Source organism: Aquarana catesbeiana, linkage group LG05 (assembly GCF_042186555.1).
Source record: "Aquarana catesbeiana isolate 2022-GZ linkage group LG05, ASM4218655v1, whole genome shotgun sequence".
NCBI classification, from domain to species: Eukaryota; Metazoa; Chordata; class Amphibia; order Anura; family Ranidae; genus Aquarana; species Aquarana catesbeiana.
The window spans coordinates 430,842,363-430,986,541 of record NC_133328.1 but is presented as its reverse complement, the minus strand read 5'-3'; positions in this window follow the sequence as shown (position 1 = coordinate 430,986,541).

Genomic DNA, 144,179 nt, shown 5'->3' with positions numbered 1-144,179 from the left:
CATCCATCCAGCCTTCAATATGTGTGCGCACTGTAATTCGTGGTGGGAATTTGACCTTTTTAGGCAAGGTCTTTCTTTTAAAAATAATGACAGGCCGCAGCTTGGTTCCATTAGCCAAACATGACAGAACGACTGTGAAATGTTTTTTTTCATTTCCTGTGGTTCTGAGAAAAATAGTTTTGGCTCCCAAACTTGCCACATTTCTGTTGCTTGGAAGATCAAAGTTCATAGGTGTTTCATCCATATTTCCAATATCTCCCAGGTCATAGTTATGGATCCTTCTTTGTTTTATGATGAATGAATGGAATTACATCACTTTTTCATCAAGGTCTTTTGGCAACTTCTGTGAAATCTTTGTTCTTTGCCGCAAACATAGGCCAAACCTATTCATGAAGCGGGTACACCATCCTGCTGATGCAACAAAATTTTCAATGCCTGGTGCTTTTAATTTGTCATCTTTAGCCATTTGAAGGGCACGTAAGCGAATTCCCATGCGTGTTACGCAGTAACCATTTTGACGACACTCCATAACCCATTTATGCAATTCAGTCTCTAGAGCCCCATATGAAGTTGTTAAACCACGTCAAGCTTTTTTATCCTTTGGAATCTTTTCCAAGTCAGCTTTCATTTTCCGCCAGTCCCTCACTAGTTTTTCACTAATACAAAATTCCTACTTGCAATACAGTTATTGCTTTCTTCTGTTCTTGACACAACCTTAAGTTTGAAACCAGCTTCGTATGAACTGCGTTTTTGTTTTGGTCCAGTATTACCGGTAGAAGTATTGGGATCCATTTCTAACAGGATAAAAAAAAAGACTTGTTATAGTTTGAGGCCTAATGCAGGGTGATGATATTACAGAATGTGATGACATGACTGTTTGCATAGAGCATTGTGCTTTGGGCTCATAATATACATTCTACCAGTGCCCATGAAATGCAGCCTGCCAGTGCCCATTATATACAGCCTGCCAGTGCCCATTATATACAGCCTGCCAGTGCCCATTATATACAGCCTACCAGTGTCCATTATATACCGCCTGCCAGTGTCCATTATATACAGCCTGCCAGTTTCCATTATATACAGCCTGCCAGTGTCCATTATATACAGCCTGCCAGCGTCCATTATATACAGCCTGCCAGTGTCCATTATATACAGCTTGCCAGCGGCCATTATATGCAGCCTGCCAGCGGCCATTATATACAGCCTGCCAGCGGCTATAAAATTTGCCCATCAGAGTGCCCCTTAACAGAAAATTTGCCCATCAGAGTGCCCCTTAACAGAAAATTTGTCCATCAGAGTGCCCCTTAACAGAAAATTTGTCCATCAGAGTGCCCCATAATAGAAAATTTGCCCATCAGAGTTCCCCTTAACAGAAAATTTGTCCATCAGAGTGCCCCTTAACAGAAAATTTGTCCATCAGAGTGCCGCTTAACAGAAAATTTGCCCATCAGAGTGCCCCTTAACAGAAAATTTGCCCATCAGAGTGCCCCTTAGCAGAAAATATGTCCAACAGCGTGTCCCTTAACATAAAATTTGCTCATGGACACATTTTATATTAAGGGACACTCTGATGGGCAAATTGCCTGATGGGCACATTTTATATTAGGGGCACTCTGATGGGCACAACAAAACATGCCCCCTAATGTAAAAACTGCGCATCAAAGTGCCCCTTAATACAAAATGTGCCCATCAGTGTTGCTATTAAAATAAAATATGCCCATCAGAGTGCCCCTTAACATAAAATATGCCCATCAGCATGCCCCTTAACATAAAATAAGGGTCACGCTGATGAGCACCTTTTATGTTAAGGGGCACTCTGATGGGCACATTTTATTTTAAGGGGCACGCTGATGGGTATATTTTTAATGTGCATGCTGATGGGCACATTTTATGTTAAAGGGCACTCTGATGGGCACAACAAAATGTGTCCATCAGTGTGCCTCTTAAGAAAATATGCCCATCAGTGTGCACCTTTAATATATACCCATCAGCATTCCCCTTAAAATAACATTTGTCCATCAGAGTGCCCCTAACATAAAAAAGGTGCCCATCAGTGTGACCTTTGACAAAATTTGCCCAGCAGTGTGCACAATAAAAATATGCCCAGCCATTAGTGATCACTAGTATACCACATACCGGTACCTTGAATGCAGGAGAGGCGGATTGCGGAAGCTGCAAGATGTGGAAAGCCTAAGGACCCGGGAACCGCGAGTAGCAGGGGGGCGGGGCACGCACGTGACGTCACGCCCCTACTCGCGGCCCGTGAGTGCGAGCTCGTCTCCTGCGGTGAGGAGCAGGGGGCGGGCGCACACGCGCAGCGTCACTGTTTGCTGGGGAAACCCGTGGTCGCAGCAAACTAGTGACGGCGTCGGTGAACCCAGCGACACGACCCTGCCCCTTTTCTCCTCCATTACATGCATTTTTAGTTCAATGACTCGAGTATAAGTCGAGGTTGCTTTTTTCAGCCCAAAAAATGGGCTGAAAAATTCAACTCATACTCGAGTATATACGGTACCCACCGTTTAAATATTTTAGAGCATCGCCATTAGGAATTATCACAAAAAAGGAGCACAACTCATTTCGCCTAATACTTCATTTATCCTTCCTGATAGGTTTATCATTAAATGACGAGATAAATGAAGAGCTAGCATCCGTCTCATACTGTACATTTGAAAAAGCAGTTTGCCTTATTAGGGAATTTAGGAAGGCTGCGCTACTCACAAAAGCGGATATTAAAGCAGCATTCAGATTGCTTTCGATTGGCACAGCTTCCCCTCCACATCTATAGAATTCCTAGGCATAAAAATAGACACAGAATTATTAGAATTCCAACTGCCATTAAATAAAATTAACAATACTAAAATTACCATTTCTTGGATGTTAAGAAGAAAAAAGATTTTACTGAAAGAGCTTCAGTCTTTATTAGGGAAGTTAGCATTTGCAACAAGAGTTATGCCGGTTGGCAGGATATTCTCTAGAAGGTTATATATGGCTATGTCAGGGCTTAACCCCCTGTTTTCACACATTAGGTGAACAGCTTAAGGGAGGACCTCCTGGTATGGATGAAATTTTTTGACTCATATAACGGCCATTCATTTTTTCAAACAGAATTTGTATGCTCATCAGAATTATACGCCGATGCGGCTGGATCTTTCGGTTTTGCATGCATAATCACTGGTGCGGTAGTGTATGGCCAGGAAGATGGATTCAAATAAAAGCCACCAAGAGCATAGTTCTACTTGAACTATTCCTCTTGGTTGTAGCATTGGAAATGTGGGGTGATAAATTTGCTAATAAAAGAATTTTAATTAATTCTGATAGTAAAGGAGTAATATACGTAGTAAATTGCCTAACAAAATCCCTTTTGGTAGTCAAATTACTTAGGTATCTAATATTTTATGTTTACTTTTTACTACCTGGGTAAAAGCAAGACCAGGTAAGGATAATCAAATTGCGGATGCTTCTGCCGAATGCGGACAGGGAAGGACAGGTATGTCCCAAACATCTTTGGAACCTGATCTAGGAATTCTGATGCAGTCTATCAAGAATTCTGTGGCTAACAGCAGATTCGCAGCGATTTAACATATATGTTAGACCTGATCTCTCTCTTTAATTTCTCCTATAGGTAATAGAAGAATGATTTGGATCCTGGGCCACTCTTATATTTTGGGCCAACAAAAGATCCAGGTTGCGTTGTTATACACCTAATCTGTCAATGGATCCTCAGAAATTTCACGTTTTATGGAAAGGAATTTGTGGTTTGAAATGGTTAAACTTGTCTTTTTATCTCTCTAGATTGTTGGAATTGAGGCCAGTCCCAAATATACTAATCGTCCACTTGGGAGGAAATTATGTGGGTAGAACCAAAAAACCTAGACCTTATGTTTGCGATGAAACAGGATTTAAATACATTTAAATTGTCTGCCCCGAATACAACCATAATATTTTCAGAAATAGTCCCAAGAATAATATGGCTTCAAGACACTCAATTTAAAAATATGGAAAAAATCAGGCGTCAGATAAATAGGTCTATGGAAAAATTCATGCTGTTTATCTGTGTTTTTTTCATACAGACATAGGGATCTAGAGAGAGGTTATGAAAGCTTATACAGGACAGATGGAGTTCATCTGTCCGATATAGGTCTAGACATTTTCAATGTGGGTTTTCAGAACAGCATAGAATTGGCCGTGGCGGTGGGGTAGGCCGGACTTGATAATTCAAGCCTGGCTGGTGAGGACTTACACCAATAAACGTGCCTCAGCCAATTATATTCCAAGTAAGTCGTGAGTGTGTTTATTTATTTATTAAAGGTAAATTGGGTATGGAAGGAGGGATAGGTGCGGCCTACATTTCCATGTCCTGAGAGGGCTAAAGAATATGGCCCGAACAGCATGGACATGTGGCTGCCCCCCGGACAGATAGAATATTTAATTTTTTTTAAATATATATAAACAAAAAAAAAAGAGCCATGTCACTTTAAGAAAAAGGTACAGGTGGGGAAATAAGGGTCAGGTAACACTGAGGTATAGGTAGGAATGTAATTGATCCAATCAGGAAGGTAAAAAGGTTAAAAAGGTCACATGACCATTGGGAACATTCTGGAAGTGGGGCAAGGCTATATAAAGGGGTCCTCTGTGGAAATCTCCTCACAGCTGGTCAGATTACAGCAACAAGCTCCCCATCCCCCCCACCCTTGTCGCAGGCACTTTATGTGGTTTGTCACACTTCAAAGTTAAAAGGGGGGACTTGTTTTTTGATATACGGTATTGCTTGAGTCTTGAAGACTGAGCTGTTTATATTTATTATTTACGAGTGCGAATTTTATGAATTAATAAATTGATTGGATGGATTTAAGTTATTTACAGTTTACACCAATAAACGTGCCTCGGCCGATAATATTCCAAGTAAGTCGTGAGTGTGTTTATTTATTTTTTAAAGATAAATTGGGTATGGAAGGAGGGATAGGTGCGGCCTACATTTCCATGAATTCAAAACACGTTTCATGTTATTTACAACACTTTGCTCATATTCTTCATAAGATACCCATAAAAAAATGTTTAATTAGGTCAGTTATCCTTTCAAATACAAGAAAAAATACATTATACAATATAACAATGTAACACCATGTTGTTACCTGCAGAGAGTTTCCATGTCTTTGCATGTTTCATATAAGCCCTCCAATTTCTCCAGGGATGCATATACTGCACAGTATCTCTAAACGTACCCCATCAGGGGATTAGCAGGTAATCAGGACAGAGTAAAGGTCTCCCTTTCACTGCTGAGCATTTGACTCCCTTCTTTTCAGTAGAGGAAGCGGATCCCAAAAGGATACCTAAATATAAAGTGTATCTCCCCCCATGTAAATTCCCCCCCCCCCCCAAATTGAATCCCCTCAGTGCAAAAAAACCCCAGTATAAATGTCCTTGCAGCGTATCCCAGTATAAATATCCTTGGAGTGTAACACACCCCCCCCCCCCCGCAGTCAATACCAGCACAGTGTATTCCCCTGCAGTGTAATCCCCTAAGTGTAATGCGCCAAGTGTAATCCCTTCAGTGTGAATTCTCCCAGTGTAATCCATGGTAGTGTACCCCCCCCCCGTGTAATCCCCTGCAGTGTAATCTCCCAAGTGTAATGCCCCCAATGCAATCCCTCCAGTGTATTCCCCCAGTGTGAATCCCCCAAGAGTAATCCCCCCCCAGTTAAATCCCCCACAGTATAATCCACCCAGTAGAAAAGCCATCCTCAGCATAAATCCCCCCCAGTGTAATGCCCCCAATGTATTTCCCTCTGTGTAAATCCCCCTATGTGTAATCCCCCAAGTGTAATGCCCCCAACGCAATCCCTCCAGTGTTTTCCCTCCAGTGTGAATCCCCCAAGTGTAATCCCCCAGTTTAATCCCCTGCATTATAATACACCCAGTAGAAAAGCCATCCTCAGTGTAACCCCCCAGTGTAATGCCCCCAATATATTCCCCCCTGTGTAAATCCCCTAAGTGTAATCCTCCAAGTTTAATGCCCCCCAACGCAATCCCTTCAGTGTGAATCCCCCATGTGTACTCCCCCCAGTGTAATACCCTCAGTGTAAATTACCCCCCTAAGGGAAATCCCCCCCCCCCAGTGTAATGTCCCCAGTGTAATCCTCACAGGTCTAATCCCACCTAGTGTAAATCCCCCCATAATCCTCCCAGTGTAAATCCCCTACAGTGTAATCCCCTCAGCGTAATTCCCCCCCCCCCCCGTGTAAATCCTCCCAGTGTAATCCTCTGAATGTAAATCCCCCACAGTGCATCCCTTCCTATGCAAATCCTCCCCAGTGCAATCCCCAAAGTGTAATGTGCAATCCCTCCAATGTACAGGCACCTGTCCTGCCTGTGGCTGCTTGTCACAAACAAAAATGGAGCGAGCGGCATCCGTCTGGTCCCCGGAGGATATGCAGGGCAGCGCAGGTGCCAAGAGTAGCCTGGGTGACACCCACAAGAGGGCTGACACTTCTGGTGGGTGTCACCAAGGCGCGGTCTGCACCCCACACACCCCCATAGCGATGCCACTGGACTCACTCAATTGACAGTGCAGGGCTAATCAACAGTGTCACATGGAGATCCCATAGCCCAGTATAAGATACAGCTTGGCTGAGGTGGAAATCGTGACTTCTTCTGCCCACCTCTCCACCTCGGCCAATCAGAGGAAGCCTTGTATTCATAAAAATACAAGGTTTCTCCTGAATAGCTGAGAAACATTTAGACTGACTTGATTTTGTTCTGGCAGCAGACAAAAAGTTACACAAACTGCTGAAGAAGACAGTGCCACCTACTGTATGTAGCCAATGTTTCTACAGTATAGTACAGTGCACATGGCGGAGCATCAGTTAGGAAACAGTTTATGTGGCCCATCAAAAGTCAGAGTAAGCCTGCAATTCTACTTCAAGGCCTGTGGTATGGAAATGGGTAAGGACCATGTCAAACTGGCAGTTTTGTAACAGTGATTAATAGCTGTTACAAAACACTAATGCCAGTGACTAAGGCTGGCAATACATTGTACAATTTTCTTGTACAGTTTTTACCAAAACCATATAATATGAGGTCAAACCTAAACACTTTCAATTTGTATGTCATCAGACAGGCCCTTGCACTACATAGTTGAAGGTAAATCTAAAGGAAATCGAACAAGAAAATTGTATAATGTATGGCAAGCTTTACAGTGATTTGTAGCTAGCGTTGAAACACTATAGTTACTGGAGATTTGTCTGTAAGAAGCAATTCACAGCCACAGATCAAGCTTTTGCTCTATCATTGCGTAGTTCTGCTACAAATCTCTCTCCATCATCAATTTGGAGCGAAGTCATAGAGGTGAATATAGAGTGATTGTCGCTGACATGAAACAAACATCAAACTGGGCGCTCAGCACTGGGATCCATAAGCTAGGGGAGAAGTAATAGCAGTGTCTACTACAGCGATTTACAGCTTCCACAGGAATCCCACAGGCATACATACTTACAGTGGCCCAAGCTGTAAAAAGTGCCAAACCTAAACATCAGCTTTATTAACCACCTCAATACTGAGCACTTTCACCCCCTTCCTTCCCAGACCAATTTTCAGCTTTCAGTGCTCTCTCACTTTGAATGACAATTATTCTGTCATGCTACACTGTACCCAAATGAAATTTTTATCATTTTGTTCACACAAATAGAGCTTTCTTTTGGTGGTATTTATTCACCACTTCATTTTTTATTTTTTGTGATACAAGCGAAAAAAAGCGAATATTTTGAAAAAAAAACAAAATGTTCTACTTTCTCTTTAAAAAGAAACCAAAAAAATTAAATTTTGTCAAAAATTTAGACAAAAATGTATTCTACCACATGTCTTTGGTAAAAAAAATCCTGATAATTGTATGATTGGTTTGTGTGAAAGTTATAGAGTCTACAAGCCATGCTACGCATTATTGAAAATGTATCAATCCTAATGCACTGATGGCCTAATGCACTGATCTCATTTCTTGAGGCCCTAAAATATCAGGACAGTACAATAACTCCCCCAAATGACCCCTTTTTGGAAAGAAGACAGTCTGAGGTATTTAGTAAGAGGCATAGTGAATTTTTTGAAGTTGAAATTTTTTCCCCACAATGCTTTGGAAAGTTAAGAAATATATATATTTTTTTTCTTCACTAAATTGTCATATTTACAAGTTATTTCTCACACAAGGTGCAGGCATAATTGCAATTACACCCCAAAATACATTTTGCTATTCGTCCTAAATATGTCGATACCCCATGTGTGAGACTTTTCCACAGCCTGGCCACATACAGAGGCCCAACATCCAAGTCGCACCATCAGGTGTTCTAAAGGCATACATTACACATTTCATTTCCTGAGTACCTATCACATTTTTGAAGGCCCTGGAGCACCAGGACAATGGAATTACCCACAAAATGACCCCATTTTGGAAAGATAGCCAAAATGACACCCCAAAATACATTCTGCTACTCGTCCTGAGTATGGCGATACCCCATGTGTGAGACTTTTCCACTACCTGGCCACATACAGATGCCCAACTTGCAAGTAGCACCTCCAGGCTTCTAACACATAGCATGTACACACCAAGAATTACACCCCAAAATACATTCTGCTGAGCAAAAGGAAAAAAAAGCTCACCTGTGGTTTTAGCAGGCAGGAATACCGTTTCAGAGCAGCCAAAGCATTTGTCCAGACAGCCAAAGGAAATGTCCAGGAATTGTCCAGGCAGCAGACAGATATGGAAAAGTATGAACATGGTTCAGTACAGTCCAAGGTTTAGCAGGCAGTTCAGGTAACAGGCATAGGCATGGCCAGTCCAGGTGGCAGGCAAAGGCATGGCCAGTTCATGTGGCAGGCAAAGGCATGGCAAGGTCATGTGGCAGGCAAAGGCATGGCCAGTTCAGGTGGCAGGCAGAGGCATGACCAGTTCAGGTGGCAGCAGGCAGCACTTTGTACATTGGTAAGACCTGAGCACAGGGGTAGAGGCTTCTTCCCACCCAAATCTCTACGAAGCCTCCGAGTCTCCAGACCCTAATCCGAGAAAACTAAAAACCCAGAGAAAAATATTTTCTCCACTCAGAAAACCTTTTCTGGAGCCCCTCACATATGTGAGACCCCTGTGCTGTACAGTGGCAGGGCAAATGATCAGTTCAGGAGGCAGGCAAAAAGCATGGTCATTTAACAGTCTGGGTCAATTTACGTTGTAGGCAGAAACATGTTTGGCAGAGGCATAGTCGTTAACAGACCAGGTCAATTCACGTTGCAGGCAGAAACATGTTTGGCAGAGGCATAGTCGTTAACAGTCCGGGTCAATTCACGTTGAAGGCAGAAACATGTTTGGCAGAGGCATAGTCGTTAACAGTCTGGGTAATTCACAGAAATGGCAGATGGTGGAAACTGGAAAAAAATCATCTTCACTTTACTAATAGTGTAGTGAAGTATGATAGCTCCGATAGCACGTTCCAATACAGAGGCCTGGCTGGGAGGGACATTGGGGACAGTAGTATCGGGTGTCATGGCGAATTGCTCTACTTGAACACACACGACATGTTTTGGGGGGTTTGCGACCTGTTTGAGTAAGAGGGAGGATTTCAGGAAAGTGCCTTTCATGGAGTCTGGCTAATGATTTGGAGCAAATTAGTTGAGGGGCTTGGCCTTGGGGATAAAGAAGGGCTGTGACAAAGTCTTCTTGGAATTTTAGATAGGTAAGGGAACTTTGGGTGCACTTAGAAAAAATTATATATGAATTGAATAGGGAAAGTTGCATTAAATAAATGGCGACTTTCTTGTACCAAAATAGTGATCTCCTGGTGGCCAAGTAGGGCTGCATCATCTGGTCATTCATATCCACCCCCCCATGTATAGGTTGTACTCATGTACACATTTTGGCTTCTGTATGGGGGCTCTTCTTCTCTGAAGTTCCACCAAGGTGTCATTATGTATTGTGGAAAGGATGTAGACATCTCTTTTTTATCTCTCCACTTCACCACTAGTACCTCTTCAGTCCGCATACTGGCCATTTCACCCTGCTTCAATTTCTTGGCGACCAATCTCTGTGGGAAGCCTTTGCGGTTGGTCCGTACTGTCCCACAGGCCACAGTGTTCTTTAAGTACAAATGGCGGAAAAGTGGGAGACTAGTGTAGAAATTGTCTACATATAGGTGGCAACCTTTTCCAAGTAATGGTTGGATCAGCTGTCAGACAATTTTGCCACTTGTTCCCATGTAGGTAGGGCATCCAGGGGGTTTAGCTGTCTGTTTTTCCCTCATAAATTATAAAGTCATATGTATAACCCGTGGCCCTGTCACGCCTTATAAAATTTGACCCCACGTCTGGCTCTTTTACTGGGGAGGTATTGTTTTATTCCGAGTCTTCCGGTGAAGTGTACTAGGGATTTATCTACACAAGTATTTCTATCAGGGGTAAACATCTCATTGAAGCTGGCGCAAAAAAAATTGATTAGGGGCCGAATTTTGAACAATTTATCGTAACTGGGATGATTTCGAGGGAGGCATTGGGCATTGTTATTGTGTAAAAATCTCATAATCATCTCATAACGGGTTCTGGGCATCAATGATGAATAGACCAGCATGTGGTGGATAGGTTGGGCAGACCAGTAGGAATGGAGTTCATTTTTTTTGTCAGCCCCATGTTGAGGGTTAGGCCAAGGAAAATGTTAAATTCTTCCACGGTGAGGGGTTTCCAAACAAAAGGAAGGGCATATGAAGGACTTGGATTGTTGGCTATATGTTGGCTGGCGTATAGATTACATTGCTCCACAATGTAGGTTAGGAGATCATTGGTAAAAAATAAATGAAAATAATAAAGTGGGGTTACATTTTCCGTCTGCATCTGAGGGCCTGGCTGGGCTGTAAAAAGGGGAATTACAGGTTCTACTGACATATCGGGCAGCCATGTTGGATACAATAGAACATCTGGGAGGCTAGTATGGGCACTGCCTCGTTGATGGGATCCGTTGCTAGCATCTGGCCTATCTTCTAGGAAGGTTGCAGAACTGCTGGTGGATGCCTGCCTATCCCGGAGTGCTGCGCTGCTGGTGGATGCCTGCTGGTGGATGCCCTGGAGTGCTGCGCTACTGGTGGATGCCTGCATATCATCCTGGAGTGCTGGGCTGCTGGGGAATGCCTGCATATAATCCTGGAGTGCTGCGCTGCTGGTGGATGCCTGCTGGTGGATGCCCTGGAGTGCTGCACTGCTGGTGAATGTCTCCTCCTGCTCATTTCTCCTGATTCTCCTTGTTAGGATTCTATCTTCCTCTGTTTCCATCTCGGAGCCACTGATTTCCACTGGCTCATAGTCTCTATCCGAGTCTGACGGAGAGAAATCCCCGCTACTCTCGTCTGACATACTCTGGAGTATTTGGAGAGCCTCCTCTGCACTGTAAGATCTTTTCATCATGTTGGCGGGCAAATGTGCCAGATTGCGGGTGGCAGATGTGTCAGATGGCGGGTGGCAGATGTGCCAGATCGTGGGCGGCTGTGCCAGATGGTAGGTGGCTAGATGTGCCTGATGTTCGCAGGCAGATGTGCCTGATGTTGGCAAGCAGATGTGCCTGATGTTGGCGGGCAGATGTGCCTGATCGTGGGAAGATGGCGGGTGGCAGATGTGCCAGATGGCGGGTGGCAGATGTGCCAGATGGCGGGCGGGAGATGTGCCAGATGTTGGCAGGTGGTAGATGTGCCAGATGTTGGCGGGCGGCAGATGTGTCAGATGGCGGGCGGAAAATGTGTCAGATGGGGGGCGGCAGATGTGCCTGATGGCGGGCGGCAGATGTGCCTGATGGCAGGCGGCAGATGTGCCTAATGGTAGGCGGCAGATGTGCCTGATGGTGGGTGGCAGATGTGCCTGATGGTGGGCGGCACATATGTCTGATGATTGGCCGGCAGATGTGCCTGATGATGGCAGGCAGATGTGCCTGATGATGGTGGGTGGCTGATGTGTCAGCTGTTGACGGGCTGATGTGCCAGCTGTTGACGGGCTGATGTGCCTGATCATGGACAGATGGCGGGTGGCAGATGTGCCAGATGGCGGGCGGCAGATGTGCCAGATGGCAGGCGGCAGATGTGCCAGATGTTGGCAGGCGGCAGGTGTGTCAGATGGCGGGCGGCAGATGTGCCTGATGGCGGGCGGCAGATGTGCCTGATGGCGGGCGGCAGATGTGCCTGATGGTGGGCGGCAGATGTGCCTGATGATTGGCGGGCAGATATGCCTGATGATTGGTGGGCAAATGTGCCTCATGATTGGCAGGCAGATGTGCCTGATGATGGCGGGCAGATGTGCCTGATGATGGTGGCCGGCTGCTGTGCCAGCTGTTGACGGGGCTGATGTGCCCGCTGTTGGCGGACAGATGTGCCAGTTGTTGATGGGCAGATGTACACTGTATGACAGGTGTTTTCACTGTTTTGTGTTTTGGGGGCGCTGCGCGGGCACTTGGCGGCGCGATCTCTTGTCAAATGCCACCCCTCCCCCATGTTTACTTTACAATGGCTGTGATTAGACACAGCCATCGTGCGGATCAGGAAGGCAAATCACATTGCCCTCCTGCCGTTCCGAGATGCGGCATGTCCGAGTGACACACGCGCATCGCAATCGTGCGGCTGCACGGGAGCGCGCCCGTGCAATCCCGCTCCTTCTGAAGGACGTTCGGAAACGTCCAGTCAGAAGGAGGGAGCTCCCATCCGGCCGTTTATGTGGAGTGGCCGGGTAGGAAGTGGTTAAAGCATAACTCCACTTTTGTTGAGAAAAAAACATTCCCCTCTGGGTGATCTATGTACATTGCAAGGATTATAACAAACTTTGTTGCAGATTCCTACCTTTTGTTATTCTGAAGAAATCCAGGTGTGTTTGTCTGTGCCTCTGTACTGAGTGGGTCTAATGGGAGTGGTGTCATGATTAACTGTCAGGTGTGCAGCTGCAGGGCACTAATGAGGAAATCTGCTATGCATGCATCCCTTTAGACATGCTCCTATTGAAAGTATCTCTCCAAAAACGACATTTTTGTTGCAGGGGATGCCTGAAATCTGACTTGTATCTTAGGCAGACTTCTGGGAAAATTGGTGAGCCAATCACACAAGCAGGAAATTATTATTCTGGGGGGGGGGGGTCAGTACACACTCTGTGTACGGAACAACTCCAGGTAGCCATATTGCAATGTATTCTCAGAAAATTACAGTGGTTGCAGATTTAAAAGGAAGGGTCATTTTTAATAAAAATCCATCACAATATGATTAGTGTCACAATTATATGTGCTATATTATTTTTTCTTTATTTGCTATTTTTTTCCCCCACGAAAGTGGAGTTACCCTTTAAGTGTTTGCTTAAATTAAGCTAAGAATATTTGTATTTGGGTGACAGTTTAAGGTAAACTACAAAGTATATTGCAGTCAGATATTGATTGATATGAGCAGTTTAGTGTTCTCTTTAAAGTGGTCCAAAATATATCTACATAATACAGTATGAACACAATGAAATAAGCTGTATATGCTGAAAGGGTTGTCACGGATCCGCATCATTTACATGCAATTAAACAGAAGCCAAATAGATTGGCGACTCAGTGCCTGGGTGATTGTTGTCCTATGCATTTCCAATCAAACATTTGGTCCTCTTTTAACTGTTGCTATTAAATTAAAGAAATGTATGTTAAAGATCATTTCATTTGAACTATTTCATATAGTTACAGCATTTAAAATACCTGGGAAAGGGTAATAAGCCTCGCACTCTTGCCAAAACAGAATATATTGGGCAGTGTGCAGTATATGTCTGCAGAAAATGTAATATATACAATCTAAATTTCTAACAAGTTCAATTTTAAACACAGATTTTAGCACCTGTGACATGCTGTGATTTAATTCAAAATAATTAATTTAAAAAAGCGATTTTCGTGTTCACAGATGGCTCAGTTTATGTGAATTATTGCATAAATTCAAACAGGGCCTTCTATACATACATTTCAGCTAAATTGTGACTACAGCATAACGTGTATTTAAAATATATATATATATATATATATATATATATATATATATATATATATATATATATATATATATATATATATATATATATATATATATATTTATTTGATGCATGTGAGGTATAATTTACTGTGGATCATCTTAATATATTTTCTTATATGTTAATTATCCTCTACAAATCTGCTGAGTATTCAAATTAAAATAAATGTTCATACAGAACAAACTTGCAAAGTCTCTTACTAGTCCACTCATCCCCCAATACACTCCTTTCCTGCACTGCTGCAACACTATGTTGCTCCACCAGTGCCATGAGAAATACCCAGGGCAAAGAGACATTAAAGCTGATGTCCAGTTTTACTCTCACTTTAAAAAGTTTCTTTGGATCAAGCTTGTCCAAACAAACTATTTCCCTGACTAATATGTGTGTCCACTGGGCATGCTGTATAAACCGTATGTAGCCTCAACTGCATACAGTCATAGGCGTGCGCACGGGTGTGCCGAGTGTGCCTGGGCACAGCCTAATCACCCTGTTGTGTGTTAGTGTCCCAAGATCTGCCTGGGCTGTTGTGAAATGCTGCATCCAAGACGTGAGTAGCCCCCGCTGCCTGTGAGACGGAGTGGGGTTTTTTTTTTTTTTTTTCTTTTTCAGTCCGTCGGCGGAGCAAAAGCAGAAGAAGAAGACTTTGTGGGGACATTTTTATTTTTTTATTTTTTAATAAAGCACTTGTCCCAAGCTGTGTCATGTCATTTTTACCATTTTCACACTTTTTTTGTGACATGTTAGGGGTATAAATCCGTTACCATTTTACACAGGGGGGGAGGCCGGGATCTGGGGGTTCCCTTGTTAAAGGGGGCTTCCAGATTCCGATAAGCCCCCCGCCCACAGACCCCCACAACCACCAGGCAAGGGTTGTGGGGATGAAGCCTTTGTCCCCATCAACATGGGGACAAGGTGCTTTGGGGGGCTACCTCAAAGCACCCTATGTTGAGGGCATGTGACCTGGTACGGTTCAGGAGGGGGGGCGCTCTCTTGTCCCCCCCTCTTTTCCTGTGGCCTGCCGGGTTGTGTGCTCAGATATAGGTCTGGTATGAATTTTTGGGGGAACCCCCACGCCATTTTTTAATTTTTGGTGTGGGGTTTCCCTTAAAATCCATACCAGACCTGAAGGGCCTGGTATGGATTTTGGGGGACCCCCACGCAATTTTTTTTTTACATTTTGGTTCGGGGTTCCCCTTAATATTCATACCAGACCCAAAGGGCCTGGTAATGGACTGTGGGAGAATCCCATGCCGTTTTTTTCAATGACTTTTATGTGTATTGCCAGGACCGACAATTCATTACAGCCGCGAGTACTTTTAAATGACTTTTTTCCTTTAGAAATGTCATTTTGCTCTCAGATTGTTGTAAACACAGGAAACATGCGTCACTTTACAGGCATACTATAGACACCCACCAGGTACGAAATTTATAGGAATATTTCACTTTTATTGTTTCACTTTAAGCATTATTAAAATCACTGCTCTTGAAAAACTGCCATTTTTAAAACTTTTTTTCTATTGATACATGTCCCCTGGTGCAGGACCCGGGTCTCCAAGCACTTTTTATGACAATAACTTGCATATAAGCCTTTAAAATTAGCACTTTTGATTATTCATGTTCGAGTTCCATAGACTTTAACGGTGTTCGAGTGTTCGAACTAATTTTTTGCCTGTTCGCATGTTCTAGTACTGGGGGGTGTTTGGCTCATCCCTACAAATGATAGCATGTATGTAAGCACTCTCCGGGCTCATGCACACTGCAGCTCATATTAGCTCAAAGAAGCGGCTCTTACAGGCTTTTGAGCTCTTATTTTTTTCTGCCTAGAAATTCCCCTCCGTGTTAGCTAATGTGTCCATGCACACCAGGACTTTTTCAGGTGTTTTCAGGCATATGCTCCTAAAGGCAGAAAAAAAAACCTCACCAAACTTGCGTTTTTGAGAGGATCTAGTGCCCCAAAGAGCTCAAAAACGCATGAAAATGTTTGTTCCAGCATTTTGTTTTGTTTATACAGTGCTTAAGAAAATACTATCTAGGAGGGTCTGTGAAAAAAAAATGCTTATGCTCAAAAAAGCTCAAAAGAGCCCAAAAAAAAAAAAAAAAAAATTACTGAAAGGAAATATATTTCAAGAAAAAGTGCTCTTTTTTATTGAAATTCCTTTTTAATGATCACAGTCCTAAAACCAAAAATAAAATCGAATTTAATAAATTAAAATATAAATAAAAAAAATAACAATTTGTACACTAGTATTGCAGATGTGCCACTATACGTAGAGAAGGGCAAGCTAAAACCACAAAGCAATCCTTACACTAACACTATATGCATTTGAAGCCCCAGGGAAGCAAAAAATAAGATCATTACTGCCAGAGCCAATAAGAAAGTTACACTTATAGCATATCCAGGATAAAACACTTTACTATGACAACAGTTTCCTAAATAATTAATTGGCAATGTTATAAATATGAAAAGAGTTCAAGACCACAAATAACTGAAACAGCACTACTGTGGTTAAAATTACAACAACACTTCACTGATCCAATTTATGCTACAATAGCGTTTTTGTATCAAAATAACTGCAGTGTAATCATGAAATGTATGTTCTATTAAAATACCAGCAATGCTGATAAATGTAGCTAAACTGAAGACAATATTTTCTATAAAGGAGCAATTGATTTTTCCACTGGTGGATTAAATGTAAAATAAAAGTCCTCAATCATACTATCATTCATGCATATTTCTGTGAGTAATTAAATTTTCACAGAGAATCTCCATTTTACCATATTACAGAGACATAGTATAAATAGGTTTTGGTCAACTAATTTGAACAAGAATGAAGGATCCAGGCATTCTATTTTTCAGGTTGGGCGGTAATTTCAAAACATAACAATGCATTTCTCTTTGGTCTGTTTAATATATACCATATTAAAGACTAAGTTCACCTTTTTTTTCTAAATTCCAGCTTTCCTTTGTACCAATATACCATTAACCACTTGCTTACAGGGCACTTAAACCCCCCTCCTATCCAGACCAATTTTCAGCTTTAAGCGCTGACGCACTTTGAATGACAGTTGCGCGGTCATGCAACATTGTACCCAAATGAAATTTTTATCATTTTTCCCCACAAATAGAGCTTTCTTTTGGTGGTATTTGATCACCTCTGCGGTTTTTATTTTTTGTTAAAAAAATTTAAAAAGACCGAATTTAAAAAAAAAAAAAATTTTTTTTTTTTTATATTTTGTTATAAAATTTTAAAAAGGGTAATTTTTCTCCTTCATTGATGTACGCTGATGAGGCGGCACCAATGGGCACTGATAGGTGGCAGTGATGGGCACTGATGGGTGGCAGTGATGGGCACTGATTGGTGACAATAATGGGCACTGATCTTGTACACTGCTAGGTGGCACTGATTGGCACCACTGGTGGGCATTGTTAGGTGGCAATGGTGGGCATTGATAGGGGGCACTTGTAGGCATTGATAGGGGGCACTTAGGGGCATTGATACATGCCACTGGTGGGCACTGTGATATGGAAATGTCAGGTGGCACTGGCAGGGGGTACTGGTGGCACAATTGAGGCATGTATGAGGCATTATTGCCTCCTCCTCTTCGGGACCGATGTCCCTTGCTGGTGAGCCGGTGATCAGCTTTTTTTTCTCCTCGCACTGTCAGCGCGAGGAGAAAAAAAGAACGATCACGGAGCTTTTGTTTTGATCATGTGATCAGCTGTCATTGGCTGACAGCTGATCACATGGTAAGGGGCCAGGACCGGCCCCTTACTTGGATCGGTGATCACCCGAGTCTCAGTGACTTGGTGATCACAGCGCGCTCCACGCGCGCCCTGCAGGGCGCGCGCGGGGCACGTGCACAGGGGAGGCTGTCATATGACGGCCTCCCGGGAATTTAGGTCCGCGCTGTAGCCGTCATTCGGCTATAGCGCAGATATCAAGCGGTTAATGTACTTTTGGCTGCAGAAAAGATAAAGCTCTCTCTGTCTTTAACCGCTTGCCGACCGTATAACTTAAGCCTCATACACACGATCGGACTTTGTACAAACTTTCCCGTGGATTTTTGTACAAAGGGCGTTGGCCGTAAACTAATTAAGCATACACACAGCAGGACTTTTTCAGCCAACTTTCACCAAATCACGTGGTTTTTCAGCTCTTTAACGCCACCCTTTGGTTAACTTCTGTATTGTTGTCTGATCTTTTGCATTGGTTCTGAGCATGCGTGTTTGTACTTTGGACTAAAGTCCTGTGGACTTGTGTACACACGATAGGATTTTGCACCATAGGACTTTTGTTGCCGGAAAGTTTGTCTGTTTGCACAGCCAACATTTTCTGAAGGAAAACCGAAAAAGTTTGTCCGATGGAGCGTACACACGGTTGGATGTTGCCTTAAAACAGCTAATTTGCATGTTTGTTGTCAAAAAGTCTTATCGTGTGTATGGGCCTTCACACATATGGTGGGAAGATGGCTCTGCTGCACAGGATCACGTACCTAGTATGTGATCCTGCACTTCCGGGTCTGGGGCACGCATGCGCTCCATGTCCGCCGGCACCCGCCGATTGTTCAGTAGACAGGCAGAACGGCGATCTGCCTATGTAAACAAGACAGATTGCCGTTCTGTCAGTAGGGAAGGCATTAATCCTTTGTTGCTGCAAACCAGGAACATGGATCAATGCCTTCCCCTAGTAAAATCACTTCCCACACAGTACACAAGCACTGGCTAGGTACACAATTAACCCTTTGATCGCCCCTGATGTTAACGCCTTCCCAGCCAGTGTCATTAGTACATTGACAGTGCCTATTTTTTAGCACTGATCACTGTATTAATGTCACTGGTCTCCAAAAAGTGTCAAAAGTGTCAGTTAGTGTCTGATTTTTCCGCTGCAATATCGCAGTCCCGCTATAAGTTGCTGATCATTGCCATTACTAGTAAAAAAAATGAATAAAAAATCCATAAATCTAAATCTATTTTACCAAAAATATTTAGCAGAATACATATTGACCTAAATTGATGAAGAAATTGGATTTTTTGACATTCTTTTTATTGGATATGTTTTATAGCAGAAAGTAAAGATTTTTTTTTTTTTTTTTTTTTTTAATTGTCTGTATTTTTTTGTTTATAGCACAAAAAATTAAAAACACAGATGTGATCAAATACCTTCAAAAGAAAGCTCTATTACTGGGAAAAAAGAACAAACATTTTATTGGGGTACAGCGTCGCATGACCACGCAATCGTCAATTAAATTAACGCAGTGCCGTATCGCAAAATGTGGCCTAGTCATGAAGGGGGTAAATCTTCCAGAGGTCAAGTAGTTAAGGACAGGCATTACCTAAGCCTCCAGTCCCAAGTATAAAACTGCTCCATTACCAATTCTGAAATGTGGTATTTGGGATGGAAAAACCATTAGAAGGTAGTAGTTCAACAGATGACCTCATTAACACACGCACCATGCACCAGGTCATTGCTCCCACCCACCTCTGCATGTGCTTTTCCAAAGCAGGCAGCACTGTTCTCACTAAATAAACATGTAGTTTATTCCTCATATTGCATCTTACCATCTTCTTACATAGCGATCACATAACAACTTATGTGGAGCAGAGCTGTAATATTGAAAACAGGAGAAGTGTATCCCTGGAAGGCAGTTAAGCTCACTATACAATCTGATTTTACAATCTCCTTTACATCCATCATCAACTATGTAGTGCAAAGGCCTGTCTGATTGGATATAGATTGATTGGATAGGTAGGTGTCCTCCTATTATTGTATAGGTTTAATAAATCTAAAGGAGATTGTACAAATATTGAAAAAACTAGCGACAAACACAGTAAAATGCACAGTAAAAAACAAGCAAACTGCAACACTACAATATTTCCCATGAGCTCCTTTGCCACATGTAGGTCAGTCCATTGAAATCAATGGGGGGCCCGTGTATCATGGGAAAAATGGGCTTCCACAAAAAACATGTGCTCCCACTACACTAGGTGTGAAAGGTGCTTGAATGTGAAATTGATGTGTTTACAATGGGGATCTATTCACATCTGGTTGTTTCTGAACATACAGCAAACTACACAGAAAATGCATGTTTTGCCACATGCTTTTGAAACACTTTTTGCAATTCTGTACTGTAGATGAGAAAAGGCAGATCTTACCTGGCTGTGCAGTATGATAGGACTTCCTGGATCAAAAGACTGGCTCAACACAGCTACACTTTTTTGGACAGGTAAAACAGTTTACATAAAATATATGTACTTCATCTGTGTATTTAGCGGATTGCACAGTTGATTCTGATATTTAATTAGGATAAACAATAGTGGAATAAACTTTACAAAAACTTTACTAAAACTTTAAAACTTTACTAAAACTTTAAAGCATTTGTTACCCCCAACACTTCATATTCCTGATATGTGCCGTACCATGTACGAGAAAGTATTCTGTTCTCTTTGTATTGCTTCTTTTGTGTGAAACCCCTGGTGTTCCTGCTAGTCCCCTTGCTAGTCCCCTATTAAAAACTGACTACACTAAGCAGGGGAGCACACTGGGAACTCAGTGTACTCTCCTCCAATGATTAGACTTGTCCTGACAAAGCCATTTACTGCCAAGCTCAGTGCACTGCTGCTTCTCTTCTTCCCCCAGCTCTTATGCAGCTGAGAACAGAGGGAATGTGATAACTTCTAAAAAGGGGAAAAGGGTATTTATAATGTTTTTTATATTTATACACAAATGTTTTGCCTTTCATTTCTATTTTAAACTGAATGGGTTGTTTTATAATGTGATCATTTACAATCACTTTAATTTTTACTTGAGTCTGAAATTAAAAATTACTGTAAATGTGTGATCAAGCAATGACTTATTAAAAATGTAAGGAATAATCAAATGGAAATATGTTTCCTTATGTAAGCTTAGCAAACTTTGGAGCAATTCTACTGTGCTGTAATGTAATGGGGTGGATTTACTAAAACTGGTGCACTCAGAATCTGGTGCAGCTGTACATGGTAGCCAATCAACTTCTAACTTCAGCTTGTTCAATTAAGCTTTGACAACAACACCTGGAAACGGATTGGTTTCCATGCAGAGTTGCACCCGATTTTGCACTCTCCACATTTGGTAAATAATCCCCAATACGTTTATATTCTAGATTTTGATGACAGACCCCCAAAAAATGAAAGACATCTTCTAAAGCCTACTTCCCCCAACTTATTAATGTTTCACAAACTACAAGTGACCTACTTTTTTTCTTTCTAATCTTACATCTCTTCAGATAAGGTAATATCTGTAAAAGGAGCAAGCCAGCAATTAGAGATAACCAATAATGGCATTCTGGAAAAATATACTCAGCATAAACAATGTAAAAAAAAAAAGCAGCAAAATGTTATTTTACAATATAAACATTGTTTGTTCTTTAACCCCTTCCCGACCAGCCGCTGCAGTTATATGGCTCCCCTGCGAGAGCCGTCGTAGCTGTAAGTCAGCTCTTTAAGATGCTGTAGCAGGCGCGCGCGTGTCCGTAGCATGTCCCTGGAGCCGGCGCACGCAATGACCACCGGGCACCCACGATCGCTCGTGACAGAGCGAGAACCGGGATCTGTGTGTGTAAACACACAAATACCAGTTCTGTCAGGGGAGAGGAGAGAGATTGTGTGTTCCTACTCAGTAGGAACAATGATCTCTCTCCTCCTCTAGTCAGCCACATTCCCCCCACAGTTAGAACACATCTAGGGAACACATTTAACCCCTTGATCGCCCCCTGGTGTTAACCCCTTCCATGCCAGTGACATTTATACAGTAATCAGTGGCTATTTTTAGCCCTGATTGCTGTATAAATGTCACTGGTCCCAAAAAAGTGTCATAAGTGTCCGATGTGTCCGCCATAATGTCGCAGTCCCGATAAAAATCGAAGATCACCACCATTACTAGTAAAAAAAAATGATAATAAAAATGCCATAAATCTATCCCCTATTTTGTAGACACTATAACTTTTGCACAAACCAATCAATATACGCTTATTGCATGTTTTTTTTACCAAAAATATGTAGAAGAATACATATCGGCCTAAACTGATGAAGACATTTTTTATTTTTTTGGGATATTTACTATAGCAAAAAGTACAAAATATTGTGTTTTTTTCAAAATTGTATCTCTTTTTTTGTTTATAGCGCAAACAATAAAAACCGCAGTGGTAATCAAATAACACCAAAAGAAAGCTCTATTTGTGAGGGAAAAAATACATAAATTTTGTTTGGGTACAACATCGCATGATCGCGCAATTGTTGGTTAAAGCACCGCAGTGCCGTATCACAAAAAATGGCCTGGTCAGGAAGGGGGTAAATTCTTCCGGGGCTGAAGTGGTTAATTTCAGAATGAATATAATTTTGATCAAATTATTCATGTTTGATTCACAAAAAGCTTGCATGTAGTATATTTAATAAAGCAGAATTCATTTGAACATTTAAAATATGTTAAACATGTTTAACCAGCTGGTAGGATTTTGTTTTCTTGAGTAATATGAGTAATAAGCGTTTGTTTTTCTCTGATTCAGTGACTTGAACGATTCCACACAGTGTGGGAATGAATCACACATTAGTCATAACACATACATTTGTTTTCCCCATTAAATGTAATTACTGCTAACTAATGGATGCTTATTTTTCACTTTTACCTGTAGGAATTAATGAAGCAAATGTTTAGATGCAACTGTGCAGTCAAAGTAATTACATGAAAACATTTCTGCAGTTTGGGCCTATTACAGAGGCTGTAAAAATAGTGTTCCTACATTTTAAAACACACTCTAACCCAAACCCTATTTAAAGGGTACAAAATTTAATGATCAAAAACTGGAATAGTTGGTTACAAAATGTAACTGAGGGAAAGCTGTGCTTAGTAATATGCAGAACACTTTATTGGTTAAGATAAAGCCTTCTATTAGCCTTTTTTTATATTGCAAAGTGTTTTTCCTTAAATATTTTTTTTTAGAATTATTTATTAAAATGTTTTATTAATTCACGTCTCTGGAGCCTTCACATAGCTTTTGGGTTAGAATGGTTTCTTACTTGTTTTTAGACCAGGTGGTTGCAGACCATTAGTAAACTTTGAGCCATGTTTGGGTATTTTGGTTCCTCCAATTCACAACCTAAAATACCTTCTTTGCAATATTATTATTATACAGAATTTATATAGCGCCAACAGTTTACGCAGCGTTTTACAATGTAAAGGGGGACAGTATGATTACAATATAGTTCAATACAGAAGTAATAGGAGGGCCCTGCTCATGGAGCTTACAATCTAAAGGGAGGTGAAAGTGGTAAAAAAGGTAATAGCTCCAGGGGATGATCTGATGGAAGTGACTCAGGTACAGTTCTTAGGTGGAGGTGGAGGGGGGTGGGTTTCCCTGAATAAGTAAGTTTTCAAGGATCACCGAAAGGTGGACAAGGTCAACTTTTAGGCAGGTCATAGACAGTAGTTAGATCATGTCTTTTCAATCCTACTGCTAAATAAAGGTTTCCCCATTTATGTGAATATGCATGCCAATATTGGGAAAGTACACGTCTACGAGTCAAGCAGAAACCATTGCTTCTAGCCTAACATAATGAATAAGCTGGACAAAAGACATTGCAATCATCACAATCAGTCTTACACTACTTGGCAATTAGGTAATATCTGTGATCATAATATATATATTTTTTTTGATTGAGATGTCTAATGTCAATTGTCATACGGTAGTGTCTGCATTCCCTTGTTTTTGGTGTTGTAAATTTATGCTGAGAGGTAACCATCCTAAACTGTAAACCCGTTCTAAAACTGGGCAATTAGCTGACAATATAAAAGAAACAATGTATAAGCAAGGATTATCCTCAATGAAAACTGCATGTCGAATACGAATTTGGTGAAGAGATATATGCAGCTGAAATATCATGCATATCTTATGCTTGGCCAGTCGTCTCTTGGCATCTGAGCCCACCTAATGGTCACGAATTGGGATGGATGATCTCACTGACCATTTGAAAGGCTGTGGAGGTAGGAGGAAGCCAGGCTTAACCTTAGGAAAAGTCAAAATTTGCATATATAATGACACCTTTCAATCTACAGATCATTTTCATTGGTTTAAGGGAGATAACTGCTACATCAGCATTTTTTTTAATCACATGCTAAGTTTATGTAAGGATTACTTTAAAATATAAGAGATATCAAATACATATCAGGGTAGTATGACAGTCAAATTTAGAATTCCTGACTAATAACTTAGAACCTCAAGGACTCGTGAACGAACATGCACCAAATATTAAATAACATTTGTAATCCAAAGCAAACAAAACCGGCTTAATGCCTAACTCTAGCATTCCTTATACAAAAAAAAATTATTGCAGCTATGTATTGGTTAAAAAACATGCAATTCATTATAAAATGCAAATAGATGAGTAAAGGAACGTGACTTTACATCAGCATCTTGTGATCCCCTGTAGGCTACAACAGTGCTGCTTGCACTTGTGTTGATAAAGAGTATGCTGACAGGAGGAAAAAGTACAATTACTTCATCAATCTACTGCTCCTCCTTTGTAGTCCACTCACAGGCTGGGGGAGTTAGGGAAGTGATCCAGCTATTATGCTTATTAAAGTAGTTTCAAATCTATGCATTAAGGTAAAAAAAACCTTCTGTGTGTAGTTCCCCCAACCCCTCCCCCCCATACTTACCAATCAAATCCTGTGACCAGGGAGCATGGGGCAGGGCCCGAGCCGCACTGTCTGTGTCAATGGACACTGGCTGCATGGCTCAGAGTCGAGCCCAAAGGTGTGCCACTATAGGAAGCAGCTTCCTATGATGGCACACAAAGAAGAGTAGGAGACAGGGGTGCAAGTGGGGGACCTGACAAGAGGAAAATCAGGGCTGTTCTGTGCAAAACCATTGCACAGAGCAGGTAAGTATAATATGTTTGTTATTTAAAAAAAAATAAATAAATAACTTACAATCACTTTTACTATAGTAGAGAAAAGTCAAGTCCTAATTTGGCTTATGGTGTTTGGCAAGGTTGCATACATCTCACTGGATGGACGGAAATTGAAGTCATTTGGTTTGTAAAACATCTCCCAAATATGTATTACAACTGCTTGATTAACTGTTTGCCTGGAGTTCAGCTTTAAGTGGCAAAATCTTTGTTAGCTCATGCTGAGCTAAAATTGAACAAGAGTAGCACTGTCATCAACAATAGACAATTCAATACTCAGTAATTTTTTTAATAACCTCCCCCCAACTGGAGGAACATAAAAACTATTTCTCAGTTATTTATAATAGTTATTCTTCCTCCTTTGTCATGCTTCTTCACTTAGCTGTATCCTTATGTCCACTTTTCTACAATGTTGTTTACTTGACATATGAAATCTCTATATTTTAGGGCTGCCATATGTATCAGATTAATATGGACACTGGATCAACCCTAACCTAATTGTAGCTTCACATTTTGAATGCTTGCAGCATCCTCACAAGAAAATATTTTATATTTTATAACAAACTTAGGGAAATGTAAAGCCTTAGTAGAATATAAATATTAAATAATATATTATATAATGATAAAAATATTTAATGATAAATGAAGAAAATATGGTAGTACTACTACCTCTTATACAGGTACTGGTTCTATTATATCATCCTGTGCTATTGTGTAGAAACAATACAACTCTCTCAAGCAAAAACATCTTTTTACAGCTACTGCAGCTCTTTTTACAAGCAGATTTATAGTCTTCCAAGAATAGAGAGAAGAAAAATTATAGAAGAGTACAAGGCAGAAGCTATATGTAGGGGTGACAGGTAAGACACAGGGATTTTCATCTTCCACTTCTCCCCATTACTGTGGCTGAGACACAGTCCCTTGTTTGACCATTAGAACAGGGTGTCACTGTATGTAGCACAGAGCAGTCACATGACCATTGTTGTGCTCTGTGCACTAGGGAAGCCCAGTGGAGGACTTATTTGTCCTCTGCACTGGGCTTGAGTAGCCATCTTGAGGAAGCCAGTGCCCAATGTTGACACTCAAATCTCATGAGATTCCGGTGGCCATTTTGGCATGGCCATAACATATATAGCATGCCTAATGCCATGTGAGTCCAGTCCTGCATGGGACAGAGAAAGAGAAACATCATTTGAAGCCTGCCATTTTGGGCAGGCCGTGGATGGGCTTCCATTTGATGGGAGTGGGTCATTTCCATGCTGCATACTTTTAGTAGACTTGCAGGCTTTTCCTGCTATAGGTTAGAAACATCAAAAGGGACTTAATCCTAGAGCAGTGTTTCACACGGGATGGAATTTATCAAACAACAACACACCTTTTTGTGTAGCCGGTAAAGTGAGCAAATAGCAGCATAGGGGTGAACTGTGTTATGTGAAAGGGTTTATAAATGCCAGTGTGTGGAACTACTATTACTGTTGTTTGTAACTTAAGAAGCATCCTGCAAAAGTTGCCTTGTTCTTTTGTTGCAACGTGATGTAGAGGTGAATTTATTATTTTTTTATGGGGGTGGGAAAATGGCAAGCAACCAGTTCAGGACAGGAGGCAGTGGAGTCCTGCTGGTGGAGTAAGCAGTTCCTTGAAGCACTCATATGGATGACCAGGCTGCTGCAATGTGCTTAGTCACAGTACAGGACCACACCCAGGGACCAGGCCTGAGACCGCATAAGAAGCAAGACTTTGCTCATGTAGTGGCACCTGCCCTTGCATAAGGGTGCAAGGATGATAAGGCCCTTCTGTTGTACTGTTAGGAGGGCTTGAGATGCCACTATTGCCCTCCTAAAATACATAAGGATGAGTGCACCTGGGTTTAGCTCAGCAACCCAGCCCTGATGTTAATAGTGTACTCCTCTGATCGCACCATTAGTATAGGCCCTTAACTATGAGTTTTGGCCACAATGCCCTTCAGCTGTTAGGGGGCTCTAAAACATAACAGTAGAAGACTCTCTTTGTCCTAAACAAGCACAGATAGAAAATCTGTAGGTAAGCTAACAGTTACATTACATACCTATTTCCTAATATTTACATTTGCCTTAAATTCTTAAGATGTTCTCTATGCAGTTCTAAGAAGCAACCAAGTGGAGGTAGAGGTAAGGAAGTGAAGGGAAGAGAAGAGAAGAGAAAAGGGGAGGGAAGGAAAAAGAAAGAGATGAAAAGCCTAACACAAAAAAAAAATCTGTCCAACTACTTGATTATCTCAAACTGACATTATGGGAATCTGTAATATGCTTTTAGAAGTTATTTTAATAGGATAAAATTGTTACATCAAAATGTGAAACTGTGGGTTAAAAGTAATCGATTGACTACAGCCACTGAATTCCAAAAGTTTTCCAGCAAGTCCCTTCAACAAAAGTTGATCAAAGGACCAACTTCTGTCAAGCAGGGATGGTTACAAACTGATCGAAATTTGATCTGTCCCTGTGGAACCAGCCAAGTTTTGATCAATGTATGACCAGCTTTAGTTAGGCCCAAGGGTTTTTACACCATGTTTCAAAGCTCATGCCCAGCATCTAGTGAACCAAAGACTGGGCACTGCATCATGCGAGGAAGGGTATGAACAGGACAAGGGCATTTACTGTAAGTGAACCTATGACTATGCTCAGCAACAGTAAGTGCAGGATCACTTAAGAAATATGCACAGAAGGGTAATGTTATAATGTTTATTAAATAAAGCCATAAGTAAAATGCTATAAATAAAATAAATCAAAATAGCTATTGACAAAAGTAAACTACAAAAAGAGAACTGATTAAAACAAAATAGAGTTAGAAAAAATGCATTACTGTTGCTGTTGGATAATTTACAATGACAATAATGGACATACATCTTTATGGTTACAGCTAATAGAAACAAAATAGACTAAATAAGTAAATAAAGGGCATACAGAAGGACATACATTATCTAATTTATTATTTATTTTTCATTTAATGATTTACAGCTTATTTATATAAGCTGTAATTGATTGAATGGGTATCCAATGAACTGTGTAGGTGTCCCATTTAAATCTGACTTTTATGATTCAAGTTAGATTCCTGCACCCTGCATGGGGAAATGACCTTGAATCAAGAAATATGCTGTATTGACGTTCTTAATTAATAAAAACATTGTTGATTCAGCAGTTTTTAAGGATTGAGTTTCTTTGCATTATCCTCCACTCTGCTGAATGTTATATTCTTTAATGAATCTACTGCAGTGAACTAAGCAAAATAACAGTAGTAGTTAACAACTAGTGCAATATCGTTTAGTGTCCTATTCAGTATGTATATGACAAGGCACATATTTTAAATATAATATCATGTTTCTTGACTTAATAGGTAATGACACCAGGATCAGGATGCCTTTAAAAGCCATACCAGCAATATCAATTCCCATATTCTTATAACAACGTGATCTAATTAATGCATATCTAAACCCAAGAACAAAAATGTAGATATTGCAGCTTGCCAATCCTTAAATGTGGTAGCTTTTTTTACTCTAAAAAATAGGGGGAGGGGTTCTGCATTCCTTGGAGCTAGCTAAGAACAATGTAACCGATAAGATTGCATCATAGGCAGAGAGCACAGGAAGCTATTAGCCAACAAGATTTCTGAAAGGATTCCTATAACAAAACACTTTGTATATTTAACAGATCAAATAAAAAATGTTAATTAGGGTTTACATCCCACTAAACCCTTTCGCTGCCAGAGCTCTTTATTTATTTTTCATTTTTGTGCACACATGTTAAAATCATTAAGATTGCGTAAAATCCCAAAACATTATATATTTTCTGAAAGCAGATACCCTATAGAATAAAATAGTTAAAGGCTGCAATGTTTACATGCCGTTTGTTCTAGCTTTATTTTCGGTAAATAAAATACTTTAAAATTAATTATAGTGCCAATAAAACACAATATAGTACCAATTTTTTCTAAAATATAAAAGCTGAGGTTGCGATAAGTAAAATACATACCAAATATTGCATGCACCTCTTAAATGGCAAATACTACAGTCCCCAAAATTGTCTATAGGCAGCACTTTATAAGGGTTTACAGGCTACCAGTTTAGCATTAATGGTGAATGATGGCTCTAGAATATTTGCACTCCGGCTTACACAGTGATACCTAATATGTTGGTGCACTTGTTTTCATCTGGGTACACAGCTAATATGCGTGACTGTATTTGTATATGTGAGCACATGAGGGCATGGGCTTTTACATTTTTTTTCTTAAAGTGACTGTAAGGGTAATTTTTTTTTTTTTTAAATAACAAACATGTCATACTTACCTCCACTGTGCAGCTCGTTTTGCACAGAGTGGCCCCGAACCTGGTCTTCTGGGGTCCCCCGGTGGCTCTCGTGGCTCCACCACACATCTGATAACCCCCTCGGAGAAGCGCTTCCCCGAGTGGGTTACCGTGCGGGTGCGCTCCCACGTCCAGCATTTGCACCTATAAATCTATCCAATGAATCTATCCAATGAAGATCTGGGAGCCCTTGGAGAAGGGGCCAGCGTGTCCCCGCCGACTGAATGACAGGGGGGCTAGGGGGGCGGTGACAGCCAGGTGTTTTTTAACCTTAATGCATAGGATGCATTAAGGTGAAAAAACATGTACCTTTACAACCCCTTTAAGGCCCCTTTCACACGGATGTCTCCTCTAAGCACAATCTGCTTGGGAGATCTCTCCGCTGATCCCTGCTGTGCAGGAAAATGACAGGTCCATGTCCGCTCCACTGTGCAGAGCACACACGGACAGAGTCCCGCTCTCCTCTATGGGGGCAATTGAATGGAAACAGATCGCCTGTTCGTTTTCATCTGATCCGCTGACATCCGCTGCTCCATAGGGGAGACTGGGGGGTCCAATCAGGTCCACCTGAAAAACTGACAGGTGGACCTGATCGGACAGCCAGTATGAAAAGGAACATATGTGACAGTATACTACAAGTGACAAGGTTTTGTTTAAAGTGGTTGTAAAGGCTAAAGTTTTTTTACCATAATGTATTCTCAGCATCAAGGTAAAAATAAATGTTTTACCCTCCTACCCCCAGCCCGAACCTAAATACTTTCCTGAGCCTGAAAAGGAAAGTATAGATTGGTTTGTTATTAAGATAAAAAAACTATCACTTTAAAGAGAGGTCAGTTGACCCCTAATCTAATCTCTACACTCCATTCAGGGTGATTGGGCAGTTTGTGCTTGATCAGCTTCTTCCCTGGCCAGAGCAGTTGGGATGAACAGCTCTGAGGGGAGATCAGAAAACATCTATTACCCACCATGATGAATCTGGGCACCCAGGAAATAAAGGAAAGCCCAAAACACACAAGGGTGAGTTGGTAGACGTCTCACTTGCAAGTGTATAGAAATCTGGAGCCAGGAGTTATACATGTGCTACCAGGAGTTTGTCTACATGCTGTTGCTGATGATCAAACTCTTATTTCAGTTGCAGCAAAAGGGTTGTGAGAGGGAACAAGAGTGTGCAAATAAAACCTATTGAAACACAGTGAGAATGCCAAGTAGTTAGCGTTCCTGGTGGACATTCAGTACAGAATACCAGCGATACCATGCAAATGGTGTAACCACCAGAGTGTCCTTACATTAGGAGTCAGTTATTAGTAATATTAATATAGGCAATCATATGATGTGAATAGAAAGAGAAATAGAGAACAGAGATAGCATATTTTTATTATAAGAAAATATATATTTTTGTAACAAATGTTTTATTACTTATGTTATGACAACATAAAAGACCAAAAAGTGTTTCTACATTCAAAATATTGGAAAAAGAATGGACCAGTAGATATAAGAGTGCAAATGTAGATTCATTACCAGGTCATAGGGTTAAGTACCATTGGAAGTTATATTGTCTGCTCCATTTCCTAACACACCTTTTATGCCATTTCATGTCTTTGTAAATGTCCTGTGAGCTCCCATCTGTTCAGTACAACAGCTGGAGAGTTTCCGTAATAGGGCATTAAAATTGAGCTATACTATGAAGTGTGCTCCTATTGTCCCATTATCTTGGATAAATGAGAGAATACAGCCATCTTTCTCAAACTGACCTTAAACTCTTGAAGATGATCAGAAATGCCTACATATTCTGTCTGCCATGAAGTTTTTGATTAAAAATTGGGTTGTAGACATGCAAAGCTGGTGCTATATGAAAGATAAAGAAAGTGACAATTGGGAAAAGTTGACTATTTTCTTTTGAACAACCAGGAACAGTGTCAAATGCAGTCCACAAAAACTAGTTCACATAAAAACAACAGCTCACTCTAGTCTAAGCTAGAACCCCAACCTCCCCACTGTAACCCCCTAGAGACTTGAATGGGGCAATACTACTACACTTGAGATGCTAGGTGTAAGGCCCCATATAATTCTATGTAGAGTTAGTGTGCAGGTATGTAAACACTGAGGGAAGCCACCACTATCATGGCGAGATAAGTAAACACCTAAGTGGAAGATAAAAGGATCTTAAATTAGATTAGTTTGGTTTGCTTTTTTTGTAAGCAAATTAATAGTTTAAAGCAGGACTTTTCCCATAACAACTTGATTAGCAAGTAACATACATTCCACATTAATAATTATGCTACCAAAATTAGCGTGCTCTGTAAATTGCCTCGAGTATTGCTCCTTTTCTTCTTGCTGGAGGCTGCCATTTTGCTGAAGCCTAGATCCCCAGCAGTAAATCATAAAGCAAAATTAAACCCATCAATTTAATGGTTTCAAAAAATAGTTCCATCTCTGAAATGCCGAGATTGCTAACTGTCACATTTGCTTGTGTCCTCAACCAAACTGTCAAACCATCAAATGGCTGGGGTCACAACTGATCATGTGCAGCACCATGACAGTTGCAGATCAAGCAGAAGCAGCTTCATTGGCTGTAAAGGATAAGAGGGTTTACTTCCGCTTTAAGGCTGTCAGTAGATCAGCCTCTACAAACTCGGCAGTGCCTAAAAATATCTGAAAATGGAGAGCAAATGAGCATATGCAGAGCAAGGTAAGCCAGTGTATCACCAGATTTTAAACAGTATAGACACTTATTCTAAGAGCACTTTCAAACTGAGGCGCTTTACAGGCACTATAGCGCTAAAAACGGCGCCTGCAAAGCGCCTATAAATCGCCTCTCCTGTCAATCCAGTGTGAAAGCCTAACGGCTTTCACACTGGAGAGGAGCGCTTGTGGAACGTTAAAAAAAGTCCTGCAAGCAGCATCTTTGAAGCACTTTAAGGGCGGTATACACCGCTCCTAAGGCTGCCCTGCCCATTGAAATCAATGGACAGCGCTGCCAAATCGCCTGCAAAGCAGCGGTGCTTTGCGGGCGCTTTTATCCCTTTTTCGGCCGCTAGCGAGGGCTAAAAGCGCCCCGCTAGCGGCCGAAAAGCGCCACTAAAATGACGGTATAGCGCCGCTAAAGATAGCAGTGCTTTACCGCCGACGCCCCCCAACACCCCAGTGTGAAAGTGCCCTTAATGTTTTACAGAGCTATACCTACAAATGGGACCAGCCTGAAGTGATCTAGCAGGACTTAATTTTCTGACTAAAGTTCCACTTTAAGTTGCCTTTTAAACACAACTAAAAACATCTATTTAACAATTTCTCAAAACAGTTCGATTCAAGGCATGCCTTGAATGATAATTGTCACAGTTCCTTGTGCTGTTAACCAAACTGGCAAGTCATGAATTGGCTGGTGTCATAAATGATCCCATATGCAGCACCATGGCATTGGCAAATCAAACAGAGGCTAAGATGGTAGCTTTCTTGGCTGTAAGGGATAGCAGGGTTTAGTTCCATTTTAAAGGAAAAGTGCAGCCAAAGCTTGTTTGGCTGCATTTCTCCTATGGATCACCTGATGCCACAGAGCTAGTACAGGCTGGGGAAAAATTGTGACCATATGGTTGGGAAACGCTCAGAACCCCGGACCGGCAACTGGCTCAGCCTCTTAGTGAGCTACTGAGAGCCTGGGCCAGACGCTCCCACCCCCTCCACAGCCTAGCGTGTGGAGGGGGGGCAGAGCAGACAGCGGTGACTACCACAATCTGTTCGTGTAATCTTCCCAAAATTTAACAAGAAGTACATAAGGACAGGACCTTCCTGGCATTGTATATATTGAGTTAATTGCTTAGTAGAATCTTATACTACATTGTTGTTTATTGACTTAAAGTAGACTTGCTGAGACTGTACAATTAGTTTGTAATGTGTGCAGTCAGTAGGGCTATATACACACGGGGGGAAAAAGCCTGGTGCGATTGACAGCAGCTGGAATCTGCTGATTCCCACAGCTGTTTTTGCCATCTGTGAGTGGCTAGCAGCAGCCGCAGAGCCCTGTACACTTCAATGACAGGTCAGCAATGGCTGACACTATCCATGGTTATCCACACAGCCAGGAATTACCTGGGGGATCGCTGCTGGATGCAAAAAGGCTTTAGCAATAAAAACACAGATTTTATGGGTACTATAAATCTGTGTTAAACCCAAAAACAAAAATATACTATAGTGTGGCTTACCAATCCTTACATATGGTGGCTGTATTAGTTTTTTTGTTTGACGGACCTAGAAAGAGAACATGTTCTAAATTTTTCCGATGGAACCAATTCCTATCTGGAAAACCGCTCATCTGTATGCTGTTCTGAAGTACCAAAAACTACGCATGCTCTGAAGCAAGTACGAGACGGAAGCTATTGGCTACCGGCTATTGAACTTCCGTTTTCTAGTCCCGTCGTATGTGTTGCACCTCACCGCGTTATGGACAGTCAGAATTTAGTGTGACTGTGTGTATGCAAGACAGCTTGAGCGGAATTCCACTCGAGATGCTAATTAATAGTCTTGTGAGCCTCCAGGTGGTTGACCAAATCAGGTCTCCAAAGTAGTGTATCTTACAAATGATCAGCTGCTAACGTTACGCATGTCTCATATACCATGCAAGATAATCAAATCAAGTTATAAAACGCTGCGCTATCAAAATGATAAATATAAATGTATAAATAATAAAGTGGTATTGTGCTCTCTCGTGACATGTATAAAATGTCCAAAATACTATACATTAATGTGCAATAAACTTCAATAAATAAATTAATTAATAAGAGTGCTTCAATAAGCCTGTGATATATATATATAAATATTCCAAAATATTTGTGCAATATTCAAACAAATAATAAATAAATATTTCAAGAAAAAAATCATCCATGTGATTCAGTGTTGCATCCATGCAATGCAGTGCTGTATCTCTGTAATTCAGTGATAGTGCAATGTTCAAACAATATTAGATAAAAAATTCCAAAGAAATATCATCCATGCGATTCAGTGCAACATCCATGTAATTCAGTGTTGCATCTGTGCGATTCGGTGCTGTGTAGCTTATCACAACAAAAACCCACAATGGGTACTCACAATGTCAAGGCGCTTACAGTGCGCCACTCTAAAACAGCGGTAACGATCGGGTGTCAGCGGCCGGTAATGGGGTGGCGTACTAATCGTTCCCAACAGATGGTGTGTGTAGCATTCCGTCCTGTCCCCTTCCCCTACGCGTGTCGATACAAGGGGTATTTCGTATCTTCATCGTATCTTCATTCATCATCTTCACCCCCTGATGAAGATATGAAATACCCCTTGTATCGACACGCGTAGGGGAAGGAGACAGAACGGAACGCTACACACACCATCTTTTGGGAACGATTAGTATGCCACCCCATTACTGGCCGCCGTCACCCGATCATTACCGCTGTTTTAGAGTGGCGCACTGTAAGCGCCTTGACATTGTGAGTACCCATTGTGGGTTTTTATTGTGATTTTAAATAAAGGTAATACATACTGCACCATGAAGTTCTCTTTATATTGATATACCGAGGTATAAACTGGACTGCTGTGAGGAACAGAGGCACAAGTGTAACCTATCCAGTATCCAGCATACAATACCAAACCCATAGAGGTTCTAAGGCGCATTTTGACCAAGCTTAATCGCAAGGTCACACGCCCTAAGGTGAGGGGCTATCACCTGGGGGGGAGCACTTATATGAGCACACAGCACTTTAGTTTGTGTTCACTGAAACACATGGATGGATTTTGGAATGTTTATGGACTGTTAATTTGATCATAGCACTAAGCTACACAGCACCGAATCGCACAGATGCAACACTGAATTACATGGATGTATCACTGAATCGCATGGATGATATTTCTTTGGAATTTTTTATCTAATATTGTTTGAACATTGCACTATCACTGAATTACAGAGATACAGCACTGCATTGCATGGATGCAACACTGAATCGCATGATTTTTTTCTTGAAATATTTATTTATTATTTGTTTGAATATTGCACAAATATTTTGGAATATTTATATATATTTTTCATAGGCTTGTTGAAGCACTCTTATTAATTAATGTATTTATTGAAGTTTATTGCACATTAACGTATAGTATTTTGGACATTTTATACATGTCACGAGAGCACAATACCACTTTATTAATTATATATTTATATTTATCATTTTGATAGCACAGCGTTTTATAACTTGATTTGAGCGGAATTCCGTTGGAAAAACCTTCAGACCGGTTTCACACATGTGCGGTGCGAACTGAAGCTCAGGTTTCACTGGGGAGATAATAATAACTTGTTCAAAGGTTCATCTGCGTTTCAGCTGCGGATCAGAGAGCAGGGAGAGGGGGAGGGAGAGAGGGGGGAGAGGGGGAGGTGTAGTGAGGAGAAGGAGAAAATCCATGTTCAGAACGCAATGCATCTGCGAATCAGATGCGTTCCCATAGAAGATACTGGGCTTGTAATTCGCAACGCAATGCCCAGAAAACTCACACGTTTTTTGTGCAATGCGCAGTGCGAATGCAACGCACATATGTGAACCAGATGCATTCATATGAATATATTTTAAAATGTCCTGCGAATTGGATGCGTTGTAAGCCGCATCTAATTCGCATAGGTGTGAACCCGGGCTTAGAGTTTATTCCGAATGGAAAACCGGACGTGTGTACAGGGCATAAGTCTTTTTTCCAACTTCCTTTAACAGACCAGGCCATCCAGCAAAAGTGACAATTAGAGGTCTGAGATGAAGCATTAACTGTCTCTGTAACTGGAAAATATGAAGGGAAAAGCCGCACTTGTATAAAGTCTCATCAAGAATTTTGTCTCTACAAATAAGCCCGATTGGAGTGAAATATATTAAAGGAGCATGGCTCAAGACAGGGACTATGTCGGAAGCCAACTGCTTTATTTAAACTTCATGGTGAGACTTTATGGAAGTGTGGCTTTGTCCATCATTTTTGCTATTCATGCTGAGCGGGATGAGCTCTTAAAAGCCAGCACCCAGACTAGAGGACTTTGTTTCTGTAACTGCTTTGAAAGTGAGTTCAACTTTAAAGAGGTAATAAACCCAAAACCATACATTCTTTATATTGTAGCTTACTAGTTCTTAGGTGTGGTGGCTGCATTTGTTTTATTTGTTCAAGGCTTTTCCCCCTCTCTTTTCACCTAACGATCTAACAACCTAACTTTCTGTATTAGAGTGCCTATACACTGGATGAAGGAGCAACAGAGACACCTTTGGACAGCAGCATTGCTAATCCGGAAGGTGGGAAGTGTTGGATGTATTAGCAGATTTAGATACACTAACAAATTAAAGTTAAACACCAGCTAACACTTTTTAAGCAGCTACCCATCAGTGCCACCTATCAGTGCGGCCTATCAGTGCCCATTAGTGCAGCCTCATCAGTGCCTCCTCATTAGTGCCACCTCATCAGTGTCACCTATCAGTGCCCATCAGTACCACTTATCAGTACCGCCTCATTAGTGCCCATCAGTGCAGCCTCATCAGCACAAATCAGTGAAGGAAAAAACTTACCTTTTTGCAAAATTTTATAACAAACTTTTTCAAAAATGTTCTGCCTTTTTTAGTTTGTTTAGCAAAAAAAAAAAAAACCCAGTGGAGATTAAATACCACCAAATGAAATCTCTATTTGTGTGAAAAAAATGCAAAAAATGTTATGTGAGTACAGCGTTGCATGACCGCGCAATTGCCATTCAAAGTGTGAAAGCGCTGAAAGCTGAAATTGCCCTGGGTAGGAAGGGAGTAAAAGTGCCCAGTAGGCAAGTGGTTAAGGACTGAGAAGCTGCAATATATTTTTTTTTTTGGGGGGGGGGGGTAATACCACTTTAAATAAAATGGCAAAGACTTTTTAAATTATTTTATAATAAAGGGGTACCAATATAGCATGAAGCTTTTGTAGAAGTGCACAGTTCACACGGGCCTAAGCAGATTCCGCTTGCTCAGCAGGGGATCTCTGCTCTGTTCCCCGCTGAGCAGGTGGATGACAGGTCCATGTCTGCTCTGCTGTGCAGAGCGGACACGGACACAGTCCAGCTCTCTTCTATGGGAAAATCGGATGGAAACAGACCATCTGTCAGTTTCCATCCGATCCGCCAGACGGATAGAAAATAGAACCACCATCCATCTGTTTTTTGCACGCAGGATCAGATTGGATGTTGGTGGATGTTGGCGGACATTGTCCGCCGACATCTGCCGCTCAATAGGGGAGACTAGAGGGTCCGATCAGGTCTGCATGAAAAACTGACAGGCGGACCTGATTGGACAGCCGTGTGAAAGGGGCTTTATGGAACATAAACACGTATGTGTATACATATATTTGCAATAAGCACAATAAGCTAATGTGGTAAATAAACCTGTGCTTTGTGTCATACCTTAATACAATTGGAGGACTTCTGCAACTTAAAATATCATAATACAAAATATATATAAACACTGTGTGGAAAACAAAATTGTGCTATCCCTTTAAATGTGTCACTATTGATAGAAAGTGCGCCAGTGCATTCATGATAAACTGATTTCATACACAGAACAATTTTTTTCAAGTATTACACAAAGTGATTAAGTGCAAAAATCCATATATATCAAATTCATAGATAAAAAGTGCATCTATACAGAAGAAAGTGTCCTTGTGTATCACAAAATAAATTAAATTATTAAAAATGAGTCCATCAAAATTCAAAGGTCATAATAGGCAGTTGCTGTGAACAATCCACCCCAATTCCACCGCTGTGTATCACCACCACCGCCAGAACTGACCTCTTACCAAATAAGCAACCTCCAGATTATAAGAGGTTGCCCAGCAGAATATCACTCCTTGTGGAATCCTCAGCAATGGTCTAACTCCCCACTCAACAACTCTCTCCAGTGCCTCAGGGATCCAGCATGTCCTCACTGAGATCTGGCTCCAGTCACTCAGAGAGAACAAATCACAAAACCATGGCTCAATATCTCAAATGCAAAAACTTTATTATATTTATAAGTAGGAATGGCCTTAGGCGTGTTCAGGATCCCACCTGCCCAATCCCACCAGGAAGCCAACACTGCACACTGCTAATCACAGGCAGTGAGACATTTCTCGATCTGCAGCTGCACAGATTGAGAAATGTCTCACTGCCTGTGATTAGTCGTGTACAATGTCGGCTTCCTGGTGGGATTGGGCAGGTGGGATCCTGAACACGGCCGAGCCCATCTCTACTTATAGGGTACTGTAGTCACAAACATTGGTTGATACCAGCATTAAGAACAGCAACGCAGCTCAGATAGAGGTGTATGTGATGGGGGAGCTAGTTTATGACAATATCACGCATGCCGCTAGCTGGACGGAATTGCTGTTTTTAATGGTGTTATCAACTAATTCTTGTGACTACCTGAAGGTTGCTTTTCCGATAAGAGGCCAGTTCTGGGGGTGGTGGTGATACATTGGAGAGGAGTGGATTGTTCACAGCACCTGACTATTATGACATGAATTTTGATGGACTCATTTATAATAATTACATTTATTTTGTGATGCAAGTGCACTTTCCTCTGCATAGATGCACCTTAGAGCTTATTATATATGAATTTGATGTATCGTGATTTTTTGTATTTAAGCACTTTGTGTAATTATGTGTCTGAATTTAGTTTATCATGAATTGGTTGCACTGGAGTACTTTCTATTAATAGAGACACACTTAAAGGGATAGCAAAGTTTTTTTCTGCACAATAAATCAGGTAAAAATCTTAGCCATTAGTTGGTTGAACATTAGTGCAGACCAAATGAAAATGAAGGATGACTTTTTCATATTTTGTCCAGAAAATGTATACCAGCACATTACATGGTTTTGTTCCTACCTAAAACATCTTCACTTATCTGAAACTATAGACTGTTACTTATACAGTACATTTGGGGAGTATCATTTACTTTTTTTTAAGGGTAATTAAGCTGCATTTAGGGCAGAATCTGCTATTATTTAAATGAAAAATCACAGCAGGTGTTTCCCCATGCTGAGTTGATAGAGGTGACTTTTGAGCATTGCGTTTGCAGCATTTACTGAGAAAGATTTCTTTTCCCCTTTGCTCATGTGACAGAGAGAACATATCCCATTCAGACGTATGCTGTGCTGATGTAGAATGGATAAACAAAATGTTAGAAAAGACTTTAATCTCTAGTTTAACAAGAACTGCCGCCTAACATCAACCTATGAATTGTAATGTTTCAGTTAATGAAACATTTCCATCTGGAAGCATATTAAGCCTATGACATTTTGCCACTTCAGTGGGTATTTTCTGCATGTATTGACAGTGAATAATTCTTGGAATTCCCTTTCTACTCTGGGAAATAAGAAAATAATCTTTCATTATCATCTCATCAATCAAAAAAGTCCTACAGAGGAACAATTAATGAAGAATTAATGGCTTTGAATTATCAGTCAGTAGAGTGGCCATTTTCTACAAAATGTTTTAAATTAGTTCATTTGCATTTACATTTCATGCAACCAAGAAAATAAAAAGCAAAAATGGTACAATAAATGTAATCAAATTCTTATAAAATGGTGATAATAATCAAATGCGTGTAAATTAAAATATTAGCGTGCAATCAGTGAAACAAAAATCCAGTAAAATAAAGTCCCAACTATTCTACCACTTGTTCAATGAGTCCACAACAACTTGGAGGCTCACTGTAATATTTTGACCACTTCATTTCGAGTAGATCTAAAACGCTTTTTCCCAAAGGGGTAAATATGCTCATTGCTCAATGTGATGTACACCTCTTCCTTCCAACCCAAATGGATCCTATACCAGTTTGTCACTCCACTCTACTTCTCCTTAATCCTTTGGCTCAGAGTACATGTTACAAAGAGAAACATATCTCCATAGTGCTGTATCTTTAACATCAATTTCCTCATCTCTTTCAGTATTGTACTCTTGTACAATATCTACTTAACACAGGCAGTCCCCGAGTTACGAACGGGCTAGGGACTGTAGGTTTGTTCTTAAGTTGAATATGTTCGTAAGTCAGAACAGCATGGGCAGAACAGCAGATATGATGTTTTCCGATGTTCCGTCGAATGTGCCCGGCGTCGAAAAGGGTCAGTCAAATGTGCCCGCCATCGAAAAAGGGTCCGTCGAATGTGCCCACCATCGAAAAGGTTCTTTCGAATGTGCCCGCCGTCCCTTTCGTAAGTAGGAGTCGTTCGCAAGTCGGATGTTCGTAACTCGGGGACTTCCTGTATTGTACTTCTAAACTAAATGAAAATATTTCCAAATATCTTATACAGTGCCTTAAAATAGTATTCATATCCCTTGAAATTTTTCACATTTCGTCATGTCACAGCCAGAAATGTAAATGTATTTTATTGGGATTTTATGTGATAGACCAACACAAAAGGGGTTATTTACTAAAGGAAAATCCACTTTGCACTGCAAGTGCACTTGAAAGTGCACTGAAAGTGCACTGAAAGTGCACTTGGAAGTAAAGTCGCTGTAGATCCGAGGGGGACATCCAAGGAAAATAAAAAAACAGCAATTTAGCTTGCACATGATTGGATGATAAAATCAGCAGAGCTTCCACTCATTTCAGATCTACCCCTTAGATATAGCGCGACTGCAGTTCCAAGTGCACTTGCAGTGCAAAGTGGATTTGCCTTTCGTAAATAAACCCCAAAGTGTTAATTGTGAAGTGGAAGGAAAATGATAAATGGTTTTCCAAATGTTTTACAAATAAATATGTGGAAAGTGGCGTGCATTTGTATTTAGTCACCTTACTCTGATACCCCTAACTAAAATTTAGTGGAACCAATTGCCTTCAAAAGTCACCTAATTAGTGAACAGAGTCCACCCATGTGTAATTTAATCTAAGTATAAATACAGCTGTCATGAGAAGCTCTCTGAGGTTTGTTAGAGGACCTTAGTGAACAAACAGCATCATGAAGGCCAAGGAACACACCAGACATGTTTAAAGCAAGGTTAGGTTATAAAAAAAATCCCAAGCTTTGAACATCTCATGGAGCGCTGTTCAATCCATCATCCAAAAATGGAAAGAGTATGGCACAACTGCAAACCTACCAAGATATGGCTGTCCACCTAAACTGACAGGCCAGGCGAGCATTAATCAGAGAAGCAGCCAAGAGGCCCATGGTAATGCTGGAGGAGCTGCAGAGATCCACAGCTCAGGTGGGAGAATCTGTCCCCATGACAACTATTAGTCGTGCACTCCACAAATCTGGCCTTTATGGAAGAGTGGCAGGAAGAAAGCCATAAGAAATCCCATTTGCAGTGTGCGAGAAGCCATGTGGGGGACACAGCAAACATGTGGAAAGGGGTGCTCTGGTCAGATGAGACCAAAATTGAACTTTTTGGCCTAAAAGCAAAACGCTATGTGTGATGGAAAACTAACACTGCACACCACCCTTAACACACTATCCCCACCATGAAACATGGTGGTGGCAGCATCATGTTGTGGGGATGCTTTTCTTCAGCAGGGACAGGGAAGCTGGTCAGAGTTGATGGGAAGATGGATAGAGCTAAATACAGGGAAATCTTAGAAGAAAACCCGTTAGAGTCTGCAAAAGACTTGAGACTGGGGTGGAGGTTCCCCTTCCAGCAGGACAACGATCCTAAATATACAGCCAGAGCTAGAATGGAATGGTTTAGATCAAAGCATATTCTGGAGACCGCCCATACGTCAAACTGGTGCTCCGATGCAGGCGCTAGATGCCTCCCCAACGTTTCCTCCACCTCTGGTTCAGGACAAAGCTTGCTGACCCTCACACAACCACCCCAGGTGGACAAGTTGGGATGGCTTATCCGGTCAATGGGAGGCACATCAATCTGCAACAACTACAATTATGGGACTTGCAACTATGATCAGTGCCAGCTGCTTCATGTTTGCGTCTCATGTCACAGAGCGCACCCCAAACAGACGTGCAACATCAAGCAGCAAGGTACATCCTGACTAGGCCGAGTGGATGTTGTGTGGCTCGAGTATTACCTTTCCTCACACCCAACTCTCTCACTGGCCGCCTTCCTCATTTGCGGATTCACGTCAGTGTTCCACACCGGCCTCATAATGCTGCCTCTCTCGACCCACGAATGCAGAAACCTGCTTTCAGCGGCCACCGACGAGCTGGCCATTGATTCCTTGCTACAGTCCGAACTGGACCAAGGATACATCATCGGCCCCTTTACCGAGCCACCTTTTACTGTCTGGAGAGTCAGCCCTATTGAACTTGTCAAGGGCAAGTTCTCTAATAAACTTCAGTTGGTGTACGACTTGTCCACACCTCATTGTTCTCACATCTCAAGTGTGAACTCCTTAATTCCCTCCAAGGAGTTCTCCCTTAAATATGCGTCGGTCGACCTGGCTATCCAAGCCATCATTAGCATAGGCACAGGCGCCTGGCTGTCCAAAGCGGACATCTCGGACGCATTCAAGTTACTACCCATCGAGCCATCCCTTTGGCGGTGGCATGGCATCAGATGAAAAGGTTTGCATTACTTTGCCACCAAGTTAACCTTCAGCTCTAAAAGTAGCCCATGGCTCTTTGATACATTCACCCAGTCCCTTTCCTGGATCTTGTCACAACAAGCACAGTGCCAGAAAGTCATTTACTACCTCTACGACTTCCTGCTCATCGAGAAACCTGCTGAGTTCCAGGTGACTTGGATAGACTAATGCCGCGTACACACGAGCGGACTTTATGGCAGACTTTGCCCGGCGGACGGGATTTCGTCGGACAATTCGATCATGTGTGGGCTCCAGCGGACTTTGTTTTCTCAAAAGTTGGACGGACTTAGATTTGAAACATGTTTTAAATCAATCCGTCGAAATCGAGTCCGGTCGAAAAGTCCGCTCGTCTGTATGCTAGTTCGATGGACAAAAAGCCACGCTAGGGCAGCTATTGGCTACTGGCTATGAACTTCCTTGTTTCAGTCCGGTCGTACGTCATCACATACGAATTCGACGGACTTTGGTGGATTGTGTGCAGGCAAGTCTGTTCATTCAGAAAGTCCGTCGTAAAGTACGTCGAAAAGTCCGCCGGGCAAAGTCTGCCCTAAAGTCCGCTCGTGTGTACGCGGCATTAGAGTGGTATTTGGCCATCTCAATGTGTCCATAGCAGAACACAAAGTGGAAGGCCCGGCACAGTCCATCACCTTCCTGGGCATCACGCTCGACACACGCTCCATTCAGGCTAGCCTACCTCCTGATAAATTGACCCGTATCAGGACGGTTATTCACACCTTTACCCTCTCGCAAGGGTGAACCAAGGGACTGCTAGGAATGATAAATTTCGCCACGATGATCATCCCTCAAGGGTGGTCCTTCATCTCATGCCTCTTGATCTTCCTCTCATAAGTGCAAGACCCCGACCAAATTCTCAGGCTGGACCCAGCAGCAATAGCGGATCTGTCATTATGGGACGAGTTCCTTACAGACTGGAATGGCATATCAATGTTCATTGATCAATATCAATGTTCATTCCCTTGGCATCAGCTTCATCACCTCAGGTAGTCATGGACGCCGTGGCCTCTACAGACTTCGCTGCAATTTTTGGCCATCACTGGTTCGCTGGACCATGGCCTCCAGAAATCCTCCTGATTCCCGGGTTTAGTCAGTCATCCTCGTTGTTTGAACTCTACCCTATCGTCACAGCGGCACAGGTCTGGGGTCGCACCTGGATGGGGCAAACGGTGGTCTTTGCCACAGACAATCAGGATACGGCCGAGATCATAAACAAAGGCAGGTCAAAGGCAAGTCCATCATGTCCTTCCTGCGTAGGCTGGTGCAGTTGTCCTTACAGCATCACTTCATAGTACACTTCATTTATATCCCAGGCAAGTGCAACACATTGTCTCGCTTTAACTATACATCATTCATTTTGCAGGAACCTGGAGTCGACCCGACCACTTCTCTCATCCCTCCTTGGTTACAGCTCAAGCTGGGTTGAAAGAACACCTGCATGACGCAACCCGTCTCATTAACCAGTAATTGTCTGTCAACACCCTGAAGGCCTATTACACCACTTGGATCACCTATGCCAGGTTTCTAGCCTTATATCCTGGAGCGGCAGCAGATGATATCAAGCACGTTCTGGCCTTTATATCTTATTGCCACATGCAGCTGGCTCTATCCCATAAAACCTACTCTACTTAGCTGGCATCCAGCATTTGTTGTCCTTACAGGACCCCGGCAAGCTGTCCCCGTTCGCAGCTCACACAGTCAGGTCCCTCCTACGTGGCATCCAAAGACAGCAGCCAACAGCAAGCGCTTACCTATCACAAGTACCATCTTCAGGGACATGTCCACCGCCCTGTCACATTCTCTGTTTGGGTTCTGGTTATCCAAGCAGCCATCTATCTGGCCTTGTACAACTTTCTACGGCCTGGCGAGTTCACCATTAACGGCCCCAGTTGCCAGATACTGCGCAAAGGCGACCTGACACGCTTCCAAGATCACTTGGTTCTACATCTCGCAGTGTCCAAAACCCAACAGTCCAGCCCCGGGGTCGATATCAAGCTTTTCCAGGCCCACAACACCTAGTGCCGGGTAGCAATCCTCGACCAGTTGTTGTCCCAGCTGCCCAACCAGTCAGTATCCAGCCCGCTGCTACCTTTCCTCACCAGCCCTCTGAGTGGCAGCCAGTTCATCAGACACATCAGGATCCTTTTGGTTAACCTAGGCCTTGACCCCAGCCGCTTTTTGGGACACTCCTTTCAGATCGGAGCTGCCTCAACCGCATCACAACACGGGGTTCCGGATCATCTCATCAAGAAGTTAGGCAGGTGGAAATTGACCTGTTTTGCTCCTTGGTATATCCCTAACTTTCACATAGAGATGTTGCAAGCCTTCAGCAAGCTTGCCCAATGAACCTTACCAGACCAATAAAGGAATTTCTTTCCTACCCAAGTATTTTTGCCCTCTTTTTGGCATACTGTCCAACCGACCAGGGCACATTTCAGTTCTACTTAATGTTGTAAGTCTTGTGGCGTGTTTATGTGGTTCCTATCTATCCCGGTTGAAGGGCTTCGACCATAAATAAGAAGGCCAGTATGGTGGCCTGAATTTATGGGAGGAGTCCAGGGGGTACTTAAGCTGACCGCCCACCTTCTATCTTTGTCGGTTCCAGTGCGCGGTACCCTCCCACCCATCCCCTTTTCAGGACACTTCTCAAATACATCCTCTACACCAGTGGACATCTCAGGGGCCACTAACAGGCCAGGTTGCAAGATAACTGAAATACATCACAGGTGATATCATTTGCTGCTCAGTGATTGCAGTATTCTAGTCTGCATCTCCCCAAGGTAATACATAAAACCTGGCCTGTTAGTGGCCCTGAGGACAGGGTTGATGACCACTGCTCTACACAAGCATCTATTTACTCATCTTGGGTATGCCCCCTTTTTGGTATACTGTCCAGCCGACCAGAGCACACTTCAGGTCTACTTTATGTTGTAAGTCTTGCGGCGTGTCCATGTGGTTCATATCTATCCCGGTTGACCATAAATATAATATATATATATATATATATATATATATATATATATATATATATATATACACACAGCATATGTAATCATGATATGGTAGGTTTGCATAATTGATTCCTCTGTGTTTCCAGACTACCAAAGCATTCTAAACATAGCTGAAGGTCTCTTTAAATGTCTGAAACCAGCTTAGTTCATTCATTTTCACAATCAGTAAAGTGTTTTGCAAAGGGAAATGATGTACAAAGTGCAATGACTGACATTTCACTTTTCATAATTTTACAGTAGTCAAAATAGTGTTTCCTAAAGGGTTGCTGTGATTTACTGCACAATACTCTTTGCTTTGTAGTTAACCCTGTGTGTTTTATGATGTAAAACGTATATTTAGAATCTACAATGTAGAAATGTTTTTAATATATTTGGCCAGTTAAAATATCAGTATAATGTATGTTCTATCTGTACATATCCTTCAATATTAATTTATTGTAAAGTTTAAGGGAAGCACAATACCACACATCTTATACTCCATCTGTAGATGTACAAACTCGCTGTGGTCCAGTGACAAGTCTGGGACATCTGTTACTCCTACTTATCAGCTGTTTTGATAGTTCATCAGCTTGTTTTGGACAGTAATTTCATATGCGCCCATTTGCTCATTTGCACAGAATCTTGGCCTACAACTGTCCATGTTGAGCACTATAACTGTGTACTTATTTAGATTAATGGTTTTATTCTTCATGGTGTGCTTTTCTGAGATAGTGGTGTCAATTTATTAAAGTCAAATAAGCTATTCACTTTACAAGGGAATTTTCTCTTTAGCTTAGGGAATAAGGTGAAGCACTGCTGATTTCCATCATCCAATTATATGCAAGCAAAATTAATTACAAGTTTTTTTTTCTTGTATGTGATTAGGTATACTTTGCAAAAAGAATTTTCACCACATTCACCAAGCATTCCCTTGCAAAACGAAAATTTCCTTTCAAATTTAACAGCCTCTTTGTCTTTAGTAAATCAACCCCAATATCTCTTTATCAGGTTGAACAGAAATATTTTGAATATGTGTATGCATTTGTGTATGTTGAAATTACTGGACAATGTTACAAACTTTGAGTACTGATTACTCACCAAAATATGCCTGAGTGACCTATTCCCTGTCCTTAACATAGCCACATGGGAGCAGGGTAGCCTGCCTGGCCCTATGCAAATACTAACAGGAAGTTTTATGGCTCCCATAATCTTTAATATATGAAGTCCCAGTCTCCACTCTGATACAGAGAAGCAGGAGCCAAAATTCATAGGCATCTCATACTTTAAAGCATAACTAAAGGCAAAACATTTTTTAAGTTTTGGATAGAGTGGAGAGGGATTAGAATGCTTGTCAGTTTATACTGCTGACTGCGCACGTTAAGGAGATTCACCCTTTTTATTTGTCCTATTTACCATCTATTTACCAGAAAATCACAAATTTTGGGTTGTCCCCAGAAAAGTCATAGCGGGGAAATTTTCAAATGGAACACTAGTTCTGGTGACCTGGGGGTCCCCAAAGATTTCCCTTAATTTGCAGGGATTTCTTCTCACCTTCTGTTTGGCTATGGGACAGGAGGTGAAGGGTATTCTCCGCAATGGGACTCTTTGCTTTAGCCAAAATGAAAAAAAAAAAGTTTTGCCTATAGTTCTACTTTAGTAAACTTCCATACATATCTGAAACCCAAGCATTAGTCTAATAGTATAAGCTACATCCCATGATATGTCAGTGGCTTTGCTACAGAGGAGCACCAGAGGAGCAATGATCCTGGCAAAAATGTTCAGCTATGACCTAAAATTGTTGGATCACATTAGCTACATTGAAAATAATGTCACAGTCACACATATAGACAGCTGCCACCAGGACAAAGACTTCATAGCTGTTTAGTATTTAATATCAGATGGACTTTAATCAGCATCATTGTATTTTTTTAAATGACCTCATGGGCCATCATAATACCCCCTTGTAAAAGCACTTAAAGAAAAATTGCATTGTCACAAAAATTTACTGTAGTTTATCTAGTATGACATATACAAGGCTGAGTATTTTATAGTGAATTACCTTACCCAAGCACTACAGAATGTCAGATACTTTGCCAAGAAACATCAACAAACAGAGGAACTGAAACTCCAGAACACTATTGAAATGCTAATCTATCTCATTCTCTGTTCTTGTGGATTATTTATAACCGGGGGGGGGGGGGGGAGAGATATGGTTTCTGCAGAAATTTCAGATTGCTACATTGATATTTATATTTTAGCTATGTATACTTATAAAAAAAAACACACATTCTTACCCTTTTATCTGCCAGTTAATTAAATTCTGAATGTCCTGGTTATAAAATTAAGAAAAAGAAGATTGTCAGTGTTGATGGGGACTTGGCACAGCCATTAGATTTTAAATGACTTGACTATTCCCAAGTGGTTAAAATGACAAGACACATATGGAGCCTGCTGTGTTATCTGCCGATAATTCATCATCACCTGAAGCATTCTGTGGTCAACCACGTCAAGTCATCTGGTTCGCAATGGCTGGCAAAACGTAAAAAAATAAAAAGATACACAGTCATCTCAATTCCATCAATTTCATATATGGAATTGTGTTAACAATTTGCTCTAAAGCGTATAACAAATGTTAAGCCTTACTGCAGATGGCATTTTAATGATGTTTATTGTAACTAATTGTGAATGTGTCAGGGTAAAAGGAAAAGCTGTTGTGTTTCTCAGATACCAATACCATCTCATAAACGAAATTAAGCAAAAGCAGTGTCAGTCTCGTTACACAGTCAGATAGGACAAGCTAGAATAACACCTGCAGATAAAACTCACGCATTCAACAAAACTCTGCAGGAACCATCCTATAATCTTAGGAAATGGTAACTCAGTTTAAGCTTCTCAACAAGGACTCCTATATTATTATGTTCCATCCCACAACTGTCATTATTGCTACAACTGGAAAATGACTGCTGCTAAACAGACTAGATAAAACTATAATGACTGAGAAAAAAATATGTGGCAGCAGCCTCCTCTGTGTGATATTTTATATTATCTCTCTACGCCGACAGCTGTGGAGATATGGTTCATCTTTGGTATCTCTACTTTCTTGAAGGGATCATTTGATTGACAAACCATAATATTACAATTTAAAAATGAATAGACGTCAAGGGATTTCCTCAGCTCAATCTTTTATCTTTTCCATTATGCTGTAAGTCAAGATGTAACTACAATTCGAGCCCCAATATAAATGAACAATTGCATCACATAACAGAGTTGAAATATGTAGAAAATGATGTCCTGCCCTACTAAAGAATGACTTTCAGGCAATCTAGGAGGAATTTGTACTAGTGCTGCAACAAGTAATAAAAAAGCGCAAAGTGCAGTGACCAATAGTTACCAGATTTCAAGTCCTCTAAGCACTGTTTGCAACTGAGCACAGAATATAACCCCAGTGCAGCTTTAGGAAAACAGCCCTTCAAAAGAGAGACATTACAAGCAATAGGAAACAGAGAATAACAAGCACCATAATAAAATAAAATGGGAGCTGCCACCAAACGTAGATGTAAACCATTGCCATTTTTTTTTTTTTTTTTTAATGCTCGTTTTCTTTTTATTTTGTTCCTTTCTTCGGGTGCTGCTCAATTCCAGCCACCTCTTTGCAGGCTCTTTATGTCTACATTCATGCACCTTCTCCAGCAATGGCTACATGGCATTTCTCAGCGTTGGTTTCCTGATGGAGACAATAGTGGGCTGTGTGTTGAAATGGCTACTTGTGTCTCTATTCACCCTCACACATCTGCTTTATCTTTAAGTTTTCCTATTTTGTGCTGTCACTATTTACATTGTAAAATTTTTTTTTGTGTTTTATTATTTTTATGTTTTTTTGTACAGAAAACCAATAAAAGTGTTACAAAACAAAAATAAACATTTGCTTTTTGGGGTATCAACAGCTATACACATGGAAAAAAAAGAAAGACTAACTCCAAACAAAAACTTTTTTTTTTAAAATAGAGTGACTATTAGTCAGGACATCTGGCAAAGTTTTATTGCTGTCTGTGTCCTTACTAAGGAGATCTCCTCTCACTTTCTGACAAGGTGACTCCGGAACAAAAAAATGAGAGGGTGTAGAACAGGAAGACACGGCAATAAAGCCTGACAGGTACTTTAACCTCCCCCCTTTGGTGTAAACTGTGTCTCTAAGGTCACCATACATGGTTCGAATCTCGGCCAAATGAACAGGCTGAATGTACCGAGTTGATCTGGGTACAACCAGCCTGCCGGATTCTCTTGCCATTTTTGCTAGTGGCTGCTATGGCCACTAGTGATAATCACTGTGTTCTCCCAGCGGGGACGGCTGGGCTGGACTGGATACATGTGGCCATCTCCCCTCTTGTAAGTCCCCAGTAATGCTGCTCTGCTCTACACTGTCCTTTCTCTTGCTCCCGTGACTCCAGGAAGGGCTCCCTCCGTGTGTTATGGCAGGATCCTTCCAGCACTCGAATCCCAGCCCAAGGCCACCCCCCCAGACTAGGGGGCACCCCAGAGGGCCAATGACAGCCTCCACAGCACTACATCTCCATCTTCCACAACACTGCTCTTGTTGGCATGGTCCATGTCTCTTTATGAGGTGAACCCGCCACCTGCCAGCCCTTTTACTTGGGATTGGCTGAGGCCCTCATAAATATTCCATGTAGCTCCTAACCTCCACCCACTAGCTCTAGAAGTTTCTAGACCGGGGGGGCACCAGAGGAGCTGTCAGGATGAGTCATCCAGCCCTGACTCACTGAACCCTGACCCAGATTTACAGCTCAGGCTTAGTCCTGAGCTGAACTAAATTTTAATACACTAACAAACCTATACTACATCTATCTTACATCTAGCACACGCTAGAGGGTGCTGCACAGTCTTAGCACTTGGCTTCATTCTCAGGCATCTTATAGATGCTGGGAAAGCAATGGGTGTACACTGCGCTGTTTGCATTGCAGGCATCATACAAAAAAAAATGCTAGGAAAATTGTGAATCTTTTTTTTTGGAAGAAGAAACTTTGCATGTCTCTTCTACCAGAAAACACAACCTTCTAGCATTTTTTTAACTCATTACTTTAGTTCCACTTAAAGTGGTATAAATAAAGCAAAGAAAAACCTGATTTCACTAAATACTAAATAGCTAAGCCTAACACATCTTAATTGTCCTGCACTGCTTCAAAGCAACACAATTGTCATTTCAAATTTAGCATAACAAGGTAACACTAATTATAGTTTGTATCTCTATTTAAGTTAGGTCAAATGTTATTTACACAACAATGTTTTATATTTGCATATGTAATCTACTTCATGTGGACTGGTTTAGTCTTTACTGCTCCATCTCTTGCACTGCAAGAACACCTTAGGTTGCAGCCCTTCTGTGTCCATGTAAAGCCGGTCATAGACGGTTCAAATCTTGGCCAGTTCAGCAGGGACTGGCTGAGTTTCGAAGAATGTATACACAGGCTGATTGTACCCAAGTTGATAGATCGATCAACTTGGGTATGACTAGCCTGTCAGATTTTACATGGGATTATTGCTAGCAGCTATTATAGCCGTTAGTAGTAATCACTGTGTTCTCCCAGCAGGGACGGCTTCCCCAGGAGAACACTATAGATCCACAAGCGGGATTCCTGTGGTTGCAGGAAAGAAAATCACTCTGTCTATGACCGGCTTAGGACAATAGGCTCAGTTCACAAAGGCTTAAACCTAAACTCCATTTTTTTTGTAAATTTTATCTTTTTTTAATCTTTTTTTTTGTAAATTTTAAGTTTCATTCTAACTGTACATCCTGGACAGACTAGAGGTCGTGCCATGACCTCTAGTCTGTCCAGGATGTAAGAGATTACAAATGGATACATCTGGAAACATGTATGAGGACAAGTGAATGCAGTGAGTGTTGCCACCATAAGCCAGAGTTTTTGTTACTGACAAGATCAGCAGATGAAAATATAGGGAAAAAAAGCCCGTAAAAAAGATAACAAATGCAACCACTTCATCTAAGTAAGGACTGACGGGCTACTACCTGGAAGAGTTCCTTTAAAGTTCTGGATGTTTTCGGGATTCCACCGCCATTTGGTTAAAAGATCCTCCTCTATTACCGGTTGGTAATACAAGCCTTGTTGACTCATTGAGCGTACGTTCTTATGAGTCCAACTCCTTCGGTAAGCCTGCACTGCTTCTATGTGGAGAAAACGAGAGTTCCCCTGTAACGGGATTTTTAAGGCACTACCATGCAAGTCAATACAGCGTAGATAAAATATATACTTTTATTACATGATCAAAAAACAAGACATATACAAATCAGGACAAAAAATTATGTACAAAATACACTTAAAACACAGTACATGTATAAATATGGATACAAATGGAAGTTTTAATGGAAAGAGAACTGTAAGTAGAGGTTAATGAATCTCACTGAACCGAACCAACATGTTTCAGAAAATCCTTCATCAGGGTTCATAGAGTGAGAATTGGCATCTGGGGGATTGCAAAATCGAAGAGATAATGAACATCACATGTAAAGACCCCCGCCCCCCAGGGAAAAACAAACAAAGGAAAGAAAAAAATAAATCAAAACATAGACCTCACTTACTTCCAATATACAAATACAACATAAGTATCCATGGCATAAAAACAATTTCACGGAAGTCTCCCCGGCAATGTACACCTGAAGATTGGCTAGAGAGTATCCATTCCTAGGTTATATTGCGGAAGGTGAGTATACCAGGGAGGGACAAAGTACCCCCAATGGCGCTGAGGATTGCTACACCCTAAAAACGGGTGCGGCGTCTGTGTGCAGGCTGGGGTCCAGGCGGCTAGGGACCTGGAAACAAAGACACAGCCATGTATAGGAAGGGAGAGGGGGAGTGGTGTAAAGGAAATGGCAAGAATAAATGTATTTATGGTGTCTGATCCTAGACAGTACATAGAGGTAAAATCCAAAACAAAAAGGGGAAACATACCTGTTAGCAAAATTCGAGGGTGTGACCTTCAGCTGATGGAATAAGGGAGAGAGCTGGGAGTCTGGACTTGTAACCAACAGGCTGTAAAAAGATGAAGGGGCCTGGTTATAGGGGGCAGAATTAAGCCTGAGTAGAGCAAGTAAAGTAGAATAAATGAGGGAGAGAAACCGGGCAGGTACCCCCAAAAAAGCATGGATGGTTGGGACCATGAGTGGCCTAAGTACAACCCCAAACACATATATCCTTGTCTTACTACAACAGCCAGACCCGCCAGCACAGACTCAGCGTCCCACTCCAACCTGGAGATCAGACTGAGTGAGCCAGCTTATTTGTAAAGCATAAAGGCAGACCGCCAGCTGATTCAAAAAAGGAATCAGCTGTAGAAAAGGGATGTACCAAACCCATCCCATCCCATCCATCAACTGCTGACTGGTAGTCAGCTCGATGGAGGTGTGTGTCATTTCCGTCCCGTCAATGGGCCCCCTGAGCGTCGGCTGCGCCACGCCTCCCCGCGGCGCCAGCCCCGATGACACACCGCACACGCGCGCCAGCCAAGCTGGAACTCAAGCGCAGGCATGCGTCACGGCGCCGCGGAGTGTCGCGCCGCAGCCAACTCCCACCGGCAGGGCAAACCTTCCCTGGTGACAGTCAGAAGACTGACCCGGGGCTGGAATGGAGGAGCGTCCAGAGTGGCAGCTCCTCCCACGATGTCCCAAAGGGAACATCTTTGCCGTGGCGGGTCCGCACACAGAAACCAGCGTCCACCAATGTGATATCTCACAATGTGTGCACCGCTATGAGAGAATAGCGGAGGAATTAAATTTCAAGGATAAATAAAGCTGATTGGATGCATAAATCAAATGCATAACAAAGCTATATGGATATAGCCAAAGCCAATTCAAGCACAGGAGAATGGTTTGCAGTGGAGACCACTGTAAAATCGTTGCATCAGAGACATTGAGACATCAATAATGGGACAATAACATTATATACAATCAAACAACCCCCTGTATTCTACTGAAGGGTCCCAGTTCTGCCCAAGAACTTATACCCCTAAAAAAACTGCATATAAAACATATATATATATATATATATATATATATATATATATATATATATATATATATAAGTGAATAGAGACCCAAAAGGGTCAAAAAATTAACCATGTATTACATATGGGTGAGGCAGCGGGAACCAGCATAGATTGTAAAAAAGGAAAAGGGGAAGGGGGAATTGCATATCCAAAAGGTCTAACCAAGAAAGGCTATAGAGAAATGGGAAGAGGATCAGAGCAAAGAAGGGATGGGAGGAGACCCTATTTCTCCATACCCCCGGAGTCAAAGCCCTCCAAGAATGGTTTGAAGCATATTGCATCGTTGAGTCTAGGGGGCTTGGTGGCTCGCAAGTTGTAAATCCACCTCAGTTCGAGCTGGAGGAGATCCTTATTCCAGTCTCCCCCCCTCGGACTGGGGTGTACCCGATCCAAAATCAAGAATTTGATTTTTGCAAAAATCCCCTCATGGACCAAGGTGGTGTGCCTACCCAATGGTAAATCTGGATCACATGTCTGCATGCTCCGGATGTGGCGGTATGCCCTATGCCAAAACTCCAGTTTGGTCTTCACGACATAGAAGCACCCGCAATCACACCGGAGCATGTACACAAGCCCCTTGGTCTTGCAATTAGCGAAGTGTTTTGGCCTGAAGGTACTGCCATCAGGCAAAGTCGGGTTTTTGATGGTATACATAAATTTGCAGTACCCACAGGCCCCACACATGAAAGTGCCCTTATACTTGCAGTGCTCGGCAAAATTGTCTCTCTTGAATTCACTCCTAACCAGTCTGGAGGCCACAAATGTCAGGTATCCTGATTCCTATGCTTTTGTGAGTAAATAAGTGTATGTCCAGTATGTATAGTGGCCCGTTTATATGCCTTTTTTAGAGAAGTACGTGAATAGCCTCGTAAGAGGAGTCTTTCCCTTAAATTGTCCGCTTCGATTTAAAAAATTGCCTCGTCAGTGCAATTTCTGCTCACCCTGAGGTACTGGCTATATGGTATGGATTTAATAAGACTTGGTGGATGGAAACTCAAGGCGTGTAAGATGGTGTTGCCCGCAGTGGCCTTCCGATAAAGACCACTGCTGAGTCCACCATCCTGACTCCTGGAAACCATGACATCTAAAAAAGGAATCTCACTAAGGCTCGATGACATCGTGAAGGTGAGATTAAAGCGATTTTTGTTCATACATTCTAGACACGAATGTAAGAGCTCTAAGGGGGCATCCCAAATGGTGAAGATGTCATTGATGTATCGTAATCATAAAAGGAAGTGGTTCGTATACATCGATAAGTCTTCATCACTGAGGAAAGTGGTCTCCCGTTCCCCCAGGTACAGGTTAGCGTACGATGGAGCACAGCAAGTCCCCATCGCCACTCCCTGCACCTGGAGGTAATGGGAGCCATCAAAAGTAAAGATGTTGTGATACAGGATATATTCCAGCAACTGCAGAATAAACTCATTATATGCCCAGTCTCCAACCCGTCTCTGATAAATGGCCCTTTTGACAGCCGAAAGCCCCCCAGCATAGGGAATAGAGCTGTAAAGGGCTTCTACGTCAATAGTTACCAGATATGCATGTTCTGGTATTACCAGATTTTCAATAATTTTAAGGAAGTGTATAGTGTCTTTAACAAAGGAGCGTAGGCTGATGACATGGGGTTTTAAATACTCATCAATTAAACGACTTGCGTTTTCACTGATGGATCCTCTGCCTGATATGATAGGTCTGCCTGTTGGATTACGACTGTCCTTGTGGATTTTGGGTAATGAATAAAAAGTTCGTACAACTGGGAATTTAACTCTGATGTATTCCCCGATGGTTTTGTTGATAACATTGTTCTTGTATGCTGAGTCCACCAATGAGTAATATTCTTGGTGGAATCTAGTAACCACATCCTTCGTAATTTTCTTGTACCAATTTTTATTCATTAGAATTTTTTGACACATGGAGGTATACTGGACATTATCCATCAGGACAATGTTGCCCCCCTTATCCGAAGGCTTGATAACTATCGACTTGTTGTCACTAAGCTCCTTTAATGCATGTCTGTCTGCCATATTGGTATTTGTAGTTTTAGGGGAACGAATTCACAACTTGTCGATCTCCCTATGGACCAGTTTCAAAAACGTTGAAATATTAGTGTTAGAACTGGGGGGTGGAAACTGTATTGACTTTTTCTTAAGTTTGGACCCTTGTTTTTGCTCCTGTGTCGGCCTCTCCTTAGTATTCAGGGGAAGGGATAACACCGTGGGTAAGTCAATGCGGTCGATAAGGTCAGTCGTGTCGCTCTCCTCCAGGAGCAACACCAACTGATCAATGGCTTGGTTTTCTTGGGGTGTTAATTCCATAGATCCCTGAGATTTTAGGTACATGTTTTTTAGCATAAGTTGCGAGCGAACATTTCTAGATCTTTGACAACCTCAAACAGGTATCCCCTTTTTGTTTTGGATTTTATCTCTATGTACTGTCTAGGATCAGACACCATAAATACATTTATTCTTGCCATTTCCTTTACACCACTCCCCCTCTCCCATCCTATACATGGCTGTGTCTTTGTTTCCAGGTCCCTAGCCGCCCGAACCCCAGCCTGCACACAGACGCCGCACCCGTTTTTAGGGTGCGGCGATCCTCAGCACAATTGGGGGTACTTTGTCTCTCCCTGGTATACTCACCTTCCGCGATATAACCCAGGAATGGATACTCTCTAGCTAATCTCCAGGTGTACATTGCCGGGGAGACTTCCGTGAAATTGTTTTTATGCCATGGATACTTATGTTGTATTTGTATATTGGAAGTAAGTGAGGTCTATGTTTTGATTTGTTTTTTGCTTTCCTTTGCTTTGTTTGTTTTTCCCTGGGGGGGTCTTTACATGTGATGTTCATTATCTCTTCGATTTTGCAATCCCCCAGATGCCAATTCTCACTCTATGAACCCTGATGAAGAATTTTCTGAAACTCATTGGTTCGGTTCAGTGAGATTCATTAACCTCTACTTACGGTTCTCTTTCCATTAAAACTTCCATTTGTATCCATATTTATACATGTATTGTGTTTTAAGTGTATTTTGTACATAATTTTTTGTCCTGATTTGTATATGTCTTGTTTTTTGATCATGTAATAAAAGTATATATTTTATCTACGCTGTATTGATTTGCATTGTAGTGCCTTAAAAATCCAGTTACAGGGGAACTCTCGTTTTCTTATAGATATATGGGATGTGGCACACCTTTCTAAATCTACTTCCTGTCAGATTCTCTCTCTGCTTCTATGTGGAGGGCCCATCACATTCACTTTTTTTGTATTAGCTATTCACGTGGTGAACAGAATTATTTTATTCAAATATTGGACTATGAACACTTCTCTGCACTCAACTGACATTTGAAGATCATCAGAGACTGTATTGTGTGCTATGTGAGGTGTTGGAGATATCTGTCCACCCTGTTTCTTCTTTTTTTGGTGTATGCAATATTGTAATTATTTGCTCATTGGATATAATAAGCGCTACACTTTATATGCACCTGTTACTCTTAACAAATATCCTATTTGTTGTGTGAGCTGCTACCTTGTTGAGTAAGCGCAGAGTTTATTTTCTTATTAATTCATTTCAATGGCCAGATTAAATGATTATTTTGGACAATGAAATGAATGCCCAAGCTCTTAGGGCCTAAACGTGCCTAAACCCAATATACACTTTACAAGCATGAGGTGTTTTTTCTGCCAAAAACGCCACTCCCGGGATGAAAGGCTTCTAGGAGAGTTGGAAAACATCCTGTGTGCATGAGGCCATAGGTCTAGGGGTAGAGAAATAAGCGGTAATACATACACTATTAATGGCCCTGGCAGGCTACCACTTTGCTGTGAGACCAGTCACCCAAAGCCCCTTCTCTTCGGCGCTGCTGTTGATGTCATTACACACAAAGCAGGACCAGCAGCCCTGCATTGTACATGGGGACCTGTATCTGCTTGAACCAAGAATAAGGTAAATATTACAGTTTATTCCTCTACCCTAACCTTACACATAAAGTGGAACTTTAGTCAGAAAATTAAGTCCTGCTAGATCACTTCATGCTGGCCCCTTTTGCAGGTATCGCTAGGTAAAAACATTAAAAATAAGTGTCTATACTGTTTAAAATCCAATAATACACTGTCTCACTACCGAATTTGTAGAGGCTGATCTGCTGACAGCCTTAAAGAGGAATTAAACCCTCCTATCCTTTACAGCCAAGGAAGCTGCTTCTGTTTGAGTTGCAACTGCCATGGTGCTGCACATGTGATCAGTTATGACACCAAAATAAATAATAAAAAAAAATTTTCACAAAAGTTTTTCACTCTGTTAATGTGGTTTGTAATACTGGAGGTAATTTTACAGCACACACTAATTTTGGCAGCAGAATTATTAATGTGGAATGTACACTATATTACCAAAAGTATATGTGACGCCTGCCTTTATGTGCAAATTAACTGGCATCCCAGTCTTAGTCCGTAGGGTAAATATTGAGTTGGCCCACCCTTTGCAGCTATAACAGCTTCAAATCTTCTGGGAAGGCTGTCCAGAAGGTTTAGGAGTGTGTCTATGAGAATGTTTGACCATTCTTCCAGAAGCGCATTTGTGAGGTCAGGCACTGATGTGGACGAGAAGCACTGGCTCACGGTCTCTGCTCTAATTCATCCCAAAGGTGTTTGGGTTGAGATCAGGGCTCTGTGCAGGCCAGTCAAGTTCCTCCACCCCAAACTCGCTCATCCATGTCTTTATGGATCTTACTTTGTGCACTGGTCCAAACCATTTGGTGGAGGGGGGGATTATGGTGTGGGGTTTTTTTCAGGGGTTAGGCTTGGCCCCTTAGTTCCAGTGAAGTGAACTCTTAAGTCGTCAGCATACCAAGACATTTTGGGCAATTTCATGCTCCCAACTTTGTGGGAACAGTTTGGGGATGATCCCTTCCTGTTCCAACATGACTGTGCATCAGTGCACAAAACAAGGTCCATAAAGACATGGTTGAGCGAGTCACAGACTCCTAAACCTTGTGGACAGCCTTCCCAACAGAGTTAAAGCTGTTATAGCTGCAAAGGGTGGGCCAACTCAATATTGGACCCTACGGACTAATGCCATGTACACACGAGTGGAATGTCCGACAGAAAAAGTCCAACGGGAGCTTTTCATCGTATATTCCGATCGTGTGTATGCCCCATTGGACTTTTTATGTCGAAAATTCTGGCGGACCTAGAAAGAGAACATGTTCTAAATTTTTCCGATAGAACCAATTCCTATCAGGAAAACCCCTCGTATGTATGCTTTTCCAATGTACCAAAAACGAAGCATGCTCTGAAGCAAGTACGAGACGGAAGCTATTGGCTACTGGCTATTGAACTTCCGTTTTCTAGTCCCGTCCTACGTGTTGTACGTCACCGCATTCTAGACAGTCGGAATTTGGTGTGACCGTGTGTATGCAAGACCGCTTGAGCGGAATTCCGTCGGAAAAACCTTCAGAGTTTATTCCGACTGGAAAACTGGACGTGTGTACAGGGCATTAGACTGGGATGCCAATAAAGCTCACGTGCGTGTAAAGGCAGGCATCTCAGTACTTTTGGTAATATAGTGTATGTTCCTTGCTAAAGAACATTATTTTTTATCACGTTGTTATGGGTAAAGTTCAGCTTTAACCTCCCTGGCGGTATGATTATTACGGATTTTAGGTGCTGAAAGCGGTACAATTATTTTGCATGGAAATTTGGCGTTTTATATTGTAGGTCTGTAATTCTTAACAATAACACACTTAAATCTGTCCAAAGTCTAGTAGATATCCCAGGTATGATAAAGTTTGAAACACAAAAACATAAATTATAATATAATAAATAAAAATAAATAAATAATTAAAAAAAAAAAAATAATAATAATAAAATAAATTTCCCCACGATTCACTATCGCTCAATTCTGCAAGTGTTCTAATTTACTATCGCTGTTTTCTAGCTGGTCTAAAGCCACTTTTGATGTAAAGGGACACTTTTTGGTTGCTATGGACAATCTCCAGTTTCCAGGCAGAAAGAACAGTATATATAACATAAAACTGCATGCAGGGCATAGGACAAAGCACTGGGGACAAAAGGGATGTGAAATAATTTCATACAGTACTGTAATCTGTAAGATTACAGTACTGTATGTGTTATGTTTTTACAATTTTTTTAATTTGCCGCCAGGCTCCGCCCCCGTGCGTCGCGCCGCTCGCAGGGAACGGAGCCTAGCACGGAGAGGCTTCGGAGGAGGATGGAGCCCGCAGACACAGCGGGGGACATCGCAGGATCCCGGGGACAAGGTAAGTAAAGCCACACCAGGATCCTGCGATGTAATACCGAGTGTGGCTCTGGGTTACCGCTAATGGTCCTGAATTTTAACCCCGAGCCACACTCGGGAAAACCGCCAGGTAGGCTACCAAGCGATTAATCCTTGAAGTGCAGAGGGCCCAACTGCAAGGGAATTTAACAAAAAATTCTAGGGTTTAACATATGGATAGGCATCTTTATTTTAGCCGCGTGACTGTCATTTTCAAATCTCATTAGACTTAGCTGAAAATAACTATCATTGTTTTTTCAATTAAAGATTCTTATCCTGTTATGTTAGCTTTGTGAATTAAGCCTAATTTAATCTAGAGACGTGGATACCTTTAGAGCCATTACAGGGGCAGAGTATGTAGAGAAGAAGGTGCAGAAGCTACTGGCTTAGCCTCCTGCACATATCGTGTATACAGAATGTGCTGTCACTATGAAGTGTAGTGGTTTACTTTGTCAGCTTATCAGCCGTCTTTCCCTTAGTGACAGGCAACTAATCTCACTTGCTGCTTTGAAAAAAAGGTGGCTTTATTTAAATGTTGCTGCAGGAGCTAAAAAACAAGATTCTGATGGAAAAAAAAAAAACACGTGTGACAGAGCCCTGAGCTTTTATCACATGCCTAGATCTGCATTATAAATACACCAGCTAGAATATAATAACATAAAATTGCATACATAAGCAAATATAGTTGGATTAAAATTTGCTTTTCCCCCTTTTTTTTCTTGTCTCTTTAAGACAAGGTCACAGAATACTGTTATGTGACAGAGGTTTTATTTAAGTGAAAATTCTTCTCTGAGCTGATGATTACCGCAGTGGGAAACTCTGTGATCCTATCAGGCATGCAGTGTTCTGAGGGAGGAAATTCTATAGGCTGACAGGATCATAGGCAGGAATCTACACAAAGCCAGGCCGTATGTATATGCAGTGGTATATGCAGGCGATATTCATCAATTAACAAATTCAAATACAGAAGATCCAATAATTTTTTTTTTTTTTTTTTTTAACTGAAGGGCAGATATTACGACCTCAACATCCACAGTCATATTTTTCTCTGATTGCTTCAAAGACAGGTCTGCTGTGAAAAAAAAAAGATCTATTTGTTCAGTATTTCTTTTTCCAGAGCTGCAATGGTGCTTTATCATGACTTGACTGGGATAGCATGTCAAGGTGAAGCAAATGGCTAGAGTTCTGAAATCTAATTTATTTAAGCTTTGTAATCTCTAAGGATAGCAAAGGTTGTAAATCAACAGTAAAGGCAGGGGAAAGGGAAAAAATGGCTTTCCTGAATTTATCTTGGAAATGATTAACAAGGATTAGGCTGTATACAGTTTGTATTGTAAAAAAAATGCATGCATTATTGAATTACATTTATTTGCTATAGTGTCATACTATCCTACACTGTGATGTGCAATTTATACCACTTTTCATTAGAATGTTTTATTGGTACAAATGCAACAATACACGCAGGTAGGATTGATCATTCCAAATTGTTAGAAACATTAGGCAACATTCTATAATGCTGGCAAAGTAGTATATTATCAATTTTAATCAAAATGCCGGAGGTATATCTTCTAATGCTTTGATCAATTTTCATTACACGAATGGTTTATCACAGGTTTGTCATCTCTGGGTATACAGAACGTACATAAACATGTCTGAGAACCAGGTTTGCCTTTCTCCATTCCTCAGTTTCTTCCCTGCTTAATGATCAGCTAACATTTCCTCTTGGGTATCTACTTTTTCCAACTGAAAAATAAGTGAAAAGGCCTATTTAATAGGGAAGTCAACCAATTATGTTCAGTGACCAAATGCAACTACCGGTAATCAAAAGCATAATTTCTTCAGTTTTTTTTTATAGTCAGATCAGTGAAAGATTTATTCTGGTTCCTCACTGTGGATTGTTTGTTTTATGAGCATTACCAATAGCCTTTTTAAAGGGAATGTAGAGTGCGTTTGTATTTTTTTTATTTATGACAGAATTAAAAAATAAAATTTTAATTGAAATGCTTCCCTCCAGCAGGTTAAACTTTAGGTTTAATCTATATTTACTTCCTCTGGTAAAAAGCCCATTGCTTACAGTGCTCAATGACCAATGCCACCTGTACCTACTCACTGAGTTTTTGGGGGCAGACTTCTCTAGATGCTTATTGTTTTGTTCGCTGTTGTGTCACATTCTCTCAAATTTTTTTAATAATACATGTAACAGTGATCCAATTGATCTTCTGCCCTAATTGATACTTTTTCCGATGTTTTTGGTCCCCCAGCGGCTTTAATTTAATGGAAGGTATTAAGCAAATATATATATAGTATCATAAATAGATATAATAAATATTTTATTATATCTTTTCATGTGACATGTGACAACAAATGCTGCTGCCTCCACTTAAAGCACTATTCAAAGATGGGTTGTTGAATTAATGGTCAAATAGGTGGGAAAGTGTCTGAGGAAATAATAAAATGACTCCACACCTCCTGGGTCAATAAATATAAACTATTTACTTAAAAGTGTGTTTGTCCCTTTAAATGTCAAAAATCATGTAAAAAGTATTTCATGAACTAAACGTGCAAATTAATTCATATTGAGAATAAAATCCCCATCAATAATGTGGTGTACCATAAAGTGCAAAAAAAAATCAAATATCAAAGTTCTACAGTGCTAGTGAAATCATCCAAACTATAAATATATAAAGTATCTCACAAAAAGTGAGTACACCCCTCACATTTTTTGTAACTATTTTATTATATCTTTTCATGTGACAACACTGGAGAAATGACACTTTGCTACAATGTAAAGTAGTGAGTGTACAGCTTGTATAACAGTGTAAATTTGCTATCCCCTCAAAATAACTCAACACGCAACCAATAATCTCTAAACCGCTGGCAACAAATTTGAGTACACTCCTAGGTGAAAATATCCAAATTGGGCCCAATTAGCCATTTTCCCTCCCCAATGTCATGTGACTCATTAGTGTTACAAGGTCTCAGGTGTGAATGGGGAGTAGGTGTGTTAAATTTGGTGTTATTGCTATCACTCTCTCATACTTTTCACTGTAAGGTCAACATGGCACCTCATGGTAAAGAACTGTTGCTCCACATAAAGATGGCCTAGGCTATAAGAAGAGTGCCAAGACCCTGAATCTGAGATGCAGAATGGTGGCCAAGACCATACAGCGGTTTAACAGAACAGTTTCCACGCAGAACAGGCCTTGTTATGGTCGACCAAAGTTGAATGCATGTGCTCTGTGTCATATCTAGAGGTTGTCTTTGGGAAATAGACAGATGAGTGCTGCCAGCATTGCTGCAGAGCTTGAAGGGTTGGGGGGTCAGCCTGTCAGTGCTCAGACCATACGCCGCACACTGCATCAAATTGGTCTGCATGGCTGTCGTCCCAGAAGGAAGCCTCTTCTAAAGATGATGCACAAGAAAGCCCGCAAACAGTTTGCTGAAGACAAGCAGACTAAGGACATGGATTACTGGAACCATGTCCTGTGGTCTGATGAGACCAAGATAGTGCGCCGGGACCCTTCGGGGTAAGACCGCGCTATATTAAGATTCCTCTCAACTCAACTCATAAAATTATTTGGTTCAGATTGTGTCAAGCGTCTGTGGCAGCAACCAGGTGAAGAGTACAAAGACAAGTGTGTCTTGTCTACAGTCAAGCATGGTGGTGGGAGTGTCATGGTCTGGGGCTGCATGAGTGCTGCCGGGCACTGTGGAACTACAGTTCATTGAAGGAACCATGAATGCCAACATGTACTGTGACAAACTGATGCCGAGCATGATCCCCTCCCATCGGAGACTGGGCCGCAGGGCAGTATTCCAACATGATAACAACCTTAAACACACCTCCAAGATGATCACTGCCTTGCTAAAGAAGCTGTAAAGGTGATGGACTGGCCAAGCATGTCTCCAGACCTAAACCCTATTGAGCATCTGTGGGGCATGCTCAAACAGAAGGTGGAGGAGCGCAAGGTCTCCAACATCTACCAGCTCCGTGATGTCGTCATGGAGGAGTGGAAGAGGACTCCAGTGGCAACCTGTGAAGCTCTGGTGAATTTGATGCCCAGGAGGGTTAAGGCAGTGCTGGAAAATAATGGTCGCCACACAAAATATTGACACTTTGGGTCCAATTTAAACATTTTCACTTAGGGGTGTACTCACTTTAGTTGCCAGCGGTTTAGACATTAATGGCTATGTGTTGAGTTATTTTGAGGGGAAAGCAAATTTACACTGTTATACAAGCTGTACACTCACTACTTTACACTGTAGCAAAGTGTCATTTCTTCAGTGTTGTCACATGAAAAGATAGAATAAAATATTTACAAAAATGTGAGGGGTGTACTCGCTTTTGTGAGATACTGTATATATATATATATATATATATATATATATATATATATATATATAAAAATAACAGCACTTCCTGGGAATGGTGAAGCATGCAACCTTTCCCATATGACAGAGCACTTGGACACCATCCAGCGCCTGATTTACCTAAGATTGACTCTTGCGGCGGGGAGGTGGCAAGGGGAGTTTTTCAGCCCATTTTTTAGGATGAACCCCCCCCTTGACTTATACTCGAGTGAGCCATACCTTTCATTACTAAAACAGCATGTGCCTCCCACTGTGTTATGCAGTCTGTTTGGCCGTTTCTTATAACAAAGCCCCGCCTTCTCCTGGTCTGTGATAGACGGAACACTGATACAGTTTCCCAGCATTGTATCAGTGTTCCTCTACACTACAGATGGGCACAATTAGGCTGCAAAGGGTCACAGTGAGACTGCAAATGGGCACAATTAAGCCCCATACACACTATCAGATTTTCTGCTGATTTTTGTCTTCAGATTTACCAAAACCATATAAAATGAGATCAAACCTTAGGCGTTTCAATTTGTATGCAATAAGGCCCTTGCACTACATGGTTTTGGTAAATCTGAAGACAAAAATCAGCAGAAAATCTGATAGTGTGTATGGGGCTTTAGACTGCAAATGGGCACAATTAGACTGCAAATGGGCACAGTGAGGCTGCAGATGGGCATTGTTTACCCAGTAGCTGCTGCATTTTTCCACCCTAGGCTTATACTTGAGTCAATATGTTTTCCCAGTTTTTTGTGGTAAAATTAGGTGCCTCGGCTTATATTCGGGTCGGCCTATACTCGAGTATATATGTTATATTGTTTTCCACCATTATCAGTATTGCCTATGGCTAATGGAACTTAGACTTTCAAATAAGTCAAGCCATGAAGGCCTTAAAACATAAAACACTAACAGAAAATCTAAGGCTTGCTATGCTAAATCCACAAGATACGCACAGCACATTTGGAGCCAGTCAATATTTTCTTGTGTTGTTTTACTTAGCTATCTTTGGTACTGGAGTCGTCCTGTCAGCAACAATTTTGCTTGGTGGCCTGATCACTTTTTTTCTGTAGTCATTACTCCTGCTCATGCCAATATAAACCAGTTTTGATCATCACTGACCATTTCCTAACCTTGCTATTTAACTGTCTAGTAACTTTAAACTGCATTTTTGTGGAGGGTTTTTTTTTCAGTTTATCAGTCTCTGAGTGCTGATGCTGCAGAGAACAGACCTCTGTGCAGCAGCTCCAGCCATCCGACCATCCAACCACCTAGGACTCATCCCGGACTCCCCCAGCAGAACTGTACTGGGACCCCCCCTACCTACCCCTACCTATCCATCGCGCCGTCCACACCATCCGGACGCCACGTTGCAGCCCGCTGGCTGCACAGGCCCATCCCGCAGGACACTCCTTGGCTCCGGCCTAACTCCGGCCAGGACCGAACTGCCACCTCACCTCCCACAGCCGATCGGCAGCCGGACCCCTCCGGCCGGATCCATCCTCCATCACCATCCATCGTCAGCCGGACCAGGAACATAGCACCGGAACATAGCACCCGGACAGCTCGCGGCTCGGGCCTAGCCGGCAGCCATCTTGGTCCTCCCTAGTACCCGTACAGCCCACGGCTCGGGCCTAGCCAGTGGCCATCTTGGTCCTCCCTCTTGAGGCCACAGCACATCACCAGCCCTCAGAGAGCATTCCATCACCTCCAGGCAGGACCCATCATCCCACGGACCCCCCTCACTGTTCACAGTCCCGGAACCACCCACTACAGCCCCCACCAAGGCACCCACCACAGCTGCCGTCTGATCGCCCCGTCTCTAGCCGCTAGACTCGGGGGACAGACTGTGGCTGCGGCCTAGCTCCGGCCAGCCGGCCAGCTCTTATCCCTCCCACACCTTGTTTCAGCGGGCCCCTGTGCCCCCTACACCTGGAACACCCCCTCCTCACTACTTGTCCTCACTGCAGGGGCACAGGTTGACACCGGAGGCCAGGATATCCATGGCTCTGGCCCTGCCCGGCGTCCATCTTTAGACCCTCTCAGGCACAGCCGCAGCACCAGTACCAGAACCAGTAAGTAGTTCCACCCCTTCACCCCTTCCACGGCCCCCACCCCCATCTCTCCTCCCCCCATCCTTTTCTTCTGGACCGTCCCAGAACAGGTAAGCCCACCGGGGTACCCCAGCAGTTGATCCAGGGTCCTCGAGTCCGACCACCCCTCGGGGGGTCAGGAAGGAATTTTTTCCTCCGCTGCAGCAATTGGCAAGCTCAGCTAGAGGTTTTTTGCCTTCCTCTGGATCAACAGGAGGGTGGTAGGTCAGCAGGCGCCCTTCATCACCTCCTCCAGAACTTTCCGCACCATCATCCAGACCGTCAACAACACCACCCCTGTAGCAGTGGCAGCCATCTGATCCCTCCATCCCCCAGCAAGCTCATCATCGCTACATCAATACCATCATCAGATCACCCTTCCTTCAGCAACTTTGTCATTCTTACAATGTGCAACTTCAAATACTCAGCAGACGCCCTCCACAGGCTAAGAAACACCACCTCAACTTTACCGACTGCCATTCAAAAAAGACTAAAAAAAGAACAATTATTAAGGACCAACCTACAATCAACCATCAAATACAGGGAGACACCAATCCAACCACAAGAACTAGCATGTGCCCTGATCAACACCAGATCTGCAGTCAAGCACAGACTGGAAATCCATGACTTCATCATCCTCTTCATCACGGAAAGCTGGCTTACACCCGACTGCAACACCATCCTAACTGAATTGGTGCCTGAGAACTACAGTATCCTAACTGAGCATAGAATAGGAAAAAAGAAGGAGGCCTAGCAGTGATCTTCAAATCGCAGCTTGTTTTCACCAAACCAACTTTACAGAACTCAGCGCCTTTCATGGAGACACTCTCCCTCCATCTTCAAACAACACCCCAAGACACCATCCACATATTACTATGCTACAGACCCCCAGGACTGAAGACCAATCTCTTTACACCACTCACTGAATTCATTTCAGTACACACCTTGAAAACCAAAAACTTTCTGGCACTTGGGGACTTTAATCTCTGGGCAAACTCTACCCAGGACCCTATCGCTTCGCCTGCATTAGCCAAGTGGAAGAATTAGGTCTTCAGCAGCTGATAAATGCTCCCACGCACGGTTCAGGACACACTCTGGACCTCATCTTCAAACAAATTATGGACATCAACATATCCAACAACATACCACTACCATGGACGGACCACCACGCTATCAAATTTAAAATCACCACTAACACCACCCTCCAAAAACGGAAACACATAACATCAACACACTGGAACAGATCTCAAAAGAAACTACACTCTGAACTCTTCAAACCCACATTATCAAACAAAATACCATTGATAAATGTAAACCTCTCAACGGAACAAACACTCAAGTCCCTAAACAAGGCATTACTACAAACAGCAGACTCAGTGGCGCCAAAACGTAGAACACTCATACGCAAAAAAAACTGGAGATGGTTCAATGGCACTCTCACCCTACTCAATCAAGAACGCAGAAGAGCTGAAAGAGCATGGAGAAGAAATCCTACCAAGGAAAACCATACAAACTACAAAGCACTCACGTTGAAATACCACAAAGCAATCTTCAAAGCCAAAAAAGAACATTTCTCGAACACCATCTCAACTGCCTTAAGCCAGCTGCGGGAACTTTTCAAAATAGTCGCCCAGTCAATGAACCCAACCTGCTTAGAACCCCCAGATAACGAAACTCAAGAATTTTGCAATGAGTTATCACATTTTTTCATCAACAAAATTGACAGCATTCAGGAAAAAATTCAACACAAAAAAACAACCAACCTCACTCAACCAAAGCAAAAAGAGCATATTGACACAAACATCACACAATCACCGAATTTCTCTCTGACCCCAATCACCACTGACACCACCAAAAACATCATCAGAAGCCTTCGAGACAGCACATCACCAAACGACATCATTTCCACAAAACTCCTGAAAGAATGTTCCGACATCTTGGCTCCTACGATAACACACCTCATAAATCAGTCATTCAAAGAAGGGATTGTTCCGACCACCCTCAAGCAAGGCATCGTCAAACCCCTGCTATAGAAACCCAACCTCGACCCTAAGGACCCTAACTACCGCAGACCGATAACCAGCCTCAACACCATCTCCAAAATTATGGAGAAAGCAGCTACAACAGCTACAATGCCACCTGAACACACACAAACTCCTGGACCCTCTACAATCAGGCTTCCGCCCAGGCCATGCCACGGAAATGGCACTTCTCAAAATATGGGACGACGCCCTCGAAGCAGCAGATGACGAACAATCATGTCTCCTGGTACTGTTAGACCTCAGTGTAGCATTTGATACAGTGGACCACAATACTCTACTCGTTCGCCTCACAGAAGTAGCAGGAGCCACAGATTCTGGTCTACAATGGTTCGCATCCTTCTTAGAGAATCGTTTTCAGACAATAAAACTAGGAGCATTCACCTCAGAAAACTGCACAATCTCCAGTGGAGTCCCTCAAGGTTCACCCTTGTCACCAGTGCTCTTTAACATCTACACCCACCCACTCCTCAAAATCATCAGAAAATCGGACCTCTGCTTCCACTCATACGCTGATGACACTCAACTCTACTTCCACATCACCGGACAAAAAGACCATCATCAGCAACTAGAGAAATGCCTCACTCTGATACACGACTGGATGACCACTAGCTCCCTCAAACTCAACGGTTCAAAAACAGAACTTCTTCTCCTACACGCTAACCAAAATTCCAAAACAAAGATCCCGTGGACACCTCCCACCATCTTTGGACAGACCATCTCTCCAAGCACCAAAGCCAAGAGTCTCGGAGTCATCTTTGACTCAGAAATGTCAATGGATGCACAAATAGGATCAGTAGTTAACGGATCTCACCATCTCCTCCGCCTGCTACATAGACTCATCCCCTTCATCCCAGAAGAGGACAAAGCAGCAGTAGTTGGAACTATCATCAATTCCCGACTCGACTACGCAAATTCCCTCTACATAGGATTAACCCAATATCAGCTTGAGCGCTTACAACTCTTCCAAAACAAGGCGGCAAGACTGCTAACAAGAAAAAAACCCTGGGAATCCATCTCCCCATCCCTGAGGAGCCTGCATTGGCTAACCATAAAGAATCGGATCACATTCAAGACCCTCTGCCTCACCCACAAATGCATAAAAGGAAACGCTCCTAAATACCTTCAAGAGAAAATAAAACACTACACACCCAATTGCAATCTTCGATCATCTAACCAAAACCTCCTCCTCATTCCCAAATACCACTACAAATCAAAGGGAGAACGAACATTCACAGTCCAAGGACTGGCTATGGAACGCTCTTCCGATTTACATCCGCATGGAAGAAAGCCATCAGGCCTTCAGGAAAAAAATCAAGACCTATCTCTTCTAAGAAGCTGACAACACAGAACAGATCTAGCGCCTTGAGGCGATTCAGTTCGCATTTGCAGCGCTTTACAAATCATTAATTCATTCATTCATTCAGTTTATGCTTCTAATTTTCATGGACATCTGAAGAATCTTACATTTTTATAAAAGCAGCGCTTGACAAACAGGTGAAAGTGCACACATGATGTTAAATACTCATTTGCTTTTCTATAGAAAAAAGGTAAAACATGATTTAACTGGCCATGTGTCACTTATTCAACACACCTGTTGCTTATGTAGCTTTCAAAGGAATTTAAGTGAAGTTCTTAGGTTAAAAGCACTTGTTATCTTCAACTTAGCAGCCTGACCGCCCAATTTTTGTCATTCTAGTACTGTGATACACACAGCCCTGTCAGGCAGCACACAAAGCTAGGTTGGTGACCTGACTTTTCTATATAATCTCTTTTTGGACATCTCATTAACAAACTGTGTCAGAATATTGCTCCCAATTGATTTGTTGGAACCTAGGCCCTTTGTAAGTAAAGGCAGCAATTTTTATTAGCAAGATATTGATAAATATAGTTGTACAATATATCCAAATTTGTAATACAAATGTGTTTTTTCATATTAGCCTGGGGTATTTTCCCTCTCTGTGGTCGTCTACCCAGCTTCCTTGGCCGTTGCTCTATGGGCGCCAGTTACCATTACAACAAATTTGTAATACAAATGTGTTTTTTCATATTAGCCTGGGGTATTTTCCCTCCCTGTGGTCGTCTAGCCAGCTTCCTTGGCCATTGCTCTATGGGCGCCAGTTACCATTACAAGTGTGTAATGGTTTTATGTGAGATTTAATTCAATCTTATTTTATTGAGAAAGGAAAAATGTACAGTATACATTTATGTCATACAAAAACACAAAAAATAGAAATAGACATCATTGCGATACTGGTAACATATCATCTCGTGTTTTAAACAATTTGTGAGCTCTTAATGATTTAGTTTGATATTTAAGCCTGCGTAGTTATACCGTCTAAGCTGATTAAAGTGCAGGTGAGCACCACTATCCACTCAACGAGTGGCGTCCACCTATTGCAAACACGCTAGGGCTATTGTTGCTGTGCTAAATGTGTTTTCTCTGTTGGGGAAGCTCAATGTGTGTCACATTATTGGTCTGATGAGGTTAGAGAGTATGATTTAGGTGATCGTGTAGCGCTGTAACATATAAGGGGAGAAAGGGAGAAGGAAGAGTAAGAGTAGAGGGGACAAGGGAGTAAGGAATACAGAGATTAAGAGAAAGAGATTCCACTCTGGTTACACAGCTGCATTGGTGGAATCCTCTGTAGCCCATGAAATAAATTCCGCAGAATAGCGGAAGATAGACCACGAGGTCCAGGTCTTGGAAAATTGTTCCTCCTTACCCGTTTCCTGCGACAACATCCGTTCCAGTCTATTAATTTGGTCCACTTCAATTTCCCAATCCCCCAGGGAAGGCATGCTTGTCGACTTCCAATGTCTGGGCAGAACCGTTCTAGCTGCCGCCAGAAAGTGACGCAGAACGTCTTTTTTGACCGATTTAAGCGGGCCAGGGAGCATAGATAGCAAGGCCACCTCAGGAAAGGATGCAACCGAGGTCGCCATGAGTCTGCAGTACAAGTCGAGGATCTTTTGCCAGAACCTCCGCACAGGGGGGCACTCCCACCAAATGTGGAGAAAGGTTCCCTTTGATGACAAACAATGCCAGCAGGTATCTGGGAGCGCCAGGTTTATGCAGCGTAATGTCGAGGGGCATCTATACCAACGGGTCAGTAATTTGAATCCCTTTTCTTGCGATTTGGAGGCTAAGGATATTTTATGAGTCAGAATGAAGCACTTTTGCCAATCTACAGGTGAGATGGGGTGACCCAAATCTTCCCTCCAGGCCTGTGTGTATGGGGGGAGGTCAGGATTATAGACCATATGTATGAGAGAGTATAGTTGAGAGACCACATGCGTAGGAGGGTCAATCTGGAGCAGCATGTTCTCCAAGTCTGTTGTGTCAGTAAGTACATCAGGTAATGATGGGAAGGTTCGAATAAAAGATAGCACCTGTTGCCTCTGCAGCCAGTGCGTTGATGTATGGGAAGGTGGGCCAGAGGGAACGTCTTGAATCAGAGAAGAATCTGAACGCAGGATTTGGGCAAGTCGTCTGTGGTCCTTCTTGCACCAAGGGCCAAAGCTCTCTACTTGTAGGGCCGGTGGAAAAGCCGGAGTTCCAAACAGTGGAGTCATGGGTCCTTTCAGAGGAGATAGGGTCTTGGAGGAATTCATTCGGGTCCAAATTTGTATAGTTTGTCGGGTGAGGTCACTCAGGGGTATTCCCCCTTGAAGGAATTCAGTAGGCGTCCACGGTAGTGCGCGGAGATCTATTGAATTGAGATGGCTCTCCATTTGTACCCATAGTTTGGTGGAGGAATGATGGAACCAGTTAACTATACGTGTTAGTACTGCTGCTCTATAGTATATAGAGGCATCTGGAGCTCCAGCTCCACCACGGATCTTGGGAAGCGACAGCGTCTCATAGCGTATTCGAGGACGAGCCCCCCCCCCCCAGATAAAGGAGGAGAACATTTGGCGGAGTTTCTTAAAGAACCAGGAGGGTATTGAAATAGGAATTGTCTGGAACAAATAAAGAAACCGAGGGAGGACGTCCATTTTTAGAGCATTCACTCTCCCTAGCCACGATAGGCGTTTTTTCGTGTAATTTGATAGATCAGTCTTGGTTCTAAGCAGAAGGAGAGCATAGTTCAGAGAGAACAATTGGGACCTTTCTGTGGGTATTTGGATTCCGAGGTAACGGATGGAAGTGGATCCTGTTTTAAAGGGAAACTTAGTGGAGACTTGGCGGAGGGCCTCCTGGGATAAAGAAATGTTCAGGATTTCTGACTTAGTATGATTCACTTTGAAATTGCTCAGCTTCCCAAACCTCGTGAATTCCTGCATGATATGTGTTAAAGATATATGTGGTTGGGTTACAAACATTAGTAGGTCATCCGCAAAGAGAGCCAGTTTGGAATGAATAGGGCCTATCGATACACCCGAGATGTTAGGGTTATTGCGCAAGGCAATTGCCAGGTGTTCCATGACAAGGACATAGAGAAGGGGAGATAAAGGACAGCCTTGTCGTGTCCCGTTATGGATGGAAAATGAAGGTGATAATGAGCCGTTCACCCGTATTCTAGCAGAAGGAGAGGAGTAAAGGGACATAATTCGGGATAGCATTTTGGGGCCCAGACCTATCTGTTTCAAAGACATCTGGAGGAATTGCCAATCAACACGGTCAAATGCCTTTTCCGCATCGACCGTCAAAAGACATAGAGGGACATCATGGGTGCGTGCATAGTCGGTAAGAAGCAGAGTTTTCAGGGTGTTATCCCTTGCCTCGCGACCGCTTACAAAACCCACCTGGTCCAGGTGTATGAGGCGGGGGAGAAGCGGCTTCAATCTAGTGGCTAAAATTTTTGCATATATTTTCAAGTCCACTCCAATTAACGATATGGGCCTATAATTAGCGCACGAAGTAGGGTCCTTATCTGGTTTTGGGATAATGGTAATGTGGGCTTCAAGTGTTTGTGGAGGGAACGCCAAGCCTTCCGAATTGAATACCCTAGTCAAGAAGGGGGTCAATAGGGGAGCAAATGTCTTGTAAAATTTAGGGGTGAAGCCGTCGGGCCCGGGGCTTTTACCGGACAGGGTGGCCGCTATCGCCCCCAAGACCTCATCCGCTGTAATTGCCTGTTCTAGTTCTTCTACAGTATCGCCGTCCAGTGTAGGGAGCTCCGTCTCCTCAACATAAGACTGTCTATCGGTGTCAGGTGTAAGGGTGGGGCTAGAAGAGACGCCGGGCGAAAGATTGTATAGTGTTTGGTAGAAATCTCGGAATGTTTGTGATATCTTGGAGGGCTCACTGAGCATTTCTCCAGAGGGGGCCCGAATCTGGGGTATAAATGTGGAAGACGTGTTTGGGTGAAGGGTGTGAGCTAACGGTCTACCGCATTTATCTTGGAATCGGTACTGATGTAATGCAAGTCTGTCCGCATAGGTACGAGCCGAAGCCTCATATAAGTCCTTGAGTTGGGATCGAGCCGTTGAGACCTCTGTAAGAGTCCCCACCGTTGGAGCTCGTTTGTGTTGGGTCTCAAGGTCTCGAAGCTTTTGCATTGCTGAGGTTATTGCGGCTGAGCGAACCTTTTTCAAGCGGGTCCCCATCTGAATAAAGATTCCTCGCAGGACAGCTTTAAGTGCCTCCCATTGTATGGGTAGCGAGGTAGTGTCCGATGCATGATCTATTAAAAAATTAGAAATGGTTTCTGAGACCTTTTGGGAACAGTCAGAGTTTGTGAGAATGGAATCATTCAGCCTCCACGTCCACTCCCTCACTGGCGTGGAGGGAATCATTAGTGTCAGATATATAGGTGAGTGGTCAGACCAGACCATTGAGTCTATCTCGCATTCAGGTGACCAATCCAAACAGCTGTGGTCAAGAAGAAAATAGTCTATACGACTATAAGAGTGATGGACCTGTGAGAAGTGGGTATAGTTGCGATTTTTGGGGAACAGAACCCGCCAAATGTCAATTAGACGTAAATCGTATATAGCCCGTTTAAATGCCCTTAACTTAGTAAAGGAGATGGATGAGCGAGAGGTTGATGAGTCTAAGAGTGGATCCAGGGGGGCGTTAAAATCCCCGCCTATGATTATTTTACCCTCTGCAAATTCCGACAAGATCCTCATGTACCGCAGAGCAGACGATATTTGATTAGTATTTGGTAGGTAGAGGTTGGCAATAGTGAATTTCGTGCCCCATAAGGAGAATTTTATGAACGCATACCTTCCCTGGGGGTCCGAGACCTGGTCTATCAGGTCAATCGGAAGCGTTTTGTGGAATGCAATAGAAACGCCTTTGGTTTTCTGAGACGGGTTTGTACTGTGAAACCATCTGTTGATGAAGCAGGAAGGGGTGGAGTTTGTGTGGAAATGAGTTTCCTGTAACAGTAACACATTGACCTGTTGTTTATGCATTTGGTAGAGGATTTGCCCTCTCTTAGATGCTATATTGAGGCCATTTACATTGTAGGAGCAAAGTTTCAGGCGAGGATGAGATAGCACCGTGTGGGCCATAGTGGAATGAGAAAAAGAGAGTCAGCCTAGAGACAACAGAGGGAGGAAGAGGGATGGGGGGGGGAATTATAAGGTGGCAAAAATATACCAGGACACAACTAGGTAGGGGGGACACCTAAATAAGGAGCCTAACAAATCTAAGGGGTCCACGAAAACTGGACACCACGTGAAAAATCACGTACAAAGGCACTATCCGTGCCCGACCTATTGAGGGTGGGACGTCGAAGTGGAGAGTCTGAGCCGTGAGCCCAGTAGCATGACAGGCATATGTAGCTTATTTGAGGCACATCAGTGTAACAAAACAGTTAAACAGCAGAACACACATCAGATCGTCTGTGAAGGAGGGTGGGGGTCCGCGTGGGCAAATGACTTTGTACAAGCCCACCCTCCCTCCCTCACAGAGGAGACATCAATCCGTAAAATAACATCATGGGAAGGGGGAAGTAAACATTTTCAACATATGCTATCCATAGACCCCAACAGGGGCCTCGGAAACAAATCTGTGTAATAATACTGAAGTCAGTAACAGTGTGCAGTAACATTTTAAGGTGAGACTAAGCGGTGTATGAGAAACCGTATACGGAGAGCTAGAGGTGTCCATGTGGACAATGGCAAGAGACCGTGGACCCATCCAGTCCATCTATCGGCCCCTCTACCTGTATCCAGGTGGAACATCTCCACTAAATACCTAAATATAAGGCCAGTGTGGTAAAATATGTTAGAAGCTCAATAATAGCATAACCAAATCAAACATCAGAAATTTACAGTCCTTTAGCCTCTCCCGAACCCCAGCCAGGTATAATACACTAGCGAAGGGCAGGGAGAAGGCCTGTCAATGTATTGCTCCCTCTATCCTGAGACATTGGGGTACGGAGCAGGTCATCTTGTCTCCTATCGTAATATATCTTGCTGAAATCAGGTGGAACAAAGGAGGAAAAAAAAAACCCCAAAAATTCTGTAAAGGGGTAGTGGGGATTCCAAACCTCATCCTGATCATGAGACAAGAGATGAGCAGCGCACTGAGAGGGTGCTAGTCATGTGGGGAACGCTGAAATGGCTTCATGTAACGTCTTAGAGGTACCTTAAGCTCCTGGGGAGGTAGGCCGACGTATTCTGGGGCCTATAAAATGTGATCTGGACCTCGGTTGCCTGCGTCGTTGTGGGAGAGGATCCCGTATTTGCACCCTGATGCGGTCATCCGGCGGGTCCAGCCAGTTCGGTACCTCAATTGGGTCTTGTTCCAGAAAGCTGAAAAAGGCTGGGAGTTGATCCGGGTCGGATAGGGTAAATTTGTGCTCAGCTCTGGTCACCTTGATACTGAAGGGGTGTCCCCACGTATAAGTTGCTCCGGCTTGACGTATCAGATCTAGTAGTGGGCGGACCATTCGGCGCATGTGGAGAGTGTTGCGAGAGAGGTCTGGGTATAAGTGGATAGCAGAACCATCAAAGTCCACAGGACCCAAACGCCATGCCTTGCGCATAAGTTCTTCTTTAAGGGTGTAATAATGAACCCTGCAGAGGACATCGCGTGGGCGGTCACTTTGTTCTCTCCTCGGCCCCCCCACTCTGTGCACCCGGTCTAGTTCAATGGGTGATGAAACCTCTCTGCCCAGGACTATGTTGAGGATGGCAATGACGGAAGGTTTTAAGTCTGTACCCGCTGTGGCCTCCGGTATGCCCTGTAACCGTATATTATTCCTGCGGCTCCTATTTTCTCCATCTTCTATGCGCATGATTCATAACAGCAAATATGCCTGCAGCACACCTATTAATAAACTCATAAATGACTGGCTTAATTGGTGTTTTTTATGTCTGTAGTTAAGATTTAAAAAATAATGTTTAAACAATACATGGGTTGAGACATGTCTGTTTCACTACGCTAAATAGGATCTAAGTATTTACACTTTACAACTTTAGATAACTTGCAGTTCAGGTATAAACGAGGCTCCATTCACTGACTGGTCAAAAAACACAACCACAGCATCATAGCTACTAAGCAAGAAAATACTGGGGCACAATTTTATGTGATATTGCACCACAATAAATAGGTTCATGTCCTAGAGTCCAATTTCATAGTCCATTAGCACAGATGCTTTGCTTGATTATCACTAAGCTTGCTATTTTTGTTTGGGGATTGTCCCACTATTTGAAAGTGGCTCTGGCAAAGAGCAATATAGTTGATAAGTCAAAAAACACTAAAAATGTCTATGTATTGTGGGCATCAGCATAGTGTCTGAAACCTAACATATTTTGAATTATGTTGGTCTTTTATAATTTAACATAAAATTATGTGCACATTTTAAGGAACAATTTTACAAATGCAACAATCTGTTTGGGTCCTATTGCCCTGATTGTGCTCATTGTGATGTTACAATCTTGGACACTTGTATTATAAATAGTTAGTGCTTTACAGCTTGTGCTTCAGTTGATACAGAAATAATAAATACTATAGCCATGAAACCCAGTGCAGAAGAAAGCAAAGAGCAGCTATGTTAAAAATGTGGTAAGCAATGGTAGCCAGAATTTTGCACAATGAACGACAGAGAAAGATAATATGCTGTGAACAGGGGCAGACTTGACAACATTCAGGGCCACCAGACCAAATAAAGCAAGGGCCCTCTGTCAGGCCCCGCACATGACTGGCCCCTGGCCCTGCCCCAACATTTTGCACAAAGTACAACAAAGAGTCTATTAGAAAGCATCCCCTCCAGGCCCCATTAGAGACTACAAAGTAGTATAATGGGTCCTGGAGGGGTTCTCTCTCTAACAGTGTCCATTAGACAGTCTGTTAGAAAGCATCTCCTCCAGGCCCCATTAAAGACTACAAAGAAGAATAATGGGACTTAGAGCTGGGCCTCTTTCTAATAGAGTGCACAGTAAACACCTTCATTCACTCTGGCCCTCATGGGACCTCTCACAAAGTATACATACAATTGGCACCGTGTAGCACTCCTCTTACCTTAACTATGGGTACTGTAGCTGTGGCTGGCCCCCACGTCCTCTGTGGCTGTCTCCCGCGTCCTCTGTGGCTGGCTGGCACCCTGGCCCTGCTGTGGGTGGGTCACCGTGGGTGGCTGTCTGGCACCCTGGCTCTGCTGCGGGTGGGTCAACGACTCACTGTGAGTGGCTGGCACCCTGGCCCTGCTGTGGGTGGGTCACCATGGGTGGCTGGCTGGCGGGCTATGGGTGGGTCACTGACTCACCGTGGGTAGGTGGCTGACACCCTGGCCCTGCTGTGGGTGGGTCATCATGGGTGGCTGGCACCCTGGCTCTGCTGTGGGTGGGTCACTGACTCACTGTGGGTGGTTGGCTGGCTGGCACCCTGGCCCTGCTGTGGGTGGCTGGCTAGCAACCTGACTCTGCTGTGGGTGGGTAACCATGGGTGGCTGGCTGTCACCCTGGCCCTGCTGTGGGTGGGTCATGACTCACCGTGGGTGGCTGGCTCGTACGTCCTCTATTGCTGGCTGGCTCCCGCATCCTCTGTGGCTGGCTGGCTCCCGCATCCTCTGTGGCTGGCTGGCTCCTGTGTCCTCTGTGGCTGGCTCCTGTGGGTGGCTGGCTGGCACCCTGGCCCTGCTGTGAGTGGGTCTCCATGGGTGGCTGGCTGGCACCCTGGCCCTTCTGTGGGTGGGTCACCATGGGTGGCTGACTGGCACCCTGGCTCTGCTGTGGGTGGGTCCCCGACTCACTGTGAGTGGCTGGCTGGCACCCTGCCCTGCTGTAGGTGGGTAACTGTGGGTGGCTGGCTGGCACCCTGGCTCTGCTGTGGGTGGGTCACTGTGGGTGGCTGGCTGGCACTCTAGCTTTGTTGTTGGTGGGTCACCAACTCACCGTGGGTGGCTGGCAGACACCCTGGCCCTGCTGTGGGTGGGTCACTGTGGGAGGCTAGCTGGCTGGCACCCTGGTCCCTGGCCCTGATGTGGGTGGGTCACTGTGGGTGGCTGGCTGGCACCCTGGTCCCTGCTGTGGGTGGGTCACCATGGGTGACTGGCTGGTATCCTGGCCCTGTTGTGGGTGTATCACAGTGAATGGCTGGCTTGCACCCTAGCCCTGCTGTGGGTGGGTCACTGTGTCACCTACTCACCGTGGGTAGCTGGCTCCCTGGCCCTGCTGTGGGTGAATGCCACCCTGGTCCTGCTGTGGGTGGGTCACTCTGGGTGTCTGGCTGGCTGACACCCTGGTCCCTGGCCCTGCTGTGGTTGGCTGGTGGTGTGTCCTCGACCTCTCTTTCCAGTGCACTGTTTGCCGAGACGAGGGGCAGCGGTTTTTGCCCTACCGATATCCGAGAACTAGAAGAAGCCAGCCCACCAGTCCAGAAGGTCTGCAGGCTCAGTGCACGGAGGCGCACGGTGCAACACATAATAGGGGCGTGCGCCTGTGTCGCGCACCTCCGTGCACTGGGCCTGCAAACCCCCTGAGTCCTGGGCTGGCTTCTTCGACCTGGGCCAGGCCCCATTCCTATGATCATCACTAGTGCACGCTGGGGCCTGGCTGGGCCTGAAAAAGATGGTTGCCGTGGGCCCAAGTTTTTTGTCCAACTCCCTGGACGGACCCCCGAGAGTTCCAGCAGGTGACGGAGATGGAGATCACTTCCTCGGCCGGGCCTTCGGACCATGGCCGAAGTGCCCAACCGGTCATTCTGCCACTGATTGTGAACAATATATTACTTTTTATGGTATCTACAAGTATATAGTATGTGTTAGTATAATTTCTTGTTACCCTTATGGAGTTCCTTGGATTCCTGGACAGGCTGTCACCAGGATATTACAAAAAACAGAAGAGAAAAGTGAATTCTTCAATGAGGAACGCGCAATGGTCAATATTGTAAATATAAATGCTAATTTATTGAGAAAATCACAATGATCACCAATCCAAAAATATACTGTAAAAACAGGTACCATCACCAATTAAAAAGGACAACATTGTCATGGACAGACACAGATGGCCACCTCTCACAGCCAAACTCTCACACCAAGTAATTGAACTTCATTCAAAAATTTATGTATGAATGATCACAACAGTAGATTGGATGCACTAATATGCTGAAAGTCCTTGATGATCAGGAGAGGGCAGCAGATTGAGGCAGATGAATATTGCTTGGGTGATGGGTGAGTATATGGACCGACCTGGTTAACAGGGTAGTAGACTCCTGAGATGAGGAGACCCAGAGCGGGGAAGGAGAGGAGGTGGGGGAGGGGGGGGGGGACGGGGGCCTGTGGTGGGGAGACCACCGATCGAGGGACCCAGGGCTGTTTCAGCAGCAGCTGTGGTGAATATACAAGCCTGTATATTGAGTGTCTCTCTGGGCCTGTGGTGGCTCACAATATTGGAGGCCAAATGCACATGACTTTGAGCTGAGCTGGGTGACTGTCTCTGTTAGCTGGATGCAGTGTGGTGGACACTAGGTGCTAATAATGATAACTGTCCCAGAACTGGGATATATACAGGTTATATCTCACCCAGTGTCGACTGCAGTCCTCTCCAGGAACAGAAGTCGTAGCTGTCACCGTCTCCAGCAGAGCATGATGAAATCCGAGTCACTGATGAAACGCGTCAGCATGACGCCATCACGCTGCCCATAGCGTCTCGGCAGACTCGCAGACCCACCCACCAGCCCTGTAATTACCGGCCTGAACCACAGCGGCCGCCCGTACATATCCGCGATTACGGAACGAGAGGAGGACCGTGGTCGCCAAGGAACTCGGCCCCGGTGCGGTACCCTTTCAGGCTCACCACCATCTCTACCTCCATGGGACTGCCAACGGACGTGCACATTGAATGACCCTGTGGATGATAAAGCAATTCGCAATCGTGCAAATCCACCTGCTGGAGATGGTGACAGCTACAACTCCTGTTCCTGGAGAGGACTGCAGTCGACACTGGGTGAGATCCAACCTGTATATATCCCAGTTCTGGGACAGTTATCATTATTAGCACCTAGTGTCCACCACACTGCATCCAGCTAACAGAGACAGTCACCCAGCTCAGCTCAAAGTCATGTGCATTTGGCCTCCAATATTGTGAGCCACCACAGGCCCAGAGAGACACTCAATATACAGGCTTGTATATTCACCACAGCTGCTGCTGAAACAGCCCTGGGTCCCTCGATCGGTGGTCTCCCCACCACAGGCCCCCGCCCCCCCCCCTCCCCCACCTCCTCTCCTTCCCCGCTCTGGGTCTCTTGATCTCAGGAGTCTACTACCCTGTTAACCAGGTCGGTCCATATACTCACCCATCACCCAAGCAATATTCATCTGCCTCAATCTGCTGCCCTCTCCTGATCATCAAGGACTCTCAGCATATTAGTGCATCCAATCTACTGTTGTGATCATTCATACATAAATTTTTGAATGAAGTTCAATTGCTTGGTGTGAGAGTTTGGCTGTGAGAGGTGGCCATCTGTGTCTGTCCATGACAATGTTGTCCTTTTTAATTGGTGATGGTACCTGTTTTTACAGTATATTTTTGGATTGGTGATCATTGTGATTTTCTCAATAAATTAGCATTTATATATACAATATTGACCATTGCGCGTTCCTCATTGAAGAATTCACTTTTCTCTTCTGTTTTTTGTTATATGCCACTTGAATTCAGAGGAACACACCCACTTACGGTCGGTGTTAGCAATTGTTCCTAACCTACACAGACGTGGTCAATTGTGCCCATAGTCTGTCCTAATAATACTTGACCGCAGAGTATACTGGTTCTTTTATCATATGTTTTTTTCTAAGTGTCACCAGGATATTGACTACAGTACAAACTAATATTATAGCGTAACTTTACCCATAACAACTTGCTTCTTGCTGGAGGCTGCCATTTTGCTGAAGCCCAGAGCCCCCAAACAGCAGTAAATCATAAAGTGAAACTAAACCCAGGGTTACATACTCTGCCCCTGTAATGCCTCTACAGGTATCAACATTTCTAGATTAAATTAGGCTTACTTCTCAAAGCTAACACAACAGGATAAGAAGCTTTAATTGAAAAATTACAGTTATTTTCAGTCTAATGAGATTTGAAAATTACAGTCACGTGGCTAAAATAAAGATGCCTATCCATATGTATATATCTAGCATTTTTGTTAAACAATTACCTTGCAGTGGGGCCCCCTGCACTGCAAGGATTAATTACACATTCGGGCGACGGGCGTCCTGCGATTCTGTTCACGCCTTTTTACCGCGTTTGTTGGCTGGCAAAGCGTGAGAAAATCGCACTGCGTTTGGGGTGCTATTAAAATCAACGGGCAACGCACCGGGAACGCACGGGCGTCCTGCGATTTGCCCCTATTGCGAATCCTGGGCAGAGTTGTGGTGATTCCGCCCGCAATTCGGAACGTGGAGATGTGAACGGAGCCTAAAGGATAGGAGGGTTTAATTCTGCTTTAAGGCTGTCAGCAGATCAGCCTCTACAAACTCAGCAGTGCCTAAAAATGCCTAAAATTGAGAGCAACTGAGCATGTGCAGAGCAGAGTGAAACAGTGTATTACTGGATTTTAAACAGTATAGGCATTTTTTTTAATGTTTTTTGGGACCATTTAGATTTATACAGTGATCAGTGCGCATAAAAATGCATTGATTACTGTGTAAATGTGACTGGCAGTGAAGGGGTTAACCACTAGGTGGCAATGTAGGGGTTAAGTGTGTCCTAGGGAGTGATTCTAACTGTGGGGGGAGGAGCTAAGTGTGACACGACACTGATCACCGCTCCCGATAACAGGGAGCGGTGATCAGTGTCAGTGTCAGTGTCACTAGGCAGAATGGGGAAATGCTTGTTTACATGAGCATTTTCCCGTTCTTCCTCTCCGTGAGACGATCACGGGTATCCCCACGGACATCGAGTCCGCGGGACCCACGATCACACTCACTGAGCTCGCGGCGAGCACCCGCAAACCGCTTCTTAAAGGGCAACATACAGGTACGTTAATATGCCTGTACATGCCCTTCTGCCGACATATATCGGGGTGAGCCGGTAGGCAAGCGGTTAATGAGTATGTAAACATTTCATATTCCTGATATATATGCCTGCTGTACCATGAACTTGTATGAAAACGTATCCCGTTCTCTTTGTATTACTTTCTTTATGTGAAACCCCTGGTGTTCCTGCCAGTCTCTCTGCTTTCCTGAACTGACCACACTAAGCAGGAGAACACACTGTGGTCAGTTCTCTAGCTGTGCTGGGAACTCAGCCTGCTCTCCTCCAATGATCAGACTTGTCCTGACACCCCCCCCCCCCACACACACACACACACACACACACACACACACACACACACACAGACTTTCACTGGGAAGATCAGTGCACTGCTCTTTCTCCTCCCCAAGCTCTTAAGCAGCTGAGAACAGAGTGAATGAGATTACTTATAAAAAGGGAAAAAAGCATTTATAATTTATTTTTATTTTTTTTATATCTAGACTCAAATGTTTTGCCTTTCATTTCTATTTTAAACTGAATGGGCTGTTTCACAAGGTGATCATTTACAAACACTTTAAAAGGGACAGGGCTCTTAACCAGTGAAGACAGAAGAGCCTGGGTCTGGTCAGTAATGCACCTTACTGCAGTGCACAGTGACACATGACACATAGGGGTTGATTTATTAAAGGCAAATAGACTGAGCACTTTGTAAATGCATGAGCAGTTGCTCCAGAGCTTAGTAAACGAGCAGACGCTCTGCTAAATTCCATCATCCAATGAGGTGAAAGCAAAAATGCTGTTTTTTTTTTAAGTTTTCCTTCCACATGGCTGGATATTCTTCACAAGGTAAAGCGTTACTTCATTCACTAAGGGTCTTCAAACTATGGCCCTCCAGTTGTTCAGGAACTGCAGTTCCCATCATGCCTAGTCATGTCTGTGAATGTCAGAGTTTTACAATGCCTCATGGGATGTGTAGTTCTGCAACAGCCGGAGGGCCGTATTTTGAAGATCCCTGCTCTGGAGCAACTGCACTTTGCAAAGTGCACAATCTATTTGTCTTTAGTAAATCAACCTCATAGTGCACTGCCATTCATTTGAAATGGTACCTAGCCAGTGCACCACTTCACACCTGTTATTCAGTGCTTTGTCACATAATTGTGAACCATCTGTGTGCCACAATGTGCTTCAATGAACAAAACAGTGCATGGCCATTAAAATATGCATTGCACTGTTTTGGCAGCCAATTCAAAATGAATGAACTGTCTAAAGGCAACATATCTTAAAGTGGTTGTAAACCTCAGACATGAAATGTGAACAAAACATATCCCTCTATAGTGTGTACTTGTCTCAATACAGAACACTAAGTGTCATTTCTGTCCGCTGTCGCATTTCTCATCTATCTGCAAGTTCTTTTGGCGAGTTTTCCTGATACCAAGAGAAAAAAGGTGACGGGAGGGATCTCCAGCACACAGCCTGTAAATTAAATCCTCAGCTCTGTTCCTGTGTGAAGGAGGGGGGTGTCCCTACCCTCCAATCAGCTATCAGAACTCTCCTCACTGAGCTCTGCAATGTGTAATTTCATCTCTCCGCCCCCTGTTTTCTGATAGCTCGGATAAGCTTTATGAGTTCTAGACTTTGAGCGGCTGTAGAGAAGAGAAGACTGCAAACAGGTACAACTGATGTAGAATGATTTGTTTGATCTATGTGTATCATCTGAGGCTATTCCCTTACTGGGTATATGTAAAGTTTTAAAATCACTTTAATGCACTTGCAGTAATGTACTGCAGTGTTTTGGATTCAGAACAAAAGTCCGATATTATTATATCTACAGACTCCAGGCAAGATATATACCTCTCTTTGAGGGCCGCAGGAAGCCGATATAGGCACAGAGGTTGACCATCCTTGGTTACTGGATAAACAGTAGACTAGATATACGAGTGTCTTACCATTTTCAGAGGTGTTCAGTCTCCATCCTGTCTCCGTGTTGGCTTGTTCCGGTCCCTTCTCGATCGGCTATCCCTTGGGACCCTATCCTCGAGCCCCACGTTGGGCGTCAAAATGTTTTGGATTCAGAACAAAAGTCCGATATTATTATATCTACCCCTGATCAGATTGATTATAAAACATGCATGTTTCAAGTAAGCTCACACTGAGACTAGTTCAGAGTCAAAATACTTTCTGTTTAATATTTCCGCTTCTCAAGACTTTTATACAATTCCATTAAAGTTCTGAGATACGTCAGATAGACTAGCACATGCAAACCACAAGTACAAAAATACATATAGTGCAAGGAACATGACAAAGTTTTGGCTTTTAGCTGGTGCACATTTAAGGAAGTAAATTTTGTTCTTGCAGCATTTCTGCAGCATTTCTTGCTCCTGGTGTTATGTTGTTATATTCTGAATGTATTCTGGGAAGCAGGCGCAAACTTCTCTGTTAACTCTTGCAGTCCAGCTTCCAGTTTTTAAGGCCTATAAGCGTAGAAGCTGATATATGACAGATATATAAAACATGTACTTACATTTACATTGGAATAGACGTTTCATGATTCCCTTAATCACATCCATTACAGCAGCTCATCAGATCAGTGTGAATGGGCCCAAAGTGTATTGATCACAAAAAAGTAATTTACCAGGAGAAAAATGTATCCTTTTATTTTCTCCAAAAGTTGGATTTCCTGTTAAAGAAAATATTTCCTTTGCCCGTGAACGGTGTCTTATGTTCTCCTGAATAAGGTAAGTTAACATAACATCTCCTTTGCTCTTGCTAATTTCAAGCAGTTGATTTTAGCACCCTATTTATTGAACGGTTTGCCAGGAAGGACATTGCAGGATGGCTCTTCTAGACAGTGTCATGTGCATAGGCACAGGCTAATTTGGGTTCCGTTCATGCTAATAGAAATTGTGCATGTCATCTGTTGTTCACGCACGTGTATCTGTTGCTCACATTGGCACTAAGCGGGCTATTTAAATTAAGCCTGTGCTAAGCTTCAGTGCTGTCTTGTCTACAGAGTTCCTGCATACAGTACCTGCAACCTATTACTCTGCATCTAACTACTGTTACCAACCTGCTTGTCCTGATTACTCCTGAACTCCACCTGCAGCAGACCCCGGCTTGCTTCTGACCATGCTTCTGCCTGTTCCACTTGCTGCTCCACTGATCTGTTGCCGACTTGGCCTGCATCCTGACATTGCTCCTGCCTACGCATCTGCACCTGATCCATCTGCCTATGTATGACCTGGTTTGTCTACTCTGCTTCTGTCCCCATCGCTGCTGGACTGCCTGCTGCGAGACTCTGCCTATATTCCACTGGCGCATGCTCACCACCTGTCTGCTACCAGCTTGTGCCTGTCCACTTGCTCCTGTCTTCTGCTCACTGGTGTCTATCTGGCACTCCTGCCGTCTACAGGCGGTTTTCCCTTGGTTGATCCTGAGAGTTCGTTCAGCCCTGCTGCTAGCAAGACTAATAAACACTCATGCCACTCTGTATTCCTGCGCTACTTGTCTGCTCTATCAGGGGCCCCAAGTCGGAAGTGTAAGAGAGGCCTTCCTCATCGTGTCAGGCTCCTCCACCAGGTACATGACATGGTGTCTCTAATTATTTTGAAAACAATTCCACATTTGTTGAAAATCCATAATATTACTATATTTGATGTATTTGGGATTCTTTTGAAGATCAGTAGAAGAATAGAGCATGTAGTAGAAAATATATATATTTAAAAAAAAAAAAACATCTCTCCAAAATGTGAAACTACTCCTACATTTGATAGATAATGTAATGCATTTTTCATGAGATATCCTACATGTGTCTCTTGAAAGTCAGCCCAATACAATTTGACATTCCAATCAAGGAAATTCTGGTCCATAAATTGTTCTTTGTGGCTTCAAACAAAAACGCAGAAGCATTTAATGTATGGTTTTAACATTTAGTTTATTTAAAATCAATACACATTAAATATACTATCAGATCATGTGCATCAGAACAGCTTCTTAGCATATGAGTCCTTAGAAGCTGGTCATAATTAACAGTCTTACTCCACTGGGTACCGTCCAACAATTTAGTTACTAAAAGGCTGCTGCCAGCACTAAACAGTTCTAATATAGATTTACAAGTCCAAATTAACATCTTACAGTTCTGAAAATGAACATAAAATGAATTAAATGAATAGTTAAACATATTACTAACTCTTCTTCACCACTTATGCAACTAATCATTGTCAGCAATAAATAAAAGCTATGTAGTGGGTGTATGAGGCACATTTAAGAGTATGTGGTCAGTTCTTGGTAGACATCACTTTTTTGAGTCACAAATTAATTCTTACCCCTGGAACTGCTATTTAATTTAAAATTTGGGCAGATTAATTTAAAGTACTCAATTTCCTGAGAATGAAGAACATTCACCTTTCATGATCACAGAACATAAACCTTGTCTGCTTATAAACCCAAGATATTTTTAGCAGTGCTGTATCACTACTTACACTGAATCTCATCTCATTCTGAGATGTTTTAAGTATGTTCCAAATTATTCTCCCACTGTATGCTTTTTTGTTAAAGGAGAAGTCCAGCCTGAGCTTTTTAGGCTGGGCTTCTCCTCAGGGTCACAGGAGTGCAATTCGTTTTGTACTCCTGTGACCCGTTTTCAGCGGAGAGCAGTCTGAAGTCTGCTCTCCGCTGACGTCACTGCCATCAGTCGAGGCAGCGCGTCATCCCGACTTCCAAGTCTGGATCCGCCAGCTGCCTTGATTGATGGCAGGCTCAGCCTCTCAGGGAGTCACTGAGATGGCCTCTCCCCGCCCCTTCACAGCTCAGCGCTCCAGTGAGCATGGAGGAGCAGAGAGGAGAGACGCTGACTCACAAGCAACAGCTTTCCTCTCCGGGATCTGTGAGAACCGAGCCATCTGCGATGTTCGGTGGCTCGGTTCTCAGTGCAGAGATGGCAGGGGACAGCTGCAGCATCAGTCTGATGCTCCATCCACAGAGGTAAGTATGAATCAAAAAAAAAAAAAACATACTTCTCTTTTAACAACAAAACATCATATGATTCCAATGCAGTTACATAAACAACACACATTATATTAAGCAAGTACGGGTGTCTGCCTGCATTCGTTCTTCTACAGTACCAAAGAAGCCCTGAAACCTATGGCTTTAATATGTAAACAGCAGCTTCATTCTACTGACATCTTGCCTGGGCACACAGTAATCACCCTATGTAGCACAGATTCACCCTGTTTAGCCCCCTGATATTTTACCAAAGCCCCCTAATGGGGCTCCTAAATTGTAAAAAAAAAAAAATAGAAAAAATAAAATTGTAAGAGACAAAAAATAAAATAATAAAAACGACTAACACCATCCACTGCCCTGCTGACACCGTCAGTGTATATACATGCATATGTATTTGAACTTTGGGGTGTATACCCTAATGCCATAAGCTGTGCACACCTATGTTTGCACCCTTGCTCACCTCACTATTACTTTATCCTTATTTTTAAACAAAGGTTTTACAAATACTTGAGCAAACATTTGTCTGAAAATCTTTTGTGTGTTTGATAACTAGACGAATGTCATTTGAAAGTACTTCCTGCCCATGCCAATTTTTAGCTTTCAGCGCTGTCACACTTTGAATGACAATTGCGCGGTCTTGCAGAACTGTACCCATATGAAATTTTTATAAATATTTTCACACAAATAGAGCTTTCTTTTGGTGGTATATAATCACCACTTTTTTTTTTTTTAATCTCTTTCTTTTCTTCATCATAATCTTAGGTCAAAATGTATAAAGCTACATTTCATTGGTGAAAATAACCCAAATCAATGTATACTATTTAGTCTATAGGAAAGTTATAGAGTCCACAATTTTTTTAATTTTTAATGTTTTTATTACTTTTTTTTACATACAATGACCAGAGCAATATGCCCCGTACACACGGTCGGACTTTGTTCGGACATTCCAACAACAAAATCCTAGGATTTTTTCCGACGGATGTTGGCTCAAACTTGTTTTGCGTACACACGGTCGCACAAAGTTGTCGGAATTTCCGATCGCCAACCACGCGGTCACGTACACCACGTACGACGAGACTAGAAAAGGCCAGTTCACAACCAAGCGCGGCACCCTTTGGGCTCCTTTTGCTAATCTCGTGTTAGTAAAAGTTTGGTGAGAGACGATTTGCGCTTTTTCAGACTCGTGGTTTTCAGATCGTTTTCTGCCGTTCAGTTTGTGCTTGTGGGTTTGTATCTGCTCTTCAGTGCGTGCAGCAAGTTCCGCGTGACTTTAAGTAGTCATTGTATTCTTGTGCGTTCGTTACTGTTTTTCAGGTCGCTCTTCACAGGCCTTGCTGTTCTTCAGTGCGTTCTGTTACTTCGTTCTGAGCAGCCGACCGTTTTCTAGCCATGTTGCGTATGCGTACTCCTCGTAGAGTTCGTGCTGTGTGGGGGCTTGGTGTTGGGGTCCTGACCTTGACACAAGTCCAGTCCATGAACAGGGTGGGGAGGAGTTCATGGACCAAGAATTGGTTGCTTCAGCATGACCAGTTCTGTCATATGCCTTTGCACCGTGAGATCCATGAGAATAATCCTGATGATTTCAGGAACTTTCTCCGGCTGACGGACCCCGTATTTCACTGTCTGCTGGCTTCGCTGACCCCCTATATCAGCAGGCAGGATACCTGCATGAGGCAAGCCATCACTCCGGAGCAGAGGCTCGTTGCTACCCTGCGGTACTTGGCGACAGGGAGAAGCCTGTAGGACCTCAAGTTCTCGACAGGCATCTCCCCCCAGGCTCTGGGGATCATTATCCCAGAGACCTGTTCTGCCATCATCCAGGTCCTGCAGAAGGAGTATATGAAGGTTAGATTTTTATCCTTTAATATCACATTTTATTGTATATAATGTTTGCTAATGTAATGTATTTCTTTCCTTATTCCCTAATTACCATGATTGGAATATGCTGTGAATGTCCCCTTTGTCCTCATTCATGCTGGATTTTTATGTAATTAATTTTTTTGGTCCTTCATACAGATTGGCCTTCAATAACCTCCCCAGCATGCTCTCCTTCCCTATATTCACCTCATGTAGTCACTTAACAATGTATTTTATCAGCTCCATAGTAGTGCTTTACCCCAAACACCCCCTAAAATGTTTAGAAATGTGATTTGTGCTTTAAATTCAGGCAGAGTGGCAGATGCTTTTCTCTGTGTGATGTCCCCAAATAATTTTTAGTAACCCTCCCTCCCCCCAACTGCTAAGTCAGCTGATCCCAATTCTCTATCTATCCTCAATCATCTATCTGCTGACTTTGCCAAACCCATACACACTATACCCCTCTCTTTAGTGGTCAGATTTATGGATGAATTCCCCAAAGCATGCAGCGCAAGGGCCTGCCTGTATACTTTCAAATGGTACTGTTTAAAGTTTTTGTATACTATTATTATCTTGATAGGTAATGGCAGAATGTCCAAATGTGCTCAAATGTGTACAATGTGTATTTATATCTTTGTATTATGACACTTCTTACCTGTCCAGTGGGCTGCCAATAGTGTAACTAAGGAGGGGCTGTTCCAAGTAATACCCTGTATTTAGGCATTCATCTCTCAATGAAGTGAAGATGGTTACCTGTCCAAGATTTCCCCACCCCCATAATGTTAGAAATGGCCCATGGGGGGGGGATATGATAGGTGTACCTTATACTTTGGTGTTGTTAAATTCCTCTTAATAAATGCTATCTGGAGGTTGGCCAAGAATGTTTGTGTCTAATCTGCTTGCCATGTTTATGTGCAAAAATATTAATTTATTTTTGTTTTCCTCAACAATTTCCTTCCTCGCCACAGGAATGGCAGACTGTGGCCTTCCACTTTGCCGAGCGGTGGGACTCTCCTAACTGCGGAGGGGCAATTGATGGGAAACACGTCCACATCGTCCCACCACCCAACTCGGGGTCATACTATTTCAACTATAAGGGGTTCAATAGTATTGTGATGTTGGCGGTGGTGTCGGCTAATTACGACTTCTTGTATGTGGACGTGGGGAAGAATGGCCGGATGTCCGATGGTGGAGTCATCACCCAGACGGAGTTCTACAGGCGTCTCCAGAATGGCAGCTTGGACTTGCCACCTCCAGAGGACAATGTGGAAGGACTCCCATTCGTGTTCGTTGCTGGTGAAGCGTTTGCGCTGGGGGACCATCTTATGCAGCCATTCCCGATGAGGACTCTCACCCCGGAACAGAGGGTTTTTAATTACCGGCTGGCCAGAGCCCGAAGAGTGGTGGAGAACACATTTGGAATCCTGGCCAGCCGGTTCCGCCTATTTCTGACACCCATCCATATGGCGGAGTATAAACTTAATCATATAATCCTGGCGTGCTGTATTCTCCATAAATTTTTACGCAAACATTCCGCCAACTATGCTGGCTCAGTTGGGCCTGAGGCCGGAATGATCCATGAAACCACACTGACGGCGCTTGAAAGTGGCCGTCCTGGCTTGCCCTCCCTGAGTGCCCGTGATGTCCGGTTACGATAACTGGAGTTCTTTGCGGGTAGAGGGGCCATCAATATGCCAGCAAATTTGTGAAGCCTTTATCAAATAAAAAAGCAAAAAAAAGAAAATCTTTGTGGACATTTACTGCTTGTGTTTGTTTTAGCTGACCGTGACAGAAATGTGTTGAGTCCAGAAAATGGCGTGATTGTGTAACCTTATACAAAGCACTGTTGGGTGTTATTTACTAAAGGCAAAGACACTTTGCACTACAAGTGCACTGAAACTGCACTTGTAGTGCAAAGAGGATTTGCCCTTAGGAAATAACCCCCATTTTCACAGAAAACAGCAATGATATCACCAACAAAGTTTTTTAGCGTTGACACAATAATCCACACATTCTTGCTTAACAATCTCTTTAATACCTGCACAATCACATGTGCATTTAGAAAAGTTTTTTCTAACAAAACAACATGTTTGTGGTATAACAATGTTTGGGGTGGCATTATCAAACAGATAAATGTCCATTTAAGCTAAAACAGGCATGTATAAAACCAACAAGAAAGCCACAAATCTACAAAGTTCACATTTTGTAGAACTTGAAGGCAATATCAGACATGAGTATTTAGGAACTGTGTTTGATATTGCGTTCAGATGGGGTGAAGTCACCCCAGGAAAAGCCAAATTTGGAAGATGCACACAAATTTCCCAATGTCAACATGTGCTAGCTGCCATCACGGGGGATCAAGGGACGTGTTTTTGGGAGCAACCCCTTCCTCTAAGCTTCTTTATTATTGAGGAAGCGGTTGCACCCCCAAAACGCGTCCATTGATCTCCCGTGATGGCAGATAGCACATGTTGGCACACTGTGTGCATCCTCCAAATTAGGCTTTTCAACAAATCTTTCTAACATTTTGAACATTGGAGCACACAAAAAACAAAGTGATTTGGAGGGGTTTTAAATTCGCCCCAAAACATCAATGATGTTTTTATTTTTTTGAATAACATCATTGATGTTTTTATTGAGTTTTTCCAATTCTAAATTACACCCCATGATCTCCCCGATCAGGATCTGGGCACTTTCTGATGTGAAAGGATCTGGATCCACAACATCACGATCACCTAAAAAGAGAGAAACCCAAAAAAAAAGGTATCAAAAAAATGCCGTCATACATCTCTTACCTGAGCCTGTGGTCACAGACACTCACCTGTTGTGGTGACTATTTCCACCACATCTTCCTCCTCCTGCTCTTCTTGGGTTGGGGGGATTTCCCCTTCTTCCAGAGGTGGGGGGTCTGTGTTCTCCTCGGATGAGGGGTGTCCTCCGAGTCTTTTCTCCCCTATGTAAAGAAAAAATGCTATACTTAGCACACAGTGATTTGATGGCAGAACTATAAATAGGAAACATTGCTTGGAAGTGGGGTACAATTGTCTATTTTGGCAGAGTTCCAAAATGTGGCATTTTCAGTGTCCTTTGTCAAGCTTCAATACTTTACCTGTTTGGTACAAGCTTCACAGATGTAGCCCCCCCCCCCCTATAGTATACACTGGAGCACCTGTGTGGCCCCCTAATAAAAATGGTGTTCTTGTGTCCCACACTAGTGCTCCAGTGTCCAGATGTGAAAACAGCTGCTGAGTGTCCTCTCCTTACACAGAATCTATTTTGCATTTCATTCTAGTAACAAAGCCATCTACACAACCAAAATAGTTTATGACAAGAAGGGCGTAAAAATTGTGGCCAAATGCATATGGCCTAAACAATGGTGTTTTATAGGCCGAAAGAATAACGTTTGATACGAACGAATAATGTACCCATGAACATGAAATTTGCCATGTAAAAATGTAGACTTGTAAGAAAAGCACATGGAGCAGCACGAACGTAATAAACATAAAGAATAGGAACACAGGACAACTACTTACTTTTTTGCAGCACTCTCCAGATCTTTCTGTACTTCTCATGTTCTCTTAAATTCAGGTCCGACCACCGTTTCCTGAGCTGATCTTTCGATCGTCGTACCCCGAAATGCCGGTGCAGACTCCTGACCACTTTCGCCATGATCTTGGCCTTTCGACCATTGGGGTTGGGGTAAGGTCCATACTTCCCCTCATAGTCGGCCCTCTTCAGGATGTCCACCATCTCCAACATCTCCCCAAAGGACATGTTTGAGGCCTTAAATCTCCTTCTGGATCCAGACATTTCAGGCTCAGGGCTTTCCTCCTCCTTCTCCTCTTTGCTATAATTAGCACGCACCTGCTGTGTCTCCGCCATGTGCTCTTCCCCCACTGCGCCGAACGAAAAGGGGTGGGGAATAGACTAGAAAGAACGTCAGGGGCGGGTGGAGTTACACGCATGCGCAGTGTGTATAAAGCGTAACACGTGTGCGTATTACGTACGATCTGTGAGCGGAGGAAGGAGCATCGAAAGCGCCGATCGTGATAACGAAGGTAAGATCTAAACTTGGTCCTATACTGCTTCGAAATTGAAGCCTATATTGTAGCAAGATTAGGAGAGTTTGGCCTGACCTTAGGGTTTGTCTTGTGTTGTGTCTTGCAGAGAAAATGGATGGCTTCAATGACCACAACTTCCTCCCCCTGTTCATAGACAAATACAGGGAGCTGCCCTGTCTGTGGCAGGTGAGACACCCCCATTACAATAATAAACAAAAGAGGCAGGCAGCGCTGGAGACACTGCTGGAGTTGGTGAAGCCGGTGGTCCCCACAGCAACCATCCCTTATTTAAAAACCAAAATTGGTGGCCTGAGGAGCACTTATCTTAGAGAGCGCAAGAAGGTCACAGATTCCCAGAGGTCCGGAGCAGCAGCAGATGACGTTTATGTCCCCAGGCTCTGGTACTATGAGAGACTGCGATTTCTGTCAGACCACACTGAAGTCAGGGAATCCCTCTCCACTCTTCCTTCCACTCTTCCTTCCACCCCAGCTGAGGCTTCCGATGTCCAACCTGGGCCTTCCAGCCAGGAAGAAGTGGAGGAGCCCAGCTGGAGTCAGGTATAGCATTCTTCTACAGATTTCTGGTCAATAACTAAATGATGTTTACTAGATGTTAATATTGATCACTAATTGCTGATTGAAAAAAGTGTTTTACATATCAATAGACAGTAGTGGGCACCCAAAATTGGGACAAGAATGAAAACTGCTGGGCTCAGAAGGATAGTCTGTTGTATTTGTTAACATTCAATGTACAACAGTCAGGAGGTGAAAATTGTGTGTGATTGATGAATAAAAAACTAAAACTATGTCCCTTTTTCATACACAGGAAGACCTCAGCCAGGAGGAGGTTGTGGAATGTGGCAGTCAGGAGGAGGTGGGGATTAGTGGCAGCCAGGAGGAGGCGGGGCTAAGTGTCAGCCAAGAGAAGCCTGGGACCAGTCGCACCCTGACTGAATCGCAGGTTCCTCCCCTCCGCCTTCCATATAAAAGAGCAAGGAAGACGACTCCCATGCAGGATTCAGCGCTCAGGCTCATTCAGGAGGCTTCTGCGTCCCTCAGAGCCTTACCCACTCCTAAAGAGGCCTTTGCCTGCATGGCTGCCACAAAACTGCAGGGCATGCAGGAGAGTCAACGCAAGCTGTGTGAGGACCTTCTTTAAAAAGTCCTAAGTAAGGGGGTGAGTGGGGAACTAACACCCAAGACCGACGTGATTGAGTTGGACCATCCTTCTCCTCCTCCTGCTGCCACAACTCCACCACCAGAGCCACAGCGTGGAAGGAAGCGTGGAAGGAAGACAAGAGAGTGATGGCCCTGGGTTCAGTCTGGTCTGACAAAAGCTGCAGTCTCTCGTATGACCACAGCCTGGGGACACAGATGTCATCTGCTGCTTTCCGGATCTCTGGGACTTCTGGACCAGATTGCCCTCCCTTAGATAAGGACTCCTCAGGCCACCAATTTTCCTTGAAAATAGTTGATGTCTGCCCTGGGGGTCCAAGGCTTCGTCAATTTCTGCAGTTTCTCCAGCGTTGCCTCCCTCTTTGTTTAGTTGTGAGCCCTTAATAAAAGGTTATTTTTTGAAAAATTATACTCTCCTGTGTGTTTTCATCCAAAAAGGACAGTTTGTTGGTGACGATTCAGGTACATTTCTAACATAAAATGTGAAATTAACAAGGGACAACACCACCAAACAATCTTCTACAGATTAAATAGAACAACATATCAATGGTGTTGTGGTAACTTGACACAAAAAACACACACAAAAATATTCAGGAGTACAAATAAAAATCCCAAAAACAAAAAATAAGCCTTGAAAAAAATACAAACCAAAAAAAAAAAAAAAATCGGACTTAAAAACCAAAAAAAAAAAAAAAAATAATGTTGTCAGATGTGACAAATCAAAATATATTGAGGGAATCCCGATAAATAGTAAAGAAATAAGTTTGTGAGAAGTGTGTGTGAATATGAGCAGAAAAACTACTTAATTCTTGTCACATTATAAAGAAGAAGAGAGTGCGTTGTATTCCGTGTCGGAATTTCTTCTGAGCATGCGTGGCACTTTGTGCGTCGGAACAGGCCACACACGGTCGGAATTGACGCGATCAGACTTTGTTGTCGGAAAATTTTATCTCCTGCTCTCCAACTTTGTGTGTCGGAAAATCCGATGAAAAATGTCCGATGGAGACCACACACGGTCGGAATTTCCAACAACACGCTCCGATCGGACATTTTCCATCGGAAAATCCGACCGTGTGTACGGGGCAATAGTGTTACCACAGTAACACTATACTACTCTGGGGAGGTGATCAGGATTTTTTTTTACACACTATTATTGTTTATAACAGAATTTTACAGGTATAAGCAACCATAAATGAAAACTACTACAGATGAGCTGTGATTGGCCCTGACTGTACCATGTGATGACTGTGACCAATCACAGAGCTCATCACAAAAATACACAATGAAAGGAATAAATCAAAGCCTTTCATTGTGTACAACTGTCATGTGACCTGCTGTGATTGGCCACTGCCATCACAGTGTACGGGCAAACGCCTGGTACTGTGATCTGTCATCGGCCATGTCCGTTGGATACGGCGTGGGATAGATGGTGCTGGAGTGCAGCTCGTGGGCCGCAATCCTGGGAGGACGTCAAATGCTGTTAAAATGAAAAATTTATAAGGATTAAGGGCTTGTTTGAATCTTCACAGTGCACTTCTGTGTGTAGAATAAATAGAGGAGAAAAAAGAGGAGAAAAAAAAGGACAAAAATCATGTATAGCATGTTCATGTTTGCTAAAGTAATAGAAAATGAAACTTTAATTTACAAAGTGAATATGCCTTACTTCCTTGGTAAATCAGCCACATTGTGTACTGCAGCCATGGTTACAATGAAGATTAATTATGTTAGCAGTGATCCCTGGTGGACATTTGTCAACTGTAAGCAAACGCAGATGGTTAGATCAGAAAATGCTTTCCAACTGCCAATATTTATATACAATTCAATACATATACACAGGCTACTTTGTAAAAAGAGGATGGTCCATAATTAGGCATTGCCAAGGACAAATCTGTGAACATTTTTTTTTTTATTTTGCAATTAACTTTGTAAAATACAAATCAAATAAATATGTTTTAATATAAATTGGAAGTCATAGGTGGCATATTATTAAGATCTGCCATAAATCCCAATAAAAAATTATATCTTTCAAAGTTAGCATATACTGTATGTGTCGAACATTACCAAACCAAACTAATTATTTTATCCCAAAAATACCACAGGTATTCAAAGACCGGAAACAACACTGTGAGAAGCCAGTATAGAGGGACATGTAACATAAAAACAAATCAGTTACGCCTGTCATTCTAACACAGTAATTCTAGCTGTCTTCCAGACAAGAAGGGATATTCAATCATATTCGGAGTCTGGAAAAACAAATTGGAAGTTAGATCACTGACCCATAAAGCAAGTATGATTATATTCATCATTCAGGCCTATAGCATGTGAGGTGCTCAATGTCCAAATCTACCAAGCTTTACTTCTTCTGCAATTTCCAAATAATTCCTGGGATCAAATCTCACTTTCCTCAAGTTCTTGCAAATGAGGTTCTGTTTGTTTATATTGTATATAGGCAGATGTTTAAATATCATAAAAAATATTGCTGTGTTTTTTTTATATTGACAAATCATACAGTAATTCTAATTTTTAAATTGTGATATTTAATATACAGTACAACGTAAGACATTAAAGGATCTCAACCAATGCTACAAATGTTTTCAGCAAGTACAGAAAAATACCTGTTGATTTTACCAGAAATGCATTGTCCTTCACTTCCTGTGAGCTGAACTGAAAGCACAAACATTATATCTTCCTTCTGTAAACTACTAATTCTTCCACCCCCCATATAATGTAGATGTAGAGAGGAAGACATGTTTGAAGTCCAGGATGGTTGACAAAAATGGGGGCTCATCTGAGGTGTGGAGCAGGCCTGTGCTGGCCATCGGGACTACCGGGAGTTTCCCGGTGGGCCGATTGGTAGTGGGCCACTACACTTCTCTCTCTGACTCTCCATTGTCATTGTGTTAGAATAACGCCGGGCGGCTCCGCTCCTGCACCTGGCGGGCGACGTCACACAAGCACCATCATCATGACGCTGCCACTCACTCGTCACTCCCCCTAACACTCCCCCTAACATTACAGCCTCTGCCTCTTTGTCCCGGCGCCGTGACGTCACTCAGGGCCGGAGGGCAGAGGCAGCCCCAGGACATAGGAGGAGGGGGAGCCAGGAGCGTAGCATAGCAAGCCTGCAAGACTGCAACCAAGAGGAGCCGAGGACGAGCCAGTGCCCCTGAGGATGACGATTTGGAACCAGAACCAAGTTGCAGCAAGTAAAGACAGGGACCAAATCGATAGTGTGATTCAAGTAAGCACTAAATAAGCTAATCAGATGCTATACGGGATGCAGGTTGCATGGCATAATTAATACTAAAGTAACTGAGTAATATGTAATAGTAACTGTAATATGCAGCATGGCGAGGGGAGGGGGTAGGGGTAAATGTACTGTAAATGTACTGCCACTGGTCATGGTAACTGATGAATAATTTAATGCCACTGGTCCGTGACCAGTGGCATTAAATTATTCATCAGTTACTATGACCAGTGGCATTAAATGAATAATTGACCAGTGGCATTAAATTAATAATTGACCAGTGGCATTAAATTAATAATTGACCAGTGGCATTAAATTATTAATCCGTTACCGTGACCAGTGGCATTAATATTAATTTAATGCCACTGGTCAATTATTAATTTAATGCCACTGACCACGGTAACTGATGAATAATTTAATGCCACTGGTCAAGGTAACTGATTAGTAATTTAATGTCACTGGTCATGGTAAATGATGAATAATTTATTGTCACTGGTCACAGTAACTGATTAGTAATTTAATGTAATTTAATGTCACTGGTCACGGTAATTGATGAATAATTTACTGTCACTGGTCACGGTAACTGATTAGTAATTTAATGTCACTGGTCACGGTAATTGATGAATAATTTAATGCCACTGGTCACGGTAACTGATTAGTAATTTAATGTCACTGGTCACGGTAATTGATGAATAATTTAATGCCACTGGTCACGGTAACTGATTCATAATTTAATGTCACTGGTCATGGTAACTGATGAATAATTTAATGTCACTGGTCATGGTAACTGATGAATAATTTAATGTCACTGGTCTCGGTAACTGATGAATAATTTAATGCCACTGGTCACGGTAACTGATAAATAATTTAATGCCACTGGTCACGGTAACTGATAAATAATTTAATGCCACTGGTCACAGTAACTGATAAATAATTTAATGCCACTGGTCATGGTAACTGATGAATAATTTAATGCCACTAGTGAATTAATTTACTGCCACTGGTCACGGTAACTGATGAATGAATTTACTAGTGCCACTGCTGGTCATGGTCACTGATGAATGAATTTACTAGTGCCACTGCTGGTCATGGTCACTGATGAATGAATTTGCGGCCACTGGTCATGGACACTGATGAATGAATGTACTGCCACTGGTAGTCATGGTCACTGATGAATTAATGTACTGTCACTGCTGGTCATGATCACTGATGATGAATGAATGTACTGCCACTGGTCACTGATGAATTAATGGCTGACACTGGTCAGCCATTAATTCATCAGTGACCAGTGGCAGTACAATCATTCATCAGTGACCAGTGGCAGTACATTCATTCATCAGTGACCAGTGGCAGTACTGGCATTCTTGGCAGCAGCACTGCTTAGGGAATGATTGCTGGGTTGGCTGAGAGCTCTGCTGAAGTGCTCATCCACCACTGAGCTGATATCTCCTTGGAAATAGGTGAACAGGACACTTCTGGAGGCCTCTCCTTCTCTAGGCTGCAGTCCTCTTCTTTAATATTGGCTGGGGTATGGCTGGAGAACGAGCTGGCACTGCTACCATTGCTGTTGCTGCCACTCTTTGGAGCTTCCTGCATCATGGAGTAAAAGGCTAGTTTCTGTGTACTATAAACTAACATAAACCATCAGCCAAGTTTTTAATTCATTAAAAGAGAAGTATGTTTTATTTTTTTTTATTTTTGCTGTTTTATACTTACCTAGATGGATGCTGCATCTGTCCCCCGGCACCTCTGCACTGAGAACCGAGCCATCAAATACCGCTGATGGCTCGGTTCTCTTAGCTCCCCGAGCAGAGAGCTGCTGCCTGTCAATCAGCAGCTCTCTGCTCTGCCCCCCCCCCCCCCACGTGCTCACTGGAGTGCTGAAGCTGTGGAGGAGCAGGGAGTGGCTGTCTCAGGCTCTCAGTGGCTCTCTGAGAGGCTGAGGCCGCTATCAATCCAAGCACCTGGCAGGTCCAGACTTTATTGTCATGATGACACTGTGCCTGGACTGATTTCTGTGACATCAGTAGAGAGCAGACTTCAGCCCACTCTCTGCTGAAAATGGGTCACAGGAGTGTAAAACGAATTGCACTCCTGTGATCCACAGGAGAAGCCCAGCCAAACGAGCTCAGGCTGGACTTTTCCTTTAAGCAGATCAGGAGTGTAACAGAGAGATGTGCAGTATGTACTGAGTGGAATTAGACAGTCGCTGACCCTGACCCTGTCCCTGTCCCATCAGCCACAAATGTAGAATGACTCTGTGTAACAAAGATCTTCTGTGCTGAGACCTATGACATCCAGGCACACTTGTTATGGTCCATCTCCCATGGAACAATGTTCACATTCAATAGTCATTTCCCTAGTCCTTCACCAGCTCTGCGATCCCAATGCCAAGACTTATTTGTCGCACTAGTGTCTTCGGCTCTATAGCTCCTTACACTGAGACAGCCATTGACATTCTTGGCAGTAAAATAATCATTAAACTCACTGTTTAGCAGAACAGCCCCTAATCCCATCTATATCCATACTAATTCCTATCTATCTCTTCCCAATCTGATATCCATCACTATTTCCATTCCCAATCTGCAAAATAATAAAATACAAGTTAAAATCACAATTAAACTTTTCCAAGAAAACTTTACAAATGGCATATTGCTGTATTTGGAAAATGCAGATGCAAAAATCTGCAATGCAACAATCTATTTCAGATCAGTTGCCCTGTCCTAGATTTTACCATTCTTTTGCCAATTCATGACAGGTATTTATGTGTCTGTATTGCATGTTCAAACCTTAATACCATAGATAATAACATAAGATTAATAGAAGTTTACTCCAGAAGTATATAAGCAGTTTTGAAATTCTAGAGAAATGTTTAAATAATGTATTACACTTTAACTAAACCCATTAGGTGTGACGTGCAACAACAAACATGTTAAACACAAGACTAAACGTAAAGGAGGAGCTGAGAAGTTAAGAGAAAAAAAAAAAAGCAAGCACTTGAGGCAGATGCCACTAAATGTGTAGACGTATTATTTGCTGGAACGTCAGCAAAAGCTGAGAGCAGTGCAGGCCTGACTGCTGTGGTAAGTCAGACATTAATTTTTTATTCCTTTTTAAACATAAAGATTTGTGGACTTTTTGGAACATATTATGCCTACAGTTGTGACTTACTATATGTCCATTGTCAGGCTGGGTCCACAATAGAGAAGAGTGGAGAGGAGAGAGAGCATGAGGCAGGCGATGAATGTGAAGACAATAGAGGAGATGAACAGGAACATGAGTGTATACAAGAGAGAGAAGGTGTGAAAAAAGACAGAGGATTATGCCCCGTAAACACGGTCGGATTTTCCGATGGAAAATGTCTGATCGGAGTGTGTTGTCGGAAATTCCGACCGTGTGTGGGCTCCATCGGACATTTTCCATCGGATTTTCCGACACACAAAGTTGGAGAGCAGGAGATAAAATTTTCCGACAACAAAATCCGTTGTCGGAAATTCCGATCATGTGTACACAAATCCGACGGACAAAGTGCCACGCATGCTCAGAATAAATAAAGAGATGAAAGCTATTGGCCACTGCCCCGTTTATAGTCCAGACGTACGTGTTTTACGTCACCGTGTTCAGAACGATCGGATTTTCCGACAACTTTGTGCGACCGTGTGTAGACAAAACAAGTTTGAGCCAACATCCGTCGGAAAAAATCCTAGGATTTTGTTGTCGGAATATCCGAACAAAGTCCGACCGTGTGTACGGGGCATTAGAGAGAGGAGAAGACATAACACATGAGAGAGTAGATGACAGAGGAGATGTAAACCAAGGAGAGAGTGTAGAAATGGCAGCATACACAGAGGAAAGTGAATTCACAGAGGAAAACATTGATTATTACATTCGTTCCCACCGGGAAAACTTGAAGATATTTTTTAATTATTGTCACGGAACGTCCCACACTCCGCTTCAGTGCTTCCGTCATATACCACTTCCTGCCAGTCTGTATACAGATATCCCAACCTCTCTGAGCACAAACAAGGCGACACTTGCTTGTTGCTACCAAGAACTCACTTTATTCAGAACCAGAATACAGTCTTATATACACAGGAGAAGATTACTCTAACAATACAAATGTAACCTAATTAACATGAGCTAATTATCTAATCCTTTATACAGCCTAGGTGACTGAGACATGACCTTTCGCCCAGACTTGTGGTCCCCGAGCTTCACACAGTTAATTAACACAATAGCAGTCGTCCCGTCTCCTACATTGTATAGAGGACAATGTCATTAGCTCATTCAATTAACATAAACACAGGTTGATGACACCAGCATCTCCTCACAGGATGTGTCCCAACAGAATGAATCCATTGAAAATCCAGGGCCCATAATCAAAAGGCAACAGGCTTGCATACAGTCCTCTCCAACAGCCTCTGTTCTGGCTATGTCTGTGACATTTCTCCCCTTTCGGCAGGAGACTAACACAGGAGGAGACCCCAGATGGGTTGACTCCGAAGTTAGTCCATAGTTCCAGTCCTCTACTGCCTGTACCCACACAGTACCCCAAACAAATTATTCCAAACAGAGTATTACTCACCCAGCCATCCTCTGCCTCTCTCAGAGAACATATCCGCCGCTGGGGAGAGGCCCGGACTGGCCCTTCTCCCTGGAATCCTTTCTGCCGCTGGAGAGAAGACAGGGGGACTGGGCTCACTCCATCCTGCTGTTGGGGATCTGGGCCGACTGCCCAGCATCCCTGGGGTATACAGGTGGGGACTGAAGCCCCATCAACCGACACCAGATCAAGCTGAAGTTGTGAGGTGATGACTGCATTCTCTCCTTGGATCCTGATCTGCAGCTCGCGATAGACTGCCACCTCCTCACCTTGGGCCTCCACAATTGCTGCAGGTGTGGGGCAGAGGTCTTGGACCCTCTGTCCGGTTGCCAGCACTTCTGCTGGGGGTTTTCCAGGTGGTTCCTCCTCTACAGAAACGTCTATTAAATCCCCAGTCTCTGGAAGTGGTAAAAGTGTGGGACAGAGGTCTTGGACCCTCTGTTCAGTTACCAGATCTTCAGCTGGAGAAGTTTGTTTTAACTCCATAGATGCTGCTGGCAGAAAATCACATGTCCCTGTCAGTGTTGTGGGAGAAAGGCCGACTACCTCTTCTCTCAGGAAGGCTGAAGCCACTGTTGGTGCTGGGCAGAACACAGTGAACTTTGGCCCTGATAGCAGCTCTTCTGCTGGAGGCTCATCAGGTTGTTCTTCCTCAGCAGAAAAGTCTATCAAATCCCATGTCTCTGCAACTGATGTCTGGGGATAGAGGTTCACCATCTCCTGTCCATGGAACCCAGAAGATGCTATCATTTCTGGGCAGAGGTTAGCAGAGCTCTGCCCTGTTGTCAGCACTTCAGGTTTGGGGACGGCAATCTCCGGATTTTCCACTGCCGATTCTCTGGCATGCTGCTGAACTTGTTCTAGCAGTTTCCTGTATGCCCTTTCCAGATGCTGTTCCTTCCTTAGCAAATGGTCCAGATCAGGTTTGAGCTCTGAGACCCCTGCAAGACCGAGCATAGACTCTCTATAGTCTCTCAGGTCCTCAAGGTCAGGTTCCCCTTCATCGCCAAACATAAAAAGATCTGTAAGATTCTCCCACAGCAATCCAGGGCCGCCAAAGTCATATCCCTCCGGAGAGCATTCTGTTGTCTCCCCTAAATATCCCTCCTCTGCGTGCCATTGCAGAGCCCGATAACGATTGTCCAGCTCTATCTCCTGCTGGACCAACCTGTCCAACTCAGTCACCCATTGCTCCTGGGGCTGCTCTCCCAGGAATGCCATCCGCAATGCCCGTTGGTCACTGGCCCGTTGCTCTTGGGTTGGAAAGCACTTGCCCTGTTTTATACCAGCGAGACGGAGGGCTGCAATCCAGAGCTCCACCCGAATTTGCTGCCTAAGCTCCAGGTATTCATCCTCAGACACAGTCCTGGTGTATGTTGAAAGGATGATCCGCAGCAGCCCCGGGAACTCTGATGCCAGGTCCATATCTCCGCTGGGGTGACTGAAGTCTGCTATGCTGATCTTGGATCCAGTTGGAGGTTTGGATGTCCCAGACTTCAGGAAGCAATCCCACTGCTGCCACCAATGTCACGGAACGTCCCACACTCCGCTTCAGTGCTTCCGTCATATACCACTTCCTCCCAGTCTGTATACAGATATCCCAACCTCTCTGAGCACAAACAAGGCGACACTTGCTTGTTGCTACCAAGAACTCACTTTATTCACTCACATGTCCAAATTTTCACCAAATCAAGTGCCTGTTTGGTGCTATGCCCATGTTCTTAACCTAGTTTTGGCTGACACAACCCAAACAGTAATTCAATGTGGATGACTTTTTGCAGTGCTTAATGACATCGCAGTGTTCTTTCGTGAGTCATATAAAAGGATGAATGTGTGGGAAAGTGAGAGCCAAGACAAGCACCAGAGACGACTCTCGCTAATTGGAGAGACACGGTGGTGGGCCAAGGATAACGCTCTCAGGAAAGTGTTTGGATCATTTGTAAATCCAGACAATTGTCTCTATGTGGATGTCATTCTTGCATTGACAGCAATACAAGAAGATATTACCTTAAAAACGACTGCTCGCATTCAAGCACAAAGATTTGTTGAAGCTCTGCTGAAGTATGAGATGATGATGACGGCACAAACCTTCCTCAGAATATTTGATAAGACTTCACCACTGTCCAAATACCTTCACAGGGGATGGATATACTGTCTGCTCATAGAATGGTTATGACAACACATGAAAGTCTTAAAAATATGTCAAGAGATTTTGCCTCAGTTAGCGCAGCTGCACAGAAATTTGTTCTGTGGGCAAATGAAAAATTGCAGGAGCAGGACAAAGAGATAGAACTGGAAGTTCAGTCTACATTGCCATCACAAAGAAATAGGAAGAAGAAAACCATGCCTGGAGAAATTGCTCATGCTGAAATGATAACAAGTCCAGAAAAGGCTTATGAAGTCACAGTACACAATCAAATAATGGACACAGCTACAGAGACATTGCACAGAAGGTTCCTGAGTCATGGCACACTCAATGCTGACCTTGCATTTCTGGACCCAAGAAACTTCACTCAGTTAAAGTCCTCGTCTCTTTCACCACTGATGTTCCAAGAACTTAGCAAATGTCTGTCGAAGTTTGACAGTGAAGCAAGTGCTGAGAATCTACAGTGTGAATTAAGCAGTTTTGCTCTTCAGTGGGAAAGATTAAAAATGTCTCCACTAGACGAATACAAGGTAAAAACATTGGAGAATGAGAGTGAAGATGAGCAGGTTGAAGTCCAGTGTAAGAAGTGTTCCTCTTGTAAAGAATGCCCGCTGTGTTGCTACCAGATTCTCAGGAGGTTCAATCTAATGTCAAATGCCTACCACCTCCTAGGTCTTGCATACCAGTTCCTACTCACCCTGTCCATCACTCAGGTTGCTTGTGAACGTACATTTTCAACACTCAAGTTCATCAAAAGCAGACTCAGAACCAAGCTGTCACAAGAGCATCTGTAAGCTTTTATGTTGATGTCAACAGAAAAGGACATCCTCTGCTCTCTTGACTCTGAAGTGATCATTGACAAAGTTGCAGAGAAAAGTGAATTGTTTTCTAAGCTTCTTCTATAGGCCCTAACAGTGATTTTGGACCTTTTTTATATAGTTAGCCGTTTATACTGCCTTGGTAATTCGCATTGTATGTTAGAGTGGATTTTTCCCTGTCTTTTTATGTTTGTGATTCCCACAAGTTATTGTTTGAACTGTTTCTTGTTAATATTATATTCAAACATAAGTTGTTATTTATAACTGTTTTCCTTATTTATGACACCTGCCATTGAACGGAGTGTAACTTACACATTTCATTCTAAAGGCGTCTGTAATGTTGGAATGCATCTTTTTCTCTAAATCATAAAAAAAAGCTGTTTATACATACAGTGGAATGTTTTTACTTATTTTTTTGCGCAATTGCGTATAGTTTTTATACTGTTTTTGTGTGTGTTTGCAAAATTAAAGTGGGCCGGTCTGGATGACGTCCAGGGCCAAATTTTTGTCCCAGTCCAGCCCTGCCTTCTGCAGGACCTGAATGATGGCAGAACAGGTCTCTGGATTAGTGATCCCCAGAGCCGGGGGGGGGGAGATGCCAGTAGAGAACTTGAGGTAGACTTCTCCCCGTCGCCAAGTACCGCAACGTGGTGACTAGCCTCTGCTCCGGAGTGATGGCTTGCCGCATGCAGATGTCCTGCTTCGTAATATAAGGGGACAGCAAAGCCAACAGACGGTGAAAAATGGGGTCCCTCATCCGGAGAAAATTCCTGAAATCATCAGAGTTAATCTCCTGGATCTCACACAGCAAAGGCATATTAGAGAATTGGTCATGCTGAAGCAACCAATTCTTGGTCCATGAACTCCTCCCCACCCTGTTCATGGACCGGGCTTGGGTTCTTGGTACATGAACTCCTCCCCACCCTGTTCATGAACCGGGCTTGGGTCAAAGCAAGAACCACAACACCAAGCCAAGCACGTACCCGCAACATGGCTTCAAAGCGGTCGGCTGGTCAGAACGAACTAACAGAACGCACTGAAGAACAGAAAGGCCTGTGAAGAGCGAGCTAAAAAACAATCCTGTGCATGTGAAAAGCTGCAGAAACGAGCAAACAAGAACGCACTGAAAAACAGATACGAACTGACTACACGCACTGAAAACCAGATACAAACCCACAAGCACAAACTGAAGAGCAGTAACGGACTGAAAAGCACGAAAGCTGAAAAACGCGAATCGTCTCTCACCAAACTTCTACTAACACGAGATTAGCAGAAGGAGCCCAAAGGGTGGCGCACTGGCTATTGACCTCCCTTTTCTAGTCCCGTCGTACGTGTTGTACGTCACCTCGTTCTTGACGGTCGGAATTTGGTGTGACCGTTTGTAGGCAAGCTTGACCGGAATTCCGTCGGAAAAACCATCCAAGTTTTTTCAGATGGAAATTCCAATTGTGTGTACACGGCATAAGTACTAACCGATGTTCACCAGAGCTCGTGATGGTGGAGATGGATTTTGCTGCGTGTTAGTACCAGGTTGAGGTCCTCAGGATCGCCCCACCAGGAGGTGAGAAAACTGGGGTCTAGTAGCAGATATAGCAGGTAGGGATCAAACAGAAGTGTAGTCAATAAACAAGCCAAGGGTTGGTAAGAAGTGGTTGCAGGTTGGGATCAGGCAGAAGTGAAGTCGAGAAACAAGCCAAAGGTCGGTAACTAGTTGTAGAAAAAATATGGATGGCAGCAGGGAAGACAAGAGCAGGATATGGGCTGAGAGAGCACAATATTCTGGCAAACAGGAAGTGCAGAGACATGGCTTAAAGTGATTGTAAAGCTTCATGTTTTTTTTTTTTTAAATAACAAACATGTTTTACTTACCTCCACTGTGCAGTTCGTTTTGCACAGTGTGGCCCGGATCATCCTCTTCTGGGGTCCCCCGGCGGCGCTGGTAGCTCCTCCCCACATTGTATAACCCCCTGGGAGAATTGCTCTCCTGGGGGGTTAACTTGTGGGCGCACTCCTGAGTCCAGCATTTGTGTCAATAGACGCAAAATGCCAGACTCGGCCCCCCAGACGCCGCGTCATTGAATTTGATTGACAGCAGCGGGAGCCAATGGCTGTACTGCTATCAATCTATCTAAGCAAGAGCCGAGAACCCCGGGCAGAGGAAGAGCGCATCTCTGCCATGGGAAATTCCAGGGCTCAGGTGAGTAAAACGAGGGGGGGGACTCGGGGGTGCGTCACTAGAAGATGTTTTTTCACCTTAATGCATAGGATGCATCAAGGTGAAGAAACACAAGGGTTTACAACCCCTTTAAATCAGGAAGTTTATGGAGGAGCAAAGAGTTCAAAGTTCAGCAAAGGTCAAGGCACAAGACAGGGTTGTCCAATTGATCAGATAGGGTGTTGTCCAGCATCTCAGGTAGCTCCGCGAAAAAAGCCATTACCAGACACAGCAGAGGTCCCAGATTCAAGTACAGGCCCTGACACATAAAAAACTCCCACTCCCAGCAATCAACAGCTTTTAGTAAGTAATAAAAAGAAAATTCCAGGACAGAGAGGAGAGTGGCCTGTGTCTTGTACGCTACACCAAGAAAAATATTTTACAAGTACAGTATGTCAAAAATCCTTATTTCTTATTCATAAAGTACCGGCTACAAACTTCCGTTAACCACTTCCCTTAGCTTTAACAACCTAGCTTCAGTACTACAGTGTGGGCCAGCTGCGCAAAATCAGGTATATATACGTGATTCTGCTTTCTAAGTAGGTGGCATGTGCCAGCCGGCCCGGCTGTGCTGTGGTTCGTCACAGCACATGCCAATCACTGGGTATCGGTTCAAATCGTCCCCAAACACAGCTCTGTGAGTCTAAACAGCACAGAGCTGTGTTCAGTGACAGGGTATCTGGTTGCTTTTTTAGGTCCCCAGTAAAATCAGCAGACAGTACACACACAAACACTTGTTAGGCATATATTTAACCCCTTGATCACTCTAGATGTTAACCCCTTCGTGTCCAGTGTCATTAGTACAGTGACAGTACATAAGATTAGCACTGATCACTGTAATAATGGCAATGGTGATGTCACTGGCAGTTAGTTAGTTCCCCCCAGCGTCATTTAGTGTCAGATTTCCCACCGCACTATCACAGTCCCATTATAAGCTGTTGATTGCCGCCATTACTAGTATAAAAAACTCCAGTATATAGCCCATTTTTATTATAGCAACTTTCATGCAAACCAATCCATATTCAGTGCCTTGCAAAAATATTCAACCCACCCTTGGCATTTTTCGTGTTTTGTTGCCTCACAACCTGGAATTAACATGGAATGTTTGAGGATTTGCATCATTTAATTTACAGAATGCCCACAACTTTGAAGATGTTTTTTTTTTATTGTGAAGCAAACAACAAATAGGACAAAATAACAGAAAAAATAGGATCTTTATAACAGCTTACCTGTAAAATCGTTTTCTTGGAGTATTTTACAGGACACAGAGCCACAGTAATTACTGTATGGGTTATATGGCACCTTCAGGTGATGAACACTGGCACACCCTAGACCGGAAGTTCAATTCCCCATATAACCCCTCCTCTTACCTGGAGTACCTCAGTTTTGTAGCAAAGCAATACACGTGTAACCAGAAAAAGGGGAAGGACCTCTGTGTCCCTTGATGTACTCCAAGAAAAGGATTTTACAGGTAAGCTGTTATAAAAAATCCTATTTTCTTTATCGTACATTACAGGACAGCCACAGTAATTACTGTATGGGATGTCCCAGAGCAATGCTATCTGCGGGGAGGGAGACACAAACAAAAAAAGTAGGGTGCAATCAGAACTGAGGACTTATACTGCTGCCAGCAGCACACTGCGCCCAAAGGCGATATCCTCATGCCTTCTTACATCCACCTGATAGAATCTGGTGAAAGTATGCACTGAAGACCATGTTGCGGCCTTGCAGATTTGAGCCATGGAGGCTTGGTGATGCACTGCCCATGAAGCACTAACAGCCCTGGTGGAGTGCGCTTTGATTTGAAAAGGTGGAACTTTCCTCTTCAAACCATTAGACATGTGCACACTGAAATATTTCGTTTCGGAATTTTGTTTTCGTCCGAAAAATACATTTATTTAGTTGCTCCCGAAATTCATTTTTACTTATTTTGTTTTTTGTTAAAAATTGCATTCATCCGAAAATCCTAATTAATTAAGGTTGAATCTGTCACTGAAGGCTTATGGTGTCTGTCGAATGTTCAAAGAAGATTCAACGGAGTAGCTAAACTGTACGACACCACAATCGTACATTTCCGGTCGAATTTTCCGCCTACAAGCTAGCTGTAGTAGAATGCTAATGTTGCATGACTAGTAATAATTATATTTATTAATTATTTTACTAGTCAACCAACATTAGAATTTTTCTATAGCCTATGGGCGGATGCATTTGACCGGAAATGTACGATTGCAGCGTCGTACAGTTTAGCTGCTCTGTTGAATCTTCTTAGAACTTTCGACAGACACCGTAAGCCAAAGATTTGACGTTTGTATGTTTTTCGTTGCTTTATCGAATCTTCGTCCATGTTGAATGTTCTACTCTACCCCAACAGTCAGCCAACTTTCACATTCGTTTCTCAAACTCCAAGTGCAATGGCGGGCGCAGCATCCGACGTTGTGTCAGATATTGATTTGGCATTATAATATAGAATCTATAATAATAAATCCCCCCCACAACACAGGCAGCCTCTGAGGCTATCACAACACTAGCAACACTAATATCACTATCAAGTTCACAACACTAACACAATAGCAGCAGATTATTATGAAAAAGTTAAGTTGAACTGTAGCTTGCTTCACTATTGTTCTGCTGCTGTGCTTATGCTTAATTGCTAAATAATTCAGGTTCTCTGACAAACGGACCAACTAAAATTGACTGTCTTCTGAAATGATTCAGTGTGTGTGTCTCTCTCTGCTAGCAAATCATAAGTGAAAGTAAGTTGGCTGTACGTGTGTACTTAGTTCTAGCTATTTTACTGCCCCTCCTCTTTGGTTACAATCGGCCGTTAACATTCATCATCATCATTTTCGTTTATTTTACTTCCCCCACCCAATTCCAGCAGCGATCTTTTCTCTCTATGTCGAATCTTTTCTCTCTATGTCAAATCTTTTCTCTCTATATAGAATAATCTTGGACTAATAGAGTTAAGGTTAATCACATTCGACCACGGGTTCGATAGACACAGATTGTTATTGTCAGCGTCATGTCAAATCTCCTATCTATATCGAACTGTTGTTGCAACGAAAATGAAAATAAAGCATTTGTTTATGTCGGATCTTTTCGTATCCTGTACTTTCGTTATCGTTTGTTAAAACGACAACGAAAATACCTGAAGTTCGGACGAAAATGCATTCGGACGAAAATGAATGCACATGTCTACAAACCATAAGCTTGAATAATTACTTGCCAAATCCATTAGGCAATAGTAGATTTCGACGCTGCCTGTCCTTTTCTAGGACCTTCAGGCAACACAAACAAAACATGTGTTTTCAGAATCTGAGCAGTCGCCTTCAAATAGATTTTGACTGCTCTCACTACATCCAGACAATGTTGTGACTTTTCTTCCGTAGAACAGGGTTCTGGAAAAAATGAAGGTAGAACAATATCCTGGTTTAGATGAAAACCTGAAACCACCTTTGGCAGAAAGCTAGGATGAGGACGCAATACTACTCTATCCTTGTGAATGATTAAATATGGCCCTTTACAAGAAAGAGCAGCCAATTCTGATACCCTTCTTGCAGAAGAAATGGCTACCAGAAAAACTAGCTTCCTTGTCAAAAGGACCAACGGAATATGTTGTATCGGGTCAAAAGGCTGTTTCTGTAATGCCCACAGAACTAAATTCAAGTCCCACGGGGTTCAGGGGTGCTCTAACTGTGGATTAAGCCACGTTACCCCCTGTATAAAGCTTCGGACCAATGAATGCGAAGCAAGCGGACGTTGAAACAATACCGATAAGGCTGAGACCTGGCCCTTGATGGTACTCAAGGCCAGCTTCATCTCTAACCACATTTGCAGAAAGGCAAGAATTCTACCTATGACATACTTTCTGGGATGCCAACCCCTGGATGCACAGGAAACATATGCCTTCCAGACTCTATAATAAATGACTCTGGAAGCTGGCTTCCTTGCATTAATCAAGGTAGATATCACTGAGCCTGAAAGCCCACGATTCTTCAGAATGTGGGTTCAATAGCCAAACCATTAAATTTAGCATTTGTAAAGTAGGATGGAACACTGGTCCCTTCGATAGCAGGTCTGGACGTGGTGGTAGGGTCCACGGGGCCCCTACTGCCATCTTTACTATTTCTGCATACCAAGATCTTCTGGGCCACAAGAACTACTGACTTCCTTTCCCGCTTGATCCTGCGAAGAAGTCGAGGTAGCAGCAGAATAGGAGGGAATGCGTAAATCAGTGAGAACTGATCCCACGGGGTCACCAATGCATCTGTTCTGCATGCGAGTGGATCCCTTTTTCTTGACACAAAGTTGTCGACTTTGTTGTTGAACCTGGATGCAAACAGATCTACGTCCGGAATCCCCCATTTTTGGCATATAGCCAGGAAGATGTCAGGGTGAAGGGACCATTTCCCCGGGAACAACTGCTGGCAACTTAAGTAGTCCGTCTGCCAGTTCTCTACCGCTGGAATGAAGATTGCCGATATGCACGGCACATGCTTTTCTGCCCAGGTTAGGATATGGCTTACCTCTCCCTGGGCTGCCTGACTTCTGGTGCCCCCTTGGTGATTGACATAAGCCACTGCTGTGGCATTGTCGGATTGAATCCTGATGGGAGAATTCCGCAACCTGAATGTCCAGGCCTTTAGGACTAGGTACGCTGCCCGAATCTCTAGAATGTTGATGGGCAAGGTCCTTTCGGTTCTGGACCATTTCCCTTGGACAGACGCCTCTTCCAGGATTGCTCCCCAACCTGGAAGGCTGGCATCTGTTGTTACCACCTTCCAGGTAACTGGTAATAAGGATTTCCCCTTCTGCAGATTCTCGGATATCCTCCACCAACTGAGGCTCTGGCGCACTTTTGGTGACAAACGCATTGGAAAATCTAGTGCTTGGACCTTCTTGTTCCAGGCAGACAGGATACTGCTTTGCAGCAGTCTCGAATGAAACTGAGCATAGGGAACTGCTTTGAATGAAGCCACTATCTTCCCCAACAACCTCATACAAAGGCGAATAGAAGGACCCTTCTTCTCCCTGACCAACTGAACCAGCTCCTTTATAGCGCTGATCTTTGCCTGGGGTAAAATTACCCTCTTCTGGGCTCTATCTTTAACCAGACTCAAGTACTCTAATCTTCTTACTGGCTTTAAAGAAGATTTCTCTATGTAGAGGACCCAACCTAGGTATTCCAGGTAGTTGACTGTGGTGACCATGCTTGGGTCCAAGCGAGCTACTGACCGGTCTATCAAGAGCAGGTCATCTAGGTATGCTATTATCGTTATACCTTGAGTCCTTAATCTGGCCAGAGGAAGGGCCAGAAGTTTTGTAAACACCCGAGGTGCAGTAGCTAGACCGAAAGGCAGGGCTACAAACTGAAAATTAAGTTTTTCTACTTCGAAATGCAGGTATTTCTGGTGAGCGGGGAAAATAGGTACATGCATGTATGCATCCTTGATGTCAAAGTTTTCCTCCTTGTAGGATGGAGACTACTGATCAGATTGACTTCATGAGAAAAGAGCGGATATTCAGACACTGGTTTAGATCTTTGAGATCTAGAATGGGTCTGACATCTCCATTTGGCTTTGGCACCGTGAAAAAGTTTGAATAAAAGAATAAAACCCCAACCCCTGCTCTTCCATGGGGACCACCATGATCACTTTTTGCGACAAAAGTCAGTCAGTCGGCTTGAAAGAGAGACTTCTTTTTCTCTGGATCTTTGGGGACATTTGACCTGAGGAAACGAGGAGCCGGGAATTCTATGAACTCTAGTTTGTAACCTAGAGCTATTGTGGAGACCACCCATCTGCCTCGAAATGTCACTGTCTTTAAATGAGGGACGTTTACTCTTTTTCTTAACTGGCAAAAGGGTATTTTTCCCACTTGATATCTTTTGGATATATTTGTCCAAATCATCCCCAAACAGCTTTTCATCGCGGAAAGAAAAAACAGCCAGGAGCTTTTTGCATGCCGTTTCAGCTGACTAACTTTTCAACCATAGGATTCTATGCATATGTACCAACCCAAGCATAAGGTGAGAGGTTTGAAGAATAGAATCTCTGATTGCGTAAATTGCAAAATACAAAGCCGTTGGCAGCTCTGTAAATCCTGGGCCTGCTGTTCGGGGAAAACCTTGAGCATCTGTTCCAAATGGTCTCTCAAGGACTGACATACCCCAATTGCCACCACTTTAGGGTGAGCCACTGCCAAGGAGAAATGTTTTTTTAACAGGAATTCAAATTTTTTATCAGTTGGATCCCTAAGCATTTGCGCATTGTCAACTGGACAAGTCAAACTTTTATTCACAGAGGATATAGCGTCAATCGCTGGTATACTCCGCATCTTAGTACATTTTTCCTCCATAGGATAAAGTGTTGAAAACTTCTTACGGGGGAGAAAATGCTTATCTGGGTGATCCCACTCAGAATACATAAGCTTTTAAAGCAATGAATGGACAGGAAAGGCACGCAAAGCCTGAGGAGGTTTTAGTGAGCCCAAACAAGAAGTGGGCTTTTCAACTGACTCAGTTAAGGGTAGCTTAAATGAGGAGCGGACCATTTCAGTAAGAGAATGCACCAGCAATTTCTCAGCTTGTGAAGCTGAAGAAGGTCCTTACCCACTTGATCCCTTGGAAGAGGAGTCATCAGTCACTTCATGGTCCCCTGAGGGGGATTCATCTTCCCTCTCCCGCTGTTCCTCTGTTTGAGGATCCTGGGTAGTAGAAGGGGACCTAATGCGTTTTCTTCTACTCTTTGAAGATGCGATTAAAGCTGTTAATCTTTCCTCCAATCCAATCATGGCTGAGGAAAAAACCTCCTCAGTAATATAGATAGGGGCTGAATTGTCGGAAGCAATTGCAACCCCTGATGGCCCCGATGGCTCACTCTGACCAGCCTCCCTAGGCCTTTCAGGGGGGGATGGTGTTGCAGAGGGAGGGTCCTTAGAGCCTGAGGGTGACCCCTTTGTGCTTTTTTAAGGTATTTGTACCTCTCTCTGGTCATAGTGCCAAGCACAAATGCAGAGGTACTGCCGAAAAAATGCACCCACTGCTGAGCAAATAGTCCAGCAACTGCCATTGCAATTAATGCTCAGCCTGATGCAAAATAAATAATTGTGCCCTGGGAATGCCTGTGTCACCAACACTCACATACCCCCGTCTGCTCTGTGTCCCTCCATCAGCTGAATGCATCTGAAAAAAGGTGCACTCTATAGCAGACACAGCCCCAGGTTTGTGAACGTCTGAGGCACATCAATGCAGCGCTAAGCCCCGCCCCCCCACTTTTTTCAAAGAAGATTGTTTTCCTGCGCGAGCGGGCTCCAATCTGACTGGATCGCATGTGGGGGGGGGCTGGGGTGGAGGAGAGGAGGAGAGCTGAAAGACGGGGAACTGCCGTAATGGCGGCGGGAGCGGTGCAGCATACCACCGACTGGCCCATGCTCCTTCTGCCTCCTGGAGAGAAGAGGTACCTCTGTCCAGGTGGGGGACATTTGAAACGTCTTACCTGTGGCTTGGGCTGGAGGAAGCGTGTAGCTTGTATGGACACAGAGTGGACTGACAAGCATGGAATCAGGTATGTTCTCTTGACAGCCCCAGGTGGCGACTTTAGGCATGACAACATTTATTTAAAGGAGAAAACCCACAAGAACTAGGAAAATTCCTTAGGAATCTCCCTTACCTTATCCAGCTGCAGGGCTCTGTGGTAAAACCAGACAGACCCAATCTTCACCACTCACGGTGGGCTCCATTAAAAAACCTTCAGGTTATCGGGGGATCCACACCCCTGGACCTGTAAAGCACCCCGCCAGGAAATATGGCTGAAAAAACCAAGCACTGGATCCCAGGGGGCCAGCTCTCTAAAAAGAGAAGCGTTACAGGCAAGACTTCCTTTCTTCTGCCACGAGGCCCGGGTACCATTCAATTCGGCCTTTGACAAGACACTTTGAATGAATCCAGTTGCATGGCTTGCCCCAGCAAAGATTTTTCCAGTGGAGCTCAGCACAGCACATCTTCACTCATGACCAACACCTAAGACACTGGCGAAAAAACTGAGGTACTCCCGGTAAGGGGAGGGGTTATATGGGGAATTGAGCTTCCTGTCTAGGGTATGCCAGTGTCCATCACCTGAAGGGGCCATATAACCCATACAGTAATTACTGTGGCTCTGTGTCCCGTGATGCATGATAAAGAAAGTCAGTGTGCATAACTGTTCACCCCCTAAAATCAATACTTTGTAGAGCCACCCTCAAGTGTTAAACCACTCAAGTGTTGCTTTAGCAGTGTGTTTGGGGTCATTGTCCTGCTGGAAGGTGAACCTACGTCCTAGCCTCAAATCACACACAGAGTGGTACAGGTTTTGCTCAAGAATATCCCTGCATTTAGCACCATCCATCTTTCCCTCAACTCCGACCAGTTTCCCTGTCCCGACTGCTGAAAAACATCGCAACAGCATGATGCTGTGACCAACATGTTTCACTGTGGGGATGGTGTTCTTTGGGTGATGTGAAGCGCTTTCTTTGATTGCCAAAAAGTTAAATTTTATTCTCTTTTATCAGACCAGAGCACCTTCCTCCATACATTTTGGGAGTCTCCCACATGCCTTTTCGCAAACTCAAAACGTGCCATTTTGTTTTTTGCTAAAAGTAATGGCTTTCTTCTGGACACTCTGCCATAAAGCTCAACTCTATGGAGTGTACGGCTTATTGTCGTCCTATGTACAGATACTCCAGTCTCTGCTGTGGAACTCTGCAGCTCCTCCAGGGTTACCTTAGGTCTCTGTGTTGCCTCTCTGATTAATGCCCTCCTTGCCCGGTCCGTGAGTTTTGGTGTGTGGCCGTCTCTTGACAGGTTTGCTGTTCTTTCTTACATGTTCTTTCCATTTGGTTATGATAGATTTGATGGTGCTCCTAGGAATCGTCAAAGATTTGGATATTTTTTTATAACCTAACCCTGACTTGTACTTCTCAACATTGTCCCTTACTTGTTTGGAGAGTTCCTTGGCCTTCATGGCAGTGTTTGGTTAGTGGGGCCTCTTGATTAGGTGTTGCAGCCTCTGGGGCCTTTCAAAAAAGTGTGTATATGTAATGACAGATCATGTGACACTTAGATTGCACACAGGTGGACATCATTTCACAAATTATGTGACTTCTGAAGGTAATTGGTTGCACCAGAGCTTTTTATGGGCTTCATAACAAAGGGGGTGAATACATATGCACACGCCAATTATCATTTTTTTATTTCTGAAAAATAGTTTTATGTATATATTTTTCCAATTTTACTTCACCAACTTAGACTATTGTGTTATGATCCATCACATAAAATTAAGATTAAAAAACATTGAACTAAAGGCTGTAATGTAACAAAATAGGTAAAAACCCAAGGTCGGGGGGGGATTCTTTTACAAGGCACTGAAAACTTATTGTGATTTTTTTTTTACCAAAGACATGTAGCAAATTATATTTTGGCCAAAATGTATTAAGAGATTTACCGTATTTATTTAATTTTTTTTCACCTTAAAATCAGGGGAAAATCTCGGGTGCGTGTTATACGCCGACCCCCCGCTGACTGTGAGCGGAGGAGCGAGCGCTGTCGACATTCATACATAGCCGAGCATACTCGGCTAGGTTCGGCTAGCTCTGCTCACAGTCACGCCCAGTCCCGCCCTAAGATGGACATAACACAGGGACTGCGCGTGACTGTGAGCGGAGCTAGCCGAAGCTAGCCGAGTACACTCGGCTATGTATGAATGTCGGCGGCACTCGGCTCCGCCCACAGGACTACGAGAGGAGCCGAAAGCAGTGGAGAGCCGCCGAGAGACACAGGACCAGCTCTGTGTCTCTTGGCGGCGCCATATTTAAAAACTGCAGTGACACTGACAAGTCTGCAGTGTCACTGGGCAAGGCTGCAAATGACACAACAAGGCTGCAGATGACACTGAAAGGCTGCAGATGACACAAGGCTGTAAATGACACTGAAAGGCTGCAAATGACACTACAAGGCTGCAGATGACACTGAAAGGCTGCAGATGACACAACAAGGCTGAAAATGACACTGAAAGGCTGCAAATGACACTAGACAAGCATGCAGATGGACACTGATAAGGCTGCATTGATGGGCATTTAAATGTAAGTTTTTTTCCTTTAAATTGCCTCCTAAACTTGGGGTGTGTGTTATACGCTGCCGCGTGTTATACGCCGATAAATACGGGTAATTTTTTTTATGGGATATGTTTTATAGCAGGAAGTAAAAAATATATATTTTTCTATTTAAAATTTATATTTTATTCTTGTTTATTTAATAAAAAATAAAAAACCCAGAGGTGATTAAATACTACCAAAAGAAAGTTCTATTTGTGTGAAAACAAACTATACAAATTTTAGGTACAGCATTGCATGACCATGCAATTGTCAGTTAAAATAACGCAGCTCTGAATAGCAAAAAACAGCCTGGTCATGAAGGGGGTAAAACCTTCCGGAGCTGAAGTAGTTAATATGAACTATGGGAAGTCCCCAAGTAATACAACTGAGGGTTGGGCAACAAAATACATAATTTATATATATATATATATATATATATATACCGGAGGTGCAGACTATATATATATATATATATATATATATATAGTCTGCACCTCCGGTCCCAGCCACCTAGGTGATTTCGTCATGAGGCAATTCGCTAGGACTCCTGACATATCTATATCATCTATCCCAGGAGTCTTTGTTAATTGACAGATTGCCATAACAACGGGGCAGGAACATCTGCCGACACCGCCATTGTTATCACAACCTGTAAACAACACAGTGTGCTGCGCTGTGTCCTTAATGCTCAGGCGCAAAATTTGGGAGGTGCATGCTGGCCAGCTGCACCGAATCCCGGAAGCAAGTAGGAGCAGGCTTCAGTTGCCCACACTAGCAGCTGCCCGTCAGCCGTTATTCTGTGATCAATGTCATATTTACAAGTAAGAAGAAGAAATGCTCATATAACAGTATCCTATTTATATTGTTCAAATAAAGTGAATCACAAGGGTGCTTTTTGGGAAAAGCTGCCAAGGAGACTTGAGCTCCTTTAAATAGCAGCTTGAAGCACATTATGGCCGAAGCTGGCTTCACCAGAGCTCTCTGAATGACCTTCTTGCAAACCTAACAAACATGTGAACAGAAAGCCAGGTGGCGGTCTTGCAAATCTGAGAATCAGAAGCCTGATGTTGAAAAGCCCAAGGGGTACCAGCTGAATGAGTTGAGTGAGCCCTAACTGGGATTTAAGAATTACTATCCTTCAAGACATAAGCCTAGAAATAACATTTTAATTAATCTAGAAATGGCGAAAAGAGATGCAGAACTGCCCTTGAGAGAATTTGCAGGCAAGATACACTTTGCGATCTTTGGAAGCTGTACAAAGAGATTTTAGGCTGATGTTAGGATTAGCATGAACCGGCCAAATTTTGCTCAGTCATCAAATTACTTTTCATGAACGAGTTTGCCAGTATACAGTATTTTGCGTGATCAGATGCAGCACTGATCAGTGTATTTTGACTGCAGAGGAGTACTGCTGTCAGAATACAATGACACAGCGGAGAGGATTTCCCTATCCACCTCAAATATGTGCCTGGGGAAAACGGTTCAGTTTTTTGTTCAGCCAGCCGGATGAACGAAAAACACTGTGTAATGTATGGCCAGGATAAGGGACCAAAGAGGCTTGAGGCCTCAAAATCACCTTTATATGTTAATAAAAAACAAGGTTTTGTTAGTGGATAATGCCATATTTTTCAAGGCCCATCTTGCTCATGTGAGTCACAAGAAAAATCAGCAGCTTCTTGAAGACGTCACACGACGAAACAGATGTAGAGCAGGGCCAGGACGCTGAGGACATTGCGATTGCCAGTTCACACTTGCAGTTCACGACAGGTCTGGAGGTGAACGGCTATACATAGCTGAGCGTGTTTACTCCCTAGTGTCGGCAGGCACTCTTCAAATGTTAGTGGAATGCAAATAGTTTTTAACAAGCTTGTGAAATATTTTTTACACTATGGAAGCCTCCTTCCTTTTTCTTTGTCTTTCCCATTATATGCTGTAACCGTTGAGAGAAAAACTGTGATTGATGACCATTTGTGGAGAGCGTGTTCCTCCAGTTAATATATCCAATTATTCATCTGGTGGGTCCAATTGAGACAGAGCGGTGAAGGATTCACATGTTGGGGAAGTTTGCTTTTTGCATTTTTTGTGATAATCACATAAGGAAAGACTGTTCACTCATTTGGCATATTTGGTATTTTTTGTTTATTATTCTAATATGGATATTCACTGTTACACATTTTTTGATCTTTTCTGCACCTTATCTCAGCAACTTTATAGTATGTTGCATAGAGTTTATATTATGCACTAGCACTTTATAGATATTGCATATTGAATTGGTTTAACACATAAAGTGGGGACGGAAAGTATTCAGACCCCCTTAAATTTTTCACTCGTTGTTATATTGCAGCCATTTGCTAAAATCATTTAACCAGTTGCCTACTGGGCACTTAAACCCCCCTCCTGCCCAGATCAATTTTCAGCTTTCAGCGCTCTCACACTTTGAATGACAATTACTCATGTAATACTTACCCAAATGAATTTTTTGTCCTTTTTTTCATACATATAGAGCTTTCTTTTGGTGGTATTTGATCCCCTCTGTTTTTTTTTATTTTTTGCACTATAAATGAAAAAAGACCGAAAATTTTGAAAAAAAACGCATTTTTCTTCGTTTCTGTGATAAAATTTTGCAAATTATTAATTTTTCTTCATAAATTTTGGCCACAATTTATACTGCTACATATCTTTGGTAAAAATAACCCAAATTAGTGGAAATTTTCTGGTCTTTGTGAAAGTTAGAGAGTCTACAAGCTATGGTGCAAATCATAAAAAATTGATCACACCTGATGTACTGACGGCCTATGTACTTTCTTGCGACCCGAACAAGCCAGGAAAGTACAAATACCCCCCCCATGACCCCTTTTTTGAAAGTAGACATTCCAAGTTATTTAGTAAGATGCATGGTGAGCTTTTTGATGTTGTCATTTTTTCCCACAGTTCTTGAAGATTTTTTTTTTCCCCACAAAATTGTCATTGTAATAGGTTATTTCTCTCACATGGCATGTATATATCACAAATAACACCCCAAAATACATTCTGCCACGCCTCCTGAGTATTACGATACCACATGTGTGGGACTTTTTCAAAGCCTGGCCACATAGAGAGGCCCAACATGCAGGGAGCACCATCACGTGTTCTAGGAGCATAAATTACACATCTAACTTGTTGACTACCTATTACACTTTTGAAGGCCCTGGAGCACCAGGACAATGACATGTGACACTGACATGGCACTGATGACAGATGACACTCATACGTGGCACTGATTACACTGATGTGGCACTGATGACAGATGGCACTGATACGTGGCACTGATGACACTGATGTGGCACTGATGACAGATGGCACCAATACGTGGCACTGATGACAGATGGCACTAATACGTGGCACTGATGACAGATGGCACTAATACGTGGCACTGACAGATGGCACTAATACGTGGCACTGATGACACGTGACACTGATGACAGATGGCACTAATATGTGGCACTGATGACAGATGGCACTGATGATGGATGGCACTAATACATGGCACTGATGACACGTGGCACTAATATGTGGCACTGATGACACGTGACACTGATGACAAATGGCACTGATACGTGGCACTGATGACACACGACACTGATGACAGATGCCACTGATACGTGGCACTGATGACACGTGACACTGATAACAGATGGCACGTGACACTGACAGGTGGCACTGATGACAGATGGCACTTATACGTGGCACTGGGGACAGATGGCAGTGGGGACAGATGACAGTGGGGACAGATGGCACTGACGTCACTTTTTTTTTGACTCATGCTGCAGCGGTTAGCTCTCCCACTTCACACGCTGTCTCTGTGTGAGGAGGGAGAGCCGGCGATGAGAGATGATCTCATATGTTTACATATGAGATCATCTCTTATTGGCACCGCCGATCGCGCTGTAAACGGCAGCTGTGATTGGCCGTTTACAGCAATCTGTGACTGGCTGTGTCCAAGGGACATGGCCAGTACAGAACTTCCCAAATGCGCACCCGTGGGAGCGCGCATCACGGAAGTAAACAGGAGGACATCCAGGGACGTCCTCCCGGCAATTGACGTCCGCATTGCAGCCATCTTTCGAAGTTCATTTTTTTCCATATTAATTTACACACAGCACCCCATATTAACAGAAAAACACAGAATTGTTAACATTTTTGCAGATTTATTAAAAAAGAAAAACTGAAATATCACATGGTCCTAAGTATTCAGCCCCTTTGCTCAGTATTTAGTAGAAGCACCCTTTTGATCTAATACAGCCATGAGTCTTTTTGGGAAAGATGCAACAAGTTTTTCACACCTGGATTTGGGGATCCTCTGCCATTCCTCCTTGCAGATTCTCTCCAGTTCTGTCAGGTTGGATGGTAAACGTTGGTGGACAGCCATTTTTAGGTCTCTCCAGAGATGCTCAATTGGGTTTAAGTCAGGGCTCTGGCTGGGCCATTTAAGAACAGTCACGGAGTTGTTGTGAAGCCACTCCTTCGTTATTTTAGCTGTGTGCTTAGGGTCATTGTCTTGTTGGAAGGTAAACCTTGGACCCAGTCTGAGGTCCTGGTTTTCGTCCAGGATATCCCTGTACTTGGCCGCATTCATCTTTCCCTCGATTGCAACCAGTCGTCCTGTCCCTGCAGCTGAAAAACACCCCCACAGCATGATGCAGCCACCACCATGCTTCACTGTTGGGACTGTATTGGACTGGTGATGAGCAGTGCCTGGTTTTCTCCACACATACCGCTTAGAATTAAGGCCAAAAAGTTCTCTCTTGGTCTCATCAGACCAAAGAATCTTGTTTCTCACCATCTTGGAGTCCTTCAGGTGTTTTTTAGCAAACTCCATGCGGACTTTCATGTGTCTTGCACTGAGGAGAGGCTTCCGTCAGGCCACTCTGCCATAAAGCCCCGACTGGTGGAGGGCTGCAGTGATGGTTGACTTTCTACAACTTTCTCCCATCTCCCGACTGTACCTCTGGAGCTCAGCCACAGTGATCTTTGGGTTCTTCTTTACCTCTCTCACCAAGGCTCTTATCCCCCGATAGCTCAGTTTGGCAGGACGGCCAGCTCAAGGAAGGGTTCTGGTCATCCCAAACGTCTTACATTTAGGGATTATGGAGGCCACTGTGCTCTTATTAACCTTAAGTGCAGCAGAATTTTTTTGTAACCTTGGCCAGATCTGTGCCTTGCCACAATTCTGTCTCTGAGCTCTTCAGGCAATTCCTTTGACCTCATGATTCTCATTTGCTTTGAGATGCACTGTGAGCTGTAAGGTCTTATATAGACAGGTGTGTGGCTTTCCTAATCAAGTCCAATCAGTATAATCAAACACAGCTGGACTAAAATGAAGGTGTAGAACCATCTCAAGGATGATCAGAAGAAATGGACAGCATCTGAGTTAAATATATGAGTGTCACAGCAAAGGGTCTGAATACTTAGGATCATGTGATATTTCAGTTTTTCTTTTTTAATAAATCTGCAAAAATGTCAACAATTCTGTGTTTTTCTGTCAATATGGGGTGCTGTGTGTACATTAATGAGGAAAAAAAATGAACTGAAATGATTTTAGCAAATGGCTGCAATATAACAAAGAGTGAAAAATTTAAGGGGTCTGAATACTTTCTGTCCCCACTGTATACACGTACACATGCAAATGTTTAACAATTGGTTTAAACTTATATATACACACACACACGTTCTAATTCATAGTATTCACCATTTCAGTAATGAACAGGAGGTGTGAAATTAGCCATCCCCTGGACAAAAGCTTTTACCAGTGAATGAGCAGCCAAAGGTCTCAGAAAGAGAATAGCCAAGGCCAAAACTTGACTCATCAGGTGCTCAGGGCCAAGTGCTGCTCCAGCCCAGACTGAGGAAAGGACAGAATATGTGCCACAAGTATTGTCTGGGGTGAAACCTTCATGCCTCACACTATGAGCTATAAGCCTTCCAAGTGTGATGACAGAGCCTTCTGCCAGGTGCTTGAACATGCCTTTTGGTCCAAACCATAATAGGTTCACTTCTTGAAGAGCCATGCGGCATTTGGTGCAACCCTGATGATTGATAACAGCCACAGCTGTGGCACGTTTCGACTGAACTATCGTCTGTCATCCTTGAAGCTCCACCTCAGCAGGAATAGGCAAATGACCCTTAGTTTGAGAATGTTAATGGGAAGTCTGGACTTCCTCCATGAACACATCAACCGGACCATTTCCGTTCCTAGGACACCTCTTAAGACTGACAAGCTGGTAATCAAATAGTCCAGGGTAATGGAAGTAAATACTTCCCCCAAGTCCAGCGCTGGGCTGGTCAGCCATCTGGTCAGAGATATCCCGACCTTGGGACACAGGCAGGTGAGCTGGTTCAGAGACTGAGAAAGTTGGTCCCACACAGTAGGCACACTAAGCTGCAGAGGCCTGGACTGAAACTGGGAAACATCACCTCCTCAAAGGAGCCCACCACGGGGCTCATTACCCTTATGCAAAATTGGACTGATGGAAGCTGCCTAGAGCGAAGGGTGCAGACATGGGTGTGAAGGGTTCACACCTATTGCCCTGAGGAAGAAACATCCAGACCTATACTGTGTCCAAGACTAGGCCCCGGTACTTTAAGTAGTGGATTAGATCCAATGAAGACGTCTGGAGATTTCATATCCACCTTAAGCTCTGAAGTATCTATATCTTCTACTGGACAGGGCCTGAGTTGAGTGCTCCTTCAGGAAAAGATCAAATAATGAGGATTCCTTGAAGCAGCACAAGGATCAGAGAATGTATTGGTGAAGCCCGAGAGGTCAAAGTAAAGAGCAACAATCTGGAAGTATAGAAAGAATCAGAAATGGCTGAACGGCAAAACTCCATTGAGACACCTTTATTGAGGTCAGTAAAATACAAATAGTCACGTATGATCACATCAATCACAGAGGAGCAGGACAAGGCAAGTGCTGCTCATTTCCTGCAAATTGCAGGACCCACTGATGCAGATATAAAATGAGAATGTAATTCAAAGGTAAATACATATTTTTGATGTCTATTGATGGTAGAATTCCCCTTGTTGCAGGAATGCATTTACAGACTGGGCCAATTCCATCAGGAACTTCTGGACCACAAGAAGGTGTTGAGAACTTTCAGATCTAGGAGGGGAGACACCCCTAGTGGGCTTCAGGACCATAAACATGTCCTAATAAAAAAAAAACTGAAATCATTCCTCTGAGGGAAATGAAACAATTGCTCCAGAAGAGTGAAGTTGCTGCAAAGTATTCTAAAGCATAATTTCTGAAGAAACTAAAGAGTAAATCTACTAATTATGCAAATGTGTTGAGAATTCCTCTAAAGTTAGACATTATGAGGACAGTTCTCTTCATGGTTGGCGTGACCCTATGCTCAAACTGAATGAGATTATAAAGCAGGTGAAATAATTTAAACTGAACCTGACCTGGCCACAAACCTTCCCCAAAGGTCACACGTGCAGTCTGGAAATATGATCCAAGGGATTCAACAATGATGCAGGGATTGTTTTGAATGTTTATATAGCTTCTTCCTACAATGTGGTACTGCTGTTGCCTTAGAAATGTTTATGGCTAGTTCAAGTTCCTTTTAAAGAAACTGTCAGGCCAGTGGCTTAAAAGAGTGCTTTGATAAGCATGTTGCTGAAAGTGCTGGGCAGTGGTGTGCGAACCAGACTTTGGATGATCCTCTCTTGGAAGGAGTGGAATTTAGAGCAGTGAACTGTGAAAGCTCTTCTTCTGTAGTGTTCCTAACCGGTAAGGCTGTTGCATTATCACCCCCTCCACACTTCAATAAAGAAGAGTGGATTTTTTCTCAGGTGTTTGTGCAGAGCTGTTAGACTATCATTTGCTGCAACAGTGGAAACCATGCATGAAGAAGGAAAAAACTGTCTTTGAAAGCTTGTACAAAAATATATATTCTAGCCACATGAAAGGCATTGCTAACATTTTTACTGTGCTATTTGTTGCAGCACAGAAACCATCACTATTGCCGTCCCCTAGAAAAGTTTGGTAACCAGTGAATGTGAACAAGCAGAAGAGTAGCAATTCTATAATATATGAATTTTCTGTTACGTATTTTTTAACCCGGCCCTAAAACGGTATGTTGGTGATTTTCATAGTGCCGATCAATACTCAGTTAAGCAATGTTTCTGTCATCTTAGAGCCTTCTGGGTTGCTTCTTGGACAAAGCAGGTGCCAGCTTCAACAAATGTATTGTCTGGCAAAGCTTTGCGACCCCAGTGATTCTGTCTGGCTTCTTTCCAGTTCTGAACAATAACCTATACAGTCATTTAAAATGTTAGATATTTGTATACAATTGATTGTTACAAGGCTGCCTAAGGCTTACTAATGGGTTTACCAATATGTACGAGCTTAGGAGTAGTTTATGAATATTTTATAGTAGGGTCTTGTCATATATTCAATATCTATGCTTCTGGATTCACATAGAGAATTCTGGGCACTACTTTGAGTCAGTTTTTTTACTATATGTATTTTGAACTGTTTCATTTATTACTCTTGGATCAGTTTGTATTTTAAGTGTTTAAATCTGAGACACATTTAGACCTTAGAAAGAACAAGTAGGTGCAAACTGTACTTAGATTATGTGAGAACAAATAACATGAGAAGTGGGCAATAAATAGTGTACTTTTGCAGATTGATATACTAGAAATGTAGGACAGCTTTAATGTTAGAGCACTAGAAAAAAATTTAAAAAGTTGTCAAGTCTAAACTATATGGTGCTTACAATGATAAACCATAATCTCCTTCATTCTTCAGAAGTAGATGGAAATATTGAATTGAAGGCAGCTTCTTGTAACCTGGATAAATAAAACAGTCAAGAATTCTGAACACATGATCTCCAAGACTTTCCTGTTAGATTTTTGGCTCTTTGATAAGAGCCATTCATCTGCAGACTGTAAACATACAACATAAAAAAGAAAAAAGAAGTGCTGAAAATATTTAGACTAAAACTGTTGCAATCAACTGGCAAGTTAAAGTGCAAAAAGCTTCCTAGCAGAGATTTAGAATGTGTATTTTTATTGAAATAACTTTCAAAAGAAACACAATACATTTCCCCATTTTGGGTGTGCCAGAGCCTCTTATAAGCACCTTCACAGCTCTCCCCTGAATCTCCTCTGTCACAGCTGGTAAAAAATACCCAATGTAAGCTCTGTGTCCGATGGTGCTGGAACATACATAAGGTTGATTATGTCACTCCCTTTATCATGTGGCAGTGTTCAGGCCAGTGTAATGACCAGTCAGGCCCTAGTACAGAATTAGTCCCATGCTCCTATATAGCCAGAAGCAAAGGGGTTTTGTGGGGGAAGCAACAAATGGGAACACTGCATAAGTGAAGTGGGTAAGGGGTGGGCTAGCAGGAGACTTTGTCACTTGAATGGGCAAAGCATCACTTTAAAACAGCCTTTAAGTTCAGACACTGGGGTTGATCTACTAAAAGTAAATAGGCTGTTCACTTTGCAAGGCAATTTTCACCTTGCAAGGTCATTTTCCTTAGCTTAGTGAAGAGGTGAACCTCTGCTGACTTTCATCATCTGATTATGCGCAAGCCAGAGTGTTTGTTTCCTTGGACATAATTGGGTTTTATTTGTAACTTGTATTTTAGCCACATTCACTAAGTAAAGAAAAAATTCCCTTGCAAACAACAGTTTGTATATGTGCCTCCCACTTTTTAAGGGACCAAAATGAATGGGCCAATTGGCTGCTCAGCTGTTCCATGGCCAGGTGTGTGTTATTCCCTCATTATCCCATTTACAAGGAGCAGATAAAAGGTCCAGAGTTCATTTCAAGTGTACTATTTGCATTTGAAATATTTTGCTGTCAACCCTCAATATGAGATCCAAGGAGCTGTCACTATCAGTGAAGCAAGCCATCATTAGGCTGAAAAAAACCCATCAGAGAGCTAGCAAAAACATTAGGTGTGGCCAAATCAACTGTTTGGAACATCCTTAAAAAGAAAGAATGCACCGGTGAGCTCAGCAACACCAAAAGACCCGGAAGACCATGGAAAACAACTATGGTGGATGACCGAAGAATTCTTTCCCCGGTGAAGAAAACACCCTTCATAACAGTTGGCCAGATCATGAACACTCTCCAGGAGGTAGGTGTATGTGCGTCAAAGTCAACATTCAAGAGAAGACTTCACCAGAGTGAATACAGAGGGTTCACCACAAGATGTAAACCATTGGTGAGTCTCAAAAACAGGAAGGCCAGATTAGAGTTTGCCAAACAACATCTAAAAAAGCCTTCACAGTTCTGGAACAACATCCTATGGACACATGAGACCAAGATCAACTTGTACCAGAGTGATGGGAAGAGAAGAGTATGGAGAAAGAAAGGAACTGCTCATGATCCAAAGCATACCACCTCATCAGTGAAGCATGGTGATGGTAGTGTCATGGCGTGGGCATGTATGGCTGCCAATGGAACTGGTTCTCTTGTATTTATTGATGATGTGACTGCTGACAAAAGCAGCAGGATGAATTCTGAAGTGTTTAGGGCAATATTATCTACTCATATTCAGCAAAATGCTTCAGAACTCATTGGACAGCGCTACACAGTGCAGATGGACAATGACCCGAAGCATACTGCGAAAGCAACCAAAGAGTTTTTTAAGGGAAAGAAGTGGAATGTTATGCAATGGTCAAGTCAATCACCTGACCTGAATCTGATTGAGCATGCATTTCACTTGCTGAAGACAAAACTGAAGGGAAAATGCCCCAAGAACAAGTAGGAACTGAAGACAGTTGCAGTAGAGGCCTGGCAGAGCATCACCAGGGATGAAACCCAGCATCTGGTGATGTCTATGCATTCCAGACTTCAGGCTGTAATTGACTGCAAAGGGTTTGCAACCAAGTATTAAAAAGTGAAAGTTTGATGGATGATTGTTAATCTGTCCCATTACTTTTGGTCCCTTAAAATGTGGGAGGCACATATACAAACTGTTGTAATTTCTACACCGTTTACCTGATTTGGATGTAAATATCCTCAAATTAAAGCTGAAAATCTGCAGTTAAAGGACATCTTGTTTGTTTCATTTCAAATCCATTGTGGGGGTGTATAGAGCCAAAAAGATTAGAATTGTGCCGATGTCCCAATATTTATGGACCTGACTGTGTTTGCCTTTAGTAAATCAAACCAATAGAGTCTGTCAATGACTCCCATCAGCACTATTCTGATCGATTTCACAGTACATTCTGATCATCTTTCTGCACCACCAATCACAAAGTTTTATAGGTTTTAGAATTGGGGATGTAGGAAACATCTTGAAAGATTGTGGATCTTACAGGAAGCATTTACAATATTTTTTGGAATTCTTTATTTAAAGGTTTGCATCAGAAAGAAACAGTTTGACAGCAAAAAGTATGTTGATCAAATAATAGTGATTCATAACGTTTATGCTAAAAAAACACAGAAGGGTTACTGCTAAGTCACTTGGAAAAACAGAATTCACAAACTATCAATACCACAACATATAAAAAGGAGAGCAATTTTCCTGTAAACAGCAACAATATACTCATTTACGTGAGGGCACAACTTCAAAAGTGTGCAAGTATGACGCTTGAACCAGATCTGGAGAGACTGCATCAGTAGACAGAAATCTTTCATCAGTCACACAAACATCCCTGATGCACACCACATTTTTCTAATTATGGGAGGGAAAGGTAAGAGAAGGGGTAGGTTAAAAAAAGGGAGAGTGAAAGGAAAAAGATAGGAAAAAAGGGGGTGCTAGGGGAAGGAAGGGGGCACAGAGGGAGTGAATGGGTTGTGGGCTCAACCAGTCAAGCTTGCAGAAAATATCTGGGTATAACCTCACACATACTGAAGGTATTTATCTGAGACTTGCAATAAGTGTCAGCAGAAGCACCTGGCTTTGTTTGCTTCAGATTTGTCTTGAAGAGCAGAGGCCAATTGTTCTAAGCATTGAATATCGTTCCCTCTGGCAAGCCATTTGCCTACAGTTGGTGGGGACTGTCGTTTCCACACATAAGGGGCACAGGCTTTTGCTGCATTCAGTAAATGTTTAAGCAGGGATTTGTGATAAATTTTTCTGGATAAAGCCATTACATTTAAAAAGACTACTGTCGGGTTGACAAACATGTGGAAATCCGTTTGTGATTAAGCTGGAGGACTTGCTGCCAGAAAGGATGTATACAATCCTAGAAAATATGTAGGAGTGTGCCCGCATTGGGTCCCACACCTCCAGCCTGGTCGCTTTGTTGTGAAAGCAGTTTGGGCAGAACTGAAGTGGTCCCATACCAATGGGTCAATATGTTATATGTGGTTTTATAATATTAATGACAGAGCGACAATTTGTGTGCAAAAAAGAGTATACGGTCCCTTTTGGCATTCAGAGAAAGGGGTATTTTGATCTCTTTCCAATTTTGCTAGATAGGGAGGGTCTGCCAGGGAGTGTAAACCAAGTCATTTACAATCATTTTAAAATAGTGCATGTACATTCAGCCTAAATGTATTCATCATAAGTTTCATGAATGTAACATTTATTTTATATTCCTAAATAGAAATATTAGTTTGTGGGGAAAAAATCCCCACTGAGTAATATTTTATTCCCATGTCAATATTTGGGTGCAAATATCCAGGTATATAAACCTTTTAAGAGAAGAGAGAGGCGAAGCCATGAAAAATCTCTTAAGAAGTACAACCAATATTGTTTAAGCCACTTGACAAGTATACCAAAAAACAAAAGAACTATATCCATATTTAAGGAGTCATATTTGGCCCGCAGCATACAAATATATCAACACTTTGATAACAAAATGAATGATAAAGGAAAGGGATATGTCTCTTGAACATTTTTTTTGTTATAAAAAAGTTGTTGGGATTGTGCAACATTTTCCATATCCATATCAGACATTTCTGGATAGCTGCTCTGTTTGGTTATCAGTAAGCCATCTGGTCACCGTAGAATGGAATCTTAAAAAAATAAAGTTCTGAAAGGACAGGGTTGCTTTAATATAAAGAATTGGGGAGGGGGATGTCTGCCATGCAATGTGAATGGTTATTGTCGTTCTGTGATTATCCTGCCAGTTTTCTGTGGACAGACTTACTGCTGTATTGACACAAACATAAAGGGCATAAACATCCAGGGCTGAGCCTCAGATATCAGGCTTTCAGGCTTCAGACGCCAAGCAGCTAGGCTGCTGGGCTGTTAAAGGATAAGTTCACCTTTACAAAAAAAATGCACATTGTTTGCAGGTAAAGAAATGTGCATTTTTTTTCAGGAGCCTGTAAAGCATTGCATCCGCGATTAGCATATTGCAAGTGTAATGCCAGGCTCCTGCAGACTGTGTAGCTGTCTGCTTATACCTCCGATACGGGCAGACAGTTACTGATTGACAGGAAGATCAATGAACTAGTGAAATGAATTAGTATACATCTTTATATGGGTAGCTTACCATATTATATTAAATCATATTAATTACTTATTATCTACTTCACCTCATTCTCTACTCCATGTTTGCTCATTAGTTCTCTCTTCCCATCTACTTTGGTATAGCAATGTTGTTCATCATGTTTTGTATCATGATATAGATGGAGATTTTCTACATAATTATAAATTTACATATTCTTTTTGGTTTAATAATCTGGAGGTTGGGAGTACACATGTACGGTATACATGGTATTGTTTTCACTGCTATGTCCAGGTCAGGGTAGCATAGTCATTTTTAGAATTTGTTATTTACAAATTAGTTCCTCTATTGGTCATTATATAACCATAAGATAGATGCACACAACTCAGGTTTATTTTGTATATGATGTTCATGTGTGCATTTATGATTGTTTATCATATTTCAGAGATTATATATATATATATATATATATATATATATATATATATATATTTTTTTTTTTTTCCGTTTAATGTTTAATATTTAATATTTGTTATGGTCAATTGTCTGTTGGTATTCAATTCCTTTTGGGCTGTTTCTGAGTGGCAGGGGGTGATCAGCCTTTATTGATTTGTACTTTAAACTCAATATTTATCTAATATGTAACTAAACGAGACAATATGTGTCTTTTTCTTGTCTTGTCCCCCTTGTCTGTTTCTCAGTACACAGCTCTTCAAGATAATTGGGACAGGTGGGGTACCTACTGATACCCACCCACACCTGTGGACATGGGTGTGGGTGGGGGGGTCTATTTAAGGAATGTCAGTGGTACACCTCAAGGTGATAAGTAAGCAAAGTGTAGCTGTGTGAAACACGTCCACCTCTGTTCTGGCTTTTGCACTTGTGGTGTATGTCATGTTATTTATATGGAACATACAATAAATGGAATTCAATCATGTCGGTGTGAAGCCAATCCTTTTCATAAAAAATCAATGAACTACCTATGAAAATGTTTTTTCTGCTGTTCAGCAATGCTACACATCTATACCTGTACTATCAGGACAAGTTCAGGGAGGATATCTGAAGGTTAAAGAGGATATCTGTATGTAATATGAAATTGGTAATGCATAAGATTAACGCTAACATCTCAAAGGTTGAAGACCTTGAGAATAGGATGCGTCAGAATATTGTGTGGATACTAGGTCTTCCTGAGAAGGTTGAGGAAGTAAATCCCTGTGCATTTGCAGAACATTGGATTTTGGAGGTAATCAGGAAATGTATCCCCCCTTCTGGTAATCCCCCCAAACCTTTTCCTGTATGGTGGCTGAACTACAGAGATAAAGAGAACATCCTGCACAGGGCTAGAGCACCCAAGTAGATCTTTTTAATAACTCTTAGACCATGTGCTTTCCTGATTTTTCTCTAGCGATGCAAAAACATAGAGCCCATTTTCAAGACATTAACAAACAAATGCAATGCCTACACTTATATAAAAATGTTGAGTCAGCGCTTAGTGAACAAATGTACAGCTAGCACCAGAGGATAATATGCCCAATACCCCTTAGTGTATATAGATGTGTAAGGGTGCAGTGTTAAAAAAATATGACATCCAAGATTGTATTCCTCCGCCGTATTTGACTCCTGCAGGAGAACCTTTTTTCCTTTGGAAGAAGCGTTGATTCCTGTTCATTATCTTGACTAGTGATTTGGATTTATCCTGTCTTACTGGTATGTTAATGCCATAGACAAAGAGACCTTGTCTTTGTGGCACTTTAAGATTATTGTGTCCAGGTTACAAAGTTCCCTTAAGCCATACATGTCTTTTGGGGTGGCTTCTCTGACGTGGTTTTTGCTTAAGTGAGGTCATTTTCTGCTTCCCTGAGTTCTTTACAAACACAGGGTCCAATTAAGGGCTATATATCCTCTCTGTGACATACTTATACTTTGCGAAAGACTGTTCACTTGGGGGTTCTGGTGGTCCTTTTGAACGGTGCTTGCAGTTTGGGTGAGAGCTTATTGATTATATATATATATATATATATATATATATATATATATATATATATAAAATATGTCTTCTGTATATCTTTAATAGACCTTTATGGTCCTTATAAATAATTTTGGTATTTTATGTTGACTGAATATACTTAATGCATTTTTTCTTTGTCTATTTATAGTGACATTGTACACAAGGTTTATAATAAGCTCCTGAGGAAGCCATGCTTTTGGTGAAACATGTAGAGCTGAAAATACCATGTACTACGATCGTATGAATTATTCATGTTGAATGTTGATTTTAACATTTTTAAATGTTCATTTATAAAATTTTGCAAATTTTGTTTATTGCTACTAATGTTTCTACTATGTGGTGCCTTCTAATGAGACCCCTCATCCTTGGATAAAAAGCTTATTGCTCCTAGGTAAATTAGCTCTTGTGTAAATAAAAAATAAACAATTATCAAACAAATGATATAGTATCTCACAAAAGTGAGTACACCCCTCACATTTTTGTAAATATTTAACCACTTAAGCCCCGGACCATTTGGCTGGTAAAAGACCAGAGCAATTTTTGCAATTCAGCACTGCATCGCTTTAACTGACAATTACGCGGTCATGCGACGTGGCTCCCAAACAAAATTGATGTCCTTTTTTCCCCACAAATAGTGCTTTCTTTTGGTGGTATTTGATCACTTCTGCGGTTTCTATTTTTTGCGCTATAAACAAAAAAAGTGTGACAATTTTGAAAAAAAAAATTATTTTTTACTTTTGTGTCCTGGGGCACTAGATTGATGTTGGTCCTACAGCAGGTTATCTCCCCAGACCAAACAGGGTTTATGCCCAAAAAGGCCACGGATATTAACTTGCGCAGGGTTTTCACCCACACTCAGCTGGGCCCAGATATTTCCAGCGGTGGAATACTGGTCTTTCTAGATCTGGAAAAGGCCTTTGATTCCGTGGATTGGAATTACATGAGGGTGGTATTGGAGGTACTTGGATTCGGTCCTAGGTTCTGGAAGTGGATCGACATTCTATATCATTGCCCTACAGCAGCCATAAAGTTGAACAATATGTTATCCAAATTTTTTCCAATATATAGGGGCACTAGCCAAGGATGCCCTTTATCCCCGGGTCTTTTCTCTATCATGATCGAGCCCTTGGCAGCGGCCTTGTGAGCCTTTGAGGAGGTACAAGGGATAACGGTGGGTAGCCTGACTGAAAAAACGGCACTGTATGCGGATGATATGGTTCTTTTTTTGCGAGACTCTAAGAATTCCCTGTCGGCAGCTTTAGACATCCTAAATTCCTTTGCTCGCTTTTCGGGTCTGAGGGTCAGCTGGGGGAAATCCCAGATTCTATCACTCAAGACGCCATCCCCCAGGTGTGAGATTCCCACAGATTGTCCTTTGCAGAGGATAGAAGTGATTAAATATCTGGGGTTACACATATCCAACTCCGTATCAGACTTTATTGCTTTAAATGTCGATCCACTTCTGACTAAACTAAAGTCCAGGCTACAGGCATGGCAGAATTTACCCTTGACACTCATAGGTAGGGTGAACTTAGTGAAAATGAAATTTTTGCCTCTATTTCTGTATATATTTCGGAATTCCCCTGTTTGGATTCCGAGATATATATTCAAAAGAATAGATCAGCTCAAAATGACTTTCCTGTGGCAGGGACGACACCCCCGCATTAAACTTCGGGTGCTACAACTGCCGTGGAAGCAAGGGGGATTGGCGTTCCCAGACTTTCATAGATATTTCTTAGCAAGTCAGCTAGTAGTCGTACATAGGTGGTTTGTTATGCCTGAGGATGACACTGCTAACACTCTAGAGGCAGCGGTTGTTGGTTCTTATGAGGCACTAAGGAAAGGGGAGGGGGGGAGAAATTGCGCTCGGTGTTCAATTTAAAAACTGAAAAACGTGAAGTGAGTCCTGCAGCTAAAACACAATAACCCCAATACAAGGGCACACAAAATGAACAATAGATAAAATAGTGTAGCGCTGGACTAAAAATACGCATATAATGATATATGCAAATGGACGGGGCCCATAAATGTGTAAATAAAGTGACTAGTGAATAAAGACCATATAACATTCAGTCTAAAATGATCAAGTGCATGTATAGTGACACTAGAGATTAATCAAGTGCACCTGCATATATTTAAAAAAACAAGAAGTGATATGAGAGTAAATGTAAAAGTGGCAAACTTCAGGTGAATAAAATGAACCAATGTGACAGCAAAATGTATGAAAAAGATATTATAGCAACACAAGACATCTAATCACTAATAGTGCTAATAAATCCTAATGCTTAGTGATCGCACATGAAAAGGAAATTAAAATGAATATATAAACAGTCCCAAAAAAATCCAAAGAACAGGTCCCAAAGCGTAGTGACACTCCAACACAGAATCTGGTTCAGTGTTCCACCGCAGCTGTTGCCCACCACCAAGGGAAAAAAAGTTGGAGGCTTACCGGACAGCCTGCGACCACCCTTATTCAGGGGGGTCAAAACAGGCTCAGTAGAAATATGTGGGTCCAGATGATATCCTCACCAATAATCTCCAGGTGTTCTCCAGGTATCTTTTATGGCAAGGAGATACCTGGAGAACACCTGGAGATTATTGGTGAGGATATCATCTGGACCCACATATTTCTACTGAGCCTGTTTTGACCCCCCTGAATAAGGGTGGTCGCAGGCTGTCCGGTAAGCCTCCAACTTTTTTTCCCTTGGTGGTGGGCAACAGCTGCGGTGGAACACTGAACCAGATTCTGTGTTGGAGTGTCACTACGCTTTGGGACCTGTACTTTGGATTTTTTTGGGACTGTTTATATATTCATTTTAATTTCCTTTTCATGTGCGATCACTAAGCATTAGGATTTATTAGCACTATTAGTGATTAGATGTCTTGTGTTGATATAATATCTTTTTCATTCATTTTGCTGTCACATTGGTTCATTTTATTCACCTAAAGTTTGCCACTTTTACATTTACTCTCATATCACTTCTTGTTTTTTTAAATATATGCAGGTGCACTTGATTAATCTCTAGTGTCACTATACATGCACTTGATCATTTTAGACTGAATGTTATATGGTCTTTATTCACTAGTCACTTTATTTACACATTTATGGGCCCCGTCCACTTGCATATATCATTATATGCGTATTTTTAGTCCAGCGCTACACTATTTTATCTTATGAGGCACTGAAACATCTCCCGTTTCGGGGTTTCAGTGCCCCATATAGGCTCACGATATCCATGCATGCGACCAGTAGGGCGTGGGTGGCAGTGACCAAGATGGGCAATGCTTCTGAGATTTCTCCTCACACACCACTTTGGAAGAATCCTAAATTAACACACTTCTATGAGCACCCAGATCCGATCATCTGGACTAAATTTGGTATTAAGACACTGAAAGACAGAGTGGGTGGTGGGGAACTTCTACAGTTTGACGCCCTTAAAACTAAGTTTAATCTTCCCAACACTCATCTGTTCCATTATCTTCAGCTAAGACATGCATACAATGCCCAATTTGGAAATAATGGAATTACCCCGAAAATGAGTGATATTGAGTCTTTACTGAGGAAGGACACTTTGGACAAGGCCTTGTCTACAATATACAAACAACTGTTCTGTGGGGGGGGGGGAGATCTCCTTGCAAAGTGTAGGGTGATGTGGGGTGAGGTGTTCCCCCAAATGGAGTTGAGGAGCTTCCTTCACAAAGCGGCTGACTGCTAACCTCTATGCCTTATGGCATCGGATGTCTGTGAGTGTATCTCTATGAGATTAGATCTGCTCGGTTTTATGAGAAATACTTCACTGCGCAATGATATATATTTTTTGTGTTCTTTTACATAAATCCATCACATGTTGAAACTACACATGGAGAAAAAGCGCTATACTGTTTCTTCAAGCCTGGGAAAAGAAAACTTTATATTCTTGCTGAAAGGAGCTTCTTGACAGGGCTGCTAATTGTCATAGCAGTTAGTCCCTCAGCTTTTTGATGGAAGGATTGTTGGGCTAATTGATCCAATTCAACTTGATTTAACAGCTTTTTCTGATCAACTTGTACATTCTAATATTCTCCCAAGTGCACTTATTTGATTATCAGCACCTGCACATAACAATATTGTATGTTTATTATTTATTATTCTTTATTTTTTGTCACTACAATTTATTGGATTTGTAATTTTCTAAAAAAAAGCACTTTTCTAAACCCATTAGAGAGGCTGTGTTTACACCATTATATACTGGGTTTATTATTATTATTTTTTAGGCACCTTTACCTAATATACTAGAGAGGCTATGTATGCACTTCATGCACTTTGTTCACAATTTGTATACAATTTTAAATCGTGCACCGCTGATATATATTAGAGCGCATCAATATTATTATGCTAATTTTTTAATAGTATATTTCTGAAGTATTTAGATTGATAGCGGCTTAATTTATTTTCAATCTCTGTCGATTTCACGTCCATCTCAGCGCTTGTTTTTTTTCCTTATACACTTTGGACAAGGCCTTGACTACAATATACAAACAACTGTTCGGTGAGGGGGGAGATCTCCTTGCAAAGTGTAGGACGATGTGGGGTGAGGTGTTCCCCCAGATGGAGGGGGATGACTGGGACGATGTTTGGGACATTAATTTTACTAGATTGGTTTCTGCTAGAGACCAACTAATTCAATTTAAATTCCTTCATCGCATATATCTTACTCCAGCTAGATTAGCTAGGATGTTCCCTACCCGGTCACCTGGTTGCTGGTGGTGACGTTCCCTCACTGCTGATTTCATGCATATCTTCTGGAATTGCTCGAACATTCAAGCATTTTGGAAGGGTGTTACAGAATGTATAGCAGAAGTAACAGCCATTCCTATACAGCCCACAATAGAGGTGTGCCTTTTGGGGCTGGTGGACAATCTAGCCCCAAAGAGAGTAACTCGTACTTTGCTAACGATCCTGATCTATTACGCTAGAAAAATGATAGTGTTGTCATGGAAAAAGCCTAATCCTCCATCTGTGTCAGCGTGGAAGGGTGTGGTGAATAGGGCTGCACCTTTGTACAAGGCTACATACATTAGCAGGGGCATAACAAAAATTTGATAAAGTGTGGGGCAGTTGGATGAATAGTGAAACTACAGTAGCAGATTGAGTGGTACCTAATGGAATATGCTTACAGTGGGTTTTAACATGTATGTAACTATCTGACATATCTTACATTTTTCATTGATTGATATTGTGAAAAGGTGGCCTAATTACTATTATCTTAATTTTTTTTTTCTTTTCACTGAGCGAAGACCTGGAGGAAGGAGAGAGCCAATGCTGAAGAAATGTAAATAGTTTATTTTGTGTGTGGCCCAATGGGTCTTGCATGTACCTGTTATGCTATGTTAAAAAAGCAATAAATAAAACTTAAAAAAAAAAAAGTGTGTCCTAGAGCTGTGTTCTAACTGTGGGGGGGATGGGCTATGTGTGACATGACACTGATCACCGCTCCCGATTGTAGGGAGCTGTAATCACTGTCCTGTCACTAGGCAGAACGGGGAAATGCTTGTTTACATCAGCATTTCCCCGTTCTTCCTCTCCGTGAGACAATCGCGGGTATCCCTGCGGACGAGTCCGCGGGACCCGCGATCACACTCACGGAGATCGCGTCGGGCATGCACGCATGCCCACAAGCCGCATCTTAAAGGGCAACGTACAGGTACGTTAATATGCCTGTACGTGCCCTTCTGCCGAAGTATATCAGCGTGAGCCAGTCGTCAAGTGGTTAATTATATCTTTTCATGTGACAACACTGAAGAAATGATACTTTGCTACAATGTAAAGTAGTGAGTGTACAGCTTGTATAACAGTGTAAATTTGCTGTCCCCTCAAAATAACTCAACACACAGCCATTAATGTCTAAACCGCTGGCAACAAAAGTGAGTACACCCCTAAGCGAAAATGTCCAAATTGCACCCGTAGTGTCAATATTTTGTATGGCCACCATTATTTTCCAGCACTGCCTTAACCCCCTTGGGCATGGAGTTCACCAGAGCTTCACAGGTTGCCACTGGAGTCCTCTTCCACTCCTCCATGACGACATCACGGAGCTGGTGGATGTTAGAGACCTTGCACTCCTCCATCTTCCGTTTGAGGATGCCCCACAGATGCTCAATAGGGTTTAGGTCTGGAGACATGCTTGGCCAGTCCATCACCTTTACTCTCAGCTTCTTTAGCAAGGCAGTGGTCATCTTGGAGGTGTGTTTGGGGTTGTTATGTTGGAATTTTGCCCTGCAGCCCAGTCTGAAGGGAGGGGATCATGCTCTGCTTCAGTATGTCCTAATACATGTTGGCATTCATGGCTCCCTCAATGAACTGTAGCTCCCCAGTGCCGGCAGCACTCATGCAGCCGCAGACCATGACACTCCCACCACCATGCTTGGCTGTAGGCAACTTGTCTTTGTACTCCTCACCTGGTTGCCACCACACACGCTTGACACCATCTGAACCAAATAAGTTTATCTAGGTCTCATCAGACCACAGGACAAGGTTCCAGAAATCCATGTCCTTAGTCTGCTTGTCTTCAGCAAATTGTTTGCGGGCTTTCTTTTGCATCCTCTTTAGAAGAGTCTTCCTTCTGGGACGACAGCCATGCAGACCAATTTGATGCAGTGTGCGGCGTATGGTCTGAGCACTGACAGGGTGACCCCCCCATCCCTTCAACTTCTGCAGCAATCATACATCTATTTCCCTTCTGTGGACTCCAGTATTAGGCTGTAGGTCAAACTCCACTAGGAGAGGGAAAAAGCACAAAGACATACTGATGGCATGGTTGTGTCTCACATAGGCATCAAACTGAAAACCTCTGCATTGTAGCATGATCAAGAGCCCAGCAATCTGCCAGGAACACCTGTCCTAGCTGGCTACAGGGGCCATGCTTTGTCTGACCATTGTTCTGATTTGGACTCCTACCTTCTGATTCACCATGAGCTCATGTTTATGTCTTCATGTTGCCAGTGCAGACTTTTTCCTGATCTCTGTGAACCTTGTCGGCATCTATTAATATCCCTGCTTTCCCTCCATTCCCTCTTTTTGCAACCAGTGGAATGAACCTAGGAGTCAAAACACGGGAGTGTCAAGCATGGCATCCAAATCCTTTTGAGGGGAGTTTATGGTGAAGGATCCCTACTCTGTCACTAAGAAAATTTTACTTTTTTCTTATCCAGTTTGCCTATTAACCCTCTTCTGTGTTCTCTCCTATCTCTTTTATTCACTCTTTCTACAGACACTTGTCTCATGATCTAGCTCATCCCGCTGATCACCAGCTTGTTACAGATTAATTTTCTTCTCCTTCTGCCCCTGTTTCTCTTCATTTATTACTGTCATTCACAAATTCCTCTTCCCTCCATAAACTCTTTCTGCATGATCTACTTATGATCTCATTATTGTGATGAGATCTCTTCCGCATAATTTCCCATGTATCTTTTCTCTGGTTGATTTTTTGTTTTAGTAAAACACGTTTTAATATTATGAAGCCATCAGAAATATGTTTTAAATAGGAACTGAAGTTTTATTAAGCAAAAAGTGTTTTTTTTTTAAAAAGTTAAACAGCAATTTAAGGACGGTTTCTCGGGTTACTTCCACTTACAACAAAGCAAGAAAATATCGTACATTTACAGGTTATACTGTATTAGAATAACCAATCCATATTTGTCTAATGCTTGAAGACAAACTAAGTAAGAAATAAAAACAGAGTGTGGCCTGACATAACCACCGTGGCAAGCCTCCATCCCTGATTACATGTAATGCAGAAAAAAATGGTCGTTGAACTTTAAATGAGGCATGTTATGAATCAAAAAGTCACAATCTAAATAACATAAAATGGTACATGAACAAAAATATTTATTTTACAAGTTGAAACATTTCATAATTTCAAGGTACACAATACAATTGGTATAGAAATGGAGACCAAAAAGGCCATGCTAAGCTGACACATGACAAATAAAAAGTGAAGCTTGATTCACAGAGATGAGTATATAATGATGTTTGCACACACAGGTACATAATGGGTATTCCTTATAGAAATCAAGATGTTGAGGGCATGATGTAAACTCTACGCACGTTTCGTGGATTTGTCCACTTGTCAGGAGTACAATGCCAAAAATACATATAGATCTAAATGAAAAATAGTAAGACTGCCTAGGTTGGAAAGGGAAAAAAAATCTTGAATTCTATAAGGAATACCTATTATGTACCTGTGTGTGCAAATATCATTATATACCCATCTCTATGAATCAAGCTTCACTTTTCATTTGTCGTGTGTCAGCTTAGCATGGCCTTCTTGGGCTCTATTTCTATACCAACAGTATTGTGTACCTTGAGATTATGAAATGTTTCAACTTGTAAAATAAATATTTTTATTCATGTACCCTTTTATGTTATTTACATTGTTACTTTTTGATTTGTGACACGCCTCATTTAAAGTCCCACGGCCATTTCTTTCTGCATTACATGTAATCAGGGATGGAGGCTTGCCACAGTGGTTATGTCAGGTCACACTCTGTTTTTATTTGTCAATTATATGGTTGGAAGACACTCCGGTCTCTAGTGATCTGACATACCACAATTTTATTTTAAATATATACTTATATACTATTTACATTTATTTATATTGAGGTTAGCATTTCATTTCCTATCATATCCTATTACAACATTCCATGGCTGGCCATTTTTGTTCTCACATTTACCAGCTCTGACTCCACCAGTGGGTGGAGGTTGCCAGACTTTGTTGGTTTCCAGGGCTGCGATGCTTGGCAGGACCTCCTCTCCCCATCCCTGTCTCGGGATGTGGGCAGGGTGTGTCGTCCGATAATTTCCCATGTATCTTTTCTCTGGTTGATTTTTTGTTTTAGTAAAACACGTTTTAATATTATGAAGCCATCAGAAATATGTTTTAAATAGGAACTGAAGTTTTATTAAGCAAAAAGTGTTTTTTTTTTTAAAAAGTTAAACAGCAATTTAAGGACGGTTTCTCGGGTTACTTCCACTTACAACAAAGCAAGAAAATATCGTACATTTACAGGTTATACTGTATTAGAATAACCAATCCATATTTGTCTAATGCTTGAAGACAAACTAAGTAAGAAATAAAAACAGAGTGTGGCCTGACATAACCACCGTGGCAAGCCTCCATCCCTGATTACATGTAATGCAGAAAAAAATGGTCGTTGGACTTTAAATGAGGCATGTTATGAATCAAAAAGTCGCAATCTAAATAACATAAAATGGTACATGAACAAAAATATTTATTTTACAAGTTGAAACATTTCATAATTTCAAGGTACACAATACAATTGGTATAGAAATGGAGACCAAAAAGGCCATGCTAAGCTGACACATGACAAATAAAAAGTGAAGCTTGATTCACAGAGATGAGTATATAATGATGTTTGCACACACAGGTACATAATGGGTATTCCTTATAGAAATCAAGATGTTGAGGGCATGATGTAAACTCTACGCACGTTTCGTGGATTTGTCCACTTGTCAGGAGTACAATGCCAAAAATACATATAGATCTAAATGAAAAATAGTAAGACTGCCTAGGTTGGAAAGGGAAAAAAAATCTTGAATTCTATAAGGAATACCTATTATGTACCTGTGTGTGCAAATATCATTATATACCCATCTCTATGAATCAAGCTTCACTTTTCATTTGTCGTGTGTCAGCTTAGCATGGCCTTCTTGGGCTCTATTTCTATACCAACAGTATTGTGTACCTTGAGATTATGAAATGTTTCAACTTGTAAAATAAATATTTTTATTCATGTACCCTTTTATGTTATTTACATTGTTACTTTTTGATTTGTGACACGCCTCATTTAAAGTCCCACGGCCATTTCTTTCTGCATTACATGTAATCAGGGATGGAGGCTTGCCACAGTGGTTATGTCAGGTCACACTCTGTTTTTATTTGTCAATTATATGGTTGGAAGACACTCCGGTCTCTAGTGATCTGACATACCACAATTTTATTTTAAATATATACTTATATACTATTTACATTTATTTATATTGAGGTTAGCATTTCATTTCCTATCATATCCTATTAAAACATTCCATGGCTGGCCATTTTTGTTCTCACATTTACCAGCTCTGACTCCACCAGTGGGTGGAGGTTGCCAGACTTTGTTGGTTTCCAGGGCTGCGATGCTTGGCAGGACCTCCTCTCCCCATCCCTGTCTCGGGATGTGGGCAGGGTGTGTCGTCCGATGCATTAAAGTCATGCACACGCCCCGCTCATGATGTCATTCGGCGCTGCGAGCCGAGGTGTTGTTTTTCCACCTAGCGCCAGGGACAGGGCAGGTGTGGACTCACTTCTAGCATTCACACCAGCTTTGTGATTCGCCATCTCACCTTCCTCCTTCCCTATTGACGTATGCATGATGCTGGTGGGGACCCGCCCACATTCTTGGGTA